The following is a 119,680-nucleotide window of genomic DNA, read 5'->3' on the forward strand; positions in this document are numbered from 1 at the left end:
ATTATTTACAGACTGACAATATAGTTGTTAAAAGTTAAACATTTTTGTGTTATTATCAATGTTAAAGTAATCTTAGTTTATTTTCATTAAGTGTCAAATCTTCCACTGAGTCCTGATTAATTACGCTGAATATCACATATTTACAGAAAGAAGACAATTCAGGGTGTGGGTGGTTAAAAGTAGTTGGATGTGACTGTTCAATGGCTATCAAATCTTTTTGACATTTGAAGAAAAAGGTGAACTGCATCGATAAATGTCTTATTTTGCTCTTCTGTCATGGCAATTTCACCGTATAGTAAATTGCGAAGCGTTACGTCAGTCAAAGCTTACACAGAGTTGAACATAAATCTCCTTTGATCAGTATAAAGAGGACAGATAGGAAGATAATGATACGTTGTCTTCTGAGTTCCACATGAGCAGAGGAATGAGGGAACACTATGTTTAACAAAAAGGTGATGGTTCAATGAACTGCATTTTTCCGTAAACGAGTGTGAATGACCTGTTATCGACGTTATTTGGTTTGGGATTATCTTACTATAAGTAAGCTTTGATACCAGAAGCAGTGGCAATGGTTTGTGCTTCAGCTGGGAGACTATGGAATGCTGAAATAGTCGAAGAAACGAATGATTTCATATAATTATAATGGCGTGTCGTAAGAAGGCTAGCAATATTGGACGAGTTTCTAAGTGATATTGCTAAGGCTTAACCTACTGTCTGAGGAACCTTAAAAGAAAGTTAGGAGACAGACGATTTTTCATTTTGTAGAAGAGTAAAAGCTTGTGTTTTTCACGCTTTTTATCTAAGCTCTCAGAGCCAGATTCAATGTGCAGCAGTCGCAGAGTAAAAGCCGAGTAGAACCAGTAATCATACATTCGCATTCGTTTTGAATTTTGTCAAGATTGGCTTAATAAAAGAAAGATAAATTACTTTCAGAGACCTCCTATCCTGTTGATAGCGTAGACGTTTCATGATGTTAATTCTAGACTAAGCTTTTTCTTTAATATAATTAATGTGAGACTGCCAATTCCCTTCATCAGAAAGAAAAATACCCAGGTGTTTGTGAGATTCCAAAAACGGGATATCAGTGTCAAACATGTGCACAGGCGGGTGAATGGGTTTGTTTCGTTTCCGAGATCTGACCATTGATGCAGATTTATTGGGATTGGACTTAACAAGCCACTTATCAGCCCAGATAGAGATTTTGTTGATGTCTGTCTGTAGTTTTAAATCTGGAGTCTGGGGGGGGGGAACTATTACAAATATACGTTTATTATCAGCAAATAAGTTGATATTTGAATATATATCGTTTACTATATCGTCAATGTAAACAAGAAACAAAACATGACCCAAAATTGAGCGCTGAGGAACTTCAGCTTCGATTGATTTTAATGCTGAAGTGTCTTCCGGAATTACCAAACATTGGCGCCTTCTTTCTAAGTAGTTGGAAAACCATGACAGAAGTGACCACACAGGCTTTGAACTAACTTTTAAGGAAATGTATGGTTGTCATATATGTGAAACGCTAGATTTACCTTTTTAATCAGAAGTTTTTACATATTCATTGAAATGTATATGGAATTAATTAAAACTGAGTAGTTGTTACCTGTTAGTAGTTGTTAACCTTCAACAATATATGCTCATAAAAGATAACGAAATTTAGACTAGCTGAAAATAGAGAAACATAATTTCATTAAAAGCCGCTTGTTCACCAAACCGTCCATTAATGGGAATCATAAAACCACACAAAACGGTAAAAAACAATCTTTTTAGGGAAAAGGAAATATAAAACAACGCTTCAATATCGCTCAAATAAGTGTTTTACTAGCAAAATAGTTATGCTTTGGAACAAAAAAGAAACCCGCGACATATCAAGTAGAATATGTTGATGTGCATTCGAATTCGCGTTTACAAAATTTATTGTCGAAAAGATGACATGAAATTGAGCCGACTTCCTCATAAGCCTAGGTTATGTAAAATCCTAATGGTGAAATGTATGTAAACAAATTGCAATCAAATACTTACAATATATATTATAAGCTTTACCGTAAATACAATTAAAAGGAATCATAAACATATGTGAAAAGCATGATAAAAGTAAGTGTTTTAACTTTTGAATGATTCAAAATGGTTTTATGTGTTCTTATGTGTATACTATGCCTGTATATAGTGCTTTTATTTAATAAATTTAGATTAAATATGATCATCAGGATCCTTGGCATTACAATGATCTCTGGCAAAGCGTCTGACGCACGTTCAGCACAAAGAGATCCGATCTTACATTGGAAACGAACTGCTTGTTCATTTTCACAAATGCTTGGAAGAAAGATGCATTGTATACTTTGAATACACCCATCATATTGTGTTCATACGCAATTAAACAAAGTTAACGTTCTGAAATGATAAATATTTGCTTGTCTTATACAGTATACATGTTAGCAAAAATTATATTCTTTTTAAAAATTGGTAATAGCGTGTTATCAGAAATAAGATGACGACAGTACCACTTGTACCTATATAGGCTAACAAATATATGACAAAAAGTCAATCTTTATATGCGATACATTTCCAGTGGCTTTCTCGGTGCACTCGACGTCTATTTCCGTGCCACCAAATATCATCCTTACTAAAATAGGTCGCCCGCCTCCGGTTCCAGCCATTTCGAGGGTATATTTTCCAACTTGTCTGCATCCAGGATCAGTAACAAGAACTGGAGATTTACTTTCGGTTGCGAATACCTCAATTAGCACAGCTGTCGTGTGGCTTGGTCTTGTGACGTATGTTTGTTCAGACTGGGCCTCCCCGACTTTCAGCGACTGTCCGGCTATAACATGTTTATCAAAGAAGTATTGGCATTTATCTATTCCATCAATGTCAGTGAATTTTGCTGATTCTGGATGTTTGGTAGGGTCAAAAGCAGGATGAGTTAAAATGCCATACGTATATTTGCTTATTCGCTCGGTAATTCCTCTGGGATCATGTCCAAACATCACGGCTCCCTTAAGAACTGCCAGACCAGCTTCATCAGGGACAATCATCTTTAATCCAGGAAAAGTTTGTTTAACTGCCTTGTTGAGCATTTTCGACTCAGAAAATCCGCCAACCATTAAAATGGCTTCCACACCACAGTTTTCACGTTTTCCCAAAATATCTTTGACATGTTCTATCGTGCTATTGATGGATTCTTTAAAAAAGCTTCGAGCAACTGTTGCATCGATTTTCAGTTTATCTCCAGACAGGGTCACCTATTGGAATAAAGAAAAACTAATAACGAGTATTTCTATGCGTGACATTTAAAATGCTACAGATAGTTTTCTTTAAGTATGCTTATTTTTGTATGAATAAAATATCAAAGGAGCATAAATGGAGGGAATTGAAATCGATAAATTAGCATGTGTTGCCATCTTATTCCATGCTAATTGTTTTGAAATCGAAGAGAAGCGGTTTCTTTTCTAAAATATGAATCAAGTGCAGAGTAAATTATTAGTTATAACGAGCATCTATACCATACAGAATATGAAAAGGATGACTTTTACACCATTTATTAAAGTATGTTTGTAGTTTAAATTGGAATTGATCAGTTTGTTTATTATTCCATGGTTATGAGTGGAAAATCACAGGCTCAATTAAAATTCACAATTGAATTTGAGAAAAAAGGATAACAGCTGCCATACCGAATTCGAATAAGATGTCTTCTTGACTGCTTTATTAAAGTCTTTGTGTAGTCGTTTCTTTACAGTTGTAAGAAAGGCAAGTGGGATGCTCATGACGAGTTTTGTATCCTTGTCGGGATCAATTTCTCTCTTCTTAACCTCGAACCGTCTAAGAAGTTCTATATAATCATCTAAGTGCTGTTCTTTGAATTTTTTGACGACACTTTTATCTAAAAATCAAGAACACACGTATTCATAAAGATAAGTAACGCATATAAAACTGACATTTTTGTATTAATTACTGTTACATAAATACCTATTTACGCAAACTTAAATATATCGTTTTTTTATAATATTGATGATATATTATTTTTGTGTGTTTTGTTCAAATAAGTGGTTAAACTTAACAAGTTGGTTTCTTAAAAAAACCTTAAAGGTTTTCAAATACATATTAAAACACGCACGTTTTTATTTATTTTTTAATATCGTAAAAATACCTGTCAAACAAACTAAGAACTCTTCAAAGGAATCATCTACTTTTGTCCCACCCCAAGCACCACCACTCGCCTTGTACAGTTCTTTGACGCCACCAGATGCCGTAATTTCGTGCACCGTTATGTCGACAGTTCCTCCTATTTATGGAAAATAAAATTCTATAGAATAATGTAAACATGAATTACGATACACGTTAGAAGGGGTATTATAATTACGGTTAAAAGTAGGAGGGTTATCGAAAAAGGACGGTTATTTTGGAATGGTTTTGTTATGTAAAAATATTTTATATGGTAAGTTTAACCTCAAAGGGCGATTTTCGTGAGAAGCTTATGTACATACAGGACGATTTATGTGAGAAGGGTTAACGTAAAGGTTCGGAACCGTATGTTAATATAAAGGATCGGATATTTATGAAAGGTAATCGTCAAAGATCGGATATTTATGAAAGGTAAGCGTCAAGGATCGGATCAGTATGAAGGGTTAGCTTAAATGATCGGATATATTTGAAAGGATTGCGTAAAGGATTGTATACCTATCAATATTTGGCGTAAAGGATCGGCTATGAATGAAAGATTAGCTTAAAGGATTGGATTCGTAAGAAGTAGTAGCGTAAATAATGGTTTACGGTAGGACGATTGGCAAATAAGAATATTTAGAATATTTATATATTAATACTGCCATGATCTGGTAAATATATGATTTTGGATAGAATATGTCAACACTATAAGTACAAAGAGGTTGTTTGTCATCCACGCAAATATAACACCAAAATCAATATTTTTTTTATAAACAAACCTCCGGCATCAAGTACAAGGTACTGTCTTCCAGCTCGCAGTGAAGCCAGAGAGAACTGATCCCCACTCTTTTCAACCGGAAGATGACGACAAAAAAGGGAAGCAGCTTCCGGCTCAAGTGCAATGGTGAGCATGTCCGATTCTATTCCCGCCTGTGTATCAATTAATTAATAAGTATTTATCAAATTGGTTATGTCTGGAAGGGGTATTCTTCGGATGCACATCTTTACCGTAGTAAGGCAACGGTAGTCTCAGTTTGATTGAAACTTGTTAATATCAGCGTGGCTCTTTTTCACAGTGCTTCCAAACTAATACCTGTTATGCAGATGTTGGTACCCATAAAACGGACTCTTAAGTTAAACTCTATCGTGTGTATCAGATTAAGTTCCAATCAGGCTAGTCTTGTTAATCTGAAATTACTATTTAAAACACGTTTGTTTTATGCCCACATCTGTTAAGATGGGCATGCATGTTTGCAATAATTATATAATTTCTGTCGGTCTGTCTATCGGATGGTGCGTAGGACGTTAGATCATTTCTTCTCCGAACTATTACTGTAATTTAAAAAAGGTTTGACCAAGGACACAGAATTATCACTGTTATGCTACCAGTACTACCTCTTCTGCAGCTTCCCGCATGAACTGTTTTGCTGCATTGTTCCAAATTGCAGGTACTGTCAAAACCCAGTGTATTTCGTTTGGTAACACGGCGTCCGCTATTCGGTCATTAGAAACAACCCATAGGTCTTCCTTCAGATACCTATTTTAACAAAACAACAACAACAATCATGTTGCTATCGAGACATCCTACAGTTTAATCACATGTTTTCCTTGTTTCCAGTTAAAATTATTCATCACGTATTATTCTGAATAGCATATATGTAATAAAACAATATCACCCTGCATGTTTGTATTCAATTCAATTAGAAACATTGCTTACTTGGTAGAAGTATAGCAATACATACATTAGGATCTTATTTTGTTTTACATAAATTTATGCATTTATTTGAATGAAGAAGTTAATTTAAACATTTAAATCATATGAGGAATTTATATTTCCTATTGATTTAACCCCCCCCCCCCCCCAACAAACAACAATCAGTACGTTTTGTATTTAAACAATAAATGCGTCACGAACATATAATGATGTCATCTTACCGGTTGTGACGTCACTCTTTTCATTAAAAGTATAGAGTTTATGTTGTGAAATCATCTCAGTATTCACTCTACATATAAGCGAACTTTAAAGCGCTTGGAATATGTATTTGTTTTAAATTCTTCCGGGTACTACATTTCTGCAATGCATGTAGCGCTGGAAATGGCATTGCTTTTTGTGTAGGGCTAATCATGAGCGCAGTTCTTTTTATTTTTGTTTTAACAGGGAAAAAGTGATAAAATGAATCCAACACTCTTATTATATAACTCACAAATGTATTCACCACGTCTTTGAATTTTGTGAGTCAGCTCGACTTTGTATTATATGAAAACTCGCTCAGAATCCTCTATATAACAATTGTTCTGAATTATTAACCAGTGTCAATTTTGCTCTATATAGTTTGATATAGTATAATTTGATATTCGGTATCTTCTAAAATAGATTATGAGCATTACAAACTATCTAGCCCGTAATATTATGTGAAAATTAACCTAATGCAATATATACCTAGATGTGATAGGTGTTTGCCCGTTTTAAAAGTATGCACCTTATAAATCGACGAGTGACAAAAACTTACTTTATTGACAACGCAAAAAACGGTCATTGCCAATAATTTCCGACCATTTTCATCTTCCAACAACGAATTGCGATTGAGTTTCTGAAATAAAAGTGTACAGGCAGTGATGATTTTAACCTTCATCTTTAAGTGTAAATCTTGAAAAACCAACGTCTTGTTTTGATTGTATTACTGTATTGAAAACCTATCCACATTATTTAAAAAAATGTATCTTGCTGTATTATAAGCTAATTGTTACATTTCAGTATTGTTTAATCCCTTGCCACCCAAGTGTATGTTTATATGAGTTTCTCTGATAGAAGATGTGATGGAGCCCTTAAAGCAAACCTATCTTGATACCTAAATCTATATCTTTGAAAATGCTCAGTCTTCAACACCTTTAGATACCCACGTGCGACCCATTTCATTACTCTCGATTCAGCCTATGGATGGAGCCTTTCGAAATATGTCAGACATTAATATCCGACGATGCTGGATAGACTGTAAGTTTTTATCATAACTATTTACCCTTTTTCCATAACTATATCTTCGTTTAGAAAAATTAATATGCTGACCAACATCAAAAAAACTCACCAACATGAAAGAATAATTATTTTCATATATACACTATTCATTATGTCAAGCTAATCAAACTGTTAAAGGAGAGTTGTACCTGTTTCCATAACATCATTTTAAACCTTCTAAAGAAGAACCAGTCTTTATTTTCGTCTTCTTCAATAAGTTCTGCGTATTTGGCTTCCGCATCAAAACCGAACGAATGTAATGTTTTCCCATCAGGTTTGATCAGAACACAAGTAGGGCCTAAACATTAAATAAGAGTGCATTAAAATAAACCCCATGGTTTAATCTTTTTTTATTTGAATCTTCAAGATATAATGTTTGAAAAACAAACAAAAAACATCATGATACAACCATGATAACATTGTAATCAATTTTAAGTCATTATTTGACTCAATGTTCCCAGCGTAGGATAGAAAGCCAACAACATACACATGCATGTTTTCTTTTATTACTTTAAACTACATCGAAATTAAGCCCATGTGTTTTAATGAAAACACTCAAAACTGTCTTCATCTTAATAACTAAGATAACATTCAAAATAAGGTTTACCCTTTGTAGACTCGTGTCCTTGCCACTGTTTTGCGGAAACTTTAGTTGGGTCGCTATCATAGTCAAACCTAAACGAAAACGCCCAGCTTGAATACGTTGTCCCGAAGTCAATGGCTGCCACCAAAAGATGCTTCGGCTATAGGAAAACAAAATAATATAATCTGAAATATCCAATGTTATTCATGAAATTATTTTATGCTTAATGATGTATGTTGCCGTATAGTAGGAAAACAGGAATGGTATAACCATTTTCCGTATAAATTGAAAACCAGAACCTTTACTTCGTGAAGAAAACACCCAAATTGAAGAACATTATAACTGCCTTCTTAAAGCCCGTTTTCCATACGACCTATAGTTTGGTCGCACTTCAGAGGGGGGCTGGCAAAAGTTTATTTATAACAGGTAGATTTGAAAATCTCGTAGTACAAAAATGTGTTTAACGACAAAGTAGAAATGGAAAAATAGTTCAAAGTTGTTGCAGCAAAACCTTGCGACTGCCATAAGATATAATTATTGTCCTATGATTAACCCACGACGGTCGCATAAAGAAGGTTCGATGGTGAAACGCTGACAGTATTATGGTGGACTTGTCGCGGAATCGTAGGAATATCGATGCACATTCATAGAGGCGTCGGATGACCTATAGCGGAACCAACAATCGTACGAAAATCGTAGGTAAATTGTAACACAGTCGAAGGGCATCGAACGACGGACCTACAAAATGGGTCTGACGTCAAGAATTACCTACAAGACTGAACTATATATTATTTTGTTAACCACTCAACTAGAAAGGTCTTCGACAACATTAGCTTTGGTAAAAAAACACTTGATTTCCGTACGGCACTCCAACGGCTGTCCAAGTAATTGTCCCAATACTTATGTCGTAAACATATCATAAACCTGTTTTATACCTGTAGTAAACCTGTTTTATACCTGTTGTCGTAAACTTGCGTATGCTGGCTGTGCAGTGTTTATGAAAGAGACTACATTATGTGCATGCAATAATAGATACAACAATATTGAAAACTTTTTTTCTAAAACAATAGTTGCTTTCGCTGTCTTAAAAGTCAACGTCACGTGAATCTCGTGACTTTATCAGTAGGACGCATAAAATAGTCTTGATTTCAAAAAAAATAATTTCAGGCCATGAATTCACTTCCTTGTACTTAAAAATATATATGTAATATCACAACGCATTTAAAATGGCTTAATAACATGAAAGGAATTCGCTACTTACCATTTCGGCATCTACCTATAAGGAATCAATGTGTTTCTAGTCATGTTATTCCTTAAAGACAAGATAAATATCCAGTTTTGATCAATGCGATAAATGAATGAATGAGATATAAATCTTAAACGCGCGCTATCTTTATACAACTATTGAAGTATAAACGAACAAAAAATGCAAGGAGTAAACATCGGGTATAACCAGCAACTATATTTCATTGAATATTTGCGTTTACCTCTAATTCTTTAAATACACGTCTATAGTTTGGAGTCGTATAAACTGTGAAATCTGTAAACTGTATAGTCTGTGAATATAACCATGGCGCTAAAGTAACAATCTACGTAGAAACAGACATCTAGTGCCCCTCCTTAGCATTTATGTCTACCTCCATTGACGAACCTGAAAAAAAAAACATAAATAGGAAGTGTAAACTGCAGGTATTTATTAAATTGCAATGTTAATTGCAAAGGACGAGACAAGTGTCCAACAATCTGTTAGGGTGAAGTCCTTAAATCGTTTTGAGACCATACGATATGCATTTTTTTAATCGCGAATAATCATTTGAATATTTGCGTTGCCTTATTGCTTGAAATACACTTTTTGTTTGGAGCCGCATAAATATGTTATCCGACAATTGTAATTGCAAGGCAAAGTTGAAACTTAACACTTTCGATACGCAGTGCACATATATTCCTAAATGATTAAACTTCACTTGTTAACAGTGAAGAAGAATAAATTATGTGGTTTTAGGTAAATCCAGTCACCAAGAAAGGGCTTCTTTGTGCAATGAGACGAAAGTCCAGTCTTAAAAAACATCGTGAGTGTGCGTGTGCCTGTGTGCGTGTGCGTGTGTGCGTGTATCTACGTATGTGTGCATGTTTGTGCGTGTGGGTGTATGTGCGTGTGTGCGTTTATGAACGTTTGTATGCAGGTTTGTGTGTTTGCGTGTGGTTATATGTGCGTGTGGTTGTATGTGTGTTTAAGTTTGTGCGCGTGCGTGTTGTTGTGTAGTCGTGTAGTCGTGTTGATGTGTACATGTGGGCGTATGGGTGTGTGTGAGTGTGTGCATGTGGTTGTATGTGCGTGTAATATTGTTCATGTGCATGTGGGTGTGTTGGTATGTACAAGTGGGCGTGTGGTTGTAAGTGCGTGTGCGTTTGTTCATGTGCGTGTGGTCTTGTAGGCGTGTGGTGGTGTTGGCGTGTGCATGTTGACGTGTAGGAGTATGTGGGCGTTGGTGTGTGGGCGTGTGGATGTGTATATGTGGGCGCGTGGGTCTGCGTGTGCGTGTGTGCATGTCGTTGTATGTGCGTGTGCATTTGTTTATGTTCGGGTGTGCGTGTGGACGTGTAGACGTGTGGCCGTATGGGTGAGTGCGTGTGGGTGTATGTGCGTGTGTGCATGTTGTTGTATGGGCGTTTGCATTAATTTTTAGTATGTGCGTTTGTGTTTTGTTTGTGTGTGTTTGCGTGTTGTTGTGTGTGCGTTTGCGTTTGTGTATGTCCGTGTGGGCGTGCTGTTGTATGTGGGTTTGCGTTTGTGTATGTGCGTGTGGGAGTGCTGTTGTATATGCGTTTTCGTTTGTGTATGTGAGTGTGGGCGTGTTGTTGTATGTGCGTTTGCGTTTGTGCATATGTACCTGTGTGCGTGTTGCTGTATGTGCGCTTGTGTTTTTGTTTGTGTGTGTGTGATTGTTGTTGTGTGTGCGTTTAATTTTGTGTATGTGCGTGTGGGCATGTTGTTGTATATGCGTTTGCGTTTGTGTTTGTGCAAGTGGGCGTGTTGTTGTGTGTGCGTTTGCTTTTGTGTATGTGCGTGTGTGCTTGTTGTTGTATGTGCGTTTGCGTTTATGTGTGTGGGTGTGTTGTTGTATGTACGTTTGCGTTTGTGTGTGTGTGCGTGTGGGCGTTCTGTTGTATTTGTGTTTGCGTTTGTGTGTGTGTATGCGTTTGTGTGTGTGTGTGTTTGCGTTTGTATGTGTGCGTGTGGGCGTGTTGTTGTATTTGCGTTTGCATTTGTGTATGTGCGAGTGGGCGTGTTGTTGTATGTGCGTTTGCGTTTGAGTGTGTGCGTGTGTGCGTATTGTTGTATGTGCGTTTGCGTTTGTGTATGTGAGTTTTGGCGTGTTGTTATATGTGCGTGTGCGTTTGTGTGTGTGTGCGTTTGCGTTTGTGTGCTTGTGGGCGTGCTGTTGTATGTGCGTTTGCTTTTGTGTGTGTGTGTGTGTGGGGGCGTGTTGTTGTATTTGCGTTTGCGTTTGTGTGTGTGCGCGTGTGCGTGGTGTTGTATGTGCGTTTGCGTTTGTGTGTGTGCGTGTGGGCGTTCTGTTGTATCTGCGTTTGCGTTTGTGTGTATGTATGCGTTCGTGTGTGTGTGTGTTTGCGTTTGTGTGTGTGCGCGTTAGCGTGTTGTTGTATGTGCGTTTGCGTTTGTGTGTGTGCGTGTGTGAGCATTGTGTGTTTGCGTTTGTGTGTGTGCGTGTGCGCGTATTGTTGTATATGTGTTTGCGTTTGTGTATGTGCGTGTGTGCTTGTTGTTGTATGTGCGTTTGCATTTTTGTGTGTGCGTGTGGGCGTGTTGTTGTTTGTGCATTTGCGTTTATGTGTGTGCGTGTGTGCTTGTTGTTGTATGTGCGTTTGCGTTTGTGCGTGTGGGCGTGTTGATGTATGTACGTTTGCGTGTGTGTATGTGCGTGTTGGCTTGTTTTTGTATGTGCGTTTGCGTTTGTGTGTGTGCGTGTTGTTGTATGTGCGTTTGTGTTTGTGCGTGTCGATGTGTTGTTGTATATGCGTGTGCGTTTGTGTAAGGGCATGTTGGCGTGTGGTCTTGTGATTGTGCTTACGCGTTTGTGTGCTTGCGCGTGCTTTCGTTTTCGCTCGTGTGTACGAACAGTGTTGTTGTATCTAGTTGAAAGGTATGAATTATTTGATCACAATATATATTCATCATTTCCAAAACGCTGTATCGAGTACTTTACCGCGTACGTGAAACAGTAAATAATACATGTATTTGATAACTCATGATTTGTTAAGGTGGTTATTTACAATAACAATTATTCATAGATGTTTGCCAAGTTTGTTTAAATTGATCAACCACAACTTGTTTGACCAGTTTCTGTAATGTTTTTGTAGTATGTGTATACGTGTTATTTCAAACATGAATAATCAAATTAATTCAAAATTGATTTCACATGTTTTTAATAATTTGGAGGTGTAATATGTGGATCAAAGATATGGACGTATAGCATACACAACTAAGTTTGTACCTGTGATTATTGATCTCCAGTAGTAAATGCTTTTTGATATGATTTAAAAACTTTCTATAGGACATCTTCCGGTTTTTCCATAAAGCATATACATGTATCTTGTTTTAGTAATTATGCACAGAAAAGACATATGTACACATGCATTTTCTTTATCACGCTCCGGTTTTCATATCCCCAGACTTCAGAGGCGTAACAAAGTATTGGCGAAACTGTTTATCTCGAATTACGTTAATAACAGACCAACTTATAAATCAATAGATTGTATTATTCTGCATTGAATACATATCATTTGCTTGTAAGATAAGTTGTTTCTGTGAATGTATAACAAGCTACTAAAACAACCCATACCCAGAGATATCTATATTTATTTGTAGTCTCTTATCCTTTATCGCCTAAATAAAAAAGAGTCTATTGAAAGAGTATTTTAGCCGAATATAACTACTTTTCATCTAGCTTTAAGAACCGAAGTAAATAGTTTTCCCAGGTGGCTCAGAACAGTAGTAGGTCTGTATTTTTTAAAATCAAGTTAACTTTTCTCTCTTTGATTTTGAAAATGGGGTTAATAATTTCTAGTAACCACACTTTTGGAATTAAACCCGTTGTTGAAATAATATTAAATTACTTTTCATAATGACGCACCATTAGATTTGGGGAACTCTTTATTTACACGTTTATAACCCCGTCAAACTTCGATGGACATTTTCCATTATTAAGATTTTAATATTTCACTTTGCGAAACAGGGTAATTGATTGTCTCACTCGTTTTCGATTGGAATTGTGCTACTTTCCGTTTTCATTAATTTAAACTTATTACATAAATCTGTTATGAGTGTTGTAAGGCTTCTATTTTTAGTTTCTAAACAGTTAAGAGATAAGATAAGACCAATATGACTTTGGTTTATATCGTTTTGGCTTATTTGAATATTAAATAGGTTTTTTTTATAGTTTGTACCTTTAAAATCAATGATGTTTAGAGTCAAGTCGTATTTATTTATATTGTACTTTTTATGTGCTTTGTTGTGTTTTACACGTCCATTATTAAGGCATTTTCCGTGTGCTTTGAAAAGATGTATGGTGCACGTTCAGAGAATAATTGAGCGATGTCATGTGTTATTGAATCAAGATCATTTTTGAACGGTTGACTTGTGGCATAAAATATTTGAACTATTATATCAATATTATATTATATATGTCTGTAGTCAATATTGTTTTCAAACTGTTTTTATCGTTCGTATTCTATTTAGGATAAGAGTAATTTGAAAGATCTGGGTTAGATTACAGTCACCTTCGTTTACAAGTTAGATATATACTTTTTGTTGTCGACCAATTATTTCCGACTGCAACAGACAATGGCCATCAGAAACTAATTAATTGTTGATATTAGAATCAGGATGAAATACAAGAGCGCCTGATGTGAAAATACTTCGTGGTTTTTAACGCGCTCGGTGTAAAGCACCAATACACGGGATACATTTTTGTTGGTTGAAATAGTTAACCATTTCGCAGAACCACACATTATATGTTGAGAAACGGGAGCTACCGGCACCATATTTTAACGACTTTCGGTTTTGACTCGGCCAGGGTTTCAACCCCCGACATTTCGCTTCCGAAGTGAACGCTCTACCACTGAGTTATCGGTGCGGTCGAATGGCACATACTAGAGTTATATCTAGTATTATACTTTAACATATAGCTTATTGTACCCTGTGATTATTGTCGTTAAAATGTACGACAGGTATGCGCGTGAATATCAGCAATTTTCAAGCACAGTGCTTTCCCTTGGCAAAGCGAAATAACAACTGCTTCTGACTGGCGACCAATCATAATCAGAAGCATGAAACTAGATTTTATGTTTTTTGGTATAGCGAAACATCATTTGTGCGGACAATATTTTTCAAAATTTGGCTCTCTCAATGAGTGTTGTTGGCTAATTGTTTGTTTTAAAACGTGTAAATTAAGCTTTGAAATTTTTTAAATCTAAAAAAGTCAATCAATTTCGTGTTTTGGCAAGTATATCCTTTTTATAAAGAAATGAATTAAACGTTTATTCACAATAGTGAAGTGTATTCTAGCATGCTCATTTTCTAGCACGACGTGTATATAAATTGCTCTCATAAAAAATAAATATTTCTAATATGACTTGCAAAATAAAGAGTATTGAAACAAGAACACACATGGAATAAAACGTTGTGGCTTTGACCTTGGAAAGGTCAACGAAATATAAGTGTTGAGGGGTTTGACTTTGTAAGTACACATTTCCCAATTATTTGCAAACTTAATTTAAGAAAAGCATATTGCAAAATGTCGATGGTATGGACCACATTTTAAGAGATAATGAAATGTTTAATTATATATGCTGATAAATACCGTGTGATAATTGTGTGAAGTGTCAAAATACATTGGTATGATTTGTACGAAACGTCAACAATATATAAGATTCATGTTTCATGGTACGAACCGTCTAAGTTTCATCCTCGAGAAGTAACGAGCCATTCACTCGAATATACATAAACGACACACATTCTCAAAATAACATTCGAAATATATACATATACAAATATATAATGTATAAAGCAGTACAAATCACCTTCCAGCAGTACTTTCAGTTCTTTGATTCAACCGGTGAGTTAATCAGGATACTAATTTCCAGCTTACCTCCGAAAAGCATAAATTTAGGTATTATGTGTTAACGGAATTAATAACATATTATTCGTATAACTTAATTCATTTGGACAACTTACATAAAAATAATATACTAAAATAGTATTATTTAGCAGGTTTCAGAAAATAGACTGGTATTAAATATTTAAATTCCCAATGATTTTTTGGAAAGTATTTCGTTAAGTTCACGCATTGAGAATGGGTATGCGCTTTGTTGCTTTAAACCTTTTTTAAACTCAATAATGAGGTTAGGAATCCATGCAATTTATCTTATTTGTACTTTAATACGCTTTGTTTATTATATCTGCGCTTTTAGTAGACATCGCAGTTTGTTAGCTGAAATTCTATGAACTATTTCTGGAAATGAATGTAAACGAATATTGGAAATTACAATTCTATATCTATCATCGAAATTGCGTACAGGACCTACTGCCGTGCTTTCTTGGCACTCTGATGTCACCGAAATATTTCAAGTACTTCTGATCGGAGCTAGTGTCGCCATCCTAGTTTATCTAGCAATCTTGCGTTCTGTAATGTAGAATTTATACTTATTGGGAATACGAATCAATCACGTTACATCATTTGTGAAAATGTACCAAATATAACATCAACTATTTGAACTATTCAATATTAGTTTTACTCAAGTTACTGGCTAAATGAGGTATATGTTTACGTTTTCTGTAGTGCACGTACTCATTTATCTTGTATTGATAACAAAGACAGCTGGATACTGATATAAATCACTCTCGAGTCCGTGTACTGGGTAGAAGCAGACTGTGATGTTTTCGAGAGGCAAAAATAACGTACTCCTGGTTAGATGCGTACAACTAAACACTAAACCACTCTAAGCCCCAAACTAATTCGTAATAAGCTTTATAAAAAAGTTAAGTTATAAGTGATTTAAATAACATTTGAAATGAATGTCATGTTGAATATGACTTATATTAGTGCAATTTATGTTAAAATCTTCAGTTACATAAATGTTTGTAAAAAAAGAAAAACAGACCTTTATGCTTTATAAAATGAAGTGTTTAGTTCAAATTTCACTAGGACTACATAGAACTGATATTAAATTCAATTAAAATTACACGTTTTGTTAAGGTAATTAGCACCAGGACCATGAACATGACACATGCCTTTCTATTCTTGAAAACGGAAGTGTTCCTTCCATCGGATTCGAGGTCTGGTGGTAAGAACTTCTCCTTAAACCTAGGGGTGGCAGGTTCGAAAACCCGCGTCAAAACAACTTTACCGTTTTACGGTAAACAGGGATTGGGGGAGGGTTGTGTGCCATAACTAAACTCTTGCGCACGTTAAAGAACATGGTTCTCTAACCATGGCTATATGCACGTGCCACATAATCTTACATGACTGATACTTTCACTTGGGTCGGCGTCAATTGATAATTCGACAGAATACGTGTAAGTCTTTTCAAAACACATGATGTAGGTCTTTTTAATTTGCTATGTGTTTACTATAAATAGACAGCACACCACTCTATGATGATTAATCATCTGGCTTCTAATGCAACCGTTCAAAAATGGTTCACATCGTACAGAGGAAAAGAAAATTCGACCCTGCTCTTGGCATGAATGTGTCCTACTCCAACATTTTCAACAATGGAAATTTAGGTCTGTTATCATCACTGTGAACAAAAAATAGTAAAATGAAAGCAGACATATTGTTAAATGATGGGATATATTGACGGGTTGCATCATACTGCTTTTGAGGCGCTTTATCGTATCTTTGTTATCGTTTTCAACCGTGATGTGTTTCTAAAAATGTCCATATAAGGATGTGTTTAACGATTGCTTTGTCTTGATCTATTTATAGTTAAATGACGAAGAGCAAGATATAGACTGTAGTGTTTGATAATTTAGGTATTTTAACCTGATATACCTATACTATAAAACTTGGCATGTTTTCGTCATTTCGTCGATCATAGGTGAACAATGATACAGACATAGTTTGAAGTTCCATGTACAATTGATACTGAAAAAAATTGTAACTTCTTTCATCATTGTCAAACCGTGAACATTTTTTATCGATTTTACAAATATCAAACATTCGGTTATTTTTGCAGTTATACATGTATCGTTCTTTCGTTGGCACATTTTCCTCTTACCGTTTAACATTTTTATTGGATATGCGTGGATCCGTTGCATCCTATGCTACGTGGTATGACAATTCGGTTCAATTTATTGTAAATAAGACACTTGACAATCATTCCAGAGATTGCAGGTTCAATTAACCGCATAAACATTTAAAACTCTTTATTGTCTTCCGAGAGGGACGTAAACACAAGTGATCAGTTGTACAATAGGCGCGTATATCACTTTACTTTGACGCACGATAAGGAACAGGGAAGTACTCCGCAGAGTATAATTATGTATGAGCGTTATGCCTCACAACATTATATGACTGCAAGTCTCACTGAGACCGACCTCATAGTTTTAAAGCGTCGTTATATAGACTTACACACATTTAAAAATGGTGAAAGTAATGTTGACATATGATTGACATAGTGTCCGCTTGTGGTTACTCCTCTCATGTCGCTTTCAAACAAATGATGAATATCGCTTGAGTTTGCTTTATGTTTGCTCATCAATACCAGACAGTACATATTCGACCATATATTAGCTGTAACATGTCAATTGAATGATGTGAACCAGTAGGTATAAAGCGTTATTAGCTGTATGCTTCGATATGGGTGGTCATATTTACTGCATGTTATTCTTTCAGATTCAGATTTTACGAAGGGCAATTATGAGAATTTTTCCAGCAAGCATATGAAGGATATAAATTATGTTTGGATTAGAAAATGTGCTTATTTTACTGGTAGAAGGAGTGAGTTCACATTCATTTGAGGGATATAACAATAATTCCCACTAAAACCCGTTATGGATATGTCACTAATCACATGTGCTTATTAGTTGGACCACAGTGCAACCCACGTGCCAAAATGGCAAAACAAATCAAAATCGATAGGAATAAATATACTACGTCAAATTAAAACTATGTCACCTGATCGCCACTCCGCTTGTCAAGTGTGATAAAAAGAGCAGTTGGAAGTACCATCATGATTTTACGCTTAAAAGCATTATGACAGAAAACGAAAACGGGAGCTTTTAAAATGTGTTTCACTGGCCCAATGTATATGCTAAAAAATGAAACACCCGAATAGAGAAACAGCACAATTTGATATTTGTGCTTACGTTCATACTCTAGTTATACGAAAAAAAGGTTATTTTCAAATGCATTACATGGAAATTGGGCCGTATACGGAAAATAATCCAGTATAAGAAAAATCATTTATGCCTATGCAATCAAGTATTAACAATATAGTAAGGCCTCATGTGTGAATATCATGAAATGCAGAAATCTAAGTGAAATATGTAAATGGAAAAAAAACACAATAATAACAACAACAACAACAACAACAACAACAACATCAACAACAACTTCAACAACATTAACAACAGCGTGCGTATAGTGTAGAAAACAAAAACAAAACAGAACTAACGTAATTTCTCAACAAAAACAACAATGATAGTAGTGTTGAAAAGACATAATATAACTAACGTAACGTAATTTCCTAACATATTGTAATTAAGTTTCGAATCTTACAGTTATGTTATTTTAATTGTTCAGTATACATTACATGTATTATTATAGAAAGCATAAAAAGCAAACAAAAGAACGTTGGTGTCAGTTAAAAGCACAAATGTGGTTAAAAACATGACTATTCATTGAAAGCTCTTTTGCAAGAAAGTATTCAGTAATATTACTTATTACTATATGTTTAATTATAATCATGTATCATTTTATTATGTGTTCAAATGAAGTTATGACTGTGACTGGTGCAAGCGATGGCAGCACACAACTTGTGAAACAGGTAAGGAAGTGTGTGTTTTTTTCGTGAAAATATTTTTATGTATAACTATATGTATTTAGACGATGCATAAATGTATAAGTCTAATAAACCCTCTGTTTTGAGCTGTTCATGAACATGACTGTTGCTAAGTTACTTTAAGTGCTGTGTTACTTTAATTGTAGTGTAATAAACGATAATGTATTGCCACGTGTCAGGGATAGAATGTTACTTCAATATTGATGCCGCAACCTGCCAAAATACAAGGGACAGGGACGCCAAAATTCCATGTTTCACATTATTTATACTGAAGTCAATATTCGAGTTCAGTATGTATTTAATATTTTTTTACAATAATACATGCATTTAACACCGCTATTTTCAGGGATCTCACAGACCGCACACAGACAGGCACAGCTGTGGAAAAGGGTTCGATAGTTTGCAGTTTGTCAAATGATTTCGAAGATCATCCACTTATTACTGTTTGAATAAATTTTGAATGTTTCTTTCAAATAATTTATTTTAATTTAATATTGCTGTTTAGAAACTTTATATTTGCAATTGCACATTAATTAATTTTTAAATGGCTCGTTGTTGCGCCTGACTCATTTTCCATAGGGTCTGAAGGTCGATTTTCCCAGCACTGGTCACATAACCTGTTGCCCGGTTTGCAAGAAAACGTTTTGTAACGCAAGGAATAATATTTACTTGTCTTTTTCATTGTACATTTTCTATAAGTCAAGATATGTTTTGTCATTTTTTGTTTTGAATAAGAATATACAAATACATGCTCATGTACCACTTGTACTTAAATTACTGTTATCTACAACAAAAAGTCAATAGTGATATGCGATACTTTTCCAGTGGCTATCTCGGTGCATTCGACGTCAAATTCCGTGCCACCAAATATCATGTTTACTAAAACTTTGCGCCCAGCGCCGGTGCCAGCCATTGGAATGGTGCATTGCCCAACCTTTCGGCATCCAGGATCAGTAACAAGTACAGGAGATTTACTTTCTGTTGCGAATACCTCTATGTGCACAGTTGACTTGTGGCTTGGTGTTGTGGCGTACGTTTGTTCAGACTGGGCCTCACCGACTCTCAGCGACTGTCCGGCTATTACATGCTTATCAAAAAAGTTCTTACATTTATCAACACCGGCATTATCAGTGAACTTCGCTGATTTGGGGTGCATCCTAGAGTCAAAATAAGGATCCATTGCAATTCCATACGTATATTTGCTTATTCTCTCGACAATTTCTCTGGGCTCATGTCCAAAAATCACGGCTCCCTTAAGAACTGCCAGACCAGCTTCATCAGGGAGGATCATCTTTAATGTGGGAAACGTTCGTTTGAATGCCTTGCTTAGCATTTTTGACTCAGAAAACCCACCAACCATCAAGATTGCTTCCACGCCTCTGTTTTCTCGTTTTTGCAAAATATCTTTCACATGTTCTATAGTGTTATCGACGGATTCTTTAAAAAAGCTTTGAGCAACAGCTGGGTCGATTTTTAGCTTGTCGCCAGACAAGGACACCTTTAAGAAAAGAGGAAATACTAATTAGTATTGTTTGATCTGCAAATGCAATCATATAAGTCGTTTTCTTCAAAAATGTACATTTAAGTACAAGTAGTAGGTGTCGAATAAGTACGAATGGAATGGATAACTTTTTATGTTATCGCACTGTAGTGAGTGGAAAACAAAGAGAAACGGGTTTTTTTTTCTAAAATATAATTCACAATATATTTGAGTAAAATAAAGATAACAGATGCCATACCGAATTCGAGTAGAATGACTTCTTGACCGCTTTATTCAAGTCTTTGTGCAGTCGTTTCTTAACAGTTGTAAAAAAGGCAAGTGGAATGCTCATGACGACCTTTGTATCCTTGTCGGGATCAATTTCTCTCTTCTTTACCTCAAACCGCCTCAGAAGTTCTATATAATCATCCAAATTGTCTTGTTTGAACTTTTTGACGACACTTTTATCTAAAATTGATTCTTCCATTTATACAAAGACAATAAAAAAATCATGTATTTATACAGTATTATCTGGTTTAAAACCCAAGTAAATTAACATTTTACTGACCTTTCCAAGGTATCAAATCTTGATAAACATACCTAGTTTTTTATATAGTATATGTGAACTGTGTTGTTAATGAAGTTTTGTGCTGTTGTTCCATGTTTCTTGTTTGTGATTTATTGTTTTTGTGTTCTATGTTTTGGCGTTTACCCTGTGCCATTAAACGGGGGTTATGTTTAAACATTTGGGCTAGTTTCTGTAGTGTTTCACATAAATATTGTCTTCTAAAAACTAAGTACGTAGTTTTCTAAACATTAATATATCGTTTTCTTAAATTGTTTAATATTTATTAGTTTTGTGTGTTACTGTTTTCATTAAACTATTTTACTGTGCAAGTTGGTTCCACTAAAACCTTAAAAATACACAATATGGTTAAAAATTTAAACGAAATACCTGTCAAACAAACTAAGAATTCTTCAAAGGAAGCATCGACTTTTGTCCCACCCCAAGCGCCACCACTCGCCTTGTACAGCTCTTTGACACCACCGGATTCCGTAACTTCGTGCACCGTTATGTCGATGGTTCCTCCTATGTATATGTATAACGGTAGTAATGTTAGCGGGAAGGACGCCTACTATGGAAAGAAGTGGTAATGCAAAGCACTGTTTAAGCGTTAACTAAGTTTTTTTGTGAGAAACATGTTAACGTAAAGGTTATGTGTTTATTTGCTTAAATGGTCTTAAATGTATGAGGGTAAGCATATTTAACAACGATATAGTGGGACAATGAGCAAATTGTTGACCTATATATAGACAACAAACTTATTGGATAGGGACAATAACGGTTTGTTAACGGTAATGAAGACAAACTACAACATTAGTTGACCTTTATTTGGGTAAACAATGTAAAAATGGTTAGAATTGGTAGGTACAATGTACATGATTTCTCTTTGAAAATGTGAACGACATAAGTGCAACGATGTTATTAGCCATCACTAAAATATTTCGAAATAGATCTTTCAGAAAATTGCAACAAACCTCCAGCATCAAGTACTAGATATTGGCTTCCAGTTCGCAGAGATGCCAGGGAGAACTGATTCCCACTCTTTTCAACCGGGAGATGACGACAAAAAAGCGAGGCAGCTTCCGGCTCAAGTGCAATAGTCAGCATATCCGATTCTATTCCCGCCTGTGTATCAATTAGGTCATAATAATTCACCAAGTACGTCTTTTGTCAGGAAAGTGGATCACAAACTATACCTAATGTATTTAACCAGCAGTCTTAGTTAGACTTAGCTGTTTAAGAGCGGGGGCTCTTTTTCACTGTCTTTAAAATGGATACCCACACTTGTTGTTACTTAAAAAACGGACTCCATTTTTAAGATTTATAAGGTGTGGTGACAATCAGGCTAAAATAGCTAAGAATAAAATAACCATTCTCAAACACGTGTTAAGCTTTCGGTTAAATTGTGGGTTGCGCATTCACTTTCGAGAATAGAATAGAATAGAATAGAATAGAATAGAATAGAATAGAATACAGAGTTTATTGGACTTTAGCATATAATTTATCATTCATCAACATGATTTGAAAAATATATTAATTTTAAAGTCAATATTAAATATCCAATATATATATAATATTAGCCAAAATGAAATTAAGAGCATGCATTCAGACATTTTATCAAATGTTCACATAATTAATATTGGTCTGTCTGTTAGATGGTCGGTTGGTTGGTTCGACGGACGTTAATGTATTCCTCTCCGAAAAACTATTATAATTTGATTGAGAAAGATTTGACCAAGTTAAATAACACCTCGGTGGTAGGTTAGCAGAACTACCTCTTCTGCAGCTTCGCGCATGAACTGTTTTGCTGCATTGTTCCAGATGGCAGGTACTGTCAAAACCCAGTGTATTTCGTTTTGTAGCACTGCGTTAGCTATTCGGTCATTAGAAACAACCCATAGGTCTTCCTTTAGATACCTATTTCATCCAAACAATAATTTTGCAATAACTATAATTATAATAAACAGAATAATATAAGTGTAGGCATTTTGCTAAAAGGTGTGACTTTTTGACACACAGTTAAACATACATTAATATTTTGCATCCCCCAAATCAGATAAAGTTTGAAAGTATTTAATGAAATATCGAAGCCTTAAAAATAATTATTATTAACATAATGCACTATATATCTACATATAATAGGTGTCTAGTCCCCTGTCCGGTTTATAATTATGGTACCTTATAAATCTTCGAAGGACAAAAACTTACTTTATGGCCAACGCAAAAACGGTCCTTGCCAATAGTTTCCGACCATTTTCATCTTCCAACAACAAATTTCGATGGAGTTTCTGAAATAATGTTGTACATGCATTTATGTATATCGACCTTCAATTTAAGTGTAAATCTTGAAAAACACTCGTCTTGTCATTGTATTATTGTACCGAATATTTGTCGAATTTTATTTTAAAAAATGCGTCTTTCTGTACAATAACTTAAATGTTAGATTCTAGTATGAATGTATTATCCCATGTCATCCATGAATAGATCAAAATCTAGAGTTCTCTGATAAAAGATTTGCTGGGAGCCTTAAAGTTCAATAACTCACGGTTCTTGAAACTATATCTTTGAAATTGGTACTTTCTCTGTGAAACTATGTTCATTATTTGACATTTTCGGATACCCACTGGCGACCCATTCAATTACTCTATCTCCAACTAATGGATGCAGTTTTTCGGAATGGATCTTTTCGTTAATATCCGAAGATGTTGGTTTGCTTGTCCGTTTTACTTTACAAATCAATAATTTGATTATTTACGCGTTTATTTAAACTTGGTACGTTTTGGTTTTTTAAAATATAATCAAAACTGAAAAAGTATTAAAATTTAATTTTATAACAAAGAATCACCTAAATAATATACATTTTCAGAAGTATTTGTTCCATATGTAAACAATACATATTGTTTAATTAAACAGAATTTGAAAGTGAAAGTGTACCTGTTTCCATAACATCATTTTAAACCTTTTAAAGAAGAACCAGTCTTTATGTTTGTTTTCTTCAATAAGTTCTGCGTATTTGGCTTCAGCATCAAAGCCGAACGAATGTAATGTATTCCCGTCAGGCTTGATCAGAATACAAGTAGGGCCTGGAAATAATATTTATGTTGCATGGCATATTCGATAAAATTGCTTTGAAAATTTAACCAAGTAGGGCCTAGATATTCAATAAAAGTGCATTGAAAAATTAACCCCATAATCTAAGCGTTTATTAAATCTTCAACGAACGGAATCATACACCTAAAACAGTTTTTATATTATTTAAATCAAGTTGAAGTCCTTATTTGTTTCAATGTTTCTAGCGTAGAATCATTGACAACAAAATACATATATGCATTGCATGTAGTCCTATTTGTTTTATAACTTCAACGTACATTGAAATCCAGCCCTTGAGTTTTAAAATGAGCTCAAAGCTTAAAAACTAAGACAAAATTCAAAAAATACTGTACCTTTTGCGGACTCGTGTCCTTGCCACTGTTTTGCGGAGACTTTCGTTGGGTCACTATCATAGTCAAACCTGAATGAGAACGCCCAGCTTGAATACGTTGTCCCGAAATCGATGGCTGCGACTAAAAGGTGCTTCGCCTTTGGAAAACAAAATATAACAATCCGAGATACCCAATGTTATTCATGAAATGACTGTATGATTGATGATTTGCCGATTGTGGGTAACACCATTTCCCGTTTAAATTGAAAACCATTACCTTAAGTCCACGAAGGAAACACCCAAACTGAAGAAAATTATAACCGACTTCTTAAAGCCTGTTTAACATACAAGCAACTCTTATTTGTCGAACGACAGAGGGGGCTGGCGAAGGTTTATTTATAAGAGGTTAATTTGAAAGTTTCGTGGTAGAAAAATGTGTTAAACGACAGAGTTTAAATGGAAAAAATAGGTCAAGGATGTCGCCACGGTCGCTTAAAGAAGGTTCGATGGTGAAACTCTGATAGTATTATCGCGGACTTGTCGCGAAATCGTAGGAATATCGATGAAAATTCAAAAAGGCGTCGGACCACCCAAAAAAGAAACCAACAGTCGTACGAAATTCGTAGGTCTATTGTAACACAGTCGTAGGGCATCGAACGACAGACCTTCAAAAAGATATGACGACAAGAATTACCTACAAGGCTGAACTATATTTGAACATTTTCAACACTTAGACAAGGGTCTACGACATTTTTTTCTTTTGTAAAACAGTTGAATTTCGTACGGCACATCCACGGCTGTCCAAGGAATTACCTAAAAACTTATATCGTTAACCTGTTGTTAACCTGTTTTATACCTGCTGTGCGACGGATATGAAATAATAATAATAAAAATATTGAAAACTATTTCTAAAAAAATAGTTGCTATTGCAGTCTTAAAAGGCAACGTTACGCTTAACTTGTGACTTAATGAATGAAGACGTCTAAAGACAGTCTTGATTTCAAAAAAATAATTTCAGAAAATGAATTCACATGCATGTAAAACAATATATTCTTATTTTTCTTATCTCAAGATTTCAAATAATATATAAATATATGAATACATGCCTGGTTAACTTAGAAAATTAATTTAAAAAAGTGTATTTATCAACGCATTTTGATTGATTCAATAACATGAAAGAAATTCGCTACTTACCATTTAGGCATCTAACTATAAGGCATCAATGTTTTTCTAGTCTTGTTATTCCTTAAAAACAAGATATATATCCAGGTTTGTTAAATGCGATACGTAAATAAACGAGATATAAATCTTACACGCACGTTATCTTTATACTCGTAAAGCTTCTAAAGTATAAACGAACAAAAAGCAAGGAGTAAACATCAGATAAAAACAGCAACTATATTTCATTGAATATTTGCGTTAATCTTTTTTGCTTTAATTAAATTGAAATAGAATAAAAGGTTAAATCTGAAAACTATAAAGTCTACGAACTGCATATAACCATAAAGCCAGTGTAATGTACTACGTAAAACAGACATTTAGTGCTCATCTTTCGTTTTTCTGTTGTTGTTTTTACCTTGACGAACCTTTATTTATTACTGCCATGCATAGATACAGTTACTGCTGTTCAATATCAATATTCATATATGAAAAGTGTAAACTGCAAATCTTTATATTATTAAGGATATGATGGATATTATAGGACAAGACTAGTATCATAATTGCTATAATAACTAACTCCTAAAATGTATTTATACCATACGAGGCAATTATTTTCACAATCGGCGAATAACATGTAATACACTTTTATAAACTCGATCTTCTTTTTAATTTTTAGGTTTATATGATGATTGAATTACAACGCTTTAGTTCAGAGTCGTAAAAACTTGTTATCAAACGTTTTTGTTTTATTGTGAAGCAAAGTTGACACACTTTCGAAATGCAGTGCTCATGAACTACTTATCGGGCCTGAACACTTTACTATGTTTTTAGTTAAAGGGAATATTCATTCAGACTCTGATGAAAGAAGCCTATAATCGAAATAATTATATTTTTCTCCCTACTCAGATAAATAGATCCAATAATTTAACCATGCTAGAAATTTTTATCTTGCCCACTTGCGAAGATAAAATGCCGTATGGAACTCCTTTTAATGGTCGCCACATTGTAATTACCTCCCTTGTTAAAGACTAGCGTCTGTAGCATCATGATAACCTTGTCTTGTGGCAATATTTAGAACGCTAATGAATTATTTCTAGCTTCAAATGCAACCATAAAACAGATTTAACGCACCTTTCAAGAAATAATCTTTCGCTCTCCCTAGAACTTTTTAAAGACCGATTTGACTATTAAAATAATCTGAAACACTGCGCACATATCCATGACAACCACGAATTATCGCATATCCATATGCAATTATTTTCACTTTCGGGTGTTAGTTAAGAGAGTAAGAAATGTTAGATAAAAGAAAGCAAGAAAGCAATGTGAATTAAATTGGGTGAATTAAATTACATTCTTACATTGCGGTGTTCAAGAATTCAGCTTGTTAAGTACTAGGATCCATCTACCATGAAACGTTTGCAATTTATTTTTGGCCATAGCTATTATCTTTTCTGTTGGCAGTCTCTTTGAGAAATATGAAACAAACGCCTCAAAGATGGGCGTACTTCCTTCGTACTTTGATTTAAAGATAACGTATTTTGCAAGAAGTATAACAAATTCAATTGCATATTCATAATTCCCGTTTAATGACTTAAAGTTACATAAAGTGACATCACTGTGATTAATTGTCGAAATATTAACCTTAAATATGCTTGTAAGAAAGCGTGTTATTTTTGTTCCAGAATATTTGGGTGGAATGGCATTCCCAAAACTTTTGTTTGTTCGAATCTATCTTCATTGAGCAAAAATCACAAAGACTGCAGGAACTAATATTGTATCAATAAAGTTTACTATTAACAGGCAGTATTCTAAGAAGAAATTTGTACTGAAATACTCTTGAGTTGGTATCAATGCAAAGTTTGAATGATTGGGTATAAATATTTTTCCAATTTTTACTTAATTTTGTTAAACTGAGGTGGAAGAAAAACATCTATCATAGCCGCTCGTGTAAGATAGGTTTATCCCGACCCTCGCGCAGGGCAGTTTTGCACACACCCTACGCTCGGGTCGGAATGAACGTATCTTACACTCTCGGCCATGGAAGATACTTATAATCTGGTATTTCTTTTATTTTCTGTATCAATGTGTGGTACTTCGAAATGCATAACATGTGCACTGCTACAAATATAGTTTCTATACTGGGCGAGTACCTAAATCGGAACAGTACCTAAATATGGAACACTCATGATAAAAGTGTTTTTCCGATCGAGATCAGTTTATTTACGATTTTAATCAATAAAGACATTTGTCTTAGATACAAATTCCAAATAACACAATTTTCCGGTAAGTATTTCAAATACTGCTATCATTTAAAGTTTTTCATGTTCAAATGTCAATACATGGCCTACGGGGGAAAAACTTCATGCTTGCCAAAATCACAACGTACTGGTACAGCCTGTATTTTATTGAGACCATTAAATTTTACTGACAAAAATGACAGAAAAATTAACAAGCTGGAAATAACATAAATTATTAATTTACCTAAACAAATCATGGAGCAATATTTTTTAAAGAATACATAAAAATAAATAACGAATTAAAGCTGTTCAATATTTAGGTACTCCGAGGACAAAAATGGCAGTCCTTAATTGTGTGGTTAATGAAGTACTTTTCAAGCAGATTGGTAGTATCTTGAAAAATGCGATTCATATCAACCAATTGGTCTGGAATCCTAGTATGCTAATGGAAAATTTTGTGGTTGTGGTGCAAGTCTAACTAAAAAAAATTCAAAAATAGTGCCGAAAGTGTTCCGATTTAGGTACTTGACCAGTATAATTAATTGTTCCTCTCCAAATTGATATTTTAATTCTTACGCTATTATGGTAACCTTGTTCCTACATAAGATTTCAATTAACTTAATCCGCTTCATGTTTTAGGGCAAATTACACTGATTCGGACTTATCTGCTCATTGTTGCATGCATATAAATTAACACATGTTAGTGTTTCAAAGCAAAGTGATAGCATCTCAACCCGTTGGCTATTTTCCTTGTTTATATGTTGTTAAGCTGATTCGTGTGTGTTGATTACTCTTAATTTTCATAGCATTCTTTGATTTCATTCACAGGATGTGGTTATATTACCGCAAACACTGTGGTAACGTTCAACCAATTTAATTTTCGAATAAGAAATGGATCATTTTAACGTTGTTTTATGTAAATTACACAAGTGGGGACCTTCTCCCTATATATTATGCTTGTGTTCGTGAATGACAAGAAATCCATGTCATCCTGCGTGTAAATTGGTCAATTGACTATAGAATATATAGAAAATTTATTTAGTGGTGTCTGACCTTTAGACAGAAGTTATCTGCCATCGTAATTCCATCTCCGCCCAGTGTATCATTTAAAAATTACGAATACAGACGAAAGACAACAAGATTTTACTACCAGTTTACGCATTTTCTGACGGTCATGAACTCGTTTTTATGTCCAATAAATACTTTTTCTAACGGAATAAAAATGTATTGTTTAGTTAAGACATTTTCTGATGAAATGTGAACAGCAACTTTGATGTTCTTTTACACAAACCTTCCGATTGTGTTGTCACAACAACAAGCATACTCTTTCTATCAACAGTATTATAAACTCCATACAAAAACGTTTGCAAATATGTAAATTGCTCCGCACTGAAACTTAAACTTTCTATGATGACAAGTCGTTAGTGTCTGCTTCTAGGACTCTGACTATGACTATGTGTTGCAAGTAAACAATGACGAAAAAAGAAAGCTGGGCACTGTTCGTTAACGGAGATGGTGTGAAAGACAACATAGCCTTGTTTTGTTCTGCAGCCGTACCTACTTTCAGCTTGGTGGTGGATTCAGAAGCAATGTTCTTGTGATCATGTTGCGTTCAATAGGAGAAAAAATCTCGGATATCTTTAAATAGTTAAAACTGAGTTGAGGAAAAGTAAATGAAAGGGAATCCACACTCGATTAAAATGAACTTCAGTCATCCCGAGCACCTTATATACAAATGAACGTTCTGGACAAAAAAATGAACACTCGTACCTCTAGGGGATAGATTATATATTGTTAAAGCATGTTAAATTTTCAAAACAAAATAACAATAAAAAACAGTTATTTTCATTGTTAATTATTTATGTACATTATACAACATTATGATATGCATGACATGTAAAATGCGGCTCCAAAATAACAATAAATGTGAATATCATTATTATGTTATGATAATATAAAAAAACCTTTCTATTTGTATTTTAGATAATTTATTTGATGAAAATGTTTTGAAATGAGCTGTATTTCATTATACCTAAGATGTTACACTAACAATAAAAATAACCAGCTTAGTCGAGCGACGTCCGACCGAACGTTAAGGTATTGCTACGCTGTGTTATATAAACACATTGCTTGAGAACCATGGCATATTAATTTCGATTTTTTTAAAACAGTTGACTGTCAAACCAAGTTCGATCGCCGCCTGAAAGTAAATAAGTTTTACACGCATCAAAACGGTTATTGATGACAAATTTTAAGTAAAGTTGAATAAGAGTTGATATCATTAACAAATCTCCTTTTTTCATAACTAAAATTTATCCGTAAACACTTCCCCATTGACAATTGCAAACATGTATCACTATAGACGCGTCCAGGCCGCGTCTAATAAACCAAATCGAAGAAAAGTGAATCGGATCTCTGCTACCGACGGGACTTGATTTATTTTCTTACTAAAGCTGTTTGTAAATATAACAAATATGTTAACAATCTTTTTATAGCTAAGCCTTGTACTTATAAATTGTGTCTTTAACAATTTTCAAGAAAAAAACACACTACTGAACTTTCCTTCGGATTGGTGTATAATAGCTCCACCTTGTTGTTATGAAAAACCTACTTAAAATGCAGGTGCAGGCGTTTCTGCGCGTTTGCCGCCCTCGAGTTACCACTGTTAGTTGTCACAAAGTCGAATGCAGTAGAAGACAAATGATGAGTTAACTATTGTGATTTTGTCACTATTAGAGCTGTTCAGTGAGTATTCAAATCACATATTGATTTCATTTGAATCTAAGATGATTATAATATTATTCCTGAGGTCGCAAAGTCCACTGACATACTGTAACCCTGATTAGCGCTACCCCGTAGAACTGACACCCGGGACCCTGATAAAATTTTAAAGTCAGTAATGTTTATTTACTTTAAGGCGGCGATCGAACTTGGTTTGACAGTCAACTATCAAAAATCGAAATTAATATGCCATGGTTCTCAAGCAATGTGTTTTATATAACACAGCGTAGCAATACCTTAACTTTCGGTCGGACGTCGCTCGACTAAGCTGGTTATTTTTATTGTTAGTGTAACTTCTTAGGTATAATGAAATACAGCTCATTTCAAAACATTTTCATCAAATAAATTATCTAAAATACAAATAGAAAGGTTTTTTATATTATCATAACATAATAATGATATTCACATTTATTGTTATTTTGAGGCCGCATTTTACATGTCATGCATATCATAATGTTGTATAATGTACATAAATAATTGACAATGAAAATAACTGTTTTCTATAATTATTTTGTTTTGAAAATTTAACATGCTTTAAAAATATATAGTCTATCCCCTAGAGGTACGAGTGTTCATTTTTTTTGTCCAGAACGTTCATTTGTATATTAGGTGCTCGGGATGACTGAAGTTCATTTTAATCGAGTGTGGATTCCCTTTCATTTACTTTTCCTCAACTCATTTTTAACTATTTAAAGATATCCGAGATTTTTTCTCCTATTGAACGCAACATGATCACAAGAACATTGCTTTTGAATCCACCACCAAGCTGAAAGTAGGTACGGCTGCAGAACAAAACAAGGCTATGTTGTCTTTCACACCATCTCCGTTAACGAACAGTGCCCAGCTTTCTTTTTTCGTCATTGGTTATTTGCAACACATAGTCATAGTCAGAGTCCTAGAAGCAGACACTAACGACTTGTCATCATAGAAAGTTTAAGTTTCAGTGCGGAGCATTTTACATATTTGCAAACGTTTTTGTATGGAGTTTATAATACTGTTGATAGAAAGAGTATGCTTGTTGTTGTGACAACACAATCGGAAGGCTTGTGTAAAAGAACATCAAAGTTGCTGTTCACATTTCATCAGAAAATGTCTTAACTAAACAATACATTTTTATTCCGTTAGAAAAAGTATTTATTGGACATAAAAACGAGTTCATGACCGTCAGAAAATGCGTAAACTGGTAGTAAAATCTTGTTGTCTTTCGTCTGTATTCGTAATTTTTAAATGATACACTGGGCGGAGATGGAATTACGATGGCAGATAACTTCTGTCTAAAGGTCAGACACCACTAAATAAATTTTCTATATAGTCTATAGTCAATTGACCAATTTACACGCAGGATGACATGGATTTCTTGTCATTCACGAACACAAGCATAATATATAGGGAGAAAGTCCCCACTTGTGTAATTTACATAAAACAACGTTAAAATGTTCCATTTCTTATTCGAAAATTAAATTGGTTGAACGTTACCACAGTGTTTGCGGTAATATAACCACATCCTGTGAATGAAATCAAAGAATGCTATGAAAATTAAGAGTAATCAACACACACCAATCAGCTTAACAACATATAAACAAGGAAAATAGCCAACGGGTTGAGATGCTATCACTTTGCTTTGAAACACTAACATGTGTTAATTTATATGCATGCAGCAATGAGAAGGTAAGTCCGAATCAGTGTAATTTGCCCTAAAACATGAAGCGGATTAAGTTAATTGAAATCATATGTAGGAACAAGGTTACCATAATAGCGTAAGAATTAAAATATCAATTTGGAGAGGAACAATAAATTATATAGAAACTATATTTGTAGCAGTGCACATGTTATGCATTTCGAAGTACCACACATTGATAAGAAAATAAAAGAAATACTAGATTATAAGTATCTTCCATGGCCGAGAGTGTAAGATACGTTCATTCCGACCCAAGCGTAGGGTGTGTGCAAAACTCCCCTGCGCGAGGGTCGGGATGAACCTATCTTACACGAGCGGCTATGATAGATGTTTTTCTTCCACCTCAGTTTAACAAAATTAAGTAAAAATTGGAAAAATATTTATACCCAATCATTCAAACTTTGCATTGATACCAAATCAAGAGTATTTCAGTACAAATTTCTTCTTAGAATACTGCCTGTTAATAGTAAACTTTATTGATACAATATTAGTTCCTGCAGTCTTTGTGATTTTTGCTCAATGAAGATAGATTCGAACAAACAAAAGTTTTGGGAATGCCATTCCATCCAAATATTCTGGAACAAAATAACACGCTTTCTTACAAGCATATTTAAGGTTAATATTTCGACAATTAATCACAGTGATGTCACTTTATGTAACTTTAAGTCATTAAACGGATATTAAGAATATGCAATTGAATTTGTTATACTTCTTGCAAAATACGTTATCTTTAAATCAAAGTGCGAAGGAAGTACGCCCATCTTTGAGGCTTTTGTTTCACATTTCTCAAAGAGACTGCTAACAGAAAAGATAATAGCTATTGCCAAAAATAAATTGCAAACGTTTCATGGTAGATGGATCCTAGTACTTAACAAGCTGAATTTTTGAACACCGCAAGTTTACACCAATGTAAGAATGTAATTTAATTCACATTGCTTTCTTGCTTTCTTTTATCTAACATTTCTTACTCTCTTAACTAACACCTGAAAACAGAAAAACCAAAATATTTTTTCATGATTGAATTTGGTACACGACTTTTGTATACTTTATGAATATACGTATGTATAATGTACATGTATAATTGAGAAAATAAAATTGGAAAAAAAGATAAGTAAAAATGTTTTTTTTTACTTGAACTATTTTGTGCCAAGTGAAAACAATTGCATATGGATATGCGATAATTCGTGGTTGTCATGGATATGCGCGCAGTGTTTCAGATTATTTTAATAGTCAAATCGGTCTTTAAAAAGTTCTAGGGGGAGCGAACGATTATTTCTTGAAAGGTGCGTGAAATCTGTTTCATGGTTGCATTTGAAGCTAGAAATAATTCATAAGCGTTCTAAATATTGCCACAAGACATGGTTTTCATGATGCTACAGACGCTTGTCTTAAACAAGGGAGGTAATTACAATGTGGCGACCATTAAAAGGAGTTCCATACGGGCATTTTATCTTCGCAAGTGGGCAAGATAAAAATTTCTAGCATGGTTAAATTATTGGATCTATTTATCTGAGTAGGGAGAAAAATATAATTAATATTTCGGTTATAGGCTTCTTTCATCAGAGTCTGAATGAATATTCCCTTTAACTAAAAACATAGTAAGGTGTTCAGGTCCGATAAGTAGTTCATGAGCACTACATTTCGAAAATGTGTCAGTTTTGCTTCACAATAAAACAAACACGTTTGATAACAAGTTTTTTACGACTCTGAACTAAAGCGTTGTAATTCAACCATCATATATACCTAAACATTAAAAAGAAGATCGAGTTTATAAAAAGAGTATTACATGTTATTCGCCGATTGTGAGAATAATTGCCTCGTATGGTATAAATACATTTTTAGGAGTTAGTTATTATAGCAATTATGATACTAGTCTTGTCCTATAATATCCATCATATCCTTATAAAGATCTGCAGTTTACACTTTTCGTATATGAATATTGATATTGAACAGCAGTAACTGTATCTATGCATGGCAGTAATAAATAAAGGTTCGTCAAGGTAAAAACAACAACAGAAAAACGAAAGAGGAGCACTAAATGTCTGTTTTACGTAGTCTATTACACTGGCTTTATGGTTATATGCACTTCGTAGACTTTATAGTTTTCAGATTTAACCTTTTATTTTATTTCAATTTAATTAAAGCAAGTGAAATATACCAATATCTTTTCAGCTGCAAATGGAAGATGATCGTCTGATATTTCTATGAGTTATATGTGAGCTCACATTTGAAGCCGTTTCTATTTTAGCATTCTTTGCCAAATAGTCATGCCCAATTAGCATCGCTTTGTTCCTTTTTGTAGACGTTTATAATTATTCAGAACACCTCGGCCATTTTTCAACCTTAGAACGATTTAATATCAGTGCATTGCATTTTTGCTTAAATCAAAAAAATCCTGAGTAAAGTCATTAAGTTTAATTGCTTAACTGATATAGCTTCGCGATTTACTTGCAGCATGGGTGTATGTAAGGATTTCTGACAATTTAAACCGTCAATATGTATTTGAGGTTGTTTTCGATGGAAAATGCCGTGGAGTTACGAATGATTAACTCTTTATTCCCTTAACGCGTCGCGTTGTATATCTGTGGTTGATTATAATCATGCCCAAATAGTGTCGCTTTGTTCTATATTTTGATCGTAAATGGGGACAGTTGAGCAAGTTTAAGATTATATATACAGGACCTTGATCCTTTTTATCAAGATATGACCACGATTTTGATAATAACACATGGGTAATCTGTAATTTTGTTTGCAGAATATCAAGCAGTAAGATTGTGTTACTTCGTTGTTGAATTGATAAACAAAAGGTTACGTAAAAGGAAATATTGTGAGTACTAAATTGCATTTTAAATGGTTAATTATAGACTCATTCATCTAATATCTCAATTACATGCTGTACATTATAGAGTTTAAAGCAAAACAAAAGCGATATATTTGGAGATAATTAGCTAATGAAACATGCGGGACAACATCCCACACCGAACAACGAAGTACTATATACGCCTCACGAGCAACAAAACTTTTGTTGAATTTCGGTGTAAGGTTTGGATTAGTTTCATTTGCGATCAAAGAATACTATATAATGACAATATTTGAAATATTGCTATCTGCGTGTACACCAAAATTTAACATTTGTTGAATTTCGGTGTTAGGTTTATATTAATTACAGTTGCGATCAAAGAATACTGTATCACGCCTCCAGCATAAATGACGCATCGCCATTGGTCCAGGACCTGTCACGCGGTGACCCCATATTTTTCCATATTGAGTAACCAAATTTATGTCGTACCAAAATGGCGTCTATTTTCCGATTCCGACGAATACATGAAACATTTAAACATGTTAACAGGTTGTCGACGTGATATATACGTTACGGGTTAAAAGGTGACCCGGTATCATTTAATATTATAATAATAGTTGAAATATTGCCATCTGATCGGACATTTAATGTACTTTTCCTAATATCCGTTTTTTAATTATTTTTAGGGAAAGACATCAACAGTAAATAGATAAATGTCGAAATGGTAAGTATGCGTTTTCGTATCATTTGTATTATATTATTGAAATGCGTTTCGATATAAAACAGGTCGTTGCAGTATTATATTCGATTTGAATACTTCAGTAAAGAGTTATTTATAAAAAATGTAATACTATCAAACGTTTTTTATATCATAGAAAGTATCGAGTCCTGACCCCAATTTCTCGAAACTTCTTAAGTCCCATATAACAGGATTTAGCTAATCTCACTATTTTTGTTGTTCTATAAAATGTGTTATATTTACGTCTTTAAAAATTTTAAAAATGATGTAGGAATAATCTGTATGATTATCAGAATAAACCATTTTTCATTTATCAAAATCCATGTTCAGTATGTATTTTGGCTAATTGAAATAAGCGACTTAAGCTTAAGAAGTTTCGAGAAATTGGGGCCAGTCGTGTTGTTGCCCTGTGAGACCGCAAATACAAAAAGTGACATCTGTGATTGTTAGATTGTATTAGCATTTGCAATGTTATTACGGATCAAGTAAAACCTCTCTTCAGTGTTTTTCTCGGGCAATTGGTATTTGCTTTCCTTTTCCCCTTTTTTATAAAAAAATGTTTGTTCAATACTTGTTTCCCTACCTGAGATGCCATTGGCAACTTAAAATAAGAACATATATCTATTTCACTGAATGTGACGTTGGAGAGTTTCAGATTAATTTATTTTGTGCTTCTAAGTCGAAGCACATTTTAGTCGCAGCCATTGACTTCGGGACAACGTATTCAAGCTGGGCGTTTTCGTTCAAGCATGATTATGTCTGCGACCCGACTAAAGTCTGCGCCAAGCAATGGCAAGGGCACGAGTCGCAAAAAGGTAAACGTATGCTTAGACATATAAGATTGCCACAGCTTTCAGTCATTTTTGCGCATGGACTGAATTTCGATGTAGGTTTAATCCGAATATTTAAAGACGTAGAAAAGGACTTTTAAAAGCGGGTACATCCATGCTGCGTGATTTGGCTATGATTAACGATTTGACGTACAACGCAAATACAGAAGTGAACTCAAACTAACTGATAATAAAGCTGTTGTTTGCATTATCGCTATATTTTTGTAGCACTATCTTTGGTAAAATTGGTATATTTGAAATAGAGTTTTTGACTGCTATATGTGAATAAGTCAATTCGTTCAAGTGTTTTAGAAGCATTTATTTGTTCAGTTTTGCAGCGCATTATACCGTGTATGCCCATTTCCATGCAACACATTTTCCAGGCCCAACTTGTGTTCTGATTAAGTCTGATGGGAAAACAGTTGATTCGTTCGGTTTTGATGCTGAGACCAAATATGCAGAACTTATCGAAGGGAAAAAACATAAAACCTGGTACTTCTTTAGAAGGTTTAAAATGACGTTATGGGAACAGGTACAACTTTACTAAACATGTTGAATTATAAATCAAAATAATTTCACTCAGCAATTTTTAATTTTGAAGACACAATTGTAGCAAAATTAAACAGCTAAAGCACTATGGATTATGGGAAATGTGAAAATATATAAAATACACACGAACTCATTATACTTCACAATCATGACATCTATCGGGCATCAATTAATATTTCAAATTCTGTATAGGATATAAAACAACCAACCAATTATACAACATAATAACTCCATAATATGTGCAGCATAATATTTTCCGTCGGAAGGTCCGTTCCTATTCTAAATGAAATTCAGCATGTTCACAGTACAAGACGATTGTTTTTCAAAATTTCCAATAAGAAAGGGGACAGGTCAATAATCATTAATGCATGTACACTGTATTTGTTTCAGAAACTTACTCGAAATTCATCGTTGGATGATGTAAATGGTCGGAAGCTATTGGCAAGGACCGTTTTTGCATTGAGCATCAAGTAAGTCAGTCTCCTTTCATGGATTATAAGCCGCCAAATATTTAACAGAACAAATACATATTACACCAAGGTATATCAAAATTATGACATCATGTTCATGATCATATATTTTAATGCCTGCGATATTTAAAAGATAAAAAAACACTTACCGTTCTAACACTGAGTTGGAAACTACAGAATATTGAAACCTGCTTAAAGGTTAAATTTGTATATTGTAGTTAATACAAATATATTGTTATAGGTATCTGAAGGATGACCTATGGGCTGTGGCCAATGACCGAATAGCGGACACCGTGTTAATGGAAGACATACACTGGGTTTTGACAGTACCTGCCATCTGGAACAATGCAGCAAAACAGTTCATGCGGGAAGCTGCAGAAGAGGTAATTCTGACATAATAGAAGGGCAACCTTCCAGTAACATTTTACTGTCCTTTGTCAATGTGTTGTTATTAGAAGTCATAGCATGATGGAAACATGAGCTACCGACCGACGAATCATCAGACCGACCTTTCAACAAATCGACCGGCTGACATTCATTTTGCAAACAATAATGCCCTCTTCCAGGATGGAGGCATAAGGAAATAAGAACAAATTACACCACATTAGATGACAATAGCAACGGATTGGTAAATAGAAATATTAAAGAATGTTCGAGCATTCGCATTGTAAAAAGTTGCGCAATCCATAAAACAATTCAAACCTGTAAACGTATTTTTAAAGCCAGTTTATTCTAATTCATTTAAGCGTTATTGAAGCAACTTTCGTGTTCATTTTATTGGTATCAATATGTGTTGGTATTCGTTTTGGGGAAGCATTGATAAAGTGCTCTTTGTGCTAGGAGATGGCGTTGCTGTTATCGTTATTGTTATTGAATAGATTTTACCAAACAGACTCTGTTGATTTTATATTTTAAGCATATAGTCTGTTCATATGAATATCTTATTCTGAAATAATAAGTACTTGATACATTGTTATTATTGATTGAATTGATAAACAGGCGGGATTGACATCGGATATGCTGACCATTGCACTTGAGCCGGAGGCTGCATCGCTTTATTGTCGCCATCTTCCGATTACAAAAAGTGGGAATCAACTATCTCTGGCATCTCTTCAAGCAGGAAAGCAATATCTTGTACTTGATGCTGGAGGTATATTACAGTAGTTTTAAAGTTCTAGTAGGAAATATTGATTTAGGTTATGCGGCCCGTAGCCTAGCAAATAAATGATGAGCGGCCTGATTTTCTAGTGGGTTCGAGGGCTTGTTCTCCTGCGTTGTTTTTTTTAAATGCAAGATGGGTTAAAATGCGTGTTCTTCTATAGCACATTCAAACTCGCACACGTATACACACGCGCACACGCGCGCACAATCAAACACACACACGCACGAACGCACGCACGCACGCACGCACGCACACACACACACACACACACACAGGTGTACATCCACATACACACGAGCACACACACACATATACACGTCTACTATCAAAATAACGCTTAAATGAAAAGTTATGAATACTCTTACCAGAAGTAAACCCCTTACCCTTCCGTTTTTGAAAAACATCATTTTTACAATTCATCTACAAACTTGGACCTACAGTGCCTTCCTTATTAATAAATATAAATATAGATTCAGCTGTTACTTGTAGTGTTTTACATTAATTTGATAAAAATACAGTTTTTCGTTTCATCTTAGTTTGTGCTTTAAGTACAGGTAGGTACAAGTTCGATTTCATTACCGCTAACCATAATATGTAGTCCATATCCAATGACCTTGCTTTCCCTATTTAAACTGTTCCATACCTACGTTCATCAAAAATACCAATTTGCCATCTGATAGGGGGCACTATCGACATAACGGTGCACGAAGTTACAGCATCTGGTGGAGTCAAAGAACTTTACAAGGCGAGTGGTGGCGCTTGGGGTGGGACAAAAGTCGATGATTCCTTTGAGGAATTCCTAGTTCGTTTGACAGGTATTTCGCGCAGTAAACATTTCATTTGAGATCATAGAAAATTGTTACAGAAGGATCTAAAGTTGAATTCCATCTTGTCCTCAAATTTGACGAATGCTTTTCTGATTCTTAAAAGGAACTCGCTCATGGTTTGTAAAATGCATTTTTTATAACGAAATAAAGTGTGGGAAATCATACATGTTTAAATAAAGATACTGACGTTAGGAACCCTAGCAACAAGTGCTGTTATTTGCTTAAATATCTTCTTTGAATACCACAATTTTCAATATCGTTTCTAACGGGTTTCAGCGATTCGTTTTGCGTGATTAGGTGGTGACACAATAACGTGATGTTATCAATGCATTATAAAAAGTCAAAATATCAATTGTTTTGTTTATAAGTTATCGTGGTATACTGGTTAAGATGTCGGTTCAATGTATTTTATACTTAAATAAATAGTAAAATAACGATAAAATAAGTTTTTTTCAGATGCATTACCGGGAAATCTAATTTTTGGTCCAAAAGCGATTCTCTTTAAGAAGTAAAGAGTTCTGTTGAATGCACACTTCCAGATTAAAATATAGAAACATAACACTTTGAAATTATATATATACCCAAGGCACTGAATTTTTCAAATAAAACAACAGTTTCAAAATCGCCACTTTTACATCATTGTAAATCCATACTCCGTAATACAACTCTATTAACTGTTAACTTCTATACGTTTTCAATGAACTTCGGTTAAGTACAAATCTCGATTGTATTAAAATTGCTTTGATAAACAAATATATTAAACTAATAGATACACACACTGTCATATACATACGATACTATTATTTAATGATAGCGATTCATAAGGGTATAAACAAATTTAAAAATAGGTGAAGGACACAATAAAATGTGTGCTGTAAACTAATGCTTAAGTTTTATGATATGCACATATATGGTGTTCATTATTATTGTATAACTTGTCCAAATTTTAGATGAAACTGTCGTCAAAAAGTTCAAAGAAGACAAATTGGATGATTATATAGAACTTCTTCGACGGTTTGAGATAAAGAAGAGAAACATTGATCCCGACAACGACTCATCAGTCACCATATGCATTCCACTTTCCTTTTCCGAGACAGTTAAAAAACGTACACGAAAAGACTTCCCTAAAGTTTTGAAAAAGTCATCCTATTCAAAGTCGGTATGGTTTTAAGGTTATTAGCTTGTTTTCCTTTGTTTGCATATATTTCACTCAGCATGGTGACCACTTTTGTTTTAAATTTATTAAGCAGATTAAATGGACTCAATTTGTGGCACATGCGGACTTAATTGTTTTTAAAATACCTTAATTTTGACAAGATAAAGGAAGATATAATTGATTATATTATAACATTTGAAAGATAGGTTAGGACAAATGTTGTGCATAGGTTTTCGATATCAAAAATCTTTGTACCCAGTGACATCCAAACATCAACTTCTTATTTTTTGTTTGTGCAAGAAACTATTTTGGACCAGACAATTGTTACGCATGTCCCATTCTTTAAGGATAATTAATCATGGACTTCCTCGATTTATCTTGTAATCACTTGTTATCATTTCAATACATTCATGTGAAGACAAGCTGCTCAAGGATTGACCAACAATTGGCCGATGTTTGTTTGAAGCGAATCTAGTGCAAACTTGTTAGAATGATAATCTTAAAGAAACGCGTGTAAGTAATTTGACAAGCTGAGGGGTAAAACTATCAAATAAAACGAATGTTCACACATTTTGTTAAAACAAACCTTCTGATAGACAACGCCCTAAGCAATACGTTAATTTTAAGCAAACACGTGTTATAAATCGTAAACTAAACGGTTCGAATTCGTTTTAATATAATTGAACATCGGCAGTGGATATTTCCATAAAAATCTTTTGTTTTATCTGTGGCCCTTTAGAAGATTGTTCCCACATTGTCTTGATCATTTCATTGCTAAAAAAACAGCATTATTTAAATTGGCAGGATTGGTTTTTACATTGAAATAAAACATACGAGGAGAACGTTAGTCCTTAAGTATAGTTGACATCATAAACAATGTATAGCCTTTATTTTGTCCTAAAGATTTCACGCCAGCTGTCCTTTTCTTAACAGTCATATTGCCTCTATCTACGAAATAATACGAATTTAACATTTAATACACACAATCACGACACCCCTTTTATTTACATGATGTTAAAGAATGACGGTACACTTTTCTTCGATTTCAAAATAATTTGCACGAATTACGATGCTAATTTATCTATTCCAAATCCCTCAATGTAAGCTCCTTTGCTATTTATTTTTCATACAAAAACATACTTACTTAAAGAAAACAATCTGTAGCATTTCAATTGTAAACCAAAGAAATACTCGTTAATAGTGTAATCTTTATTCCTACAGGTGACCTTGTCTGGGGATAAACTGAAAATCGACGCAACAGTTGCACGAAGTTTCTTCGAAGAATCCGTCAATAGCACGATAGAACATGTGAAAAATGTTTTGCAAAAAACAGAAAACAGAAACGTCGAAGCAATTTTGTCGGTTGGCGGATTTTCTGAGTCGAAAATGCTCATTAAGGCAGTCAAAAAGACCTTTCCGGGAATAAAGATCATCGTCCCTGATGAAGCTGGTTTGGTAGTTCTTAAGGGCGCTGTAATGTTTGGACATGAGCCAACACAAATTGTCGAGAGAATAAGCAAATTTACGTACGGATTAAGGATGAATCCTGCTTTTGATCCTACGAAGCACCCAGCATCAGCTAAATTCACTGACAACGACGGTATAATTAAATGTAGAGACTTCTTTGATACGCATGTTATAGCGGGACAGGCGCTAAAGGTCGGAGAGGCCCAGTCTGAAGAAACATACGTCACAAAATCAAGCCACACGACAGATGTACTAGTAGAGGTATTCGCAACCAAAAGTCAAACTCCCGTTCTTGTTACCGATCCTGGATGCAGGCAGGTTGGGAAATACAACCTCGCACTAGCTGGTACCGGAGGCGGGCGCTTGGTTATAGTAAGAATGATATTTGGAGGCACTGAAATTGACGTCGAAATCACAGAGAAAACAACTAGTAAAGTTTCGCATATTTCTATTGACTTTTTGTCATAGAATTCAACAGTGGCATTCGTACAAGTGTAACTGGTGTTTTCTTAATGTAAATAACACCTTATTATTAATTGTTCAACAAATTAAGTTAAAAGGAAAGGGGCTCCATATAAGCCTTTGGCTTATATGTATGTTGTAAAAATATTACAAGTTACAATACTGTTTAAACCAAGTACTTTAGATCAAATGCTATATTGGATCTCTTTGTGAAAATGTGTGGCAGTTTTTGAAAGTGAACATTTTAATGCCAAAGAAGATGATGATTATATTTATGTAGGTGATCTATTTGATTAAAACACTGTAGTTAGGGATTGAATACACATAGGAACATAATATTTCAATATAGAACACAAACAAATGACAAAATATCTGAATAATATTAAATAAAAAACCCATGTATGTATGACTACCTTTAAAAATAATCACAGTGCAGGCTATATATATATATATATATATGTGTGTGTGTGTGTGTGTGTGTGTGTGTGTGTGTGTGTGTGTGTGCGTGCGTGTGCGTGTGCGTGCGTGTGTGTGTTTTTGATTGCATTTTGTAAGTAACCGTTTCACTTTTATGTCTTATATATCAGAGGTTTATGCAAATGCTTAATTAAATGTCATTCTCGTCCATGAATGTTGTTAGCGTGCGCATACATGCACATCAAACTATGCTATTTTTTTATATTTAAGGATTTCTGTTTTGCAACACTAATTTTCTAGTAAACCACTCATAGAAGCATTCGTGAAGTTCTTTTATAATGCTTTCAACGGTAAAATAAAAAACGTGATTTTTGTCGTTTTGTGTTGCTTTTTATACCCAAAGACGGACAGTTTGGCGTGATGAAGCCATTCAATTTGCTTTCATTTCCGGGCGAGTCTGATTTGTTTTTTTGTTTTATCTTTTTGAGCATATGGTATTGAAAACTAGTTTAGAATTTCGACAAGGGAACAATTAGGTAGGGGCTTTTTCCATATGCCTCAAATGAGTGTGAATGTTGCTTCTCCGATTGCGTTGATTGAAGAATATGTTCCTGAAAATATAACCGACTTGAAAATTAAGTGAGAAGATCGAATGGGACTCTTACACTAGTTTCCACTTTGCAGCTTCACTATTGATTAGAAAATAAACATTTTAAGATTCTCATTTTTTTACCAATCGGATACAAATTAATGTTAACTAAAACTAATGAAATTAACTTCGTTGTTCGGTGTGGGATGTTGTCCCGCATGTTTCATTAGCTAATTATCTTCAAATATATCGCTTTTGTTTTGCTTTAAACTCTATAATGTACAGCATGTAATTGAGATATTAGATGAATGAGTCTATAATTAACGATTTAAAATGCAATTTAGTACTCACAATATTTCCTTTTACGTTACCTTTTGTTTATCAATTCAACAACGAAGTAACACAATCTTACTGCTTGATATTCTACAAACAAAATTACAGATTACCCATGTGTTATTATCGAAATCGTGGTCATATTTTGATAAAACGGATCAAGGTCCTGTATATATAATCTTAAACATGCTCAACTGTCCCCATTTACGATCAAAATATAGAACAAAGCGACACTATTTGGGCATGATTATAACCAACCACAAAAATACAACGCGACGCGTTAAGGGAATAAAGAGTTAATCATTCGTAACTCCACGGCATTTTCCATCGAAAACAACCTCAAATACATATTGACGGTTTAAAATGTCAGAAATCCTTACTTACACCCATGCTGCAAGTAAATCGCGAAGTTATATCAGTTAAGCAATTAAACTTAATGACTTTACTCAGGATTTTTTTGATTTAAGCAAAAATGCAATGCACTGATATTAAATTGTTCTAAGGTTGAAAAATGGCCGAGGTGTTCTGAATAATTATAAACGTCTACAAAAAGCAACAAAGCGATGCTAATTGGGCATGACTATTTGGAAAAGAGTGCTAAAATAGAAACGGCTTCAAATGTGAGCTCACATATAACTCATAGAAATATCAGACGATCATCTTCCATTTGCAGCTGAAAAGATATTGGTATATTTCACTTTATAATCTCGAGATGCTTCCGCAAAAACCGAAACTGGTCTATGAAATTACCGAAACACCCTCCCGAGGCGGTTCCGCTGTTCGTTCCATCCGAAAACTAGTTCATTTAAAAAAAAACACAAACTGACGTACAGTAATCCAACACGTGTCATGAAACACCATTTCGTTCAAACAGAAAAACGGCAATCTACGTTATTATTGATTTTAAGAAACATAGAAGCAATGGCTACGTACAGAAGCTCCACCATGTGTTTCACCAATCGTTCCAAGGCGGTACCTAACAATTCTTGATAAACATACCTAGTTTTAATATAGAATGTATGCACTGTGCTGTTGTTGGAGTTTTGTGCTGTTCTCCTATGTTTCTTGCTTGTGATTGTGTGTTTTATGTCTTTGGCGTTTGCCCAGTGCCACTAAACCGGATTTATGTTTAAACTTTTTGATACGGAGCTTGTTTCTGTAGCTTTTTGCATAAATAATGTTGTTAAAACTGTTCACAATACCATTCATTTGCGTCAAGCAAATCCTTCGAAACAAAAACTGAAACTAGTTTGGTATTAACAAAAACGCACTTTAAGTCCGTGAGGCAGTTTTTTCCAGGTAAACAATGCCAGACATTAACCACTTTATATTGAAATGCCAAAACTCTTCGATATTTCATAAAAGAAAAAAACGTAACTGACTTCTAAAAACATGGAATGAAAACTGCAGGGTCAAGCCCATTGATCAAGATTTCAGATATAAACCCTGTATTTATGTAAAATCGTACGTTTCATGTTAAATCGTTGTCTTCCCATTTTGAACGATTTATCGACAGTGGTTGGAGATATAACGGTTAAAACGTCTTAAAAAAGTTAATGCATCAAACAACATCAGCCGTAAATTTCAGATGTTGGTGCTTCTACATAGTAAAATGATAATTTTAATTGTATTTTGCGAAAGAGTATCGTGAAAAACCGCTCAGGTATGTCGACCACTGTGATGTTCCCGTGTAACAACGATATGTGTCCTAGCAGCTAGGGTATCGAAAATGACTTAGCTGTTTGGTTACATACACGTATACATATTTACTTCATTTCATTTACGCTGCATGCTAGTACTTCAAAGAGAAAATAAAGTTTTACCCATAGATGTCGCAGTTTATGACGGAAGCCGTTTTTCAAGTCTCCTTCTAAACTGTTCTGTATGTTTAGACCTGGTGCGGAAGGTGTACGAGCACAGGTCGGGGAGTAACACTGCTGATATGTTTGTTATATTTTACATCACAACCCTGCCTAAACATCAATTGATCATCCTGGACAACAGCAGCACCAAGCTAGCCAAATTTACTACGCTAAAATGATACGACCTGCTGGAGTATACGTGACATCTGCTTGACAGTTCACTGTCTGATGCTGGGACACTGTGTTTCATATAAGCAATTACGGGAAGAGGAAGATGGCCTCACTGGCCAGCACAGTAGACATTTACATATTAAACATATCATTTCATCAGCCTTACTTACTTCCCGATCAGTGGTGGATTCAAAAACACAATTCTCGTACTCCATTTCCACTGACTTATACCGATGAACTAAAATCGAATAGCCGGAATATATCTAGGATATCTGCAAACAGCTAAAATGAGTTCAGAAAAAAGGCATACATAACTGTTTTTTTTTTTACTTTTATTCAACAATAACCCACACAACCGTTTCACTGTATTAAAAAGGTCGTCGTATACTTGTGCATTAAGCTTTTCCAGTTATAAATATCAAATTATGTAAGAAACCAGCTAGTTTCTGCAACGACATGGAAAAAAATCTAAGCAACCAGTGTTTACTAATCTTACTTATATAAACAATATTTTTTGTATAAAACATTTCATAACGTCACGTATTTGAGTTGGTATATAGTATTCCACATGACAAGAACTTCATATACCATCCAGGTAAAACTGAAACTTAATTATAAAATAAAGCAAGTCTATATTGCAATTGGAACTGTTTGAAACCTATTGACGTTTTAAATAACTTATTCATTGTTGCGCAATCAGTTCGGTTCATTGCGGCCAACTTAAGAACTATGGATTCTCTTATCTAGGTTTTGGTGATAACATATTTCCTTCATAGGTGAGTGGATGCACTCATAAACAGCAATGGCTAAGTTTCTTAATTTGTTGGTGTTGATAGATTGTCTCTGTAATATACGCTCGAGTTATTTCGCAGCGGAAGAACAATCAAGAGATATTAATACTTATGTGAAAAATGTTTAAACTTAAACGGTCCCGGTTTAATGTCTCTGACGCCAAAGACATAGAATACAAAAACAAAAACAATCACAAACAAGAACAGCACAAAACTTCACAAAAAGCACAGTGCATACATACTATATATAACAAATAGGTATGTTTATCAAGGATTGTTAGGTACCGCCTGGGAACGGTCAGTAAAATATAAATTTACTGGGGATTTAAAACAGTTTAAGTGCACAAACCTCACTCTTATCCCTACAATCCAAAATAAAGAATAAACGTAAAAGGTAAGTATTATCAAGTTTGTATTAACTTGAGGAAACTTAATAATAAAACAAATAATAATAAACTTATCGGCAAACCCCAAGTACTTCTATAATAAGAGATAGATACCATGCAGTCATTTTTTGAAACATTTTAAGCCAAAACGTTATTGTGGTTATGGTTACATCTTGTCGTCTTAATGTTAAAATGTTATGATAATTATTGAGTAATGGCATTAATGTACTCTTCAGTATTAAGTGTTTTGAGGCTTTAGTAGAATAGTTACTCCTTGTAAAATTTTATTGTTCAAAGATTAGCTGACCAACAGTGTATACCTTTGTTTGGGGGAGTAAAATACCCATTATTCTTCACCTACTGAACTTTAAACATTATGGATCGGGTTATTACGAATCTATCAAACAGGTCAATGGAAACAGCTTGAATTATTTTGGACTAAGAAATGCATTTATACAATTCGAAATCGTAATTATATGAAAAAGTAATACAAATACACCATACATCAGTGTTCAATATATAAGTAGAGTAATAAATCATTGTTACGTTATAAATCCGATCGTTTTCAATTTCTAAATTGTTCGATCTTCTGAACAGCCATGGCAAGTTTTCTATTATTGCTGCGGATGCTTTAAGGGATAATTTGGTAATATCTAATCAGATCAAATCGGCGAAACGGTTCTAATTTAAGTACACTAATGCTTTTTTTAACTTATCTAACCTATACGATTCAAGGCATCACAGTGTCGTGTTTGAACGTTGTCCCAATGGATCTGTCAGGCACAATGACTCGTGCTACATGTTTTCACACGAACTTGCAAACTGGGCTGAGGCCATGGTGAGTGTAGTAAAAAATTAAAGTGAATACATGTATTGTTTTGAATTCCATTTTAGCAGTTCGGATCTCTGAAGGTTTATATTGTTTCGGGAAGGATGTAGAGTAAACTGTACACACTGTAAGTTATCCTATAATTTTCCTAAATTAAATATGTTTTTAAATATTCTTGATGTCGTTTAGCCAACTAGCCCTGATGCATTGGCTTTATCAGGTGTACTGCACTGCTCACGGAGGCCAGCTAGCTTTTATTCAGTCTCCAGAGGAACAAATGTGCATCCAAATAGAAATGAAACTATTTCTTTGTGAGTTACGAAAACACCATTGTAAGAATACAAAAGAAAATACAGTTTTGGTTTAACCTTCGGGGCATGAGTCAATGGAGACAGTTTTTTTTTTTTTTAAATGCGTTACACATTATGATTTTTAATGTAAGTCGAAATGGCATGAATGTATTAAGGTTCATAGATTGCACGTTTATTTCTTTGATGTCTTAATGTATGGGTGTTGTATGATAGGTTTTAAACTTTTGTTCCTGACTACATATCGGCAATGGTCATGGCAAGGATGCCGATGCCAGTAATACAAGGATAATACTGTGACTCGAAACAGACGCGCTTAACCAAAACTTTGGCCCACCAAATACTCAGACTGACATTGACCATTACTACTGATAAGGCAGAAAGGACGCCGTCCACGGGGACTCAGACTGGTCCTACATTGTTGAGAAAGCATTGATAGTAAAAACATATAGTTGTGTGTGGTTTCCTATGTTCACAGACGGATACAGGCCATTACTACTGCCTAGGTGGGACGGACGCCGTCTCGGAAGGGGAATAGTATTTGGCCAACATTGTCGAGAAAATAATGGTAGTAAAAGATATGTTATATTCTCCTTGTTCAAGTGCACGTTGATATAATTCGGTAAATAGATAATAACCTGACATAATTTTTTCCTCCAATTAATTTGCACCTTGTCAATATTTTTATGGCACTCGGTCTATATTCAAATTCATTCTACAAAGTTTTAGTGAACTCTGTCGATCCACGTGTTTAAAAATGCCCTGTCAATATTTTAGTACACGAATTGGAAACAAGGGAAACCAAATGACGACCACGCCCACACAAATCATCACCAGGATTGCCTGGCTATCTAGAGTCAGAGCGGACTCTGGGATGACGGGTGGTGCGAAACCCAGCACAATTTTATCTGTGAATAGAGTGAGTACCGTTTTGTAAAATGTCGAATTGAACAATAGGAGGTACGTGCCAACTATGTACACTGAGAGCGGACTTTGGGGTAAGGGTTGTGTGAAACCAACCACAATTTCATCTGTGAAATACAGTGAGTACCGTTTTGTAGAATGTCGAATAAAAACAATAGGAGGTACGTGCCAGTTAGTACAGTGACAGCGGAGTTTGGGGTGATGGATGTTGCGAAAGCCAGCTGCACAAATTTACTTTACACTGTGTATGGCTGTGTTTTATTTCGAAGATAAACATTAAGAGATACATCTCTGGATATGTTCAGTTAGTGCGATGGTGTGGGCAAAAACAAGCACAATCATATCTGTGATATATAGTGAGAAATGTTGAGTAGCAGTTTGAAATGTATACAGAAATCGAGAGGGAGAATTGTCTGTAGCCTACAATACTGATCATGGTTTTTGTTTTTCATTAATAATTTCTTTCTGTTTTATTCTTAATATAAAGTTTGAAGTTAAAAAAAACATTGCAAGTTTAATTATATGTCTGAATATCCAGTTTTGCACCAAAATTACTATTAAAAGAACACACCAGAATCGATTTTAAAAACGTTTTTTACCAATAATATTAGTATGTCTTTTGTAGATTGAATGTGGAAACCTCTCAGATAATTGGAAAATAACAAAGCAGGCTAAGATATACATATTCAGTTATACGACATATTCAATCTTTAAAGTCAAAATATAAAAGTATTATTGCACAAACGCTAAATTGACAGACATATTGCAAAGTAAATGAAGTTGTGGTAAACTCCATTCAATGAACACACAGTTTGTCTTAAATTCTGCCATAGATACAAAAACAATATAGCACACCTTTTATCACGCAGCATAATGATTTCATTTTTTATTACTTGTCTGCACACATAGAGTACTGCCATAATATGAATATTACAGTAGCTTTAATAAATCACTCCATGCATGGTCACTATTATTGTACGGGATGTTGTGATGTACAAACATGGGTTGGTGGTTGAGTTAGGTTCTGTTGAACTGGCATGGAAAGCAATGTCGAGAGAAAGGGTGAATGCTACAAATTGGGCAAAATTCCGGAGAAAAGGGCTGAAAAATTTGTCCCAACCTTTTCAACACATCCTATTGAGATGTTGAAAATGTATACCAATTTTCTAACACTCGTGACCAATCCTTTAAACGTTTGATACGTAAGCGATTCCATCCGGCTTTGTTCTACAAGTTTATTTGTCACAACTGTTTTCACTGTCGCATACACAGTGACCACGATAGGAATCACGCAATAAGTGAGCTATGTTAAATTGTCAAAGTCGACAATAGCCGCATGAAGACATATGTACCTGCTTTAGCGATGCGTATCATGCAACTGGGCATGAACGTACACGCTTAACGTCACATGCTTTCTTTTGTTTGCCGACACCAACAATTTTAATTCAGTTATTGCTATTGCACATGACTCTGTTTCTTTATATTCAAGTAGTAAGTATGTAAGGAATTTGAAGTACCGTTTGCATTTTTCATACAAGGCCACCAGTCTTTAAATACGCAGCAGGGTCAGAGGTGGAGCCAGTTGAATATCTTTTGGTCAGGAATAGTGGCATTGAGTGCAGTCAGTCAGACTATCGATGGGATCATGATGTGTATCTTGTGCTTGATCAGCCCAACATGGTTTTCCCGTGTCAGAAAGGATCTGTGCAGGGGTTCTGTGAAAACGTTTTATAGGGATTTGTTTTTGTAGCGTCCTAGTATTCCTTGTATACAACTGATGTGAGCTTTACTCTAGTGATGATGTTGGTTCCTGCTCGGGAATGACGGTGAAATTCTCTGGCGGTTGTAGTGTATTTACAAATGTGTATCGTCAGTCTTTTCATTGTTTGTATATTTTTCAATTTCACTTTGATTTCAATTTTCGCCCTTATCAACTTTAACTTTCACTTTCAGTTCATGTTTCACCTTTAACCTTTGCATGAGGAATCCATGTAGTTGTATCAGTCTTATAAGAAGACAAAACTGTTTGTTCTGTTGCCATTGAATTTTATTTTGCGTGACTATTTCTCTTAAAGTCAGCACGCCTTTGTACCACGACATTAATTATTGACATCATATAGCATATATTATTTATGAAACAGAAGCGTAAACATCATTTGAATTAACATGACGCGGCCTGTCAGTCAAATTGGCAAAACTACCCGACTGAACAATCAGCGTCCAGATTGAGCGGGGCTTATCAGTTGCCCGTTGCTATCCGCCATTCCGCCATGACTTCCGTCAATCTGCACTTTTCAACAGTAGTGTAATTACTCTGTTTTCTATAAATTAAACACAAAATATGTGTTTTATAACTGAGAGATAGTAAAGAAAAGGAAATCCATAATACTGAAATTTTCCCTTAGTTCTGCTCCAGTTTTTTAAATAATGCATTTATTTTGGAAAAATGACCTCTCGGTAGACTATTTCAACTCTCCAAATTCTTAATGCGACCGTACATATGATAATATACGCATCTTTTTCGTTAGTTTGAAAACAAGAAATATCATTGTGAGTATTAGTGTATAATATTGACGACACCTTGCAATTTTTAGTTTTGTTCTCCTTCTTGTGCGTTTTAAATCCGAAGCATATACATTTGCTTATAAATTAGTTTAGACAAACATTTGGTGAAAAAGACAATTCAGTTAATTTGGGTTACATTTTGCTATCAAAATTATATAAAAGATCAAATATCATATAGCTAAAGGTCACAAAACGTATAACCGTATAGATAAAACAAAATCATCTTCGTAAATGACGCAACTTAATGTATAAACCTGTGCATTGATAATGACTATTCATTCAGAAAAAAACGGTAGTTATATCAGTAATGATAATTCACTAAACGTGTATAAAAGGTGATTTTTAGGTTGTACACCGCTAGGCTTGCAGACTTTTATAACCGTATCGCGGAAATCGCATCGGCAGATCGACATAACATTCTTAATTTTGGCGAAATAATGCGCGCACGGTCGTTTCAGCCCAGGCGCAGTTAGACCTGCGGTTGTCACCGACCTAATTTACATTAACATTTACATCGAAAATACCTAATAAGCAATCTGCTCTAATAGCTACGGACTGCGTTCTGCATATTAATTAGCTTGCTATGAATAGTGCTGAAATGAGTTTTCAATATATGTTATGCGCTTAATAAAGTTCGAATAAGCTGCGTTTTGCGTAATATTACGCAATTGAAATTGTACAATTATTTTGATATCGGCGAGTTACAGAACGCAATACAAAAAGCAGAATCCGCAAAAAGATTCAAAATGGACGCATACTAAATCAAATAAATACATATATTGTTGTATAAACCTGTGTTTAGATTTTGCTTCGACCGGGGACCGATAATCTCTACATGTACATTGTTGTTAAGAATAGAACGTTGGTCATCGTATCGGACAGGTTTATTCCTCGGATATACACTCTGAGAAGTCATTAAAACCCGGAAAAATATCGATCTTATTATGATGCAATCAAATGCTACTTAGGCGTACAATATCAATTCATAGTGTTTTAAAGGAAATTATAATACTTTATTTTATCCTACAATCAGTTGTTTATATATTATTTTTTTTATATTTTAAATTGCCGAACTCGAATTTTATACTTGAGATATTTTATTAAGATTGTTAGTTTTAACTTATGTTTGTAAAATGTGTGTCCCATAAAATCATACTCTTGTGCAAGTTCATACTTACAACCTTTTAACCATTACTAAATGAATATTATACGCTTTTACCATTGAAATAAAATAGCGTAAAACGTTGACAGGCTATCGACCTGCTACAGTTTGTGTCATAGTCATGTGATGCCGAATGAAACGGAAAGTATGTGAATATTTTATATTAGTCTCAGTAATTTCAGTCCAATATCTTGAGCATGTAGCATAATGCATATGCATATTAAAACAAAAATTGATATAAATCTGTTCATTTTTTCCACGATTGACAATGTTGAGGGCATTATTAAGATACATGTACATCAAACATACAGGGAATAAATAATATGTGGGTGATTCGATCCAGAGTGATTTAGTGCTGTAGAAAGAAGCCCTAAACATAATCCTAATAATATGTCAAATGCATTTTGCTGGGATGCATTGGGTTTAGCTGACATACCCTGCTAGTAAATTAAATACGCCTACGTCAAGTTTGAAGTGTAGAATATATATGTCCAATGTATTTTGTTGGTTTAGCTGGCATACCCTGGTAAGACTGGTAGTAAATTAAATACGCCTAAGTTAAGTTTAAAGTGTAGAGTAGATTTTACTAAAAATCCTTAATGCTTTATCCGTAACAGTGCATTGTTAATGAAACTAAAGCTCCGGATAAGGTTTTATATGATATTGAGTATTACTCCATACCTTATAAGTAACTATTTGATGCATTCCACATTTCAAGTGACTTATACTTCATGATCTCATTGAGAAACAACATTAAACTCTAAACGTTTTCGCGAAGGAAATTAAGAGCGGGCATATTTTAGAGATCGAGATGTTTATGTTAATAAATATGTTTTTACATTACATGACTATACTCATAAAACGTTGCAAGCCAAAAGCCATTCATGCTTTAAGCGCTTTGAATAAAGATACACTTTTACTCCCAAATTAGTTTTACCACAATTAATACTATTGTTTTAATATTCAAAAAGGATGAATAAATATCAAAAACAGAGGTTATTATGAAGGATACTGAGTTTAATTTGAAAAATAAATCCGCATACAACGCGGTATTTCTACCTTATGAGAATATAGTCGACCACTGGAAATCTTTTAGCATTCTCCAATCATTAAATATTTTTGCGCTTTCTGCTTTTAAATTCATGCTTATAATCTTGTTATGGGTAAATATTATTTTCCATAAATGCATTATTTAGTAAATAGTTAAAGGTTTATCAGTCAAAATTTATGTTGTTATATGTATGTATTTATTTTGAATAAGAGTGTCTCTTTAATGGTGAAAGGAGAAAAAACAGCAAAATCCATTTGATCTAAACAATTTTTAAGTTTATATTGATCTGAGGGATATAACTTTATTCCTTATCTTAATCCAGATAACGACAAGATCGTTGAGATATTATTTATTTTGAATATGGTTCAAAACAGAGGCCCCAAAAGCAATAGACAAAGAAACCTTTTTTAAAAATAGAAAAAAATCGGAATTGCTGGGAATCGGGAGAATACATCACATTAGTGCCGCCTGCTCGCTAAGCCGTAGGTCAATGCTGATCACAAAACAACCCAAATACAATCGTTTTAATAGTTGATTTTACTACTATAAGGTATTAAGAACGGAACAACAACACGGAAGCTTTAAAAAATGCTTCACTGTCAAATAGATATGCTAAAGAAAAACAAAAAAAGGTTCAAAAGGTGAAGAGCATTGGAATAATATTGATCTAAACTATTCGTATGTGTATTATATACGTATTCATCGTGCTTTGTTCATATAATTACAAACAATCTTAATAATCATTTTTGTTCAAAGGTTTACTGTCAAACTCAGCTGCCATACGTTCAGTTCAAAGACATCAGATTTTACATTTGAAATCAAATATTTCTACAAGGAGATAACTATATATATTGCAAGTACTTGAACTTATGCTTCGTTGATTGCCTGGAGTCCTTTCAATACTTATTGCTTTGCCTGTTTTACCTTGTTTCCGGATAAAAGCTGCACTCTCACAGATTTGCCGTTTTTACAACTATTTTATCTTTTGTCTTGGGAAGAGGAAATGTTTACGTAAATATCTGCAAACCAATGATAAAAGACTGTTGACAAAAGATCTGAGCACAGAATTGCATATTTCCACTCGAAAAATAATGTTTTATGGCTTAAACCGTTACTAAATGTTTAAGAAAAATGCATAAAACATGGATTTTTGAACTTAAATATGAAATTCTGCAATCTAATTTTTGTCAGCAGTATAACACTGTAAACCAATGATAAAAGACTGTTGACAAAAGATCTGAGCACAGAATCGCAGTTTTCCACTCGAAAAATAATGTTTTATGGCTTAAACCGTTACTAACGGTTTAAGAAAAATGCATAAAACATGAATTTTTTAACTTAAATATGAAATTCTGCAATATAATTTTTGTCAGCAGTCTTATAACACTGGTTTCCATGGATTTTCGCAAAAATTGGCTCGTTCCAAGACAAAAAATAAACAAGTTGACAAAACGTTCAATCTGTGAGAGTGCAGCTTTAATATAGCAATCTTTTTCTGTATTGCTTTATTTCTAAATTCAGATATAGATCAGTCCGCATGTTTGTACGAAAGTTAGTTGACAAGAAAAACTGGTTATTTCTTATTTTGTATTCATGATTAAGATTGATTTAAATACAATACCATTGTCCATCTACATGGTAAGAGTAAAGTGCGGTATTTCGTCTTGATTTTTTCAAAGCACAAATACGTTCGCTTATTAATATGCTTAAACAGAAAATGATGTCGCAAGAATAGAGCTAATTATAATGATATTATACAGGATATGACGTCATTATTTTAAATACAGCAAATTTCGTTAAAAGGATAATATTTTGATGTTTTTACTACATGATATCTAAATGTGCATTCTTCTTTTAAACATAATTAAAACGATCGGATGTATCAGTGGTTCCAAAATATTCTTGGGACAACATTTCTGTAATGCATGTAGCGCGAGAAATGGTTTTGTAGTATTCGGCTCATAACTAGAGAAGGTTAAACGATTATTTTTACTGGGAATAGCATGTAATATAAGGATCTGACACTCGTCATCAAATAATACATATTTGTATTCAAATCGTCAAGGTATATGTAACTAACGCCAAAGGTTTACTTACTTACATATTTCCTGAACTCGTTGAATTAAATTGTGTATTAGATGACTCGTGGCAGAGCCTGTTTTTTATAATATTTTCTTTCAAGCACAACTAAACTTACACACAGTTCTATTATAAAATGAGAGATATTTGCTTGTCTGTTGCAGTGTACATTTACGGAACAAATGATATACTATAAAATGCATGTTTATGTAATATGTACACTGACCTAATTATATAACAAGCTCGTCGTCATTCACATACACGACAAAAAGTCAATATTAAAATGCGAAACTTTGCCAGTCGCTTTCTTGGTGCATTCGACGTCTATTTCCGTGCCACCAAATATCATTCGTACTAAAACCTCGCGGTCAGCTTCAGTATTGGCCATAGGAATGCTGCATTGTCCAACCTGTCTGCATCCTGGATCAGTTACAAGAACTGGAGTTTTACTTTCAGTTGCGAATACCGTGATCACCGCTTCATGGTTTTGAGGTATGGAGTATATTTCAACAGCTTGGGCCTCTCCGACCTTCAGCGACTGTCCCGCTATTACATGCTTATGAAAGAAGTTCTGACATCTATCTTTACCGTCAGTGTCAGTGATCTTTGCTGACTCAGGGTGAACTTTCTCATCAAATAAAGTATGAACACAAACACCATACGTATATTTGCTTATTCTCTCGGCTATTTGACTGGGCTCATGTCCAAACATCACGGCTCCCTTAAGAACTGCCAGACCAGCTTCATCAGGAATAATCATTTTTAATGTTGGGAATGTTTGTTTGACAGCCTTTTTGAGCATTTTCGACTCGGAAAACCCACCAACCATCAAAATGGCTTTCACGCCTGTGTTTTCTCGTTTTTGCAAAACATCTTTCAAATGTTCTATAGTGCTATCGATGGATTCTTTAAAAAAGCTTCGAGCAACAGTTGGATCGATATTTAGTTTATCCGAAGACAAGGACACCTGAATGAAAAAAGGAAGCACGCATAAGGGGTATTGTATGCTTTGCCAATGAACTCATATAAGTAGTTGTCTTCAAGCAAGTTGATTCCTGTGTACGTACTATGTATCCAAAGAGCACAACGTGATATTCTCGGTATTATTATGTCTGTATGTGTCGCCATATTATAGGAGAAGCAAAAGCAAGCACTTTATTTTCTAAATTATGATTCACGTGCTTAATAAAATAAAAGTAATAAAATGAGAGCAAGCAATTATACCATACCGAATTTGAATAAGATGACTTTTTGACCGCTTTTTTAAAGTCTTTGTGGAGTCGTTTTTTAACAGTTGTAAAAAAAGTAAGTGGAACTCTCATGACGAATTTTGTATCCTTGTCGGGATCGACGTCTCTCTTCTTTACCTCAAACCGTCCAAGAAGTTCTATATAATCATCCATGTGGTCTTTTTTGAACTTTTGGACTACACTTTTATCTTAAATGGCCAATACATGTGTACCAAGACAATCAACAACACGCATTTATAAGACAAATGCCGCATATGCAGCAAACATTTATTTGATTTATTTTCCTATACGTATTTTGAAAACATTTATTTATCGTTTTCTTATATTATGATAATTTATTAGTTTGGTGTGTTATAAGTTTCATTTAGTTGTTTTACTTAGCAACTTGGTTTCACTACATCCTTAAAAATACATACAACTGGATAGTATTGAACTGATATACCTGTCAAACAAGCTATGAATTCTTCAAAGGAATCATTGACTTTTGTCCCACCCCAAGCTCCACCACTCGTCTTGTACAGCTCTTTGACTCCACCAGATGGCGTAACTTCGTGCACCGTTATGTCCACAGTTCCTCCTGTGTTTTGTTATAACATCATTTTGTTAAATGGTACAGGTAAATATAAATAACGGTTAACGTAAGAAGGCTTAGTGTATTGACAGTTTATGATAGAAGCGTTAAAAGAAAGGTCGGTTTATGTGGGAAGGATTCGTAATATGAAAGACGGGTTTTCATGAGAAGCGTATGATCAGAACGGTTAATGTTAGAAGATCCAGCTCAAATGATCGGCTACATATAAAAGGTTGGCGTAAAGAATCGGATATGTATGTGCAGCTAGTGTAAATAACGGTTTTCGGTAGTAGGGTGAGTGATTAAGTGTACACGAATGGTTTGTTAAAGGTAATAATGACAAGTGCATATTTGTATGTATTTATAAATATCAAAATATTTGACCTTTTCTCGGTTAAAGATTGATTATACGATGTAATTATATCAGAAACTGGTAAATACACAATAAAAATGAATATCTTAACATTAACAGTGCAAAGATATCATTTTTCATCCATACGTAGCTTAAATTAATATTTTGAACTATTATAATGTAGTACTTAAAGAAATTGCGACAAACCTCCAGCATCGAGTACAAGATATTGGCTTCCAGCTTGCAGAGATGCCAATGACAATTGATCCCCACTCTTTTCAACCGAAAGATGACGACAAAAAAGAGAGGCAGCTTCCGGCTCAAGTGCAATGGTCAGCATATGTGATTCTATTCCCGCCTATGTATAAATAAAGTATATTGCAATTTATCCCCAGAACTTCTTATGTCCGGAAAGGGAAAGGGAAATCTTCGGAATTACAAATTATATCTAAAGTATATAGGACATTGTAAAACAGAACAGAGTAGAATATAATATATCTGGATAGCATAAAACTGAATAGCATAAAACTGAATATTATAAAATAAAAGAGAACAATATGCAATAAAATACTATAGCAAACTACATACATGTATAAACAATAGCATAGAAAAGAGAAGTGTAGAGAAGAATATGATATAGTTAAATAAAATAGCCTTAAACATAATAAAATAGAACAGAGTGGATCAAATATAATAAAAATATAATAGAATTGAACATGATGTAATAGAATAGCAAAGAACAGAGTAGTTTAAACAATGCTTAAACATATTCATTATTCAACAGCATGATATAAAACTAAACTAACCCAAAAGTCAGTATTAAAATATCAAAAATATATTATATTAAACAAAATGTTATTGGAGCATGTATTCAAACATACTATCAGTGTTATGCTACATCAATTTAGATAGTCATTAATGTTCGTAAAAAGTAATGTTAGTCAGTTTGCATGTCAGTGGTTGGTCGGTTGGTTCGTCAGTCGGTAGATCATGTCTTCTCCGAACTATTACTATGACTTGAAAATGGTATTAACAATGATTAGCATAACTACCTCTTCCGCAGCTTCCCGCATGAACTGTTTTGCTGCATTGTTCCAGATGGCAGGGACTGTCAAAACCCAGTGTATTTCTGTCGGTAAAACAGCGTCCGCTATTCGATCATTAGAAACAGCCAATAGGTCTTCCTTCAGATATCTATTTTAACAAGACAGTACATACAATATACAGCTATAACAGACACTGGATTTTAATGCAATTAATATACTAATTGCTTTAGTATATGCCATTTGACTTACAGCTGAAAAATACTTAAACTATAAGGATAATTATACAATGAGATCTACAAGGGGCAAGCCCTGTAGTCGAAAATTAAAAAAAAGCCTGTTAATAGACACACGGCAAATGACAAAATGACAATAAACTAGAGGCAAACACGTGTTATCATCACAAACAGACATCAAAATAGCTTTACGGATGAATGATCGGACCGTCAGTGTAACACGATTTCACTATTAGTGAGTATAGCCGTAAGCTTACACGAGTCCAATTAATTATCAATAACACCAAAATTGAAAGTGTAAGCCTCATCGTCCCAATTAATGTGTTAGAGGTACTAGGTATGGACCAAAATAGTAAAAACTAGATACACAATTGTATAAACATTACATGATGCAATACACACACCACATACATTCTACGCACGTTTCAAAATAGCTTTACCGATAGATGATGTGTTTACCGCCTTATTAACTGCCATTAAAAGCGGTCTTGAACTAGTTTTTCTAGCACACCGGATAGGCATTTCCGGTGAATTTAGCCGTGCTGAAAAACTCCATCTGGCACCCCCCATGCCAGATGAGTCACGCGCTGTGACGTAATAATTTCAATTTCTTTTATAATATACGTTATGTAATCATAATTATGAAATTTAAATAGATGAGTTCCATTTACATTAACTTGACAAAAATAAACTTTAAAAAACAAAACAAAATAACCCTGAAAAGACGTAATGTCGATGGAACTTATTGACGTAAGCAGTGAATACAAATTACTGCGCGTCATGACGTCAGTAAACATCATCGCACGCGCTTTTTGATGATATGTACAAAAATGCGCCTTTATATATATTTTCTTCACAAAATATGTAATTAAATGTATGCTAGAAAGCCTCGTTACCTGGCAGCGCAGGTGCCTTCGGGTCGGATTTTTCTATCCGGAACGGAAACACATGACAGATATTGTTAGTATGGTTATAACCCAACAAAAAGGTCTGAAAATCACAGGCGTTTTTTTATCAAATGTGTCAGCCATTAAAATATGATATTAAAATAAAAATATGATATTAAAATAATGCAAATATACCTGGTAATAATAATGTTTGTCGGGTTTATATATATGATACCAAATCCATGAAGGACCAAACCTTACTTTATGGACAACGCGAATACGGTTCTTGCCAATAACTTTTGACCATTTTCAGCTTCTAACATCAAATTTCTATTGAGTTTCTGAAAGAAAAATGTACAAGCAAAGATGTAGATTGACCTTCACCTTTGCATTTGTATTGTTGTCATTGTGTAACTGTACCAAGTAACAGTAGAAATTTATTTAAAATATGCATCTTGCTGTATATTTAGATAATAATTACATTCCGGAATTTTTGTCTGATCCGTTGTAATGCTTGTAACTGTTTAAATCTGGTATTATCTTATCAGTGACCTGATTAAGGCCTTTTAGAAAACAATCTTGATTCTTGAATACACATCTTCGAAACTCAAGCTGTCTCTGTGTCACTGTATGTAGACTTAAATGATGATTGTTTGGCATTGTTGGATACAACATTTTGTTACTCGTAATGGGTCAGTCATTGATATCCGACGAGTATGATTCCTTAGTCCGTATGTCTTTCCAAAATTAATAATTTCATTCGTTACCCTTTTGGTTAAACTAATGTTTTGGGATGTACTATGCTTGGTCAATGTGGTGTGAATTTTGTTTTTAAAATACAAACAAAACTGAAACAGTGAATTAATTTTGAATGAAATGAAAAATCACCTAGATTATGGAAAACATCACTGCCATTTATTGTAGATGTGTACACTTTAAAAGTATTTTAAAATATTCAACGTTATAAGGAAAGTTGTACCTGTTTCCATAACATCATTTTAAACCTTTTAAAGAAGTACCAGTCTTTATGTTTGTCTTCTTCAATAAGTTCGGCGTATTTGGCTTCAGCATCAAACGCGAACGAATGCAATGTTTTCCCATCGGGCTTGATCAATACAGAAGTAGGGCCTAGAAATAGTTATTGTGTTGCATGACAAACGGCATATTCGAAAAAGGGCATTGAACATTTAACCCAATAATGTGAGCTTTCATTAAACCATCAATGAATACAACTTGAACAGTCAGAATTTAATGTTTAGTATTACGGCAAACATAATATCCCATGAAAACTTTAAAGCTTAAAACTGTACTGAGCACAATGTTCCCATGTTAAGATCTGTAATAAACGTCAATGAAATACCATTCGATATACCCATTAAATATGGGTTTTTTATGCCTGTCAAATTCCTTCTCAGTGAAAAGCAGTGAAAATACAGTACTATATTGAAAAATCCGTATCATGATACTGTCGTTTTCTGTCGTATCATGCGAGTACAATGTGTAATCTCAGAACTACTTTCGCGTTGCTAAAAATAGAGTGACCAAAAAACTGGTAAAACCTGTCAACTTTTAAAAACATTAAATGATCTAACTTTACTCACGTTCCAGAAGCATGTAAATATTTAAGAACATGGTTCTCATCTATCTAGACAGCTACTTCAGTGGACTAGTTGTTCATTTCGAAGTTCATAAGTTGTTGCATTATGCACCGTTTATTATCATAATATAGGCAGCTCGCCAATACAATAAAGAAAGCGAATTCGCGTCATAGATAGAAATAGCGATTGAGTCACGAACTTCCCTCGATTCTGCATATTATGATCGTCAAAATTATTTACTTTGTTAATAATGGCCACGTTTTGTTTACAGGAAACGACCATAAGTGTAAACACGTAAAATAAGTACCGTTTTGTTGTTGTTTTTTGAGCTGTAACATTTACTAATTGTTTTCGTATAAGAATTTGTTAATTTTGCTAAACCTCAAAATATTTTGTTCTTATTTTGTTCAATAAAGTGAATTCTGTAACTTCTGTCTTCGTTTCGCTATAGTAGCCTCCCTTGACTCTCATTACACAAACACATTCGAATTCATACGCGCATTTGACAGACGGCGGTAAATTTAAATCAAATTGAAACCGAAGAATAAAAAGAAAGAATAAATATGCAGGTACATAATAAATAGAATTTTACGATAAAACGCTTTTTCTGGTGACCTGTATCACGACTCGTTCGGTAAGTAAACATATATCTGTCTCGACCTGCGGTCTCGACAGAAACGTGTTTACACACCGAACTCGAAGTGATGCAGGTAACCATAAAAGCGTCCTATCATGATATACCCTATGTTCTCTCGTTTCTTTTTTTATTTCAACCTTAATCGAGCTCCAGTCAATGTGTTTTAAAACAGCTTAAAGCTGTCCACATATTAACTACTATGATTAAATTCAAATTAAAGTGTACCTTTTAGAGATTCGTGACCATTCCACTGTTTTGCGGATACTTTCGTCGGGTCGTTATCATAGTCATGGCTGAACGAGAACGCCCAGCTTGAATATGTTGTCCCGAAGTCGATGGCTGCTACCAAAAGGTGCTTCGAATATATAAAAAGAAAATCATTTGAAATATCCAATGTTATTCATGAAATGACTGTATGCTTGATGAATTGCTTATTGTATGCTGACGTATTTATGGGGAAACACGAATGGTAGAACTATAAACACACTTAAGCCTCCAAAACCAACAAAAGCAGCAACAATTTTTTTATTTAATACCAGTTCTAAAAAAATCGAATAAGTTATGCGACAATTTTAATAATAAAGAATAAAGAAAAATGCTCAATTGCAAAATGTTTACAAATTGCATTTATTTATCCGGTTTTTTTTTTAATTTTCCACAGAATATATTCCACATAAAATATGGTACACAATCTATGAGTATTATTCCAATCCAACAACACTTTCAGAATATTTCCCACAGAAGGTTTAATAATTTATTTTATACCAAGATTTTCTAAATGTCTTTACACAAGTGATTTTTGACAAAGGCTTAGCTTTTCGAAGAATCTTCGACCAATGATCAGATTAGTTATCCCTTGTATAGCAAATAAAAATTTACAGACCATACATCAACAATTTTAACTTACTTATATATCTATTTAGAATATGGTTTGTTCTAAAACTTCTACTTGTGGTATCACTTACATGAATATAAGGCACTAATAATTAAGCTTCTACATTTTTAAACACTGCACTAAATTGAAAAAATAAATTACTTTTTATACATGTAATACTTTGCCTTTCTAAGAAATGAAAAGTTTAATAAATATCAGAAAAAAACGAATGTTTTTTTGTTTATTTGACAATCAGATTAAAATGGTGCTATACTCTTTTTTCAAACGCATTTCTATCACATGTATTTTTAAAAGAAAGTTATATTACATACAACATGTGATAGTAATGCGTATGGGAAATGAGTAAAGCACATTTTTCAAGAGACATTATTGAACCATATGACGTCAATGCTATGTAAATGAAACATTAATAGGCATAATCATATTGATTAAACAAACTTCAAACGGAACAGAGAATCTGCAATTAGATTAACTCTTTCCTTCATATGTTTCATTTGAAGATTATTTTCCTGCAAAATCAAACTCTCAGCAACCTTTAATTTGTTTCAATAAGTGTAAGAAACTGAGGGGATTGTGATCACTAAAACAACAATGGATGATTGTGAAATAGTCAAATAAACTTCAAAATGTTGAAAACAAAAATAAGTACTCTTTTTTAACGTAGCATCTGTTTTCGGATATTTGTTTAACTTTTTTTATAAAATAAGCTGGATGTTTAACTCGTAAATAACCTGTTAGAAAATGTCTGACATAAAGCTTGACCTTTAATCGGACTGAAATGGTTTTGGAAGTAAAAATGTAAACAAATAACACAACAACCTTTAAAAAATTCTTAGTTTTATTATTCTTTAGCGGAATAATTTCAGAGAAGCGTGTTGAAGCACACATGATTGTCACAAGGGATTCAGTTGAATCAGACTTAGTTCCAGGTAGGGGACCAACACACTCTATAGTGGTTCCACTTAAAGACACATCGAATGCAGGAATAGACTGTAAATAGGGTGTTGTATTGTCTGGTAGGTTTCTCTACCCTATCGCAAGTGGGGCATAACTTGCAGTTACTTGAAACATCTGCTTTGAGACAGAAGTTGCTAAGTGTTTTATAATAAAGTCTTCTTATCACCAAAATGATCTGACATGGTTGTTCCATGCGCTTATCTAGACATTTGCAGGTTATATGATTTTCGGACCACAATTTGGTAGTTTACAGTCCACTAATCTTCAGCGGTGGCCGCCATTTTTATCATTAGAATCCCATTCCTTTTATAGTTACAGGCTGGAAACTGTGACGTTTCATCTTCACATAAACAAAATTGTAATTTAAGGATCATTTGTTTAGTTACTGCATAATTCTGTGACTTTGACGAGGTCAAATTATATCTGACTATGTTTTACACTCCAGTACAAGGGTCTACCACATCATTTTCGGTCGAAAAACAACAACTTTACTTTTGACTTGCACTACCGCGTATGTCCTAGTTATTTCCCCAACATTTACCTGTCGTATACCTGTTGTATATTTATTGCAACGTAGGTGCAAGGGGATAATAATTGCTAGAATAATAGTTTTGTTATTAAAGTATTAAATGACAACGCACCAAAATTCGTCACTAAATGAGCGAAGATGCCACAAAGACACTCACAGTTTAATTTTAATCAATTAATTTCTGACCACGAATTTACTTCCTTGTTTTTAAAATAGTTACATTATTTTCTTTTTTTAACTTTTGTCAGCCTTAACAATTATATAAAATTGTTAATACCTAACTAAATGACTATAAACGCTTTACCGGTTAATAAAATGATTTATGCCATAAATGTAATATTACTTACCATTTCGACATCTATCTATGGGGAATAAAAAGCCATGTCATCAAATGAAAACCATTTACATCGAGGTTTAGGGAATGCGATATCATATGAAATAAAAGCGCATAATCTTAAAATAGCATATGATATATTAAAATTAAGGAAGTAAACTTCAAATTATGTATATAAAATGAATTAGTTTGAAATCTGACTCATCGTGAATAACAAATGCACGCGAAAAATAGAGGATATCAATTCATTGTGTATTGTGTGTCGAATTAGTTAGACGAGTTCCTTTTTAAACGATATAAAAAGGCTCTGCTGACGCATTGATGCAAAATCTTTAAGAGTTTATGATCCTATTTATAACATTACTCATGTTTGGTCGAAATCTAGATCAAAGTTTCTTCAATATATATTATTATCGTGTCCGAAAAAGGGTGTTAAGACTAATTCCCCTCATATCTCTATAAAACGCAATAGAGAAAGGAAGAATCGTGTTATTGCTGCTTTTATGCGGAAAAATCTCGCTGAAATGCTGTCGGAATCTTGTGAAATGGTTGCCGGATATTTTTACGCTGAAGATCTGTATAGAACAGTTCAATTGAAAATGATTCTAACCGACGTGTTCTATAAGGTTCCCGGCAGACATAAATATACCTTAGTCATTATTTAATATTTCATCATCGGTAATGTTTGAAGAGTGCATGCTATGTTCCTTGCAATCTATTGACACAGTGGCAAAAATAAAAGATTCGACCAACGCCATGTTTCTTTGACAGTGTGTATGAAACATTTTCTGTGAATAGGTTACTAAATTTGGATAGTCATTACACTAATTTTAAAAAAGGGTAAATAACACTCTTGCACCGTAGGCTATGTTAACAACATGCAAATGAGTACATTGAGGTCAAAGTTTCCGGATGTAAACAGAGTATAACTACTATGTAGCTAACATGTCGGACACTAATAATATGATGCACGTCCTTATACATACATACAACACGTATTTCACATTAAAAACGTATATTGACGGCAAAGTTATGTAAATAGTTTTTGTGTGTAACAGGGTAATATCAACCGTTCTCCGAAGCATGAAATAGTATTCTGTAAATTTTCCAACATTTGAAAGTAGCGTACATTTATTGATGAATTGTTGTATTTGTCAATGAACTGTGTATACATTTATATACATTTATATTCTCATAGCATATACCTTACTCTGTAGCAGGTATTTTTTATTTTTGTTTGAAACATTGTTTAAAGCATCAAAATGAAATAATAACTAACTGTGACCGCGAATGTCATACTCTACATACTCTACATACGTTTTTAAATAGTTCGCTTAGTAAACACAATAAATGGCTAAATGGAAATTTGACTGTTGTTTTCGTCAGAAGCTTTGGAAAGATGTATTGATGCATATTCAATGTATTTACGAAAGGTCTCGAGTCGAGTTAAACTCGCGTTCTAATTGAATATCTTGATGCTAATGTAATTTTCTTTTAAAAACACTGTTTAAATACCACACCACACAATAACAGAATATATCAAACCATACATTGCAATACAAAACCAAAACATAGCATAGAATAGCGCAGCATGGCATAGTAAAGTACAACATATCATACCATATCACACAAAACCATAACATTCTAAGCTATACTTGTATAGTCCCATGAATATCAACTATTGAATATTGCAGCGTGTGACATGCTATATTAAATTACGATAATATTTTAAATATGGTTAAATTCTTTCAGAAATTTAAAAGCAAATTTACTCCATCAAATTTATTGAAAATTCTTTCATTTAGTTTTTGCATTGATCGAAAATTGATTTGCTCGCAATTCGATGGTTTGTAACATTTTTCAACTGAAAATTCAGCTTGTAAACCATTGCATTTTCCAAACATATGTGCTTATATAATATTAAAGCAAGTTGTTTCCATTGTTTTCGAAACAAACCGCTGATGTTGCATTAATCTCAACTTCAAAACTATTCGATGTTTTCATCTGCCATGATTGATTTTTGTTTCAAAATGGGCTACTGTAAAAGTGTGTATAAAATAACTTCTGTGTTTCTTATCCTAGTAGACATCGCAGTTGGTTGGTTGAAATTCTATGAACTATTTCTTGAAATTGATGAAATTCAGAAAAATAGTGCATTGCATGGTTTGGAGATACCTTGTCCAAATATAAACGCATACTGGAAATGAACAATTTCGTAGAATCTCATGGAACCATTCTCAATTCTGTGCAGGTTAACTACATCGGTGGCCATACGAAAGAATGAAAATAAGAGAAATTCAAACATATGTTCAGCTTGATTGTCACAATTTGCATATTTTCCGTTTTCCCTTCTTCTATCATCGAAATTACGTACAGGGCCAATTGCGTATGCTTTGCACTTATAACCCTTACTGGATGGAGGAAAACGTCAGAGATATATTAAGAGTGCTTCTTAACGGAGTAGGCGTCGTCATCCTACAGTTGATTTTTGCAGTTCGCGAACATCTTCGCACGTCTACTTACAAACTTTGCACCACTGCCTGTTTGTGCTGCGAAGTAGATGACAATAACCAAGATAGAGGCCTCTACATTGTCTTCAGTATTATCTTGTTTCTTGTGAATCTTTCTTGAAATTATCCTTACCTCGTGTATATGATTATTTCTGGAATATCTACCAGAGGTCAAAATTGCGGCTATCCTCACACAGATTAAGCATTGAAAGAGGTAGATGGAATAGACCGCAATCAACACCATTAAACGAACGCATATGTAACCATTTGTAATTTATTAGAAGACGAGTATCATTTTGTTTTAGAGTGCACATTATATACTGAACTCAGAGTTAGATATCTTCCTAGGTATTATAGACAACGTCCCAGTATGCATAAATTAATGGAACTTTTTAATGTCGAAAATGAAGCAATTTTGAAAAATTTAAGTATGTATATTTTCAAAGCATTTGAATTAAGAAATACTACGTTGAATCCCATGTAATGTGTTTAGGTTTGTTGTAATTGTCGTCTATTTGTTTGTTAAGAAGTACACAGTGTTAGTGCACCCCTCTATATCTGCATAAGTATGTATTTATTTATATATGATTTATTTATATCAATTCTTTTTCATAAATTGTGTTATTGCTGCTTTTGTCGCCATTGTGTATGTACATGTTTTGCCAGATGGGTCTATGACCTTCCTGGAAATAAATGTTCTGTTCTGTTCTGTTATAACATACAAAAATCTGTTGATTTGTCCAAATAAATATAGTTAAGGAAAAAGTCGTGTCCATTGTGATTTATTTCTATACTTTGAAATACATTTGATATCGATAACATGTAAAGTGTTGCTCTTAAAAAAGCTCTGACAGTAATTATTAACTTTTTTTTTGGATAAAAACACTTTTTAAAAGTCGTAGATCCATCGAATCGGATAATGGTGTTGAGATCTTTGATTGTTAATCCAGGGCTCGAAGGTTCGATCGCAATTTCAAAATAAATGTACTTTGCCTTTTTTCGGGAGTGACTTTAAACGTGACTCCCTCGTGTCAGTTCTTTTCGATTATTCTGGAGCACGTCGAAGAAAAGGGTAGCGCCAACCAGGATTAAAGTATTTTGTGTACTTTGCCTCACAATCTCACTGGACATATATCATTGTGGCCGACACCCATGTTTAATGAACGACAATATCTACTCGGCAGACGTACAACCTAACGATTTGAAGTATAAATCTTGGCGGCAAGTGTTATTACAAATGACCACACATAGAATAAACATTCTCATTCATCTGGCCCCAATTTTTCGAAACTTCTTAAGCTTAACAGGCTTAAGTCGCTAATTTCAATTAGCCAAAATACATATTGAAAATGGATTCTGATAAATGAAAAATGGATTTTGATAAATGAAAAATGGTTTATTTTGATAATGATACCGATTATTCCTACATAATTTCTAGCAATTCTTGAAGAAGTAAATATAACACATTTTATAGAACAACAAAAATAGTGCGATTAGCTTTATCCTGTTATAAGGGACTTAAGAAGTTTGGGGCCAGAGGTTTAATTATGATAAATCATCACTCTGGTGAACGCGAATGAGAATATACGACATCAATCAATACAAAATAAAGATTTAAAATAAACATGATAGTGAATAAAGAATCACGCGAGATTTGGCAATAAAAAGCATTTAGTGCAATACATCTCAGCTTATACTGCTCCTATAATTGGACAATTTTCCGTGCACACCAATTCCGGAGGTGATGAAAAACTGATATCTTTTGAGCTCCGACAAGCCTTTAACTTGACTCAAATGACAATTTTACATCTTTCGCATATAAGGCCGATGCCAGGCATGACATTAAATCAGAAGACGGCAGACACGAAGGATGGCGCTTGTTCCGGCATTTTAAGATATTTACATAGATACAAGGTAAAGTTGTTTGATGAGTTTACTGCTTTACTGAATTAAAAACAAAACAACAACAACTAGGACACTTTAAAATACGCTTTACTATAAAATAGATATGCTACAGAAATAAATAGCAACCTCCACATAAACACGGCACATTCTGTTAAACAAATGTATATAATCAAGTTAAACGAAAAAGCAGTTATAGTCCAGTGCATTACATAAAAACTGAGCCGACTCCCTGATAACCACAGCATTTAAACTCATTATTTTGACAAGCTTTTTAGCAAAATATATCAAATATTTATAATTAAGTTTGCCTTCAGTGAAAAATAATTAAAACGAATACCAAATACATGTTGATGGTGTCAATAAAACATATACGAAACTATGGTGTATGAGGTAAAATGCTTGATATCATTCGGTCGACATTTCCTAACCTTTTAAAGGTTTCGCCTTTTTCAGCTATATATTGTCATTTTAACTGTTCTAAACAATTATTGTAGAAAGTTAAGTAGAAAAAGCAAACCAAAAAACATAAGGTTTAAGCGTAAAAAATGTTGGAATTCTATTAATTTAAAATTGAAACTATGAATTATATTCGCAGGCCTTTGTTCATATGACAACATACAATCATTAGGATCTTTGGTGTTCAAAGGTTTACTGTGAAACTTATCTGCCACACGTTCAGCTCAAAGGCATCTTATTTTACATTGGAAATCGAATATATGTTAAAGGAGTAATTACTTGAACTAATGTTTCATCATAGTTTGCTTGGAACCCATTAAGTATTTATTTTTTACAAGTTAAACCTTGTTTTCGGTTAAATATAGCCATCACGATTTTTCAGTATTTCTTATGGTTTGTCATATATCCCTCCACATGTTTGTATGCAAATAATTTGGAAAAAATAAATATTTCATTGGCAATATTCTAGAAAGTCAAACGTTTATTTTGTATAAATGATTAAAATTTATTTGAATACAAAAGTACATTGTCCATCAAAATGGTAAGAGGAGTGTACATATACGCAGCAATCGAGATACTCTATAGTGCATGTTTATGTAATATGTACACTGACCTAATTATAACAAGCTCGTCGTCATTCACATACACGATAAAAAGTCAATATTAAAATGCGAAACTTTGCCAGTCGCTTTCTTGGTGCATTCGACGTCTATTTCCGTGCCACCAAATATCATTCGTACTACAACCTCGCGGTCAGCTTCGGCACTGGACATTGGAATGCTGCATTGACCAACCAGTCTGCATCCTGGATCAGTAACAAGAACTGGAGTTTTACTTTCAGTTGCAAATACCGTAATCACCGCTTCCTGGTTTTGAGGTATGGAGTATATTCCAACGGTTTGGGCCTCTCCGTCCTTCAGCGACTGTCCCGCTATTACATGCTTATGAAAGAAATTTTGACATCTATATTTACCGTCAGTGTCAGTGATCTTTGCTGACTCAGGATGAACTTTCTCTTGAAATAAACTATCAACACAAACGCCATACGTATATTTGCTTATTCTCTCGACAATTTTACTGGGCTCATGTCCAAACATCACGGCTCCCTTAAGAACTGCCAGACCAGCTTCATCAGGGATAATCATCTTTAATCCAGGGAATGTTTGTTGGACAGCCTTTTTGAGCATTTTCGACTCGGAAAACCCGCCAACCATCAAAATGGCTTTCACGCCTTTGTTTTCTCGTTTTTGCAAAACATCTTTCAAATGTTCTATAGTACTATCGATGGATTCTTTAAAAAAGCTTCGAGCCACAGTTGGATCGATATTTAGTTTATCCCCAGACAAGGACACCTTAAAGAAAAGGGGAAGCACGTATAAGTGGCATTGTATGCTTTGCAAATGAACTCATATAAGTAGTTGTCTTCAAGTAAGTAGAGTCCTGTTTACATAATATGTATCCAAAGAGCCCTACATGATCTTCTCGGTATAAATAAGTATGTATGTTTCGCCATATTATGGGAAAAGCAAAGACAAACACTTTTCTAAATTATGATTCACGTGCTTAATAAAATTTAAGCAATAAGATGATAGCAAACAATTATACCATACCGAATTTGAATAAGATGACTTTTTGACCGCTTTTTTAAAGTCTTTGTGTAGTCTGTTTTTAACAGTTGTAAAAAAAGCAAGTGGAATTCTCATGACGACTTTTGTATCCTTGTCGGGATCAACGTCCCTCTTCTTTACCTCAAACCGTCCGAGAAGTTCTATATAATCATCCAAGTGGTCTTTTTTGAACTTTTGGACTACACTTTTATCTTAAAGTGACACTACATGTGTACCAGTGCAATCAAAAAAACAGGTAAAAATCTGTTAAGCATATTCAGCAGACATTGATTTGTATTAACTGCATTAATTTGTATTTTGAAAACATTTATCTCTCATTTTCTTATATTATGATTATTTATTTGTTTTGCGAATAATTGTTTTACTTAGCATATTAGTTTCACGTTATCCTAGAAATACAAGCAATTGAATATTATTGAACTGAAATACCTGTCAAACAAGCTATGAATTCTTCAAAGGAATCATCGACTTTTGTCCCACCCCAAGCTCCACCACTCGCCTTGTACAGCTCTTTGACGCCACCAGATGCCGTAACTTCGTGCACTGTTATGTCGATGGTTCCTCCTGTGCATTGTATTATCAATATCTCGTAAAAGGAAAAAAAACATCTAAACATCATCAGTGCACATATCGTTTGTTTTTTTCATCTAGGCATTACGTCGCAAAAATCATTATTTGAACTAGTACTTAAAATATTGCGACAAACCTCCAGCATCGAGTACAAGATATTGTTTTCCGGCTTGCAGAGATGCCAAGGACAATTGATCCCCACTCTTTTCGACAGAAAGATGACGACAAAAAAGAGAGGCAGCTTCCGGCTCAAGTGCAATCGTCAGCATGTGCGATTCTATCCCCGCCTGTATGTAAATAAAGTAGTTCAATTTATTAGGGGTGCAAACGAATATTCGAATATTTGAATATTCGAGCGAACGTTTGATATTCGAATGTCGAAATCGGTATTCGAATATTCGATGTTTGGTATTTGTTTTTAAACCTTTGGCCTACAACTGTGTTGTTTTATATATTCGCTTGTCTTGTTTTTACAACGATTGATCCCTAATAGGCGTGAACATGATGACACCATACACGCGTCACATAAGGGATACATCGTCGGGGACTATAAGCAGTACCCGTAATTTTACAAAAACTGGCTATTAGACAAGTGACATCAAACAAGTTTCAATTATTTTCGGTATGTTCGATATAAATGACCATGCCAATAAAGGATATAAGGAACCCGCCACCAAAGTGGTGTCATGGCTGCCAGTTAAGCTGTGCAATATTGATCAGATTGCCGTAATGATATGAATGGCATATGCTAGTTATGTGCTGTAAACTGTTTTCCATGTTTTAATATAACGTTCCTGCTTTGAAATTATTAACTGTTTTCCATAGCGTTTTAGGATATTGTTGAGATGAGCCAAAAGACAGGGTTATTTTCGTTTTATTATTAAATAATTCCCGAGTAAGTTATTCTATAGTTATATTTAGAAGAGATCAATTCCAGCACGAGGCTGCTCGTCTTACAGAACGACCATCCGTTGGTGCATCACGGCTTTCAACCGGGAATTTACGATAATTGCCTTGTTTATAAATATCAATGCTGTTTTACTTTTTGTTGTTTATTTATTTTTGCAAGGCTAATTTTAAGACGCTAATTTTGGGGAAAATCAGCGTCGGTCGCGTGTACTGGCTATGATGAAGGCCCCGTCTATAACTGTAGCAAATACAAATAGTAGTAATTGAATATTCGGATATTCGATCGAAAGAATTACCAATGGTTTGATTTCCAAATTTTGCCATTCCTTTGCATCTCTAAAATTTATCCAGAACTTCTTGTGTCCGGAAATTCAGAATCACAAACTGTATCCAAAGTTTATAGAACATGGTAAAAAAGAACAGAGTAGAACAGAACATCACTAAATAGCATAAAACTTAATATAATAAAATAAAAGAGAAAATAATACAATATAATACAAAAGAAAAACATATAAATTCGCAATTCGCTTTGTCGACATCTGATATCTCGATTTTCCGGTTGTTTATTTTTTATTTGTTTAATGCGCCATCGGTTTAGATTAATGTCATTAATGTTTGAAGTGTTAGTCGATCTGTTTGTTTGTCAGGTGGTTGATCGGTTGGTTCGTCAGTCGGTAGATCATGTATTCTCCGAACTATTACTCTGACTTAAAAATGGTTTTCCCAAGTACAAGCTTAACATAGCTACCTCTTCTGCAGCTTCCCGCATGAACTGTTTTGCTGAATTATTCCAAATGGCAGGAACTGTCAAAACCCAGTGTATTTCTGTCGGCAAAACGGCGCCCGCTATTCGATCATTAGAAACAGCCAATAGGTCTTCCTTCAGATATCTATTTTAACAAAACAGTCAACTTGCAGTCACTACAATGTAGAACCTGTAGAAACTGTAGGAACAAATATACAATGAAAACTACAGGGACACGCCCTGTAGTCGAAAATTCAAAATTTAAGTCTGTTAAGAGACACACGGCAAATGCCAAAATGACAATGAACTAGAGGCAAAAACGTGTTAACATCAGAAACAGACCGCACATACATCAAAATAGCTTTACTGATGAATGATCGGACAGTCAGTGAAGCATGATTTCAGTGGAACATGATTCTTCAGGGGTCTTAAATTAGTGAGTATGGTCGTAACTTCACACGCGTCCAAACAATTATCAATAATAACAAAATTGAACGTATAAGCCTCATCGCCCCAGAACTCGAACAGTGCATGTGTTTAGAGACACTAGGTATGGATCGAAACGGCAAGAACTAGATACACCGACGTAAAAACATCACATGTAGCAATACACACACCGCATTATTACTACGCACGTATCAAAATAGTTTTACCGATAAATGACTGGCTTACCGCCTTACATACCGATAGGAACACGTGTCTACTGAGGGCTTAAACCAGTTTGTATGGTTTTAACACGACAAAAAGGTCATATGCGTTTTTATCAAATGTGTAAGCCATTAAAGATTATGATATGAACATAATGCAAAATATACCTGGATATTATAAGTGTTTGTCTGGTTTATAACTATGGTACCTTATAAATCTATGAAGGAAAAAACCTTACTTTATTGACAACGCAAATACGGTTCTTGCCAATAACTTTTGACCATTTTCAGCTTCTAACATCGAATTTCTATTGAGTTTCTGAAAGAAAAATGTACAAGCAAAGATATAACTTGACCTTCTTATTATCTTATCAATTATCTGATATAGGCCTTTTAGAAAACAATTGTGGTTCTTGAATGTATATCTTTGAACCTCAAGCTGTCTCTGTGTCACTGTGTGTAGACTTAAATGCTGATTGTTTGGCATTGTTAGATACCATGTTCAGTTACTCGTTAGTGGTTCGGAATGGGTCAGTCATGGATATCCGACGATGATGGATCGTCAGTATGTCTTTCGAAAAATAATAATTCCATTCGTTACCTTTGTGGTTTAACTAATGTTTTGGGATGTACTTTGCTTGGACAGTGTAGTTTTAACTGTTGTTTTTTTCAAAATACAAACAAAACTGAAACAGTGAATTAATTTTGAATAAAGTGAAATATCACCTAGATAATGGAAATATTCGAAGGCAATTATTGTAAATGTATACACTCTAAAAGTGTATTAAACTATACAAAATTTTAAGGAATGATTTACCTGTTTCCATAACATCATTTTAAACCTTTTAAAGAAATACCAGTCTTTATGTTCGTTTTCTTCAATAAGTTCTGCGTATTTTGCTTCGGCATCAAACGCAAAAGAATGTAACGTTTTTCCGTCAGGCTTGATCAGGACACAAGTAGGGCCTGAATAGTAAAATGCATTGAAAAATTAACCCCATAATCTAAGCTTTCCTTTATTCTTTAACGAACTGAATCATACACCTAAAACAATTAAAAAATCATATTTGAAAAAAAAAAACGTTTTGATACAACGATAAAAACTTGTTATCAAGTTGAAGTGCTTATTTGTTTCAATGTTCTCAAAGCAGGATTGTTGATAAAAGACAACAAAATACATATATGTGCTTGTACTCCGCTTTCTTGTATTACTTTGACCTATGCCGAAATCCAGCTTATGTGTTTTATAATGAGCTCAAGCTGTCTTCATCTTAAAATCAAAGAAAACATACAACATAAAGTGTACCTTTTGAAGACTCGTGTCCTTGCCACTGTTTTGCGGAGACTTTCGTTGGGTCGCTATCATAGTCATACCTAAACGAGAACGCCCAACTTGAATAAGTAGTCCCGAAGTCGATGGCTGCGACCAAAAGATGCTTCGACTATAGAAAACCAAAATATAATAATCTGATATCTCCAAAGTGATTGATTGTGTACTTGACGCGACGCCAATTAGATGTCTTTGCAGGGAAACACAAATGGTGAAAACATTTTCCATATAAAAGGGAAACAGAATACGAGAATGAAAACATACACCCACAAAAAGAAAATTGTTATTATCTTCTTAAAGCCCGTTTCCCATTAAACGTTCTGTGTTTTCGTCGTACGCTTATAGTGGGCTACGCCAGATGGGTCTGTCGCATGTTTAGAAAAAGGTGGATTTGAAGGTTGTGTATTACAATCAAATGTGTTGTCTGTTGTTGAAAAAAGTCATGGCTGTCGCAGTCAAATAGTGCGACTGTCGTTAGATAATATTATTATTAATATAGAAATAACCATTGACAGTCGCAGAAAGAAAGTACGATGGTGAATCTTTGGTAGTACTATCCTGTAGTGTAGGTCTATTGTAACAAAATCGTAGGGCATCGAACGACAGACCTACAATCTAGGCCCGATGTCGAAAATTATTTGCGAGGCTGAATAATATTTGAACATGTTCAACACTCCACGAAAAGGGTCATCGACAGATTTTTTTTTCGTAAAACCTTTATTTCGTTCGGGAAACTGTCCTAGATTTTTACTTTTTTCTGTTAGGGACCTGTTGTATAGCTGTTGTGTGAGTATGTTAAAGAAACTTAGTTCTGTGCATGCAATAATGATAATAAAAACAATATTTCTGGAATTTTATTTTGTTATTGTAGTCTTAAAAGGCAACGCTACGTTGAATTCGTGGCTTAATAAGTAAAGACTCCCTAAAACAGTCTTGGTTTTCTGACAACAAATTCACTTGCTTGTTCTTAAAATAGCTATATTCTTATTGTTTTTATTTCAAATATTATAAAAAAAAACATATAACAACATGACTTCGGAAATAAATTGAAAAATATATGTGTAATACAGCAACACATTTTAAATGATTTAATATCATGAAAGAAATTCGTTACTTACCATTTCGGCATCTAACTAGAAGGAATCAATGTGTTTCTAGTCTTGTTATTCCTTAAAGACAAGATATATATTCAGTTTTGATCAATGCGATAAGTGAATAAATGAGATATAAATCTTGTATGCACGTTATCTTTATAAAGCTACTAAAGTGTAAACAAACAAAACATGCAAGGAGCATCGGTTGAAAACAACGACTATATTTCATTGAATATTTGCATTTGCGTTTATCTCTAATGCTCTAAATACACGTATTTTGTTCAGATATTAATCACAAGGTTAAATATGTGATTTTAACCATGATGCCGGTGTTATTTGCAAGTCCTTATTAAGATACTAGTAGCCAAAAAATCTGTTTTGCTAACGTCCTTTAAACGTATTTAAACCATACGATAAACTTATTTTCACAATCTGCGAATAAATGTGTAATACCCGACAAAAATTTGATCTTCCGTTCAATATTTGTGTTTACATTATGCTTGAAATACACTTCTTTTATTTGGAGTCCTATAAAACTTGTTATCAGACATTTTTATTGTGAGGCAACGTTGAAACATAAAACTTTTGATATGCTGTGCACATGAACTACTAAAGGGCCTGAACATTTACTACATATAAAGTTAAGAGTTATACCCGTTCAGATTCTAATGATAACACCGATAATCGAGTCGATGAATAAGAGCGTATTCTGGGATTTTAGTGTAATTCTTTCTCCGGTTCAAGATTAAGTTACATCATGTGTACGTGGGCGTTGGCATGTGTATGGTGCATGCCAGCTATACAAAGAGATTTGAGCAGTTTTGGAACATTACAAAGCGTGCTTCTGTTACTCGTGTGCATTTACCAAGTGCTTCAGACATAAATGTAGCCGGGACCAGTAGCTATTCTTGTCTTTAAAAACGCCTTTGAACCATAGTCTTTCAAATCTATCATAAAATAGTGAATGGAAATCGCTTATATAAACGTTAATTTAGGAATCATAAATACATCTTATTGCTATATAAACTTATTAAACATTTAGATACCGACCAAGTTAAACTTTTGTATATAACCTATGTTATTCGTAAGCAATTTAAAGCAAATCATTATGCATTAAGAATTGTTGTAACCCATCGCTTATCTAAAATTGAAATTGTTGCGCAAAAAGTACGTGTCGCAGAAATCGCTCTTAATCTTCGCGTGGTTTGAGACAGAGTGCGCCCAAACTCCCAGCGTACAAGCTCGAGTTTTTAAGTCTTAACTGGCAGTGGCTGACAAGTTCTTTGATCATCCTGGTGGTTTCCATTTTCTGGTTCGTACGCTTTCACTTTCTCAACGGTGGTAAGCTGCATTTACTATGATTTATCGTTCCGGAGAGAAAGGATCTTTGCATGGGTTGTGTAAAAACGTTCTAACGGAAGATTGTTGTTGCCGTTTTCTGGTATCCCTAGTATCCTTTTTATGATAGTTTGGCTCGACGGATAGTGTTGGTTCCTGCTGTGAATGGTACTGCTAACTGGTTGCGTTCGGGCATGTCGTAAGATGTTGCAGATATGTGAACCTTAGACGGCTTGATTGAGATATTTTCTAAGTCATTATTATTTTACTGTAACATAAACATATTACTATGCTTATTGCGTTCAATTTAGGACCTTCACTACATATAGATGTGACGGTTCTAGTGTACTGACATATGTGTATCGTCAGTCTTTTCATTATTTTTATTTTTTTATTTTCACTTTTATTTCCATTATCGTCCTTATCAACTTTCACTTTCACTTTATGTTCATGGTTCATCATTCACGCATCCGCGCATTTCTGTTAGACTTATAAGGAGACAGCATTGTTTGTTTTGTTGTCATTGATTTTTGTTTTGCGTGACTATTTCTCTCAAAGTCAGCACGCCTTTGTTGGAAGCCGTAAGTACCACGACATAAGTTGTTGACATCATATAAACCATATTATTTATAAAACAGAAGCGTAAATAAAATTTCATTAATATGAGGCTGCCTGTCAGTCAAACTGGCCGGACGATACCCGACTGACCAAACAGCGTCCAGATTAGGTGGGGCTTATATGTTGCCCGTTGCTATCCGCCATGACCTCCGACAATCTGCACTTATCAACAGTAGTGTAATTACTCTGTTTTCTATATATTAAACACAAAATACGTTTTTTTAATAACTGAGAGATAGTAAAGACAAGGAAATCCATAATACTGACATTTTTCCTTTTTGCTGCTCAAATTATGCATTTTTTTGGAATTTGTTTGATAACAAAGTGACCTTTCGGTAGACTATTTCAACCCTCCAAATTCTTAATGTGACCGTACATATGGTAATTTACGTATCTTTTTCGTTAGTCTTAAATCAAGAAATACCATAATGAGTATAAGTCGATAATATTATGAAATATTACTCCATTGTGTGCGTAAAGTTTTAAAGCATTTACATTTGCTTTTAAGTTTGTTTGGACAACTTGTTAGTTGCAGTTAATTTGATTTACATTTTGTTATTAAATTTAGATTAAAGATCAAATATCATATAGCTAAAGGTCACAAAACGTATATACTTATAGATAAAGCAAAATCATCTTCGTAAATGACGCAAATCAAATGTATAAACATGTGCATTTATAATGACTATGGTCACTTCTAACTCCTACATGTATGTTCCTTGTAGGAACAGTTTCGCATTTCATTTAATACGGATATTAATTCATTGAGAGGAATATACCGGTATTTGTATTAACAATAATAATTCACAAACTTGTATAAAAGGTTATTTTTTAAAGATGCATCCTTACTCCCAAATAGGATTAACCACAGTTAATACTATTGTTTTAACATTCCAAAAAGGATGAATACATGTCAAAAACAGTGGTTATTATGAAGAAGAGTTTATTTCGTATCCAAAAAGCTTTACGGCCCATGAGGACAAACGCAATATTTACAAATATTTACAATGTAATATACACATACATGCTTTGGAGGAGGCACACAATAATTATTTAAACGATGCTCTAAAGAAAACAATGTTACTTTATAATAGTAAGTTGTCTAACATCGTCAATACAATCTTATTATTATTGTACTATATGCGTCAGACTTGAAATTATAACAAAGGAAGGCTACCAAGTTTAATTTGAAAGAAATGAGCATAAAACAGGGTCTTTCTACCTTATGAGACTATTGTAGACCACTGTAAATCTTTTAGCATTCACCAATCATTTAATATTTTTGCGCTTTCTGCTATTAAACTCACGGTAACAATCATGTTATCAGTCATTATTCTTTTGCATAAATGCATATTTTAGTAAGTAGTTAAAGGTTTATCAGTCAAAATTTATGTTTGGTATACATGTGTATGCATTGATTTTGAGGACGAGTGTCACTTTAATGGAGAAATGAGGAAAAGCAGCAAAATCCATTTAATCTAAACAAACGTCAACAATAAATTGACTTTCGTAAAGGAAATTAATACATGTTTTGTTTCCCTAAATTTGAGGTTTACAATAGAGACTTTCTTTCTACTGAAACAAAATTCCGATGTTATTTAGATATTAATTATTAAGTTTAGACAATTAATTATTTCTACCTGAATCAAGCACTGACTTTAACTCATTATAATAATTACATAATTTAATGTTAAACTAGCTTTTATTGCTATGTTTTAACATGTTTCATGCAATTTTTACCAGATTGTCAGGTATAAATTCTGTATAATTATCGTTTGCTTCTGTGTTCATGTCGGAGGACCCTACTGAGGGGTCACGTGACACTGTAGGCGTAGCCTTATCGTAATCGGCGGCGTGTCAATTATTATTGAAAACCATTTGTATAATGTTTGTTTATTGTTGGTCAAGGTCATTAGTCACTCACAAGTATGACGTCATGTTTCTGGCTTAAGTCATTATATCTAAAAACAACAACTATTTCTGTCTGTTGACGTCCACATGTATACAACAAATATGTATATGTTAATGGCGTGACAGCTGTTTATAAGGGTTGTTTGCACAGACTCAACTGAGCGTCTTGATAAATAGGTATGAGCTGCATGTGAGATATATAATATCCCCTTAAATAACTAACTGCCGAATGGGCAAGGCACGAGTGCGAGTATAAATAAGCTTACACACCACAACACCACCACCGTGATATATCTATCAAGCTGATGCGGTAAGTAGCCAACAGCGGACATGCAAACTTTATCAAATAGAGATGTCCAATGACGTTGTATTTCTACAGTTTGCGGTCGTTTTGAAGACGGTTGAGCACGTAAAATGTGACATATGATGGGTTTTCATACTTTATCATCAATGTTCACATGTGGCATGTACGTTACGATAATGAAAAATAAGTATGTTATTTTGTTCGCAGATTATCAAACAGTCAGTTTGTTTTATTTCGTTGTTAGTTGTTTACAAAGGGTGGGGGGTAAAAGAAGAAACATTGTAATTACTGCATTGGATATTATAATCATCAATTAGCAATACAATGTATTGATAATTCGTTTAATAACTTTTATATCAACGATTTCCGGTCACTATTTTAATGTATATTTTAAGGTATACTGATGCTTAAAAGAGGTTTTTGTGAAGGTTAAAATAGCTAACCTTCCCTCACTACAGTATTTATAAATATTTTAAGGTCACATGTGCATTGGCCTTTGAATTTTAGCCAAATGTATGCACAACTTCTTAAAGTTTTATACGATTTGCTGCAACTGTTTTCCTATACATATCGTTCTTGTTTGTATTGGTGTTGTACAGCAATAACCGTATACACGCATTTCAGTAATCTCGGTAGTTTCGTTAAGGAACAAAAACACACACAACTTAATAATCCTGTAAAAAACACAAATACATGTACTGAAAAGAGACAACCTCCAATGTCTCTTTCTGTGTCGTCTTTCACACGTGCGTCATTGTATCATTCATTAACTAGATATGAATCTAAAATATTATTTAGATAACGTTGTGATCGGTATACGAATAATCTGTATGTAAAAACTAATAACTAGACGTAGAATAACAAGCCATATATTTTTTGCCGCGCATCATATTACGAAGTATCCGTCATCATAAATATATAGTTTGTATTGTTGTAAACATCTAAAAACATAATTCTTAATAACCACAATATCTCAAATGCAAGAACAATTGTATACATTTGTATTTTTGTCATTTGTTTGTATTGACATTATAAAATTACCTGATACCTGCTATAACCTTTACCGGCTAGTTAAACATAGCGCACACAGATTTATAACTCATTTATTCAGTTTCGAATCCTTCATAACAGGATGTAATTTTTCTCCATTGAATGACAGAGACATATTTATTTCGAATATTTACATTTTGAAACGGTAAGTAGGTAGTTTCTTTAATGTGATTAAATCATTTAAATCTTGGACCATCACTATATATAGTTTGGCAGTTGTAGTGAATTTATATTCGTATATCATCAGTCTATCTTTTCAATACTTTCATTCACTTTCACATTTATTGCGATGATCATTCTTATCTACTTTCACTTTTTATTCATGTTTCAGCTTTCACCTTTCCATGAGGAATCCACGCACTTTTATATTAGACTAAGAAGGAAACAGACGCGTTTTTATGTCGTTAATTTTTATTTGCATGGCTATTTCTCTCTCTTGTACCACGAGTGCCGCAACGTAGTTTGTAGGCATCATACGAAATCCATTATTCATCGAACAAAAGTGATACAGCATTCCAATTATCATGGAAAAACGACATTATTAACCCCATTTGCATGAAGTATGTTTACTATTAGTCCCAGCCATTTAACACAAGCAATTATGACGTCATTTTTTCGCTTACTTCATAATTACTATGAGACTTGTTTCTGCCTCTCACTTGTATAAATTCTTATAAGGGCGAATCAGGTGACTATGGAAGATGATTAAACAGTTTCAACCAAATGTCTTGATATAGTAGTGAGTTACATGTCAGAAATACATGTTAAGCTGTTGTGGTACGGAGCCGACAACGGATATGCATAATTAACCCTATGATCATGTCCAATTACATTGCGTTTTTTTCTGTTCACAATCGTTTTAAAGACAGTTGAGCACATAAATGGTGATATGAAGGGCTTTCATACATTTTATCTATGTAAACATGTAGCATGTATGTTCCAATAATGATAAATAGGTTATCAGTTACTTGTTTAACTTAGTTGTTAGTTTGACAAACATATCAGAAGGTAAAGGAATAATTGTTTTAAGTATTTAATCAGATATTATATTGATAATTACAGAATCCGCTTTCTTAACTTAAAGCTCAAACACCTATAAAGAGTTCTCAAAAAACAAAATAATTTGTTGCAGAAACATGAGCGACAACTTGCCACACCAGACAACAAAATTGTTGTATGCGTATACGCCTTACGATTTCGGGCCACTAAATGTGATAGATACGAGGCAAATCAATAATTTTGAAGGCGGAAAGTACTACTTGACAACCCCAAAGGAGCCTATCGTCGTCTACCGATTGTATGGAGGCAATGCACGAGAAGGGGGTCAATACTGGACCGTTGAGCCACGTGACGGCAACTTAGGTTATCGTATGGACGCGGCCGTAATGCCACAGTGGAATTCATTGGAGCATGCAACTAAAATGATCATTCCGCCTGGCGTGTTGTTATTCGAAGGCCAGGTTGCTAGGCAGGTCACTAGGGAACGATCCTTGCACGGCGGCGGTTGGCAAGTCTTTATCCCAGGAAATATCATCAACAACCTTGCCGAAATCCAGCCAGGCAAGTTAAGCGGAAGAGCCAATGAGCAAACCGTCAAAAGATACTTGGACCGAATTAACGAAGACCAAGACAAGCTTATGAAGCGTTTTGAAAAGGAATTCAACGAACGTTTGCAACAAAGAGCGACGAGCAATGGAAGCGAATTGCGACGATTGCCAGGTCGAATTCTGAAATTCATTCAAGGCAGCGACGGAGGCCAAACGGGAGATAAAGTTGAAGCAGGAAAGTACCTAGTTCACAAGGAAAGTATTCCTGTCATGGGAGGCAAAAGGAAAAATGTTTCGGTGTCTGTCCGAATTGAATTTGTTCGCTCCGAGATGCGAACATACCAGAGTGGGAAGACCATCGTTAACGAGACGACTAACTACTACAACCGAATTACAGAAATAACAGAAACATACTCATAAGACTCATTGACACTAAAATAATTTATTCGAAACATCGAACAACATAATTGTTTTATGAAGACAGACTATTAAAGTGTCGACTTGCTTAAATGTTTTATGAAGACTGTCAAAATGTCGACTTTTTTGATTATTGATTAAATAGTAATTGGTTTTGTTTATATTTGGATTTTATTAAGATAAATCAATTTTAAAATATTTTGAAGAGAGATTATCATTTTATGTTCCTTGATGAAGTCATGTTACACACCCAAATACAATTATTATGTATCAACCATTGAAATGCATGTTTGTTATGACAGAAGGAAATTTATTCGATCAGAGAAAAATGTATTAAATAAAACAGTCGCCAATAACATCGACTGTGTATTAACTTACGAGGGCCGTATCGAATGAGCGTATACTTGTTATCTGTAAAGAGACAGGTAAATATGAAAATGAAACTAGAGCAGTATTGATAATAATCCCATGCACAGAACGTTTATTATGTTATTGACAAGATGTGTCGAGTTAACGCCCACACCACAAAAACGTCGGATCAGACATTGTATCTGATGTTACCAATAACATTTTCTTTTGCAGTCAGTAATATTTTTTTATCTTCTATTAGAGTCAGTAATCAGTTAAATCTACCATAAGAGTCAGTTATCTCAATAACCTTCTCTATTTATCATATCATTACTTACTTATCAAGTGCTTGAAATTTAGAAATATCAATTGTGCAGGCCGGTATTTAGGCGGTTTTGAGCAATACTGGAAGCTTTATGATTCTTTGGTGCATTCTCACGAATAGTTTGTCAGCCATAAATGTAATTTCATTCATTAAGGTTACACACCACCATTGTTTTTCCCTATATAATTCAATGTAAAATTATAATTTTTAGACAACATTTAAAGGCATTTCGAGCGAATGCAGGCTATGATAACCCCATATATTCTTAAAGTACAAGCTTTAAATTACATTTTAAGCCAATAAAAAAGGGGGGTCAAGTTATTCCTAAGAAAAATCACTCCCCTTGAAAAACAAACTCTAAAAATTGCACCGTCCGCCATGACAGTTCTTCCAAAATGACCTTTCAACTATAGGGCAGCGGTTTATGCTTTAATCTCTACTCTAAATGATAAATCAAGCAAGAATAGATACTTAAGGTATAAAAGTTTCAGGAATAATGATAGTTTTGATTTACAGTGTATTGAGCATGTGAAAACATGTCTATCAATCATAAGAACATTTTATTTTTTTTGAGAATTTTCCACAAAACGGAAGTACATATGACGTAATGGTGACGTCATTCCTTAACCGTTTATCTGGATACAAGTTAGTGAGTTATTACAGCAGAACGTGCCGCAATCTCAGTTTCGACACAATGAACTGTTGGTGTTTTTGCATTATTATTTTTGAAAGCCGTCATTGCAAAAATGAATAATTGTCACGTGAATTCCTTCATCACCAGTACTGGGTTGTTGACCACTGTGTTGCGAGGAATGAAACGTGTGCTACATTTGAGGAAATAGAGTGGCCATCTGTTTTATATCAGTTTTAATTGTAAACAGAAGCATCATTTGATTAGTATTTCCAATGGAAATCGTGTGTTTGAAAGAAAGTCAAGCTTTATCCAATGAGATAATGCGGAGATTATGGACATGTTGCTGTGTTCTTCAGCAGGCGGACGTCCTAACTGATTGCTGGCGGACTCGATGAAACACTTATCGTAATCGGATTGGATAAACTTATACATACAAAACCTTTGTAAGTTGACAAAGTCGGATAGAACCTCTGTTTTTGTTACAGCCTTTTCTCTTGGCTTGTTTTTCGTACACCAAATTTAAGTTGTTTAACTTAATGATATTTAGGCAATTCGAGATGTTCTGCATTGTTACACTCAAAGTTGTTTTGTTTTTAAAATATAGTTTGTTAGGAGGGTTTAGTCTGAAAAAATGATTTGGTTAAATGTCACTCAATTTTCTACAGGTCATATGAAGCCAAACCACTATGTAATTCCGAACAAACTTCTGTGGTTTTAACACTTCTTATAATTGGCCACACATGTTTAGTCATACAAAGTGCATTTTACAAAAATATGAGCGAGTCCCTTTAAAATATGCCACACAACACTTTCATTCTACTTCAAGTAACAGGAAACTGTGAAATCATATTTCCCGCTTTCGGCCCATGATCTATTTCAGCTGGTTCATCTATTACGAACCATACTAGATTTTATTTGTTTTACATATCATCATATCACCTGTTGCCAAAATGAAAATAAAAACATAATTCTCAGCGTCCCGTTGGAATTGTTTATAATTATTTTCTTGTGCACCCGTGAAAGTTTATATAAGCATCTCTGACCGTGTAAGTATTTTGTTCTGGTCAACTATATATACAGATAAAAAGGAAAACATTTCATTTTAAAACACCTTTGCAAGTTTGCATTCTTTTCTTTACGGATATATTATAATTTTGCTTTTGACCCCATGATTTATTTCTACTTATTTTCTCATATACACAATAATTTAAAATATTGGAAAACCCGATCAAAATAATTGTTATGCAGACTTACTTGATAAACACTTATTTATACTTAATAATCAGTTCGGTTTATTGCGACCAATTTAAGAACTATGGATTCTCTTATCTAGGTTTTGGTGATAACATATTTTCTTCATAGGGGAGTGGATGCACTCATAAAGAGCAATGACTAAGTTTCTTTATTTGTTGGTGTTGATAGTTTGTCTCTGTTTACCGGGATATTTAGGTAAGTATATCTGTTCTACTAAAGCCTCAAAACACTTCTGGTTCGGGTTAGCCGACAATTACTTTGATAAAGGCACCGAGACTACCGTTTTTATACCTACCTACCCAGGTCGAGACATTTCTTATTAGACCATCTTTAAACAATGTTTAAGCAGTTATCTTACATAGTATTCGAAACGCAAAGTGACTAGTTTTAGTCCTTTAGTGATATGATATTGTTCTCTCGTTCGGAGTCAATACATTTTGTGACCTAGTAATATATGCTCGAGCTAATTCGCAGTGTAAAAACAATCAAGAGATATTAAGCCAAATCGTTGTTGTGGTACCTTACATCTTGTCAAAAACAGGTAGGGAATGAAGTCTATGTTTATAGTTTATTTTATTTTTAATAAGTATTAATGTTAGAACGTTATAATAAAAATTGGGTTATGACATTAATTTACTCTTCAAAATAAAAAAAATTCAAACTACATATTGAAAACAAACACCCATTTTTATTATGTTTTTACCAATGGACTATAAAAACGGTAGTCTCGGTGCCTTTATCAAAGTAATTGTCGGCTAACACGAACCAGAAGTGTTTTGAGGCTTTAGTAGAATATTTTCCCCTTGTTAAATCTTATTGTTCAAAGTGCAGCTGACCAGCAGTGTACACCTTTGTTTGGAGGAGTAAATCACCTCTTATTCTCCACCTACTGAACTTTAAACATTATGGATCGGGTTATTACGAAACTATTAAACTGGTCAATGGAAAAAAACTTGAATTAATTTGTACTAAGAAATGCAATATATAACTCGAAATCGTCATTATATGAAAAAGTAATACAAACATACCATACATCAGTATTCAATATATAAGTATAGTAATAAATCATTGTTACGTTATAAATCCGATCGTTGTAATTTTCTAAATTATTCGTTTTCTGAACAGCCAAGGCCAGTTTTGCTGCGGATGTTTTCAGGGATAAATTGGTAATATTTAATCAGATCCAATCGGGGAAAAAGCTCTAACTTTCAGACCATTGAAAAAAGTGCTGATTTTAAAGAAATATTACCTGTACGATTCAGGGCATCCCGGCGTCGTTTTTGAACACTGTCCTAATGGATCTGTCAGGCACGATGACTCGTGCTACATGTTTTCACACGAGCTAGCGAACTGGGCTGAGGCCATGGTAAGTGTAGTAAATAATTAAAGTTAATATCTGTATAGCTTTGAGTTATATTTTTAGCAGTTCGGATCTCTGAAGTCTTATATTGCTTAGGGAAGGATGTGGAGTAAACTGTACACACTGTTATGTATTATATTTTCTCCTTAAATCAAATCAACTATGTTTTTGTATACTCTTGATGCCGTTTCCTTGGTGAGAGACATGTAGGCACTAGTTGGCCACCTAGCCCTGATGCATTGGCTTTTCTTTATAGGTGTACTGCACTGCTTACGGGGGCCAGCTAGCTTTTATTCAGTCTCCAGAGGAACAAGTGTTCATCCAGAATGAAATGAAATTATTCCTTGGTGAGTTACGAAAACACCACTGTAAAAGTACAAAAGAAAATACAATTTGGATTTAACCTTCGGGACATGAGTTAATGGAGACAGTTTTCAATAAAAAATATACGTTACGTCAATTTTTAATGTTAGTCGAATTGACTGTATTTTAAGGTTCAGTGATTGTACGTTTATTTCTTTGATGGCTTTATGTATTTGCGATGTGTGATAGGTTTTCATCTTTTGTTCCTGACTTCATGTGAGTCCTAAGATTTTGCACATCGGCAATGGTCATGGCAAGGATGCCGATGCCAGCAAGACAAGGATAATACTGTGACTCGAAACAGACGAGCTCAACCAAAACTTTGGCCCACCAAATTCTCAGACTGACATTGATCAGTACTACTTATAGGGCAGAATGGACGCCGTCCATGAGGGACTGGGACTGGTCCAACATTGTTGAGGAAACATTGGTAGTAAAATACATATATATAGTTGTGTGTGGTTTCCTAGGTTCACAGACGGACTCAGCCCATTACTATTGGCTAGGTGGGACGGATGCCGTCTCTGAGGGGGAATGGTATTGGGCCAACATTGTCGAGAAAATAATGGTAGTAAAAGATATGTTATATTCTCCTTGTTCAAGTGCACGTTGATATAGTTCGGTAAATAAATATTGACCTGGCATTAACCTTTCATTCAATTAATTTTGCACCCTGTCAATATTTTAGTGGTCCTCGGTCAATATTCCAATTTATTCTACAAAGTTTCAGTGAACTCTGTCGATCCGCGTGTTTAAAAACGCCCTGTCAATATTTCAGTACACAAATTGGAAACAAGGTGAGCCAAATGACAACCACGCCCACACAAATCATCACCAGGATTGCCTGGCTATCTACAGTGAGACCGGACTCTGGGATGATGGGTGGTGCGAAACCCAGCACAATTTCATTTGTGAAATACAGTGAGTACCGTTTTGTAGTAATTTCGAACACAAACAATGGGATGTAAGTGAGAAATGTTTTGTAGTAGTTTGAAATATATACAGAAATCGAGAGTGAGAGTTGTCTGCAGCCTAAAATACTGATCACGGTCTTAACTTTTCTTCAATAATTCATTTCTGTTCTATTCTGAATATAAAGTTTGAAATTAAAAAGAAACAAAGCAAGTTTTATTATATGTCTGAATATCCAGTTTTGCACAAAAATTACTATTACAGTTTAAGAACACGCCTGTATCAATTTTGAAAACATTTTCTACTTATAAAGGTATTATGTCTTTTGTAGGTTGGATGTGGAAACCTCTCAGATAATTGGAAAATAACAAAGCAATCTGAGCTAAACATATTCGTTTATACCACATTAAAAAACTTTTAAGACAAGATAGAATAATATTATTGCACAAATACTGAATTGACATAATTATTACAGAATAAACAATTTTGAATGGTAAACTCCAATGAGCACAATGTTGTTGTTTTTTTATAAAAATGCTCCTATAAATACAAAAAAAACAAACATTATAGCATACCTTTTACCACGCCGCGTAACTGTTTTAATACAAGTCTGCTCATATAGGGTATTTATATATTATGAATCCTACTGTAGTATTAATAAAGCACTCTATGCAAGTCTATCATCTTCTTTTTAATAATATAAATGACAATAATAGCTTGAAATTAACATATAAACATGCATTCATTATAACAAATAACGAATACAAGATCGAGAAGCCCAATTTGTACTGACCTGACAGCGGCTTTGGACAGTCAGTTTCAGCTCGTTTGTCACTGCGCCGTTCTTGCTAGCGGAATAAGTCAGTTAAAGAGAAAATGCTGTAAACGATGGTTTGCGGTAGATAACATGTAGAAGTCTGTGATACGTGAAGTACACTCCACGAAATATTGCTGTAATAAAGTTTCAAAGCACAACGTGATACATTTACCAAAGACATATAACGATACTTCGGCCGGAAGGACGTGAAGAAATGGGCGGAAGCATCAGGAACGGTGAAAGCCGTCTGAAACATGCGTGGGGCACCCAAAAGTGGCGCTGAATATGGTCGGTGGCGACCAGTACCGGCGTTTGTGACCTACTTTTGTGTCGCAGAGCTAAATGGCTACAACGCGAATATAAATGACAATAGAAATCGGAAGGCGTACGTTAACTGCCTGCTTGACAGTGTTTTTTATCACAGACTATTTTCACATTAAAGTGGACATCTTTGGCCTTGAGGGCAGAGTTTTCGACCACCATGATATCGGCGGAAAGAGCTTTGCCGTAGTTCATCATAAAAGCAAGCAGAATATATCATCGCATATCACCCTTTACTTCGATATGATTTCAGGATATTACTTCAGAATACTATGCACGGACATGTCGTAAAGCATGACAATGAATAAACATCACATCCATATTGACATGCAAACAATTTTCACGAATAGGAAAATCGCGTTCGCTTTTAAAAGGGGGACGAGGGCGTGAACCATGTTTTCCGACTCACGAAGTGAGGTGCTTATATGTAATCGTGGACAACATTTAACAGTTTCATTAAAAACTTATATATATATGAAATATAAATGGCCGTATTCCTTTTTTATTTACAATTCAAAATCATAAAAATGTTTCCTTTAAACAAAAGCATTAACCAAAAGGGTCTGTATTATGAAGATTACCATCTATTCATAGTTAATAAGCTTTTGCGAAAACAAATGACAATTTATATTACGATTAACCCTGATTATGGACTTTATATACGGCAGTATCTAGTTCTTAGGGTACTCCAAAGTGCATCGACGATTGCTGACCTCGTGCGTCAAACGACGCCATAAAATTAACAAATGCAAACGTTCGTATCTGTATACATTTAAAACACATCTCGTATACATGTATCAAAATAATATGATAAGAAACCAAAACAAAAATGACAGCACATCACTTGTATTTATAAATGGATGAACATTACATATTTCAACAAATATATGTTGCATAATTTCTAAAAATAAATAAATGCATAAAACAACACACAAATACAAAATAATAAAAATCTAATAAACAAATTGTACAATCTAGAACATAGTAGTTCTTTCCATAATCAGTAAACGAGGTAATTCAAAAACGCACATCACTTTGCTTTGGACATCCGGTGGAAGACAAGCTTCACCATTTAAACCGCAGGCTCCTCGCTGAATGTTAAGCCAGACAAGCCAGAACTGCTGGGAGGAGGTTTCGGATAAACCTTCACGCATCCGCTACCACACGTGCGAACATTGTTTGGCAAGTGACCTTTACCGCCGCAGTTGCTCGCTTCGTAATATGGTATAAATCTCTGTGTACCCGCAGTACTCGTGCATTCGCTGCTACATGCCCACGTGGCAACGGCTGCGTCACAATGCTTGTAACAGTTGTCAAGCTGTCCACACCCGACCCGCAACCAGTGGTGATGGGCGTCAACGGAACCGAGGTATTTTATTTCTTTGAAGCCATTGCCTTTAGAAACCACTCGGCAGAAACAACTGAAATAATCAAAAGGATAAAACGTTTAAGGCAAGACGTTTTAATTGTTATCTGAAAATACAACATACGTCTGAACATATGTAAACGTCAGTCTTGATTTAATTCAAACTGTGTCTTAACCTTACAAATGCAACACTGTCAACGCCGCGTGTTGTTTTCATCAATAGCATCATCATGAAAGCTACAGGGACAAGCCCAGTAATCGAAAATTCAAAACTTCATGCCCCGTTTAGGGGCTTAAACAAGAGCTCAAACTACAATGAATCAGAAACATAACGCTATAAACACAACATACACAAATACAGACACCACAAACAGACCAAACAACTCATCAAAATAACTTTGCCGATAAACGATAACATACCCTCATTGGAACGGTCAATGAAACCAGATCACTGTACCCGAGTCTACTTGGGGCTTAAACTAATGTTTATGGCCATAACCTCAAACTTGTCCCAATATTTATCAATAATTATCAAAATATAAGCCTCATCAGAACACACATCAACATGAAATAAATGAATCTAGTAAAAAAATAAGGTATAATCTGACAAATTGGTTTCAGGTACTCAACAAACGGATGAAAACATTACTTGTAAACGAACTAAGTCGAATTATCCCATTAAACGAATTACATCATTAAGTCGAATTCATGATCCCATGTAAACGAGTGACACCGTTAAGTCGAATTCATGATCCCATGTAAACGAGTGACACCATTAAGTCGAATTCATGATCCCATGTAAACGAGTGACACCGTTAAGTCGAATTCATGATCCCATGTAAACGAGTGACACCGTTAAGTCGAATTCATGATCCCATGTAAACGAGTGACACCGTTAAGTCGAATTCATGATCCCATGTAAACGAGTGACACCGTTAAGTCGAATTCATGATCCCATGTAAACGAGTGACACCGTTAAGTCGAATTCATGATCCCATGTAAACGAGTGACACCGTTAAGTCGAATTCATGATCCCATGTAAACGAGTGACACCGTTAAGTCGAATTCATGATCCCATGTAAACGAGTGACACCGTTAAGTCGAATTCATGATCCCATGTAAACGAGTGACACCGTTAAGTCGAATTCATGATCCCATGTAAACGAGTGACACCGTTAAGTCGAATTCATGATCCCATGTAAACGAGTGACACCATTAAGTCGAATTCATGTTCCCATGTAAACGAGTGACACCATTAAGTCGAATTCATGATCCCATATAAACGAGTGACACCATTAGGTCGAATTCATGATCCCATGTAAACGAGTGCCGTTTCTTTAATCATCTAAGTTCAACAGTTACCATAAGAAATAAATATTTATAGATTGGTTATAGGTAACGGTCCTCTTATAAAACATAAACATATACACATCAATTCAGCGCAGTGTTGCGTTGACGGTATTTACATCCGGAGCTCTTTGGCCATTTTTTTTCAAAAACAACCTCGGATGTATTTGGACGGTTTACATACTCAAAAAGTGGTACGTTTAAGTCCGCTGCAAATAGATCGCGTACTAATCTTATTTAGCAGTTAAACTTCATGACTTAACCCTTGAGAATCTTAATTATTTTTGCAATAAAACACTTCTCTGGCAATCAATTTAAACTGAGATCAATAAATATAACTCTTAACAACTACATATACTATTCAAAAAATTACGAACTACTTCAACTGATGAGATTGTTTTCGATAAAATGGCCGAGGAGTTCCGGATGCGTTAGTTACTATCCGACTATTTTACGGCTGCCAAGATTTTAGGTCGCATTGTTATCACGAACATGCATAACATTAACATAACATAACATTAACTCCGATACAGACAAATGTATACATATACGTATATAGATACGAAAATACGCGCTGTATATCGCTTATGAATCTTCACGACCTTATATTTACATCTTTGATATCTAGGAAACTTTCAAGAAAAACAAAAACATATTAAAAAAGTCGACCATTTTGTCAAATAAATGTTATAAATATTATCAATACTAACAAGGCTAGTTCACAGAACTTACTTTTTCGTGTCTCCGTAGACTGAAGTAAATGTTGATACCAAAACACAAGCCAAAAATGAAAGGATGACTATGGATTTCATTATGTACAAACTTATAATTGAGCTTTCGTCTAAGTGCTCTGTGTTGTGCTGTATTGCTTTAAACGTGTTTTCTTTTTTGTATTTATACCGTTTGGAACAGGACTTCACCACGCATCAATGACTGTTGACGCTTACAAATGCTTACGTCAATAATTTTGTTTTTTATGACTTGTTTATCTTTTCTACCAAATTAAATAGTGGGTTAAAACCATTACAGTGGTGTGCAGTCGCTGTTGGGTTAAATTTAAAGTAAAATCATTGTAGCCAATCGATGGTGTATAAAGGAGTGCTCAAACTTAAAGTACAACAAGTTTATTCAAATCAGTTTATCGATAGCTTCGATCCCCGTCATTTGATCGTTAAATCTAGGGATCGGTTAAATAGTGTAAAATACACTGAATTCTGAGAATATCTGATCTTGAAAAGATTTTATGTATGCTACTAAGTCATTTTATTTTTACTTAATTTGAAAAGAACGATCACGAATCGCGACAGATTCTCAATTAAACATACTTTTTGTGTCGCCTGAAAAGACGACATATAGGGGTTACTTTTGTCGGCGTCGGCGGCGGCGGCGGCGTCGGCGGCGGCGGCGTCGGCGGCGGCGGCGGCGGCGTCCGCGTCCGCGTCCCATTTTCGCTTGTCCGGGGTATATCTCCTAAACTATTAGTGGTATCAACTTGAAACTTCATATGTACATAGATCTAATTGAGGGCAAGTGCAGTGTATAAGAACTGTTACTCTTGCTTCCATATTTTTAGAGTTATTGCCCTTTGTTATTTTTCATGCTTAAAGTTTTGTCCGGGGCATATCTTGTAGAATATAAGCGGTATCAACTTGAAACTTCATATGTAGATAGATCTCATGGAGGGCAAGTGCAGTGCACAATAACAGTAACTCTTGCTTTCTTAGTTTTAAAATTATTGTCCTTTGTTAATTTTCATGCTTAAAGTTTTGTCCGGGGCATATCTTGAAGAATATAAGAGGTATCAACTTGAAACTTCATAGCTAGATAGATCTCATTGAGGGCAAGTGCAGTGCACAATAACAGTAACACTTGCTTTCTTAGTTTTAAAGTTATTGCCCTTTGTTAATTTTCATGCTTAAAGTTTTGTCCAGGGGATATCTTGAAGAATATAAGAGGTATCAACTTGAAACTTCATAGCTAGATAGATCTCAATGAGGGCAAGTGCAGTGCACAATAACAGTAACTCTTGCTTTCTTAGTTTTAAAATTATTGTCCTTTGTTAATTTTCATGCTTAAAGTTTTGTCCGGGGCATATCTTGAAGAATATAAGAGGTATCAACTTAAAACTTCATAGCTAGATAGATCTCATTGAGGGCAAGTGCAGTGCACAATAACAGTAACTCTTGCTTTCTTAGTTTTAAAGTTATTGCCCTTTGTTAATTTTCATGCTTAAAGTTTTGTCCGGGGAATATCTTGAAGAATATAAGAGGTATCAACTTAAAACTTCATAGCTAGATAGATCTCATTGAGGACAAGTGCAGTGCACAATAACAGTAACTCTTGCTTTCTTAGTTTTAAAGTTATTGCCCTTTGTTAATTTTCATGCTTAAAGTTTTGTCCGGGGCATATCTTGAAGAATATAAGAGGTATCAACTTGAAACTTCATAGCTAGATAGATCTCATTGAGGGCAAGTGCAGTGCACAAGAACTGTTACTCTTGCTTCCATATTTTTAGAGTTATTGCCCTTTGTTATTTTTCATGCTTAAAGTTTTGTCCGGGGCATATCTTGTAGAATATAAGAGGTATCAACTTGAAACTTCATATGTAGATAGATCTCATGGAGGGCAAGTGCAGTGCACAATAACAGTAACTCTTGCTTTCTTAGTTTTAAAATTATTGTCCTTTGTTAATTTTCATGCTTAAAGTTTTGTCCGGGGCATATCTTGAAGAATATAAGAGGTATCAACTTGAAACTTCATAGCTAGATAGATCTCATTGAGGGCAAGTGCAGTGCACAAGAACCGTTACTCTTGCTGCCATATTTTTAAAGTTATTGCCCTTTGTTAATTTTCTTGCTTAGGTTTTGTCCGTGGCATATCTCGTAAACTATAGGAGGTTTCAACCTGAAACTTGTTCCGTAGGTATATCTGATTAAGGGTTCAAATGCCACCTACACTTGAAAGTTAAATGGCAACATCATTGTCTATAAATGAATAAAATGCCAATATAACAACTATAATGTCGACAGTAAATCATTCGTCAGGCGACACATCCGACTCGTGGAGTTCTAGTTGTATATTCTAGCTTAAACATATTATTCTTTTTTGGCGATTTGTTTTTAAAAAGCCATGAACAAAAGTATGTTGTTTGATCTTTTAAATACCATATTATGTTATTGATATTCTGTCTGGTGGCATATTATAAGTGTAAAAGTATCCCAGCACATACACTCATTTCATGATCAATGTTTAAATAACTTACCCTATTTGGGCTTTGTAAATGAGATAATTCCCTTCAAGCAGTATGCTCCTGTATAGATTTGTAACTTAGGCATGGTTGCTTATTATGTATTGTTTCAGGGTGTATATATCAAGTTAAATTCACGATCAAATGACTGCTGTCTTCGTGTTTAGAGATGTCCAAGCTTATGCTTGGGTATTTGATTTACATGGTACTAATGGGAGAATCGCCCCGCCTTGTCACTGTTCGGAGGCTGCTTCGAAAAATCGATTTGATTTGATTATGAAAGCATATATGCTATTATGTGTTATGCTATTTTTCATTTACATTTTATTTCAATTCAAAATTGGTTATGTAGCGAATAGCGTCATGTTAATCGCATTTAGACTGATTTATGTGAAACTAAGCAATTTTAGTAATAATTTAAGCAATTCCATTATGTGTCTTTCATTGATCAGTTTAATTACTTTTGAGTTATTATATACAGTTTCAAACTTTCAATATCTTAACTCTTTCCTGCATATATGGATTGATTATATATAGTCATTAGTTGACACTGATATTGATATAATTCTCAAAAATAATGTCACGTAAAGTAAGTTTACTTTTAAAAACCTTGTAATATAAACAGCATTGAACCTTAGCGCATAGATACATCAAGCAACCGAAATAAAAGAGGAGTGACGGAGGATTGAAAAGTACTATATAAATGGCTGATTAAAAGATTAAATACAAGGGATGGGGAAAACACCGTGTTATGTCACATTGCATCTGATATTGCAATGCACATACAATGTACGCTCTTTTTTATTAAAGTCAGTAACTTAAATACAATCCAAACTTCTAGGTAAAGTTCATGTCGAATTGGAAAAACACCCAAATTGTGGTTATTGTTCTACTTATCAACTATGTAATACTTTCATGATAAACAATAAACAGTTATTTCATGGTCACTTTGGTAACATTCAAAAATGCTGTCCCAAGGTGGAAAGGATAACATCTGAACCGAGGGCGTCAGTTCGGAATGTCATCCCCGACACCAAGGCACAACAGTTATATTTGTTACTTAATAAATGAAATAAAAGAACTGTTATGTGTCAATGACTGGAACAGCCCATGGTACTTTGAAGAGAGGCTTGCCACGACAATGATGAGCGGGATCCATTGAGAGACTATAAGTCATAATTATTGACAAAGAACAAGTCTTATAAGCAACATTTTACAATGTCAAAACCTAGGACACACTTTATCTCATTTATGTCACTTAATATTATAGTATGGAGTGTTCGGGGTATTATGGCATCGGCATGCTCTCTCTCGAAACTACTTGATAACAATACGATTGGTGACGCCCTGCCTGTGCATAAGTTGTTACCTCACTTATACAGCGTTTGACCGAATTATACCTCATACTACACCATTGATGATTTGCTGGGCCATCTAAATGTTTTTAAATGTTGTAAAGGAGGAACAGCACTTCTAATAAGGAACAATATTGGTTGTGAAATAAGTAAAATTACAACCATAGATAATGATAGAAAATCAGCGGCCGAGATTATTTCTCACAAATCAACGTATATTTTCTTCATATATATGCCTTTTTGTAATGATATTGAACTATACAAGGAGACCCTTTAAGCCGCTTTCTATTTTTGTGCATATATCATTTGTTTTCACTAGCGGATTTAGAGGGGGGCGCATCCGGCGCGCGCCCCCTCTAAAATCGTCAAAGTTTACTTTTTATGTCAATTTAGGAGATAAAAAATAATAAAATACGCCCATAATGCATCATTTCCAACTACAAATTGTTAATTTTTCTTGATTGCTTAACCCCCAATCCATATGCAAACAGTTTATGCCATACACTTTCGGTTCAGAGGGAGGGGTGCATGTCAAAAGGTTGCGCCCCTAAGCTACGCCCCCTCTAACGTTGATTCCTGGATCCGCCCCTGGTTTTCCTTTAAAATTGCCACAGTACGCTCTTATAACTTAATTATAACTGTTCTTAAAATTTGTTTAGCGTAAAATTGTAACTTATGTTATAACTGTTAAAATAGATAAAGTTAAAACCAAAAGGACGTAGAATATATTTTATTTAATTTCCGTTTAAAATCAAAATTTATCTTACCAATTAATTGATTACAAAAAGCAATGTTTTCACTGGTACTCAGTGGTACCTGGTGACTACCAGTAACACTAGTGAAAAAATGATTATGTGATCCCGAGTTAAAACACTTTAGGATTTTTTATTTATGCTATAAAGTTAGAAAAGAGTCAATTAGAATAAAGGGCAATAGTTTGTTACAGTGTAAGGTGTATTTTTCACCGTGTGAAAATCAAAAGCTATATTTCACAAGTGGCGTAGACATAAGTGAAGTATAATCTGTGTACTTTGTGAAGTGTACTTTTGTGTTGAACTGAAAAAAAATCTTAATATACATACAAGCCTAAAAAGGATATCAAATGCTAGTTTTATTGTAGGGTTTTCAAAAAAGTGCCATATTGTCCACATCTTGTTTTGTGTGCACTGCAGTTATACAGTACGTAAAAGGGGCTAACATGCATAAGACAGTGAAAATATCAAATTGAATTTCTAATGTTTAAGTAAGTGGCATATCGTTTTATTTAATTACGAAATCTCTATCAATCAGCGGAAAGCATATTATATTTGGTGTTAATTGAGAAAATCGTGTTAGGGGAGTTCACTGCGTATCATATTAAAAAAATGGTGTCATGTAGCCATTTGCAAGTTTCACGACATAGTCAATGTCTAAACATCTGTCCGAATTTCAAAGCGAAAGTAAGGAAACAAGATAAATTTCCTGCTGTAAATACACTGAATCCTGAGAATATCTCACCACAGAATGCCAACAAAAGGACAAAGAAAACATGCGAAAGTGGAGGATAAAGCTGTCACTCTCTTTAGAGAATATTTGAGGATCAAAACTGTCCACCCTGAGCCTGATTATGGTAAGGTCATCAATTCGGACGTCAAAACATCCTCAACTGCCCAAGGAAATACAATGATTATTGAGAGTTGAGATGTGAACGAAACAATAAACATGATGAAAATAAAACAACAATAACGACTGTGTACCAAAGTCAGTCCCTAATTTTAATGAATCATTCCTTTCAAGATTGTAAACTTATTTATCATCCTTACTTTAGTATATATATATATATATATATTACAGAATGGTCAGTGTCCTACATGTATAAATTTGTGTTACCATGGCATACATATTGAAACAATGTATTGCACCCCCCCCCCCCTCCCCCCTTAAAATTGGCTAAGCTTACTTTTTCATTCAATACATGAGTTGTTTATGTTTCATTTTAGGTATATTTGTTTACTTACTGTAAGTTGTTAAACTAGGTTGTTCAAAATTTTTGGGAATGGTGACTTTTTTTCTGTCCAGTTTGTATAAGCCGAATCATAAAGTCATCACTAATATTCTACATATGGTGCGTTTAAAACCAGCAAAAATTGGGAGGAGGTCTTTTTACTTTTGTAAAATTTCCAGTTGGGAAAATTTAACAGGGTTTCGTGTAAAAGCTTCAAGTTAGCAACGTGACATCCTTGTTAACTTTTAAACTTCAAATTGTTTATGATACTTGTATGCTCATGAGACAGATATTTATACAAAACAAGCACAGCTGAAATAGCTGTCTCAAAGCTTGTTTCAAATACTAAATATTTCAAGACTTAGTACATCTATTGCAGAGCATTAAAGATTTGAAAGTGAACAGCAATAACGCTAAGAAGATTGTTTCCTTGAACAAAGTTCTGAACAATCAGCACAACAGAATTCAAAGACAACTATTTTAACATCTGCACAAACAAGATTTCTATTTTGTTGTTTTTTATTTTAAATTTTTGGGAAACAAGTGACTATAGATTTTGCAGAAATATTCTTGTTTAGCAAAACTACATGTAGGTAAAATCATACAAAACACATTATAATTCAGGATCTGTTGTGTTTTACAGATGGAGCGATTGCGTTTCTTGAAAAGATGGCGAAAGACATTGGGCTACCAAGTAAAGTAGTAGAGGTAAGTATAACGCGAACCTTGGATGAATAATTAGAAACATTCGTGCCAGAATGAACATGTAAAAAATTTGTTAATGTAAATAAAATGGTATTATAACAATATTCATTTTCATGAAGGTACATGGGAAGGAACAGTTTTGTTTAACCAACAATCTTGTTGACCTCTCTAACAGAGAGTGCTGAATACAGGACACCTTTGCCTTTACATTTATTACAAGAAACATTTATGTAATTATGCAGGTCCATGAAGGAAGAAAGATTCTGATAATGACATTGGTGGGAAAGGAGCCTGGATTGCCAACCATCTTATTGAACTCTCACACAGACGTGGTGCCAGTCTACCCAGTAAGTGGATGTTGTTATTAAAGTGGCATAGTCATCAGTTCTGTTTTAAAATTATATATAGTTTGTTTCAAAGTGTTAAGACTATTTCTTGGCTGCCTTAAATATAACTTGAAAGTCCCAATGATAGTGAAAATATTGTTGCAAAAGTAGATTAAAGCTACAATGATTGATATTGTCTTTATTAAAAGTATAAAACATGGCAAGTGAATGTTAAATCATTATAAGCTCAACTGTTTAAAAAATATGAGAGCTTCACTACTCAAATTGACATAGGCGTCGGCGTCTCATCCTGGTTAACATTTTGCATGTAAGCACACGAAAGTCAATATCTCATTAACTTCTTGACGTTTTCCATCAAAATTTATTCAAGGTTTTTAACATTTTTGACCTTTGTTATTAAAGCTGCACTCTCACAGATTTACTGTTTTTACAACTTTTTTATTTTTTGTCTTGGAATGAGCAAATTTTTGTGTAAATATTAGCAAACCAGTGATATAAGACTGCTGCCAAAAAATCAGATCCCAGATTTTCATGTTTCTGTTCGAAAATTAATGTTTTATGGCTAAAAGCGTTACTATATACCCGGTAACAGTTTAAGAAAAATGCATAAAACATCATTTTTTGAACTTAAATAAAAAATCTGGGATCTAATTTTTTGTCAGCAGTCTTGTATGACTGGTTTCCATGGATTTTCGCATAAATTGGCTCGCTCCAAGACATAAAATAAAAAAGTTGTCTTAAACGTTCAATGTGTGAGAGTGCAGCTTTAAGGAAAACAATTATTGTGAAAGCATTGGTGTCATCATCAACGGTGATGGGTGTGGCATGCAAGAACCTTGGCAATATCTTAAAACCTGTTCCTCTTGCAACATCTTATGATCATGGGTGAAAGTTTTCAGTATTAATACTGAATTCAGTATTTTGTTGTATTGTAAAAATGGCATTTCCCTATGCAAACACCCTATTTTCAGTATTTTGAAAAATTCAAACTTTCACCCATGTATGATTCATAAAAGAATCTCATTTGTCAAAAAAATAACATGTATCTTTACAGAAAGAGTGGAAGGTTGAGCCCTTTAGTGCAGATAAGATGGCAAATGGTGACATCTATGCAAGGGGAACACAGGTATTAGAATTATTGGAAAATTAATACAAAGGAAAACAGGTATTAGAATTATTGGGAAATTAATACAAGGGAAAACAGGTATTAGAATTTTTGGGAAATTAATACAAGGGAAAACAGGTATTAGAATTATTGGAAAATTAATACAAGGGAAAACAGGTATTAGAATTATATTGGCAAATTAATAAAAGGGAAAACAGGTATTAGAATTATATTGGCAAATTAATACAAGGGAAAACAGGTATTAGAATTATTGGAAAATTAATACAAGGGAAAACAGGTATGAGAATTATTGGAAAATTAATACAAGGGAAAACAGGTATTAGAATTATATTGGCAAATTAATAAAAGGGAAAACAGGTATTAGAATTATATTGGCAAATTAATACAAGGGAAAACAGGTATTAGAATTATTGGAAAATTAATACAAGGGAAAACAGGTATAAGAGATATTTGAAAATTAATACAAGGGAAAACAGGTATTAGAATTATTGGAAAATTAATACAAGGGAAAACAGGTATTAGAATAATTGGAAAATTAATACAAGGGAAAACAGGTATTAGAATTATTGGAAAATTAATACAAGGGAAAACAGGTATTAGAATTATTGGAAAATTAATACAAGGGAAAACAGGTATTAGAATTATTGGAAAATTAATTCAAGGGAAAACAGGTATTAGAATTATTGGAAAATTAATACAAGGGAAAACAGGAATAAGAAATATTGGAAAATTAATACAAGGGGGAAACAGGTATTAGAATAGTTTGAAAACAATTTCAAGGGGAATACAGGTATAAGACTAACTGGAAAAAACAATGCTATTTCTTGAACATATTATTCTAATTTCAAAATTAATTAAGGTAGTCTGCAAAAGGGAACACAGTCTGCGGCACAGGTATTAGGATTATTGGAAAATCTATGCAAGGGGACCACAAGTATAAGAATTATTGGAAATCGATACGGGGAGGGGGGGGGGGGGCAAAAATACAAGAAGCATTGAAAAACCAGCACAAGGGGAACGCCATAATTAAATTGATTTTAAAATCAATGCAATGGGGACACAGATATAAGGAAATTGTTGGAAATCAAAACAAGGCAACGCAAGCATTTGAAAAAAACAAAACAAAGAGAATACAGATCTTAGAATTAATGGAAAACCCAAACTATGTTTTGATACATAACTCTAATTTACGAAATAAATTACAGTAGCTTGCTAAAGGAAACGCAGGTATTAGTGTTATTGGGAAATCGAAACAAAGGGTACAGATACATAGGCATTACTGGAAAACAAGTAAAGGGTGGACACAGAAATTAGAATGATTGGAAAATCAATGCTCTTTCTTTATTTCATTAGTCTTATTTCAAAATTAATTACAGTTGTTATCAAAACTTTCTAGCCAACTTCAATCATAGTTCTCATTAGGAACAATCGCAGTTTCATAAAATGAGTATTGGTCTATAGTGCTACACTGTACCTTTCATAACAGAGTAAGCTAAATGCATTTAGTGCACAGCCATTTATTATTTTAATATATAAACCTTCGATTTTAGCGTTTTGAACATGTGTTTTGACAAAGGTTGTCCTATTTGTTTCAGGACATGAAATGTGTAGGCATTCAGTAAGTTTGTTTTTCATCTTTCTGTCTTTGCTCATATTTTTTATTGAGTGGATTGTTGTACATGGCTCATCCAAAGGCATTTGTTAATTAATTTATTTTTGCTTTGAGCGACTTGTGATAATTCGGTTCTGTTTTATGTTTAAGGTATTTGGAAGCAATCCGGAAACTGAAAGCCAAGGGATTGTCTTTCAAAAGGACCATACATCTCACGTTTGTCCCAGGTATAAACTTATTCAGATTACATCATCATCAGCATCAACACCATGCAAATAGGTAGGTGAATAGTAGGCCATGTTTCGGAGGGGAACTTTTAAAGTATCTTTGCCAGCAGTGATGTTTTGGGGAGGAATCAGATCTATACCCTTTTTTTTTCGATTTAACATGTCAATATATTTTCCAATATCTATCGGTGACCGGGGTAAAATGAAAGTCTGGTGACATTTGGCAATTTTCCTGTATTTTGTCAAGACGAGGGTGTTTATTTTTACGCTGAGATCCAGATATTCCAGTATTTTCGGCTATATTGATCTAAAATGAGTTCATTTTATTATTTTATTCACCACCAGCTTTTGACCAGAAACCAAATTTCCTATGTTGTCTCTGAGTGTTATTGGGATATCCAATTTATTTGTAGGTTTCTGTAAGAGAAAAAGTTTAATTGTCGGCCAGAAGTCCTTAGATTTGGGTCCTCCACTACATTGTTCTTGGAAATAAACAGCTATAGATTATTTTTTGATCTTGGTTAAAGATTTCTAAACTTTGTGTAGTTTAACCAGCTTTAACTGTAACAGTTTTAATGTTCTGATGTCTGCTATAGGTGTTTCTTGCTTGACGAGCCTTGTAAATAAATTTACGTTACCTAGAATTCATGTAAGGAGGTGCATTCCTTTTTGGGCATTTTTGTTTTACTGGGGCATGCTCATCAATGACTTGTTTCAATAGATGTTCGTGAGCCCCAATATATATCGTCTATGTCCTCAAAGGTATGGGCAAGCAAGATGGAACGGTTCATGGGAAATATGTTCGTTAAATGATTTGTTGGCAAAGTTCTAAACCTTGTATGACCTGAAAGTGACATTCCTTTTCATAAATGGCTCACATTGTTCTCTTAAAATAGTTGCTCTTGGGTTGTGACAGTCGCTTAGGCCGCAGTTTAAGCTGACAGTCATGTCTTTAGCCAAAAATAGAACCATATCAAGAATATGCATGTGTATGCTTTAAGCGCGGGATAATAAGCAACTGCAAAAACCTTGGTTTTGTGCAAAAACTTTAAAACTTGGCCATTGTTGAAAGAAGCTTACAGGTTAAACAGGCAAATTACACCAACTCAGAAGTGCCTACTCATTGGATTGTGCTTTAATTCACACATGACTGTTTATGAAAGCATGGTTATACCAGCTCTATACCATCAGCTTACTTCCATCTGTATACGTTTTGAAGCTGAATGGCTTGTGATTTCAAAAACGGGCTGAGCATGCTGGATCTACTTGATCTACTTTTTGTTAACATTTTTATGGCATTGATTTTCCTCACACATTACCGTGGTTACGTTCAGTGGTTACGTTCAAGCACTTTTTTCTTTTATGAAACGTAACTAATATTTCTTAAGTTGTTAAGTACACATGTGAAGCTTTCTTCCAAATATAGTGTTGAGAGTCGTCAAGGCCTTGAATTTAGTGCTATCTTGAGTGCAAATTGGTACATTTACTATAGAATATATAGGAAATTTATTTAGTGGTGTCCGACCTTTACCTTTGACTTTAAGTTTAAATGTATCGATGTCTATATCTTTGGCTTTACTAGTCAAATCTTGCCCTTTGATCAATTTAATGAAAGACGACAACAGTTGAACATTGGCAACCACTTTTTGTGCTTTTGTTACTGTTTTACGTCTGCAAAAATGTTTTGAATAAAGTAAGTCTAATGGATTAGCTTACTCATATACACATGCATTTTTTAAGAAAATTCATTTCCATTACAGATATTACGAACAAGATATCAGTGTTTCTCTTGAATGAAATGCTTGATGTTATAGTGTTGTGTTTGTTTTCAGATGAGGAGATTGGTGGAATACTCGGAATGAAGTTGTTTATCAAGCATGAAGAGTTCAAGAAACTCAATATTGGCTTCGCCCTCGATGAAGGTATGTTAACTAATGCCTGCAAATAATCATTGAATGTAAATATCAGAGAATATGTAACTTTTTATTGAAAACAATCACGGCCATCCTAGATCAGTTTGACACATCGTTGATATACTTTCTAAAATTATATATTTCAGAACTTATCCTGATATCAGGATTAAAGGCTTATAACTTAAAGGGGCTGTCTCACGTATGATAAAATAGCGAAAAAAAAAAAAGAAAATTGTCGAAAACTGACATAAACTTGGCATCGATGTGTACAATGCATTGAAACTTACTAACGGGCATGAAGTAACACATAGTTTACAATTTATTTAAGTTTAGCAGTTATTTCATATTTTTCCATTAAAAAAGATTACTGGGTTTGTCTACCAGGTAGATTTCATTACTTATGCGTGATTGGCTATTCGGTGTTATCACGTGTTATTACCGAGGTAGGTGTATAGCTTAATTGTGTCACCCAATTAGAATAAGCCTTTGTAGCGCAGTGAGTAAGACGCTGGACTACAATTTTGGCGACGCGGGTTCGAACCCGGTCTCCGACACAATTTTTTTTTACATTTTGGTACCTTTTTTAACAATTATGATATCAAAGCGTAACACATTCTATTAGATAATTGTCCTGAGGTTTGTTACAGAAAAAAACTTTTTTTGGTGCCAATCTGTGACACAGTCCCTTTAAGACTATTTTACAGAGGAAAAGATTCTCTATTTGTGAGAATATTTTCACCAGAAGCTGTAGGAAATGCTTTGATTTGATATTATCCTTTAAAACCATTCCAAACGTTGTCTAAGCCCCTTTAGCCTGCTTTAGACATGAAACTCTCACGCTTAAATATATCCCGGCGTTTTTACCGCACTGACAATTATAAACTGTTAGAATCCCTAATATATATACGTACATGACATAAATGTCGAAGATTCTGGCAGAACAATCCTTCAGAAAGGCAAATATGCATTGTCTTGCACACTTAGTAATAACTTACCTCTTCAAAATGATAGAATCCCTGATATATATATGCACGTGACATAAATGTCGAAGATTCTGGCAGAATAATCCTTCAGAAAGGCAAAATGCATTGTCTTGCATTCTTAGTAATAACTTACCTTTATAAAATGATTTCAAACTTGCAATGCATAATAAAAATGAGTTATAATTACATGCTGAACCATTTATTATGTAGAATAATGTGCTTTATTCTGGACCTTTGTAGGACTTGCAAACCCAACTGATGCGTTTACTGTCTTCTATGGCGAGAGATCTCCTTGGTGTAAGTTAAGATAGAAGTACAAGTAAATGTACCATGTCTTTTTTGAGCATTGTTTCTTAATATATATTTCGTTATTCAAATTGGTTATTTAACCCATTTCCAGTACACTGTTTCTATTTTTTGAACGTTTTATGTGTGTGAAACTGTCTTAAACATTAATGTAAAATTATGGCTCAAGATTTGATTTAAGTGAAAATTTCATTTCAGGGGTTATGGTTCGCTGTCGTGGCAACCCTGGCCATGGGTCAAGATTCATTGAAAATACAGCTGCTGAGAAACTGGTATAAATGATTGTATTCCACTTCTCTTTTGAATTAAAAAAAGTAAACTAATTTAGGTTTAGGAAATTAAGTTCTAAACATACAGACCACAACATGATTCAATTCAATTCATGTTTCCTTTAAAAACATATTGTAAAACTAGTGAAATGATGATGTGGAATCAGAGAGAAAAACAAAATATATACATTTAGCTAAATTTGGAAACATAGTTATTTCTTGACACTAAAATTGTTGAACAGATAAGTGTTAAAGCTGCACTCTCACATCACAGATTTAACATTTTTACATTTTTTTTTTATTTTTTGTGTAGGAAAGATCAAAGTTTTGCGTAGATATCTGCAGATCAGTTATATTAGATTGCTAACAAAAGATCAGATCGCAGATTTTCATATTTTCATTCGGAAATTAATGTTTTATGGCTTAAACCGTTACGGATGGTTTAGGAAAACTGCATAAAACAGCAATTGTTGAAATTAAATATAAAATTTGCGATCTAATTTTTTTCAGCAGTCTTATATAACTGGTTTCCATTGACTTTGCGCAAAAATTGGCTCGTTCCAAGACAAAAAATTAAAAAGTTGTCAAAACTTTCAATCTGTGAGAGTGCAGCTTTAAATCCAATAGTTTTTAATCTGTTAACTTGCTAAATGCAACTGCTTTACTCTTCACAATTGTTGAAAAATATTGTTTTTCTTTTTAATTTGTTAATGAGGTAGTTTTAGAAAGGCAATAGTGTTTACTCTCAGACTGTTAAATTGTTAAATGCAACAGTATTCAGTCTATTTACTCGTTAAAAGGAATGCAGTAGTGTTTACTCTATTAAATTATAGAAATCAAGTGTTTAGTCTGCAAAATAGTAGAGTGCAATAGTGTTTAGTCTGTAGAATAGTAGAGTGCAATAGTGTTTAGTCTGCAAAATAGTAAAGTGCAATAGTGTTTAGTCTGTGAAATAGTATAGTGCAATAGTGTTAAGTCTGCTGAATAGTAGAGTGCAATAGTGTTTAGTCTGCAGAATAGTAGAGTGCAATAGTGTTTAGTCTGTGAAATAGTATAGTGCAATAGTGTATAGTCTGTGAAATTGTAGAGTGCAATAGTGTTTATAGTCTGTGAAATAGTATAGTGCAATAGTGTATAGTCTGTGAAATAGTAGAGTGCAATAGTGTTTAGTCTGCAGAATAGAAGAATGCAATAGTGATTAGTCTGTGAAATAGTATAGTGCAATAGTGTTTAGTCTGTAAAATAGTAGAGTGCAAGTGTGTATAGTCTGTGAAATAGGTAGAGTGCAATAGTGTTTAATCTGTAAAATAGTAGAGTGCAATAATGTATAGTCTGTGAAATAGTAGAGTGCAATAGTGTTTAATCTGTAAAATAGTAGAGTGCAATAGTGTTTAATCTGTAAATTAGTAGAGTGCAATAGTGTTTAGTCTGTAAAATAGTAGAGTGCAATAGTGTTTAATCTGTAAAATAGTAGAGTGCAATAGTGTTTAGTCTGTAAAATAGTAGAGTGCAATAGTGTTTAGTTTGTAAAATAGTAGAGTGCAATAGTGTTTAATCTGTAAAATAGTAGAGTGCAATAGTGTTTAATCTGTAAAATAGTAAAGTGCAATAGTTATTAGTCTGTAAACTTGTTAAATGCAATAGTGTTTACTCTGTTAACTTGTTAAATACAATAGTGTTTTAAGACTGTTAACTTGTTAAATACAATAGTTTTTAAGACTGTTAACTTGTTAAATGCAATAGTGTTTACTCTTACTTATATTACAGAGAAAGGTCATAAACAGCTTCCTAGATTATCGAGGAATGGAAGAGAAAAAGTAAGGCATGATCAACAGAAATTAAATTTGGTCATAATAATATTATCTGTTATAATTTTGTAATATCAAGCAGTTGACAATATATTCACATACCTTTAAACAATTAAAACTCCATAATTTCCAATGTTTTGTCACCTATTGCAACATTGCAGCGTTCATCAGTGCTTGGACAGACAGATATAAATGTAAGAAAGTTACTGCACCTATTACTGGAGTTATTGGAATTATAAATAATGTATGCAAACAGTGAACTATGTATTGTTTCAATATCTGTTTAGTTAAGTAACTGTTGTGTACCCTTATTTATTGTCAAGTTTTATATTGAATAAGTGTCGTTTGTATATTTAAGTATTACCTTTATTTATCTGCACGCTAATTATTGCATGGAAAGAGGTGGACTGGTTATATATCTGATATGAGAATTGATCATTGAACGAAAAAAATGGACACAGTCGTCGCCAATATGGTACATGTTGTTGTCGTTTTCAGCAACATTATTGCTAATGATAACGTTCTTTTGGTTGATATAAAACTGGTGTATCCTACTTCATGCCTTCTCCATAAGTTCATTAACATGTGTGTCTATCCTTCTTCTATTATCTTCAGACTGAAGAGTACTGGGTGCCTTACACTCGGTGATGTTACTACAGTCAACCTTACCCTGTTGGAGGTGAATGATTTTGATACACTTGTGTTGTTCTGTAGCATTAGAAAAACACCTTCACAAGTAAACAGCATGTAGTACAAGAAGTTTTACACTGTTTGGGCTAGCACAAATACCTGAACACTGTGCAGTCATAGATGCTCTCTTTTTTATATTTTTGGAAAAGTATCTAACTTATTGAAATAATGTACTCATAATTATCTTCAAAAGAATAAGAATAATGACTGATTTTCGAAGAAAAGCGTCGGGGTATTTGCATAGCCTTCGCATCGTTTGTGTCTTCGGTGACGTTATAGTGGAAACTTATTAACCTTGGAAATAAACACTTTTCAATCAGTTCAAATGAAACTTATTACACATGTTGCCAGAGACAATACACTCAAGAACAACCTAAAAATATGTAATTTCATACTCAATAAAGTGTTCGTTTATATGTTTGGCGAACATTATTCTGTATACTTCTTTTATTTTCCAGGGTGGAGTGCAGTTCAATGTTGTGCCTAATGAACTTTCTGTTGGTAAGAATGTTGTGGATGGAAAACATTACATCCTTACTCTTCGGGATGTTTGTATAATTTCAAAATAAGGAGATAGCATGATTTCATATGAAATTTCTAAGACGAAGCTTTGCCCTTTACATTTTTAAACGTAAGGGGTGGTATTCAATATTCGACTTAAGTTAATCTAATGACCATACATCATTGACTTCATTCACTCTATTGGTCAGTTATTAATAACAAGTAATCCCATTAGCTATATCGTTCTTAGATCCAATTAAGACCAATATTGAATACCAGTCAAGATCTGTGGCAAAAGTTCAATCCTGCCTCTGTTAGGTAAAGTGCCAGGAATATTTGAGTTTTGCTATTAAGATATAAATCCTGCATCAATTTCAACTTTCTTGTGACTGTTTCGGCAGAACTAGTACTTGCTTCATTGTATTAACCAAAAGTATCATAATTATAGGGTTCGACATAAGAATCACGCCGACACAAAATCTGAAAGAGTTTGAAAAGAAGATAAAGACATGGTGTAAGGAGGCAGGAACTGACGTCACGTACACTTTCGCACAGGTATATCAGAATAATGAAGGTTTAAATACCATAAACTACGAAATGAATATCAGTTTTTATTTTGCACATTCATAAAATTCACGTGTCCAACAAAGAGAGGATGCAAGTTTTCGTTTAGTTTTCTTGGAATTATATATTTGTCTTTATTTATGTTCGACGTGTGTCATATTTAGCTCGTCGTGCTTTAATAGTTTTTGGTGCCAGCTGTGTTGTCATACAAAAAGGTCAACCTTTCCTGCAACTCAAAAATCACTCCGGTAAAAAATGGCACATGGTTCCACTGACAAACTGTTTGAACTCTGACTTAACAATTGATAAGATATGTCCCATGATCGAACGAGGAATATGTACTTGAGTTGGCAACTGATGGCGGTGCTTTTGTAAACTTCTTGTCCTTTCAGTTACATTCAAAGACCTCTTGGTGAATTTCGTCTAACAAAAGTTTTTCAAATTCAACCATCGAAGATCCACTCACAAAATTCTGTAGTTTTAAATTTGTAGTTTTAAAGAGCAACAGAAGAAGAAAATAAAAACATCCCTGCCATAAATAACATTTGTTACTAGGCTAAGTTACCATATTAGAATATTAATGCTGGAAAATATGCTATTTTAAAAAGATTGAATATATTGGATATGAATAACCTTTGCAGAAAAACATGGATCAGACGTTAACGAGCACTGAAGACTCGGACCAGTGGTGGAAGGCCTTCCATAAAGCTTGTTCGGATATGTGAGTTTGGGTCTGGCTTTGCACTTTGCAACTGCGAGTGTTATACCAACTGAAGATCTAACCTGATATATACATTGGATATGTATTTGATTGGCTATGCTATGGTAGTTGGACAAGTGAGCAAACTTTCCTGGGAAATGAAAAGAAAAGTTTCAGTGTGTTTACGATTTACATCAAAAGCGATGCAACAGTTTAAATATCAAATGAATTTCACATTTCAAATTTTAACATAATTTAAACATACAAAACGCTAAACAAAAAACAAAAATACAAGAATTGAAATGTATCAATACATATATTAAAATATATTGCTCTTGGTAAGTTTAGGAAATAGAACAAGTTTACACAATATAAAACAGCTAAGTTTCAGTTCGTTGAAACTGCTTTTTACAATGAAAAAATGAAATGAAAAACGGATAAAGTATCTGTTTAACAAAGGATTCGGCAAAATAAAAGTTATAAAAATTAACATTCAAGAGTTTAACTCTTTATGAATAAAGAACATGTCTAAAATGTAAAAGTTAATGAATTTGAAAAATCGTTGGCAAGTTAAATATAGAAAATGAAAATATTTTAATTCTGAATAAACATAACCTTCGGAATGTGAAGTTTTTAGCTGTACTGGCCAAAAAATATCCATTAGAGCTTGGTTCCTTCGAAAACCAGCCAGATCCGCCCATGCATGCCTAGATTGTGGGCCTTGATAGTATGAAAAATCAGTGTGTCTGTTAACAATTCCTTGTTAACACGATACTGCCTTCAGATTTGGTTGTATCTTGATGAAACTTGTACAGTATCTAGATATCCATTAGAGCTTGGTTCCTTTCGAAAACCAGCCAGATCCGCCCATGCATGCCTAGATTATGGGCCTTGATAGTTTAAAAAATCAGTGCGTCTGTAAAAAATTCCTTGTTAACACAATACTGCCTTCAGTTTTGGTTGTATCTTGATGAAACTTGTACAGTATCTACATATCCATTAGAGCTTGGTTCCTTTTAAAAACCAGCCAGATCCACCTATGCATGCCTAGATTATGGGCCTTAAAATGATTAGATTATGGGCCTTGATAGTATAAAAAATGCTATTGTGTAAAAAATGCTTGCGAACATGATAACAGTCTTCAGTTTTGATTGTATCTCGATGAAACTTGTACAGTATTCAGATATCCATAAGAGGTTGGTTCTTTTCGAAAACAGTGATGTTGACCACACTAACCCAGCCAGTAGAGCATAGGCCCTTTTGGGCCTCTTGTTTCATACAAAAATGATGTGTAGTTCGTATATAAGGAAAATGCTGTTTTGAAACATTTAAAATAAATTAACATTCAACGTTGTTTTTTTTCAGCTGTGGGAGTTCTGAGATACAATTGTGACAGCCCATAATTGTTATCATATAATGATTATTTCAAAGACAGATTAACTTTTGTTGACAAAATTCTTAAATTTTAGAAAGGATTATAGGAATTACCCTCAGAAACGCATTCAAAAGTAATTAAAAATTTCAACGTATATTTTATCACCCCTCGAACATATGTACATGTAGCCTTTGTTTCCAGGGGAATGAAGTTGGAAAAGGAGATCTTTCCAGCGGCTACAGACAGTCGCTTTCTTCGGGAGGTATGTGCATATCTTAAAAAATAGAAGTTGGATAATGCAACATGTACTTCTTTAAAAGAAATACGTTTGTATGTTAAATGTTTTTCCTATCATTATGTCTGATGTAAAACGTTTCAAAGAAATTCATAAGCCTGTGAACTGTTTTATATATAGTTTATTTGTTTCATGTTCAAATATGAGGGTCCTTCAAAGAGTTTATGTTAAATAACATGAATACAATTCCAACTCAACATCCACTACCATCCCCTTCAAAGCAGCAACTGTTCTACAGTCAATAGTTTTATGACATCAAAAAAACGTTAACATTATTGGAACTTGACAACTATCAACTCCTTCCGAGCATCAACTTGCTTTACAGTCAACAGTTGTATGCCATCCAAAAAAACGTTAATATAATTCACACTCGGCTTCTTCTACAAACTCCTTCAGACTAGTAACATGCTTTACAGTCAACTGTTGTTTTGCCATTCATTACGGTGACAATTTTATACTTGATAGACCAGCTATAAATTCCTTAATCTATGTTTTATGGACGCCATGAATGTCAGACAACTCTTCATACATATTCTTACGTTTACATTAATGGAATAGCAAATTCTCTTAAATACATTTTAATGACACAAGTGCTTATTCCATTACAAAGTCTTAATATTGACCAGTGTATACAACAGGGGGTATACAACTTCAAAATTGAACCACTCTTTGTTTATACATGTACACCAGTTCCTTGATATATTCAGATGTGTGAACAGACATGACATTATTTTTGAATGATTATTTTTGGATGTAAATTTTTAAGTGAAATGGAATATTATTTGTTATTACAAAACTTTTTGAAGTGCCGTTGTATTCGATGAAAAATTATAAATGCATTTTGTGTGTGAAATGTTCATAAAAGAATATTTCGTTTAAATTATTTTAAATAGGTACATATGTATGTGAACTATTAAATACAGCATTATTTATGTAAATTATGTGAAATAAGATTTTTATGATGATATGATTTTAAAGAAGACAAGAAAATGCTATAGATCCATAAAAACGATAAATATGAGCAAAAATGTACCTTTCAGGCTGGCTATCCCGCAATCGGATTTTCGCCGATGAATAACACACCGATTCTCTTGCACGACCACAACGAGTTTTTGAACGAGGATGTGTTCATGAAAGGCATCGATATTTACTGCGGGATCATTCCTGCTATGGCAAATGCTTAGCTTGTCCGCTGAAACTATGTGACACAGTAATCTTGATCAGTTTGAACAATATTCGGCCACGGACTTGAGTAATGGTGTGATAACACTATTTATAAGTTAGTTGTTTGATAAACTGAGTTGTTTGATAAACGGATTGTTCCTCTCCACTATCCCAGCAAGCTATATACCAGTGTGTGTATACCACGTGATAAATTGCGTCATAAATGTTACGTCGGAAGGCAATATTTTTCTTCGGATGAAGACTTTAAACAAAGATAACTTCACTATTTCTTTACCATTTTAGATGAAACATAGCGCAGTCTACGCCACTTATGGTGCCCCGTCTTGGGTCTTTTAACAGAGTTTGATTGAGAGTTTAGTTTCTTAAAACACTTCGACAAACCTTTTCTCAATACGGCCGTCTGACAGAGCACTGTCAAAACATTATTTTGGAAACAGGTTTGTCGAAGTGTTTGATGAAACCAATCACCATATCAAACTTCTGTAATAAAACGAAGGCTGGGCTCTTTAAGCGGCATAGACTGCCCTTTGTTTTATTTAAAATGGTGTAGTAAAAGAAAAGTTATCTTTGATTTAAGTCTTTATTTTAAGCAAAATGTTGCCTTCTGACGTAGCATATATGACATAATTCGTGGTATACACACACTGTGTACGTTTTATGTACCGAATCACATTTTCATTAATACAAGTACTAGTGTTCATGCATCAGGAAAAGGAACTTTTTTCTGGCTTATACATCTCAATAAACTGATACTCACATCTATGTATGCAAGTATATGTGACTCATTCTGCTATCACATTATCGTCAATCAGATATCTCGTAAAACTGTGTGTATTTTTTAATATGATTGTTTTTAGACTATCAACGAATAATAGAGGCCAAACTCTCTAAAAAACATCAGATTGAAAGCATCAGATCCACATGTCTAAGCTTAAAGTATCAGATTCACAGGCCTATACTTGAAAGCATCAGATTAACACCCTATGCTTGAAGCATCAGATTCACAGGCCTATGATTGAAAGCATCAGATTAACACCCTATGCTTGAAACATCAGATTCACAGGCCTATACTTGAAAGCATCAGATTAACACCCTATGCTTGAAGCATCAGATTCACAGGCCTATACTTGAAAGCATCAGATTAACACCCTATGCTTAAAAGTATCAGATTCACAGGCCTATACTTGAAAGCATCAGATTAACACCCTATGCTTGAAGCATCAGATTCACAGGCCTATACTTGAAGCATCAGATTAACACCCTATGTTTGAAGCATCAGATTCACAGGCCTATGCTTGAAGCATCAGATTCACACGCATTTGCTTCAAAGCAACAGATTCACAGGCCTATGCTTGAAAGGAATGATGCAGATTCATTGAGTATTAATCCTGTCAACATAAAGGCATAGTTTGTTTTTTATGTAATGGAATGAGTTATTTCGCCACGAAAAAATCTCTATCACAAAATAATAAACAGTTTTATAATTATGCGATGCGAATTATCACAAAATGTTTTGGTTGGACTTGAAACTCATATGTGTGTTCATTGCTTTGGGTTTAATTCCATATACGTTTATTTTGTCTAACAATGTGCAATATAACAACTGAAATGAAATATTTTGATTATATATCTAACAGCGTAAAAAATAATTCCAAAAAAAGAGAAAAAAACTCATTTTATACTTTTTACACATTGCCACGTGTTCGTTAATTATATCTCCATAAAGTGTTTGCAAAACTGTATGCCTATTTTTAAGCAGATAATGCTTTATTTCGAATAATAAAAATTAAAAGTTTTATTGAATTATTTACTGGTAGTATCATGAGCTAAATAGTTGAAATTCATAACGTAATGCTACTGTCCTGGTCTCAGTATCTCGAAAATACTTAAGTCATATCAACCTCAGACACAACTTTACTCAATTACATCATGGTTTATGTCAAATCATGTATTTACTCATTTTAAAAGAGCATTCTTTCAAATATGTTTATTAAAATCTTTGGTCAAGATTCCAAAAAATTGATTTGACAGCAAGAAAGGTAATTGAGTACAACTCATTGTTCTTGAGCAATTACTCAAAGACAGTTTGTGCTCTAGAATAAAGATTCTTCGGCATATTGACTGAAGGTCTTTATCAAAACATTATATGGGAAAATATGCTTTTAAAAACGTAAAAATACAATTTTAAATAACTTTGGATTGTATATGTTAAAATAAGTTGTGATTAAGATTTGACATGAGTATGTTTGTAATATCGGGGCCTAGGCTCGGTCTGTTTCAGACTGTCATGACTTTTGCTACTAATTGTGGCAATATCATAGGGAAGTCGACGAGATGTTCCTTTATTTCGTTTGTATAGTAAAGTGAGAACAGTTCGGACAAGCTCAAATGTCAGAACATGTAATAATACCTGCTTATATGTACAAAGAAAGGGCCAAAATGACAATTCACGACTAGCATGAAACGTACAAACACCAAACAGATCTCACAGATATTAAAGGCACACTAGAGGTTAAAAGGGCAAAATACAAGATTAAAGGGCACAATATTTGTTGAAAGGCCACAATATAGGTTGAAAGGGCACAAAAAAGGTTGAATGAGCACAAAATCGGTTGGAAGGGCACCCTATAGGTGGAAGGAGCACAAAATCCGTTGAAAGGGCATACTTAAGGTTGAAAGGGCAAATCGTAGGATGAAAGGGCACACTATAGGTTGAAAGGGTTCAGTGTAGGTAGAAAGGGCACACTATTGGTTGAAAGGGCACAATATAGCTTGAAATGGCACACTATTGGTTGAAAGGGCACAGTATAGGTTGAAAGGGCACACTAAAGGTTGAAAGGGCACACTATTGGTTGAAAGGGCACAGTATAGGTTGAAAGGGCACAATATAGGTTGAAAGGGCACAATATAGGTTGAAAGGGCACAGTATAGGTTGAAAGGGCACAATATAGGTTGAAAGGGCACAGTATAGGTTGAAAGGGCACAGTATAGGTTGAAAGGGCACAATATAGGTTGAAAGGGCACAATATAGGTTGAAAGGGCACAGTATAGGTTGAAAGGGCACAATATAGGTTGAAAGGGCACATTGTAGGTTGAAACAGTACAATATAGGTTAAACAATACATTATAGGTTGAAAGGGCACAATACAGGCTGAAAGGGCACACTTTAGGTTGAAAGGGCACACTATAGGTTGAAACAGTACAATATAGGGTGAAAGGGCACACTATAGGTTGAAAGGGCACACTATAGGGTGAAAGGGCACAATAAAGGTCGAAAGGTTACATTGTATGTTGAAAGGGCACGACATAGGTTGAAAGGGCGCAATAAAGGCTGAAACAGTACAATATAGGTTGAAAGGGCACAATATAAGTTGAAACAGTACAATATAGGTTGAAAGGGCACAATATAGGTTGGAAAGGCACAATATAGGTTTAAAAAGTACAATACAGGTTGAAACATTACAATATAGGTTGAATGGGCACAATATAGGTCGGAAGGGCACAATATAGGTCGGAAGGACACAATATAGGTTGGAAGGGCACAATATAGGTTGAACAGTACAATATATGTTGAAAGGGCACAATATAAGTTGAAATAGTACAATACAGGATGAAAGGGCACAATATAGGTTAAAACAGTGCAATATAGGCTAAAACAGTGCATTATAGGTTGAAAGGGCACACTATAGGTCGAAATAGTACAATTAAGGTTGAAACAGTACAATATAGGTTGAAAGGGTACAATATAGGTTGAAGGGGCACAATATAGGTTCGAAGGGCACACTGTAGGTTGAGAGTGCACAATGTAGGTTGAAGGGGTACAAAAAAGGTTGAAAGAGCACATTATAAGTTGAAGGGGCACACTATAGGTTGAAAGGGCACAAGGTAGCTTGAAAGGTTACAAGGTTGAAGGGGTACAAATAAGGTAGAAAGAGCACAATATAGGTTGAAAGAGCACAATTATGGTTGAAAGGGCACAATTATGGTTGAAAGGGCACAATTATGGTTGAAAGGGCACAATATAGGTTGAAAGAGCACAATTATGGTTGAAAGGGCACAATTATGGTTGAAAGGGCACAATATAGGTTGAAAGGGCACAATATAGGTTGAAAGGGCACAATTATGGTTGAAAGAGCACAATTATGGTTGAAAGGGCACAATTATGGTTGAAAGAGCACACTTATGGTTGAAAGGGCACAATTATGGTTGAAAGGGCACAATTATGTTTGAAAGGGCACAATATTGGTTGAAAGGGTACAATATAGGTTCAAAGGGCACAATGTAGGTTTACAATATAGGTTGAAAGGGCACAAAATATGTTGAAAGGGCACAATGTAGGTTGAAAGGGCACACTATGGGTTTAATTGGCACAATATAGTTTGAATGGGCACAATATAAGTTGAAAGGGCACAATATAGGTTGAAAGTGCACACTGTAGGTTGAAAGGGCACACTGTAGGTTGAAAAGGCGCAATAAAGGTTGAAAGTGCACCATATAGGTTGAAAGGGCACAATATAGCTTCAAAGGGCACACTCTATGTTGAAAGGGCACAGTTTAGGTTGAAAGGGCACAATATAGCTTCAAAGGGCACACTCTATGTTGAAAGGGCACAGTTTAGGTTGAAAGGGCACAATATAGCTTCAAAGGGCACACTCTATGTTGAAAGGGCACAGTTTAGGTTGAAAGGGCACACTGTATGTTAAAAGGGCACAATTTAGGTTGAAAGGGCACACTGTATGTTGAAAGGGCACACTGTATGTTGAAAGGGCACAGTTTAGGTTGAAAGGGCACACTCTATGTTGAAAGGGCACACTATATGTTGAAAGGGCACACTGTATGTTGAAAGGGCACAGTTTAGGTTGAAAGGGCACACTCTATGTTGAAAGGGCACACTGTATGTTGAAAGGGCACACTGTATGTTGAAAGGGCACAGTTTAGGTTGAAAGGGCACACTCTATGTTGAAAGGGCACATTGTAGGTTGAAAGGGCACAATATAGTTTGAAAGGGCACAGTTTAGGTTGAAAGGGCACAATATAGCTTCAAAGGGCACACTCTATGTTGAAAGGGCACAGTTT

At 34.3% G+C, this 119,680-nt stretch overlaps 7 protein-coding genes and 1 pseudogene across 9 annotated transcripts; 4 read left to right on the forward strand and 4 right to left on the reverse strand.

Annotated features, from left to right (window-relative positions):
* Nucleotides 1-1,777: 1,777 nt before the first annotated feature.
* LOC128216471 (heat shock 70 kDa protein 12A-like) lies at nucleotides 1,778-9,153 on the reverse strand (annotated as a pseudogene).
* A 10,476-nt stretch (nucleotides 9,154-19,629) lies between these two features.
* Nucleotides 19,630-24,451, reverse strand: LOC128216131 (heat shock 70 kDa protein 12A-like). The gene is made up of 8 exons (XM_052922718.1): nucleotides 24,334-24,451; nucleotides 23,825-23,973; nucleotides 23,099-23,178; nucleotides 22,666-22,807; nucleotides 21,865-22,015; nucleotides 21,281-21,415; nucleotides 20,585-20,793; nucleotides 19,630-20,343 (listed from the first exon to the last, which is right to left on the reverse strand). The coding sequence occupies exons 2-8, from the start codon at nucleotides 23,840-23,842 to the stop codon at nucleotides 19,630-19,632; spliced, it is 1,449 nt and encodes a 482-aa protein (XP_052778678.1). The 5' UTR covers nucleotides 23,843-23,973; nucleotides 24,334-24,451.
* A 10,493-nt stretch (nucleotides 24,452-34,944) lies between these two features.
* Nucleotides 34,945-43,405, forward strand: LOC128216472 (heat shock 70 kDa protein 12A-like). Of its 3 annotated transcripts, none has more exons than XM_052923046.1 (10): nucleotides 34,945-34,995; nucleotides 35,655-35,692; nucleotides 36,387-36,522; nucleotides 36,921-37,069; nucleotides 37,477-37,556; nucleotides 37,798-37,939; nucleotides 38,556-38,706; nucleotides 39,399-39,533; nucleotides 40,496-40,704; nucleotides 41,923-43,405. In XM_052923046.1, exons 2-10 carry the CDS (start codon nucleotides 35,690-35,692, stop codon nucleotides 42,634-42,636), a joined length of 1,719 nt encoding a protein of 572 aa, XP_052779006.1. In that variant the 5' UTR covers nucleotides 34,945-34,995; nucleotides 35,655-35,689; the 3' UTR covers nucleotides 42,637-43,405. The 3 variants fall into 3 exon arrangements, with proteins under 3 accessions (XP_052779006.1, XP_052779007.1, XP_052779008.1); XM_052923047.1 differs by lacking the exon at nucleotides 34,945-34,995 and adding an exon at nucleotides 35,077-35,205; XM_052923048.1 differs by lacking the exon at nucleotides 34,945-34,995 and adding an exon at nucleotides 35,159-35,210.
* Nucleotides 43,406-54,444: 11,039 nt separating this feature from the next.
* LOC128216132 (uncharacterized) lies at nucleotides 54,445-82,443 on the reverse strand. The gene is made up of 20 exons (XM_052922719.1): nucleotides 82,400-82,443; nucleotides 77,205-77,255; nucleotides 76,063-76,198; nucleotides 75,574-75,722; nucleotides 74,996-75,075; nucleotides 74,113-74,254; nucleotides 72,592-72,742; nucleotides 72,315-72,449; nucleotides 71,868-72,076; nucleotides 70,904-71,609; nucleotides 67,910-67,935; nucleotides 65,400-65,414; nucleotides 62,897-63,026; nucleotides 61,416-61,564; nucleotides 60,698-60,777; nucleotides 59,323-59,464; nucleotides 58,478-58,628; nucleotides 57,790-57,924; nucleotides 57,327-57,535; nucleotides 54,445-57,064 (listed from the first exon to the last, which is right to left on the reverse strand). The coding sequence occupies exons 2-20, from the start codon at nucleotides 77,205-77,207 to the stop codon at nucleotides 56,351-56,353; spliced, it is 3,462 nt and encodes a 1,153-aa protein (XP_052778679.1). The 5' UTR covers nucleotides 77,208-77,255; nucleotides 82,400-82,443; the 3' UTR covers nucleotides 54,445-56,350.
* A 1-nt stretch (nucleotide 82,444) lies between these two features.
* Nucleotides 82,445-84,520, forward strand: LOC128216474 (uncharacterized). The gene is made up of 2 exons (XM_052923050.1): nucleotides 82,445-82,546; nucleotides 83,534-84,520. The coding sequence occupies exon 2, from the start codon at nucleotides 83,538-83,540 to the stop codon at nucleotides 84,366-84,368; it is 831 nt and encodes a 276-aa protein (XP_052779010.1). The 5' UTR covers nucleotides 82,445-82,546; nucleotides 83,534-83,537; the 3' UTR covers nucleotides 84,369-84,520.
* Nucleotides 84,521-87,033: 2,513 nt separating this feature from the next.
* LOC128216439 (galactose-specific lectin nattectin-like) lies at nucleotides 87,034-90,065 on the forward strand. The gene is made up of 6 exons (XM_052923004.1): nucleotides 87,034-87,121; nucleotides 88,189-88,292; nucleotides 88,543-88,633; nucleotides 89,120-89,217; nucleotides 89,428-89,570; nucleotides 89,893-90,065. Exons 1-6 carry the CDS (start codon nucleotides 87,061-87,063, stop codon nucleotides 89,927-89,929), a joined length of 534 nt encoding a protein of 177 aa, XP_052778964.1. The 5' UTR covers nucleotides 87,034-87,060; the 3' UTR covers nucleotides 89,930-90,065.
* Nucleotides 90,066-91,463: 1,398 nt separating this feature from the next.
* Nucleotides 91,464-94,259, reverse strand: LOC128216690 (uncharacterized). The gene is made up of 2 exons (XM_052923335.1): nucleotides 94,145-94,259; nucleotides 91,464-92,120 (listed from the first exon to the last, which is right to left on the reverse strand). Exons 1-2 carry the CDS (start codon nucleotides 94,222-94,224, stop codon nucleotides 91,772-91,774), a joined length of 429 nt encoding a protein of 142 aa, XP_052779295.1. The 5' UTR covers nucleotides 94,225-94,259; the 3' UTR covers nucleotides 91,464-91,771.
* A 5,162-nt stretch (nucleotides 94,260-99,421) lies between these two features.
* LOC128217962 (aminoacylase-1-like) lies at nucleotides 99,422-116,400 on the forward strand. Its single transcript, XM_052925441.1, has 16 exons — nucleotides 99,422-99,623; nucleotides 100,642-100,706; nucleotides 100,946-101,050; nucleotides 102,105-102,176; nucleotides 103,772-103,794; nucleotides 103,939-104,015; nucleotides 105,848-105,937; nucleotides 107,152-107,208; nucleotides 107,416-107,489; nucleotides 109,254-109,303; nucleotides 109,910-109,973; nucleotides 110,443-110,485; nucleotides 110,934-111,040; nucleotides 111,691-111,770; nucleotides 113,326-113,386; nucleotides 114,460-116,400. The coding sequence occupies exons 1-16, from the start codon at nucleotides 99,518-99,520 to the stop codon at nucleotides 114,601-114,603; spliced, it is 1,218 nt and encodes a 405-aa protein (XP_052781401.1). The 5' UTR covers nucleotides 99,422-99,517; the 3' UTR covers nucleotides 114,604-116,400.
* The last annotated feature ends 3,280 nt before the right edge of the window (nucleotides 116,401-119,680 follow it).

This window comes from Mya arenaria, chromosome 14 (genome assembly GCF_026914265.1).
Source record: "Mya arenaria isolate MELC-2E11 chromosome 14, ASM2691426v1".
In the NCBI taxonomy this organism is placed as follows: domain Eukaryota; kingdom Metazoa; phylum Mollusca; class Bivalvia; order Myida; family Myidae; genus Mya; species Mya arenaria.

Bases quoted from the DNA above. Each gene is read 5' to 3' on its own strand.
- LOC128216131 (XM_052922718.1), bottom strand. The intron at 22,016-22,665 runs GTAGTTCTGCTA...ATTGATACACAG, and splicing joins TGCGCGAAGCTGCAGAAGAG to GCGGGAATAGAATCGGATAT. The intron at 20,344-20,584 runs GTATGGCATCTG...CTTTTCTTAAAG, and splicing joins AGTCATTCTACTCGAATTCG to GTGTCCTTGTCTGGCGACAA.
- LOC128216472 (XM_052923046.1), top strand. The intron at 36,523-36,920 runs GTAAACGTATGC...CACATTTTCCAG, and splicing joins AGGGCACGAGTCGCAAAAAG to GCCCAACTTGTGTTCTGATT. The intron at 40,705-41,922 runs GTATGGTTTTAA...TTATTCCTACAG, and splicing joins AGTCATCCTATTCAAAGTCG to GTGACCTTGTCTGGGGATAA.
- LOC128216132 (XM_052922719.1), bottom strand. The intron at 72,450-72,591 runs GTTTGTCGCAAT...TACAATGCACAG, and splicing joins TCTTGTACTCGATGCTGGAG to GAGGAACCATCGACATAACA. The intron at 60,778-61,415 runs GTACAACTTTCC...TTTTTCTTTCAG, and splicing joins AAATGATGTTATGGAAACAG to AAACTCAATAGAAATTTGAT.
- LOC128216474 (XM_052923050.1), top strand. From the start codon at position 83,538: ATGAGCGACAACTTGCCACACCAGACAACAAAATTGTTGTATGCGTAT.
- LOC128216439 (XM_052923004.1), top strand. From the start codon at position 87,061: ATGACTAAGTTTCTTTATTTGTTGGTGTTGATAGTTTGTCTCTGTTTA. The intron at 88,293-88,542 runs GTAAGTGTAGTA...TTTTCTTTATAG, and splicing joins CGAACTGGGCTGAGGCCATG to GTGTACTGCACTGCTTACGG. The intron at 89,218-89,427 runs GTAGTAAAAGAT...TCAATATTTCAG, and splicing joins ACATTGTCGAGAAAATAATG to TACACAAATTGGAAACAAGG.
- LOC128216690 (XM_052923335.1), bottom strand. From the start codon at position 94,224: ATGAAATCCATAGTCATCCTTTCATTTTTGGCTTGTGTTTTGGTATCA. The intron at 92,121-94,144 runs GTAAGTTCTGTG...TGATTATTTCAG, and splicing joins GTCTACGGAGACACGAAAAA to TTGTTTCTGCCGAGTGGTTT.
- LOC128217962 (XM_052925441.1), top strand. From the start codon at position 99,518: ATGCCAACAAAAGGACAAAGAAAACATGCGAAAGTGGAGGATAAAGCT. The intron at 100,707-100,945 runs GTAAGTATAACG...GTAATTATGCAG, and splicing joins TACCAAGTAAAGTAGTAGAG to GTCCATGAAGGAAGAAAGAT. The intron at 109,974-110,442 runs GTGAATGATTTT...TTTATTTTCCAG, and splicing joins TCAACCTTACCCTGTTGGAG to GGTGGAGTGCAGTTCAATGT.